General features: G+C 35.5%; 5 protein-coding genes, 1 long non-coding RNA gene and 1 pseudogene across 11 annotated transcripts; 2 read left to right on the forward strand and 5 right to left on the reverse strand.

Annotated features, from left to right (window-relative positions):
- The first annotated feature begins 13,734 nt into the window (after positions 1 to 13,734).
- LOC123546419 (uncharacterized) lies at positions 13,735 to 31,943 on the forward strand. 4 transcript variants are annotated; one of them, XM_045332671.2, is made up of 8 exons: positions 13,735 to 13,867; positions 15,468 to 15,562; positions 20,031 to 20,117; positions 23,303 to 23,903; positions 24,268 to 24,423; positions 24,876 to 25,148; positions 25,531 to 25,615; positions 27,821 to 31,943. In XM_045332671.2, exons 4-8 carry the CDS (start codon positions 23,340 to 23,342, stop codon positions 30,916 to 30,918), a joined length of 4,176 nt encoding a protein of 1,391 aa, XP_045188606.2. In that variant the 5' UTR covers positions 13,735 to 13,867; positions 15,468 to 15,562; positions 20,031 to 20,117; positions 23,303 to 23,339; the 3' UTR covers positions 30,919 to 31,943. The 4 variants fall into 4 exon arrangements, with proteins under 4 accessions (XP_045188606.2, XP_045188603.2, XP_045188607.2 ...); XM_045332672.2 differs by lacking the exon at positions 13,735 to 13,867 and adding an exon at positions 13,878 to 14,086; XM_045332668.2 differs by lacking the exon at positions 20,031 to 20,117.
- Positions 31,944 to 33,262: 1,319 nt separating this feature from the next.
- Positions 33,263 to 50,040, reverse strand: LOC123546420 (uncharacterized). Its single transcript, XR_008372314.1, has 10 exons — positions 49,749 to 50,040; positions 48,193 to 48,344; positions 46,292 to 47,551; positions 44,750 to 44,916; positions 43,063 to 43,158; positions 42,371 to 42,539; positions 39,287 to 39,426; positions 37,844 to 38,061; positions 36,963 to 37,107; positions 33,263 to 35,386 (listed from the first exon to the last, which is right to left on the reverse strand). It is a non-coding gene; the product is annotated as an uncharacterized LOC123546420 (long non-coding RNA).
- A 6,771-nt stretch (positions 50,041 to 56,811) lies between these two features.
- Positions 56,812 to 88,164, reverse strand: LOC123546421 (antiviral innate immune response receptor RIG-I-like). 3 transcript variants are annotated; one of them, XM_053550782.1, is made up of 16 exons: positions 88,098 to 88,164; positions 74,657 to 75,286; positions 73,821 to 73,979; positions 72,109 to 72,405; positions 71,358 to 71,424; positions 69,883 to 69,933; positions 68,857 to 69,008; positions 68,489 to 68,673; positions 66,697 to 66,886; positions 65,465 to 65,627; positions 64,234 to 64,329; positions 61,631 to 61,803; positions 61,129 to 61,258; positions 59,298 to 59,501; positions 58,151 to 58,318; positions 56,812 to 57,628 (listed from the first exon to the last, which is right to left on the reverse strand). In XM_053550782.1, exons 2-16 carry the CDS (start codon positions 75,251 to 75,253, stop codon positions 56,994 to 56,996), a joined length of 3,267 nt encoding a protein of 1,088 aa, XP_053406757.1. In that variant the 5' UTR covers positions 75,254 to 75,286; positions 88,098 to 88,164; the 3' UTR covers positions 56,812 to 56,993. The 3 variants fall into 3 exon arrangements, with proteins under 3 accessions (XP_053406757.1, XP_045188608.1, XP_053406756.1); XM_045332673.2 differs by lacking the exon at positions 88,098 to 88,164 and adding an exon at positions 78,507 to 78,713; XM_053550781.1 differs by lacking the exon at positions 88,098 to 88,164 and adding an exon at positions 78,316 to 78,462.
- A 3,485-nt stretch (positions 88,165 to 91,649) lies between these two features.
- LOC123547712 (uridine diphosphate glucose pyrophosphatase NUDT22-like) lies at positions 91,650 to 96,182 on the forward strand. Its single transcript, XM_053551949.1, has 3 exons — positions 91,650 to 92,120; positions 92,945 to 93,150; positions 95,087 to 96,182. Exons 1-3 carry the CDS (start codon positions 91,650 to 91,652, stop codon positions 95,292 to 95,294), a joined length of 885 nt encoding a protein of 294 aa, XP_053407924.1. The 3' UTR covers positions 95,295 to 96,182.
- Positions 96,183 to 105,374: 9,192 nt separating this feature from the next.
- On the reverse strand, positions 105,375 to 107,495 carry LOC128559664 (uncharacterized). Its single transcript, XM_053551986.1, has 2 exons — positions 106,398 to 107,495; positions 105,375 to 106,133 (listed from the first exon to the last, which is right to left on the reverse strand). Exons 1-2 carry the CDS (start codon positions 107,493 to 107,495, stop codon positions 105,375 to 105,377), a joined length of 1,857 nt encoding a protein of 618 aa, XP_053407961.1.
- Positions 107,496 to 107,777: 282 nt separating this feature from the next.
- Positions 107,778 to 109,442, reverse strand: LOC128559665 (uncharacterized). The gene has a single exon (XM_053551987.1). The coding sequence runs from the start codon at positions 109,440 to 109,442 to the stop codon at positions 107,778 to 107,780; it is 1,665 nt and encodes a 554-aa protein (XP_053407962.1).
- Positions 109,443 to 122,458: 13,016 nt separating this feature from the next.
- LOC123547675 (piggyBac transposable element-derived protein 4-like) lies at positions 122,459 to 125,463 on the reverse strand (annotated as a pseudogene).
- Between the last annotated feature and the right edge of the window lie 18,716 nt (positions 125,464 to 144,179).

Here is a 144,179-nt window from a genome sequence, read left to right on the forward strand (position 1 = left end):
AATGCCAACATAATTCAAATGTGTTCCTATGGCAACAAATGTTGTTGCTATGGCAACAAATAGTCCACGAATATGACAGAAAAGTGTCATCCTGCGATTTATTAAAAACTAAGAGAGATTGTTTCTTGAAAAATTGTACATAGATAGAAGGAAAAATTGAGATCGTGTTTTTTTTTCTCCATTTATACATTTTTTTTCATCCGTCTGTATGTCCATCCATCATTCGCAAATGATTGGATGGATTCTTCAATAACTTTAACAGTACCAATTTTAAAGACGAAAATGTGAAGGTCTATTAACTTAGTTTTTATATAAAATTGTGGTTCCTATGACACCAATACGACAACTGCCCCTTTCGGTTTGGGACTTAAAAATGCAAGAATAGATTATAGCGACGGGCTAGTAAGATGAATGAAACAGCGTTCATGTTTATGCATCCACTGCCACAATGTCTGCATAATGAATTGATCACACAACTATTGATTATGTAATGCTGTGTAACAAAAAAAGAGTAAGGCTGAAAATATTAACCATGCCGCCGAAGAAATCAGAGCAGTTTTATAGAGAGTCCGTGGTGAAAAAAGCAAAGACAGCGTTAAGGGTATATGAAGGTCCGGAAGTCCACCACAAGCTACCAGTGCTGCTGAGTCCGTGATTATGTAGAAATTCCTGATGATGTGAGTTCATACCCATTGCTGGTTGAAAATGAAGTGATCCAGTATTCATACTCAGTTCTCAGAATCGGAAATAGACACGGTGATAACCTGCTGCAAACATGACATAGACATGTTAAGCACCGAAAGAACGTATAAACAACCTAATGCGGAATTCAACAACGTGGCATGGACGTACTATGGTCATAGCACAAGCGTAGAGAGCTCGTAGTGAGAACTCCATTGACGTAGCAAGAACGCAATGACAACCCAGTCACAACGAAATGAGAACGCCATGCAGTCTTTGCCATCCACACCACGCGTGTACTACGTCAATTAATTATGTTCATACTAAGTTTTAGTAACGTCGTTACTACGTCAGTGCCGTATTTACTACGTCCTTATTAAGTTCTTACTGTGTCCTGATTCAACCATGACCTCACTACATTCGTTTTGAACATGTCCAAAGTTCGACCGCGTCCTCAATGTCCATGGAGACCATATCACGTCCTTATCGATGTCTTCTGTGTTCTTTCTACATGGTACAAATGTACATGTACAAGTTCTTACTGCGTCCTGCCAGATTTTTGAGGACTTATTGGGAACGTGGTTGACTATGAGTGTAATGGGAGTATAAGTTAGGAGCAGAATCTATCAATTCTACCAAGAAAAGTGCTCTAATATCTATTTCTGGACATTTTTGTTGAAATTGAAAAATATGATAGATACGGACATATTGAATGCGAGTACTTAAACTAGAATCTAGTTTTTAGACAACAAATATTAATTATTTACCATTTGTTAGGCTATTTCACTACCAGTTAAGCGGCTCAATGTAAGAATGACGCTGTCTGGTCAAACAAAACTAATCAGTAAAACTCGTGATTACCGATGAAACAAGCTTTTAAATGCATTTTCTACGCCTTCCTACAAACAAACTGTTCTTATAGTATTTTTGTGGTATTGTGGAATGGGACTCTGAACTGTGATACATCGATCCATATCAAGGATAGTTTTAATTTTCAAAATATTACTGAACGTCGTTGTTTTCTGACATCTGAACTGCGAGCCGTCACTTATACTCTCCTGGCCACTTTTTACCTCCCATACCACTGATAAAATTTTGTTTTCTTTAGGTTACTGTCCCTACTGAACTCTTATGCATTAAATCATTTGTCTCTTTTCTTGAATCATAACAAAAATTGTATTGCAGACCTCTATTCAACGATGACAGGCAATATGCTACATTTATTATTTGACTTCTTTTGGCAGAACACATTTCACATAAATATTCACCTGATTTAAGAACATGTAGACGGAAAGAATAAGTGGCAAATAATTTTTAGCGAATGCAGTATAGGAAATTAGACAAAAATGATGACGTCACATGACATTGCCATGGAGACTAGCAATTATTATTTCTCCAAAGAAAATGTTATTTTGACATATCAACTAAATCCCCCTTTCTACATGTTATAACCGTTTCATCGATTTTTAATGAAATGCGAAGAAATGAGAGCACTTTTCCAGGTATTTCATGAAAGCTTTGAATGAAGCTTTGCCATCACAGGTTGTGACAAGACAAGGGCTTTCTGTGTGCGAGGCAAAAAAAAATGTTTGGGAAATTTTGACCAGTTTCTTTGATTTCACATCATCATTCTCAGATCTTGTTTTTTCTTTCTTTAGTTGAGCCTCACTTAGATTAAATGCCTACGATAGAGTCTGTCGGTACTCTTCTTTACAACAAAACATGTCAAACAGCTTATATCAATGAGGCTTACAACCATCTGTTCACACAAAGAGCAGGGCTATAGTTTGCATTCCTGCATCTTCTGCTACACCTCTTGAACATACTAAAAAAGTTGCCTATCAGGTCGGGCACATATGGGGTCAGGTATTCTATCCCTTTCCTAAAACTCCAAGTAAAGATAAATAAAGCTGACCATAGGTATCTTGATAAATTGGAACAAATTACCCTAAACACCAGTCTCACGCCAATAGCTCTTCAAGTGCATGTGCAACAGAGGTAAAGGTTGATGAGGAAGATGTAATTTGTCAAAAGTGCAGAAATGCTCTGTACTGCCTTATGCAAGTTAGCTAAAGTTCTCTAGTACCATCTCGTGATTGTGTGTATTGACATGTGTATCTGACATGTACCTTATTTCAGATTCCAGCTCATTGTGCTGAGTAATATATTTCATAGAACAGTTATTAAGTGTTGTCCATGAAAGCAACTATATTTGATTGTTGTTGAGTGTAGATTTAGACACAATAAAACTTGCTCAAGAAATGCAAAAGCGGCGCCTTGCGTAGTATTTATAAGTAGCCAACGAACGAAGTGAGAACATGATAAATGCATGGTAAGCGCGTGGTGCAATCTGACTGGTCGTTCTTAGGACGTAGTAAGAAGGCATTGGACGTGGTGCGCTTGTGAAGATGCGCGTGGTAAGAAAATTAACCGGAACGTATAAGACGCAGTGAAAACCTGGCAGGGACTTTGAAAGGGCGTAGTATGAACTTGAGAACTGCACATTGTTCTAGTCTGACCTCGTCCCCGCCGCGTTCATCGAAATTTTCAGGACGGTCTCCATGTTTTTCGTCTGAGTGTGATGGGGGAATTAGTGACTGTACATTATGCTAATGACATTAAACTACGAAACTATTGTTATGGCACAATGTGCTATAATTTGACGAAAATAGAATATTACAGGAGCATGCAAATGTAAATTTGATTAGACTGATCAAACGGCAATGACTTTTTCCCAAAGAATCATGATTGCCCGACAGGCCGGAGATGTTCACATGCTCTATCGCACTAACATAGTTAATAAATTATATAGTTTTTTAAGTGTCATCAATTCTCTTAGTGTAAATACATTTAAATGAACGCAGCACCACTAAGGAATAAGGTCAGTAATTCGGTCGAAAATGTGCTTAAGTGGTGTAGTCGAAAGAAGTCCATAATAAATAGATCCTAATTTTCCCATTTTCTACGCAATTTCGTGTAGAACGAATGCTTTAATCACACTTTTTCGCTACTAGAATACATTCTGCATGAAATGAGACGGTTTTCATGTTCATACGTTTTGCAGATCGAAACCAGAAGTAGGTGTTTATTGCGCGGAGGAGAGCAAATATGCGCCATTTATAGGGTAGCAGACCATAACTGACTGGCATTTCACTAGGAACTATTCAACCCCATATTTTCTTTTCATTTTTTCGTTAATTTGTGATAGAACTTTCATGTAAAATTTGTGTAGGAAAAAGTGATGTTCTCTAAAGACACGTAAAGACGACATGAAGTTGTCGTTTTTTATATGAAACAAAGAAGGATTTGAAATACTGACCTTTAACCTATAACAAATTCTGAGTCGCGAAAACTAATGACAAAGTGAAACACATGTCATTTATTCACTTATACACACTACATTCAAACTTCGTTCGCTTGAACTCGGATAATTCAAACACCATCCTTCACTCAAACCAAGCGTCAAGTCCCGACCAAATTCCTTTCTAATATATTGTTTGATGACTCGAACTACCGATAACTCGAACAAATTTTGTCGGTTCGGCGGGTTCGAGTTAACGAAGTTCGACTGTATTTATAATAATTTTACAGTTGTAAAGTTCTACATAGGACTGCTGCCATTTTAAACATTCTTGATATGCCAGTTACCATTGTGTATAATTCTGACTCACATAAATGCATTCTGACTTTTCTTTCTGCTTAATAGCACATTTGTATCAAATGGAGACAACTTTATTCATTTTTGTTGGAAGTGCAGTACTTTTGTTAATATAATATGTTTGGATTTATTCAACCATGTGATTTTAACTAATTATAGTGATGACTGTAAGTGTCTTTATATATAAGTTTAATTATACATGTAGATAATATTCGGTATTTCTTAAAATTATACAAATGCATGGCGGCCATCTTCGATTTTTCGGCCATATTGGTTTTTTTGGTGTGGGTCTCATGCTTATTTTTTGTGTTTTGCCCTGAAATAGTTATGCACCAAGTTTATTGCTTTTCCCATTTTCTGAAGTATTTTTACACGATTTTACTGGAGCTAATGACAACATATACAACACAAAGAACGAGACGGACTGAAAACAAGTTGAAAATATGGACACCGCCTTGGAACGGTCAGATATCTATAAAAAGGAAACTGGGGGTTTAAATGCGTTTAGGGAATGACAATCTTGCACTAACCCTATTTTCAACAAGTTAGACAAGACAGTTTAAATAAAATCACTCTCCGCGGAGAAAAGATACCACATTATATAAAGTAAAACATAAAAATAGGGTCAACCTAAGGTATAATTACACCAATATACTCAACAACTTGTCTGAAGTCAGAACTTCAAGAGCCTAACTTTTAAGGGCACGACTAAGCAAGCTGCAAGACAAAATTCTACTCCCTCTGTCCGTGTTTGTAGGATTTAGGAAAAAAAGCATCAAGGAGACTTACACTTTATTAGTCAAGGGGTCAGTCACCAAACATGCACTGTGCTTAACGATTTTCGCATTATATCCTCTTTTGATAACTTTTTTGACATATTTTACAAATATTTGATTAAAATAAGCATTATGTTTTCATCAAAACGCCTGGCACGTTGAATCATTTTCAATAATCTCTTAAAATCAGTTTGAAATGTACATATCTCTTTAATCTTGAGCAAATATTTCAAAACTAGCACACGGACCTATACTCGTACACTTTATTGCACTTTATTATAAGCCATATGCTTGTCTATGACTGTGAAAAGTTTCATTAAAATCTACATTGTAGAATAAAAATCTATTTGCGAACATGTTAAGAAAGATTTCCTATAGACTCCCATTATAAAAACATGTGTGAAGTCCAAATTTTTCAAATTATTCTAGTTGTTTAGGGTTTAAAGGATTATAGGGTATAGCGGACAGGGTAATTTGTTTTTGCATCAAAACGTTTATAATTGTATAAATTATTATACGATTGTTTTACAGTCTTGCAGATTAACATTCTGACGTACTTACGAGTTGTTTGCTTTGTTTCTGATTTTATTCACAGCTTGTTTATTTTACGAGAACCAGAACGAAGTCAACGGATGTCGTCTTTGTTTCCCGGCAAAAAGAAATCAATGCAAAACATAGGCCTGGAGTTCCAATAAGTTTAACAGGTGATTTAACAAGTTTTTGGTTCCAAATAATATATACAAATGTCCTCTTTAAATGCAAATAAGTTACCTTACGGGAACTGTTGTCTGTCACTGGCCATAGACGTGAATATGCAGTGCATGCTTTAGTGAGTAACAGATAGTTAAATGTGTTTTGGTGGTTGTCTCAACACTATTCTGAGTATTTGGTTGAATAAAAAAAATGATTCTTGAGCTGGGCTGGTATTCATATTTGTAAACAGATAATATGTCTATGGAATTTAGAGAGAAAGAAAAGATTAATAATGACTCTAGTATATAAAATAACATGTAAAGATGAAATAAATAGATTTAATAAAAAATGATTTAATTCTGGAAACAGATATAAAATAGAAAAAGTGTTAACTCCACAGGTCGCTAAACACGACAAAAATGAAAATGCTGCAGACTCGGTTTGATTGAGCCTGTTCATGGACGGTAGTGGAAATGCATGCTACCGTCCACGCCCTCTACCTCCGGGTTGAGCAGAAATCAACATTTACACATGCTACAAGTACAAAAACAATTTAGAGGCATCCACGGACGTGTTCTTACGGCGGTACACATGGAACCTTCCATGATACACTTGTGTGTAATTCCGAGAAAAGCGGCGTTTGGTCCCCAGTTAAAATAATGGGTTTGCCTTAAACGAGAAAACAATGGACAGAACTAAACAAACTGGAATTTAGAAACGGGTCTATGTTATGGAGACTGCATATCACAAAAACTGTTAAAAGGCAAAATTAAAAAGCTGGTACCATATCCAAGGGGTGAAAATATACAATACCCAAAGCTATGAAAGCGGGAGTAAAATTAATTAATTGGAACCACCCAGGCCGAAAAGCTGAGAAACTAAACAGTACCAATAACAAGACATGAAAGTCGTGCTAAACGATCCGAGAAGATCAAAATATAACACCCAGATAAGTTTAAGTTTGACTTACTTTGTCAGTATCAATTTTCTTATGTTTTCTATTTATTCAGCATAAAATCGGTGTCTGACCAGTATTACATTGACATTTTGACGTCCTATCTCCAAAAAGAAAGACTTGCTTATTCTGAATTTACATATGTACGTATTTTTGGTCTCATTGTTTGTCAGCATCAAAACAATAAAGACTGATATTTAAGTGAACCTTTATTGTCTTTTTGTTTCAGACTTTGTTAGCATGGGCAGAACGCATAGGTCTTCTACTTCTAAGCGAAGTCAATAAAGAAAAAAGTACTTCTCTCCTGGGAAATCAAGCCACGTCCGGGGAGCATAATTGGCAGTAGAGAAAGATAAGGTATCTTTAAAAAAGGTCGATCAACAGTTTGATTTATCATATGGTTTCCTGCATAGGAGGTAGGCTGGGGAAGTTTCACTAGACAAGCGCAAGGGACCTACCCCTGTATTTACAAAGGCAGAGGAGAAAGAAATGGCCAGGTGTCTAAAAGAAATTGCAGAAAGGGGACTTGGACTAAAACCTTATAAGTTCATGGAAATGTTCAAGGAATAGTACTTAAGGATATAGAAAAACTCCCTTTAGATGTGGACGCCCAGGGTATGACTGGTACTATGCATTTATGAAACGAAATGAACACGTAGTTCAGATGCCAAGTGAAACGCCTCTAGAAAGTTGCCGAGCCAAATTAATTAAGGAAAATACCGACAAGTGGTTTGTCAATTCCTAGAATTTTTTAATATGAAAGCTTGACAAACCTAGCAGAATATATATTGCCGATGAAACAGGGTTTTCTATGGGAAACAATGCGGGACGTGTAAAGGGACCATCAAGGGCAAGTACCTCGGTATCACAGATACCACATGTGTTTGGTGGTCACAGCAAACGAAACATTACTGTAATGTACTGTGCTTCAGCGTATGGCATAATGTTGCCGCCATTATTTATCCGGAGCCGAAACCTAGAACATACAATTCGTTAACAGGTTCAGTATAAGGAAGTGATATAGTTTACACGAAAAAGGGTTGGATGGATGGACCTATATTTGAAATGTTCATAGATCATTCTGACAAGCATGCAGTGAAATACAGGTCTGTAGTCTTTCTTATTGACAGTGTAAATAGTTATATTAACATGACAGTATGTGAAATGCAAAGACGAATGGGATAGAACGAATATACAGATTTGTTACTAATGCTACTCAGCTGATGCAACCGTTGGAACAGAAGTGGCACAATGTTGTAAGGCAGCATAACAGATCGAATTCAGGTCAGCCATTTGGAAACAAAACTTTACTGTGAAACTGAAAGATGCCTACCTTTTATTTTAAAAACCTCTTACAATTATCGACGCCCTAAAACTTCAGGAATATATCCTGTGGATGGTACCGTTATCATCACAAAGGAGCAGTATGACAATCAGCAGTACAAAAGAAAAAGGGTCTCAGCCTCATTACCACATGATGAGTGTGGTGCAATATCAGCATTAAAAGCTCTTGACAGTGCACTCAGTACTCCAGTTATACAAACATACAAGAAACGTATACATGAGGGATATGACGTTAAAGGGCAATCTCCTTGCTTCGATGTGTATAGGAGAATAGTAAGACGCAAATGTGATTGAAATGTCTTTTGCGGAAAAAGTGGAAACGGCTACAGTGTGTATGCCTACGGGTACTGTATCTCCAGCTGCAGTGGGCTAGATTTATTAGCTGACGCAGCTTCATTGCATGAGTCTTCATCTTCTCCAAGCCAACCCACAGAAATAACAGTTTCCCATGTTCTAAAGGAGAGGACGGATATTTCAGTTACATCGAGTCCATGAGAGCTATTTCACTCAAAGAATTACAGAAAATAAAGCAGCTCAATGAGAAAGAAAAGATTTCAAGATTCGTGAATAAAGGTAAGAATATTATAGAACAAAGAACGAAAACAAAACAAGCCGAATCTGAAAGTGTAAGGTTCAACTCTTAGAACCAGAGGCAAGAAAATTCAGATATCAGTAGAATCAGATGATGAAGATGCACAGTGCTTTCGCTGCAAAGTGTACTTGAATGCAGAGCAGTCCCTCGGTCTTGGTTCTGTGTGGGTGCAGTGTGTAAGTGCAAGTCGTGGTTCCATGCTGACAGTAGCTCCGTTGTATTTCCTGAAGAAGATGAAGCTAGCTATTGTCATAAATGTGTGTCTGTATTAATTCTATTATAACAAAAGAGAAACTTCTAGTTGCAGCACAAATATGTCCTGTTAAGCTGTTAATTCATAGAAATTGTCTTGTGGAAAACCATTATAATAATGTAAAAACAATTCATATTAATCAAAAATGTATTAAAATATCTAAAATTAAAGAATAATTTAAAGTACAGCATTTGTAGAAGACTATCAGTAACATGAATGAATTCATTATAATATTTTACAATAGCCTGTTGGGTCTTTTTTTTTCTAGGCATTGACCTATGAGTCTGGTCCATCCGGTATATCCAATTCCTTAACAGGAAACAAGCATACAGTTATAGTGATAGAAAATTGCCATCGAAAGATATCATGCTTTCAAGATAAAGCCTCCAGACATTGACCCAAAGAAACAATGTATTGAGAGAATATACTAACATTGAAGATAAAGATGCTTGTCTGGTATGGCTTCTGAATTTCACAAAAAATTGTACCACATGGTAACTGATCAGCAAAGACATCTACAGTTATCGGATATTGCCCGACTACCAACTGGTCATGTGTCACGAGTTTTGGCCAGTTGTTTTTATAAGATACTTCACAATGGTGGAAATGATTTTGCTACTGTTACAGGAGATCCAGTTCCAAGTTTCCATCTTTGGCCTGCTACTCAAGCAAAAGGTGGTGGTGTAGTCATTTCTGAAAGTCCAGAATGCAAATAACACTATAAATATGATCTCAAACACACTGACAACAATGCCAGAAGGTGGTCATGACAATAAAGATAAGTAAACTTAAGTAAAGAAATGAGTGAGCTTAACTGTATATATAGTATTGTTTAAAGTAGTTAATGCATCTTGTAAGTATTGCTCCTGGATTTATAAACAAGGGTGTTAGACTGTCACAAAATACGCCCGTCTGAATATTTAGTTACGTAAATTCAAGGACCATAATCCAAGTGTGCCTTGGGCGATTTATGTGGTTATCGAATCTGGTTGAGATATTACACCCAAAAATATTGTCAACAAGTTTGGTGAAGATAGAATAAAAACTGTTTGACTTAGAGAGCAGACAAGAGTAAACTGGCAGCTTTTCGAGTAATTCAAGAGCCATAATCCAAGAATGCTTTGGGCGATTTGGGTAGTTATCGAACTTGGCCGAGATATTATGTCCACAAATATTGTCAGCAAGTTTCGTGAAGATCGGGTGAAAACTGTCTGACTTAGAGAGCGGACAAAGCTAAATTGGCAGGTGTTTTTTTTTTCGAGTAATTCAATGGCCATAATCCAACAGTGCCTTGGCCGAGATATTATGCCCATAAAAACAAAGAAAAATATCAAACAGGGAATGCCACGCACCAAAAGCGCAGCCTCCTCAAAACGAACCCCCCAGCACGCAAACGCGTGCACCACACACACACACACACACTCAAAGCTTACACATCAGGACAAAACGAACAACACACACACACACACACACTCAAAGCCAACACATAAGGACAAGACGAACAATAAGCATACACACACGCGCGCACACAAAGTCAACACACAAGGACAAAACGAACAAACAAAGGAACACAGTGGGGCACAGCCTTGGAACGGTCAGTGGCAAAAACACCACTGGGGAGCTTAAACCGGTTTATGGTGCGCACCTAACCTCACTCTTACCCCCACAATGTTCCAAAGACATGGGACAGTGTAAATAAAAGTTATCCCCTCCAGGTGAATCTCTAACACACGTAATGGAAACAAAAAGGCATGGCATGTAAAACACAAAAATGCTCGTGTATAAATATATAAAAAGCAAACCTTAAGAACCAAAAACGCATGTACTCAATGCCTTTCAGAAGACAGAGCAACAAGAGAAACACCCTTAAGGGCCCGACGAAACAGGCCAGAAGACAAATATCAAAACAGTTCAGTCCTGGTAGGATTAAAAAACTGCTCATCATAGAGTCCTCCCCCTCTGCCGTCAGACGCAATCAAAGAGGGAAGCGTAGTGTCCAACTGTAAACGGGTTGAACACTAAACATGCGGTATGTCTCAAAACAGCTGGGTCGTAACCTCTTTTAATAAAACGTTTGATAATCTTTTCAAATACATTTGGAAAATTACCATGACCCAAGATCTTACGAAGTTTGTAAACCACATCCCCATAAAAAACGGGTTTAGAAATACCTTCTCGCAGAAGTGTCTTTAAATTACTATTGAACTTTAAAACTAAATCAGAATTACGATAATAAAATTTAGTAAAATATTTACGCAATTTGTAATAACGGTAGCCTTGCTGAAGAAGTTTACTTGTAATATATTGATTACGTTCATTGAAATGCTTGACATGACTACACGCTCTGGCAAACCGAATTAATTGAGAAATATATACCCCATAATATGTAGCCTGAGGTACATCCCCATCCAAATGGGGAAAATTTACAATACTAAAATTAAAATCATCCCTCTTGTCATAAATTTTGGTATGTATAATATTGTCATAAATAGAGAGATGTAAATCTAAAAATGAAGCATCAGTATCCGAATTGTTAGTTTTAATTAACTGAAGCTCCCTAGGATAAATAGTACCCACCAAATGACCAAAAAACGGATTATCCATATTAAGAATATCATCCAGATAGCGTGATGTATTATTAAATGCAGTTATAATATCTGCTTGCGTATCTGGAGAAAGGCTCAACATAAAGTCTCTTTCATAACAATATAAAAACAAATCTGCGACAAGGGGTGCACAATTTGTTCCCATGGGAATACCAACAACTTGTTTAAAAACTGCATTCCCAAACCTGATGAAAATGTTGTTCAATAAAAAGGAAAGGGCTTTACAAACTTCGTCACAGGTCCACATAGTATAATGTTTAATAATATTGCTAGTAAAAAAAGCTTTATCAAAATTGCAAGCGATAAATGTAGCATTCTCTCTGGCAAAAGTCTTTTGAATTAACATTGTCAGCAAGTTTGGTGAAGATCGGATGAAAATTGTTCGACTTAGAGAGCAGACATGCTTTTGGACGCTGAACCACGGGTGCTCACATAATACGCCTGCTCTTTCAGAGACGGGTGTATAAAAATGATATTGAAATTATACATATCTTGACAGAATAAGGTTAAGGTGTGTATCATTGTATGTAAGCTTTATAACCATAATTCATTCATGAATCTTGTAGTCCATCGACTATTGGAAGAATTAGTAGAGCTATCATACTCATCACGGCGTCGGCGTCAATCATTGGTTAAGTTTTTCGTACCAGTCTACATTTTGACGAACATTTTGAGATTTTCAACACTTGTGTATCACCATGTCCAGTTGCAGGCACGAGTACATAACTCCATCAATGATTTTGGCTGAATAATGGCTCCTTTTAACTTTCAGATTTTAGTTAAATATTTTGTACCAGTTCATAGTTTTTTTTGTAAACTATTTGGCATATGGCTTTTATACTTTTCTCTCGTTTAATAGTCGCTATCTGTAGTCAATATTTTTTTTGTTAAATTGATTACTGGTGATTGTAGTCCATGATAACCCAGTGCCTTTGTTTAATTGTTTTACTGATGATTGTAGTCCATAATTATTATTCAGCGATTTTGTTGAATTGTTTTACTGATGATTGTAGTCTATGATTACTCAGAGATTTTGTTAAATTATTTTACTGATGATTGTAGTCCATAATTATTACTGAGCGGTTTTGTTGAATTGTTTTACTGATGATTGTAGTCCATTATTAGTCAGCGATTTTGTTGAATTGTTCTACTGATGATTGTAGTCCGGCCATGATTACTCAGTGATTTTGTTAAATTGTTTTACTGATGATTGTAGTCCATGATTACTCAGTGATTTTGTTGAATTGTTTTACTGATGATTGTAGTCCATGATTACTCAGTGATTTTGTTGAATTGTTTTACTGATGATTGTAGTCCATGATTACTCAGTGTCTTAGTTAAACTGTTAAACTGATGATTGTAGGCCATAATTACTCATTTCTGCGCTAAGGTAACGATATATATGAACATTAAAAGCATTTTGTTTACTAGTTTTGCTTAGAGAAGTATATTACTGTGCTCAAAATAAGGAACTGTAATTTAGGTCAAACTGTTTTCTGATATTCAGAATTTGATCTAAGAGACTTGCATTTAGCTGTTTCATTTGTACTTAGCCAAACTACTCGATATAGAATGTATGTCTTTATCGCGCTTTAGTTTTGAATAACATATAAGCACAACATCTGTATAACAGAAAATATGTTGAGAAAAAAATAGGTTTGGTTTACTCTGAAAAAAATATTCTGACTTTCAAGTACTGAAAAAAATGGCTTTCATAGAAGGCAAAATAAATTTCTTGGCTCCAAGTTAGTCTCAATTTTTCGACTGCAAGGCAGACCGATTTCATAGACTGACATTTACCATATGTCTGCCTCTACGTCTCAAGTAGGTGGTGGAATTGACGGTATTTTCTGGTTCTTTGGGATCATGGAGTCCATTCAACATATGTGTAATAGACTTCCGCTTAAGCCGGTGCTAGGAGGCGTGAGAAGTGTTGCACATTTCATTACATTCATGAACAGACTCAATCAAACTGAGTCTGCTATTATTATTCTTGGTTTGCATTCTTTGCTTCCAAAGGATCCTTTTACAGATTTTGTTTTAAACTTCATGATTTATAATACACATACACATTTTCACTAGTGTTGTTATTTTTCACTAGGAAAACATAAACAATGTTTTAAAATTCCAAAATACATATAAACAAAAGTTAAAAAAATAGCATGTTAAACCTATCGTCAGGACATATAATGAGTGTATCCAGATATGTAATTTTTAGTGTGAAAAATTGGGTTTAAATATGTATTTGAAGCCTCCAAAGTTAGCGATTTGCGCCGCTGGTAGGAAAACGTTCAGCATTATTTTGAACGGTAAGTGTGTTGTACGTGGAGAAGAAATATTGCCCTGTGCAAAAATTGTCACAATATATCGATTTGCATACAAATAGTTGGACTGTAAACTGATATCGTGGTTAGTCATTAAATCAAACGCTGGCGTGTTTGTACAAGTGTTAACAAAAATGGCGATATAAAAGATTTAAAGTGCATAATTTTAACTTTGCTGTGAAGGAGGATATTATGTTTATGATGGTAAGCATGTGTAGGTTATAATTTAATTACAATATAAACATATGTCTTTGGACTCCTAATAGAAATGCTAGGTTGATAAGAGTTATTGTTGTTTTTTTTTTTTGTTGTTTTTTTTTCATTACGTTGTGATAAGTCACCAATTGTTTACTCGTAACACATATGCAAATATTTTTCAAATAAATACCAATTCCATACTTATTCTATACCAATAAAATATTAATCATTATATAAGTACGCCCCCTCCCTTTGAAGAAGAAGTGGTATATTGTTTTGCAGATGTCGATCGCTTGGTATGTCAGTAGACCAATAGGTTTCCGGACGATAACTCAAGAAAGCTTAGGCCTAGGATCATGAAAGTTGATAGGGAGGATGGCTATGACCAGCAGATGACCCCTAAGGTCATAGTGACCCGAAACAGTTAAACTGTTTCCGGACGATAACATGAGGATGCTTTGGCTTAGGATCACAAAACTTAATTAATAGGGAGGTTGATCATGATCAGCAGATGACCCATATTGATTTTGAGGTCAGTAGGACAAAGGTCAAGGTCACATTGATGCAGAACAGTAGAATTTATTTTTGCTAAACAACTTTGGTTTAAGATCACATTTGATACAGTGGTAAATGTCCCATAATTATTGATTCGAGGTCAGTACGTCAAATGTCCGGTGCACAGTGACCAAATAATTTTTGTTCCTTGTGCAGTTACTGAATGCATCAAGGAAGAAATTTTGTGTTCTACGAGCTGTTGTTAAAGTGTTTAATTGATGCAGCATTTAATACTGTATTCCTATACTTATACACTCAATGCAGCATCAAAATTGGTTTTATATCGCTACTTTATCATTGCATCATGCTAAGTAGCACAATCACAATCATTTCCGGTTATTTCTGCTTTGGTTTTAACCAATATATATTATTTATGATCTTACTGTAACTAGGGAGCTGCTACGGTTACGTGGCTATTTGACAGGGAAAATGACACCTCATGGGTCAAAGGCAGTACAGAGTCATTTCTTACAGTATAAGCCTATGAAGAAATCAATAGCAGTTTCACTATCCAGCATCGAAATAGCCGAGCGCGCTGTCTCCTGTGACAGCTTTTGTTTTATTGTCTAATAAATGCTTAAGTCACTTTCAGTAATTCCCTAAGATGAGAAAATGTGTTGATGATACAGAGAAACACTTCTTTGTGATGGGTAGGGTGTGAAAGTAACAACCTGCTGCAGCATTTATGCTTAAACATATAATGTAAGTAATATTTGTTAAAAGGGGACTATATTCATTCAATACACATGAGGAGTGTCATACATGTTGCCTCATCATTGACTTCGTGGTGATCATTTAAATAAGAAAATGCTATTTTATTTCATATTTTCAGTAAACTGGATAGAATACACTGTGACACTCTATACATAAAACAAATGTAAAATGGAACAAGAGGCCTTTCGATGAAAATAAGAATTTGTTACTTTGGTAAGTTTTACTTTAAAGTTATAATAGCTGAAATGCATAATTATAATTATATTGAAATTTTATAATCTCTGTAGGTCAAGTGTTGTTTTTTTGAAATCCGGTTTTGGATTGGTTAAACATGTGTAGGGTAACCCGTAAGATTCAATGAGACATCAGCTGATTGGTTAAAAATGTGTTGCCTTGAATCATGAAAATACCTTTAAAAAGTCTTGAAATGTAGTGTTTTCCGTGCAAATGGAAGTATTTTATAGCTGCCTGGCTATATGTTTGATTCTGAAATTTGCAATTTAGTAAAGAAAATACTAGTGAAAATTTCATCAAAATTCAATGCACTATTGAAAGTAGGGGAAACTTCCCGTTCGGAAAGTCAACCACTGGGTTTTCCCTACTTCCCGAACGGGAAACTTAATATTAAATATAGTAACTTGGTTCTCGTTCGGGAAGTAAAATCACCCTTTTTTCCTTTGTTTGATTCAAAAGGCTCAGTGCATAAGACTATACATGGTACCATTAAATGAAATACACAGTTATAAACTTGAGAACAATGTCTAAATTTCTACCGTTCAATTTTTATTTAAATATCCTAATTGAAATTAAATCCAACTTTGAAATTATTTGAGAATTGGAGACTTAACTCCCCGATTGGGAAGCTCATTATACAGATTTATATTGACTTGCTTGTCTTTTATAGAGTACTTAAGTTACACAAGTAATACTAATAAAACACTTTTTAACATTGCCCTGCTTGATGGCTGCTTAAAATTTCAAAATGTTTCAACACTATTTTTAGCTCGAGTATTGGAAGACTAGTCTAACTATTCTTCTCACCCTGGCGTCGGCGTCACACCTTGGTTAAAGTTTTGCATGCAAGTACATATGGCTTTCATTTAAAGGCATATAGCTTTGAAACTTATTTTTTTTTTCTAGGTCAATTACCAACCTCACTGGGTCAAGTCCCATAACTCGGACATGTATTTTGAGCAAATTATATGCCCCCTTTTGGACTTGAAAAATCCTGGTTAAAGTTTTACATGCAAGTTACTTTCTACAAAACTAATGCCGATATTGAATTGAAACTTCACATGTGTCTTCGGGGTTATAAAACTAGTTGATAGCATCAAGTCCCATATTCGACCTGCATCTTGGCCAAATTATGCCCCCTTTTGGTCTTAGTAAATCCTGATTAAAGTTTTGCGTGCAAGTACATATAGCTATTACTAAAAGGCATATAGATTTGAAACATATTTTTTCTATTCCCAGATCAATTAACAACCTCACTGGGTCAAGTCCCATAACTCTTACATGTATTTTGGGAAAATTATGTCCCCTTTTGGACTTAGAAAATCCTGGTTAAAGTTTTCCATGCAAGGTAATATCTCCAAAACTAATTGGCCAAATTATGCCCCCTTTTGGACTTAGAAAATCTTGGTTAAAGTTTTGTGTGCAAGTACATACATCTTTTACTTAAAGGCATATAGATTTGAAACTTATTGTTTATTTTTCTAGATCAATTACCAACCCCACTGGTAACCCCATAACTCTTACATGTATTTTGGGCAAATTATGCCCCCTTTTGGACTTAGAAAATCCTGGTTAAAGTTTTACATGCAAGTTACTATCTCCAAAACTAATGCAGGTATCGAATTGAAACTTCATAATATGTGTCTTCGGGATTTCAAAACTAGTTGATAGAATCAAGTTCTATAACACTGACCTGCATTTTGGCCAAATTATGCCCTCTTTTGGACTTAGAAAATCCTGGTTAAAGTTTTGTGTGCAAGTACATACTGCTATTACTTAAAGGCATATAGATTTGAAATTTACTTTTTATTTTTCTAGATCAATTACCAACCTCACTGGGTCAAGTCCCATAACTCTGACATGTATTTTGGACAAATTATGCCCCCTTATGGACTTAGAAAATTCTGGTTCAAGTTTTGCTTGCAAGTTACTATCTGCAGAACAAATGCAGATATTAAATTGAAACTTCACATGTGCCTTCGGGGTCATAAAACTATTTGATAGCATCAAGTCCCATAACTCTGACATGCATTTTGGTCAAATTATGTCCCCTTTTGAATTTAAAGCTTCTGGTTAAAGTTTTGCATGCAAGTTACTATCTCCAAAACTAATGCAGATACTGGATTGAAACTCTATAGATATTTTACATTTATGACAATAATTTGAATAGTCGAGCATTGGCTGTCTTACGGACAGCTCTTGTTGTGACAATTAGCAGTTTATACTCCTACACGTGCAAGTTCTTGTTTTAAATGTTATGTTGCTTAAAATCATACTGGTCCAAAATGATATAGTATGCATTAATAAAAGCTTCATATGAACCTGTATAAAACCCGAAAACAAAACAAAATGAATTTTCTGACTGGAAAAGAGGTAATTATTCTGACTGAATGCAATTGAATGTAAATATACATACCTGTGTTTCCCGATTTGGAAGTAATGTTTAAACTTTGAAATTAATAAATATAAAAGTTAAATAAAACTTTTGTTAAGACATTTAAAAAACCTGAATGGTAGAAATTTAGATAAAGTATCTAGGTTTAACTTGGCATATTTCATTTATTGACACCATGTATACTCCTATGCACCGGGCCTTTCAATCGAAACAAGTCAAAAATGATGATTTTGCTTCACGAACGGGTAACAAGTTACTATATTTAGTAACACATTTGCCGTTCGGGAAGTAGGGAAAAGCATAAATTGATTTCTCGAACGGGAAGTTTCCCTACTTATTGAGGGGAGTTGTTTTTGAATGGAAATAGAACAAAAATGGATCCGTTATGCCCATATTATAAAAGTGGTATTTTTTATGTTGATTTGACAGGGAAATGTTCTACAAACTACACAATAAGTGAGTCGTCTGTTATACACTGGTGGCAAATTTGTAATCGTATCCACGTGATTTTGTTGTATCAGCCGTTGGCCACACCTCCCAGGGATTTTCTTTTGACAGGCTTAAACATTTTTCTCAAATTCACCTTTGCAAAATAAAGCGGAATCGGATATTTGGATAAAATGCCGTAAAAGGTCATAATGTACAAATGTGCCAATTTTCAGAAAAAAAAATTCTGTTTCAAAATGAAGCATGCATAATATTATCTGTTCCCCATTTACCCCTTTAAGGTAGTTCTGCACGTTTGGATCGAAATTTTTTATACAATGTAGCTTTTGATTAAACTCTGATTTTTCGAACCTTCAGAATATACTAAGAAATTTCAGCAAATAAAAAAGGTAGGGTCGTGTACTTGATTTTTTGCTAGATTGATTTGAAAAATTGGGACCTCACACAATTTTTCATAATGGGTGTCTATGGGAAAATCACAACTTTCATAACATTTTTGCGAATAGAAAATTTTCTACAATGTAGATTTTAATGAAACTTCTCACAGTCACAAATAAACATATGGCCTATTATGTAATGAAATAAAATGTATAGGTCCGCGTGCTTATTATTGAGATATTTTACCATAATTAAAGCGAACCGCATATTTCAAGCTAATTTTAAGACATTATTTCGAATTATTTAACGTGTCAGATGTTTTAATATCGTATTTTAACTTAAGGTATTGGATCCGTAATAGAGTACCTCCTTTTTGAAGAGTATTCAATTCTTACCATAAACCTACTTTGACCGCAATTTTCAGGGGTGCGTAGGTTCAAGCTCCACTGGGACCTAACTTTTTTTTTTCCATATTTTCCTTTTTTTCTAGTAAGTTTTTACTTCTTTCAAGACTTATTATGGATGTTTTTTACAAAATTTGAAAATTTTCATTCTATAAGCAATTTCTTGCTGTTCAAAGTGAATTTACCTCTGAATCAGGAGGGGTAGAGTTAGACATCTTTAAAAATACTGAGTTACATACGGTAAAAGTTTTCTATTTTGCCTTCATTCTTTAGATTGCATATTGTGGAAGAAATGCAAGTAGGTTTTACTTATGCCCCGAGGTTATTTTTGAATAAAGTGAGCAAAATTCAAAACAGACCTACAGGATTCGACTTTAATTTTTCAATGTTGGAGTTAGAATTCTGTCTCATTAAATCTGTTTACTTGAGGCACCCTAGAAAATATGATAGTTACAGTTTTATTTTGTGTTTTATAATTGTTTAACAATAGTTTGATGTTTCTTTCATCAAAATTAATGCTGTAATGAATTTTCTGCAAACATTTTAGATAGTGGCCATCACATTGAAATTTGTCTCTATTTGAGCTTGAGGAAATTCCATAAATTATACAAAATTTACAAAAAACGGCACGGTAAAAATAGTTTAAAATTTGCAACACGGTGCAAAACATGGTCAACTTTAAGAATATACCAAGCAAATGCCATTTTTAAAACATTACTATTAGGAGTCCAATACCTTAAGAAAGATATTAACAGTGCCATTGTAATAAATTTACTCACAGGCTGCCATTTATTCATAAAATTATTTTTTATTATTTTTATAGCCGAATACAGGCTTTATTCTACGTTTCCCGGATAAATGACGTTATGCCATCACTTCCGGTTTATCAAACGTGCAGAACCACCCTTAGGTAAGAGAAATGTATGTTAGGGGAGCAAATTTGATGTTTTAAATGGTTTCATTAAAACATACATTTTGAATTTAGCGGTTTAGTAAACTGTCTTATCATTTTGTATTCACAGCCAGGTCTAAACAATATAAAAAAATGCTACCATTTCTATATTATTTAAGTTTGTATTTGTCTAGAATATGTTTTATGCTATTAAAATGTTAGAAGTTCGGAATTCATTTGAATTCCTCTCAGGAGAGAGATACAACAGAACCTGATCAAATCTGTGTAAATTCTAAATTTATTTTTCCAAGGCTGACCAATACCGAAAGATAAAATTCTGGGTTTCTTACAACATATTGTAGCAACTAGACTGATAATAAAGAATTGTCCTAAAATTTCATGTTTTTGAAATAATTGTTTTATTTTATGTAAGAGCGAGATTTTTTTAAAGAACTGATTTGACAGAGTATATAGACTTGCTATATTCATAACTTAAACTGATATATTAAATAATAGGAGTTTGTCTATGTAGCAACCGAATGGTAGTGTTATCACATATATTTCATGGAAGTTACGCTGTTAATATGCATGAATAAATTCATGTTTAAAAGTTCATACAAAATGTGACATACATGGTCTTCATTGAACATTAACCATATATTAATCTACAAATGTGTCTTAGTAGTATTTTGTTTTCAGATGTACAGCGCAAGTATATATTTCACTAACATCCCATTCATAATCATATGCAAATGAAGTAAAGAGTTGATGTTTTTGTTGCAGTATATTTATTGATGTTTTATTAGTATCTAGCATTAGCTCATTTGCATGATAATTTTTGTACTAATCCAATTATACAGCATTAGTATTTAATTATATAGTGAAGGCTTAGATATCTTTGTTTTATCATTATGGACAGATTAATATTTCGATGTAAATGAGATGTGAAACCAAAATTTGTAGTCCTATACTGTGTCGGTGCGCCGTAAAACCCAAATCAAATCAAATATTTTGTAGTCAAAATTGTTTTGCTACCTCTCTTCAAGTAACCTATTTATATTTCGAATATTAAGTAGGAGATGTTGCTGTGCTTGGAAATACAAATTTAAACTGTAATAACACATGATTTTGACAGCAAAGATGTTTTTGCTGGGAACAGCTAAAATAGAAACAACAGAAAAAGGATTTAAAGTGTTAACGAAGGCCCTTAACACCTTTGCACTACGGTAACTCAGAGACATTCCCGTCTATTTTTTTACAAATAGAAAAGTAGGATATAAATCTATTCATATTTGCAATAAGAACAAGCGCTAACGAAGAAATGAATCCTTAGAGATTCAACTAAGAGTACGACTAACCTAAGTTAACACCGTATCACTATCCCTGCTTAAAGTGCATTAAAGACTTTTTCCGTTTCCTGATGTTAGGGCTGTGTATTTTCCGTACAGATAGCTATGCCCCTGGTCTTATTTTCAAGGTAAAAATTGATTGTGAAAACTGCAAACAATTAAAATACAACAAACAAACTTAAATAATAAATCGAAGTTTGATTAGAAACATATACAATGGAAATCCGGAGAATATAAATTAGCGATGTGGCCAATAACTCCTTAAAATAAGTAACTGTAACATTCATTAACTTGGTTACTTAATCTTAAGTAGTACAAAAATTCCAAATGAAATCTTTTTATAACTATTTTGCCACTACAAGTTCACTATTAAAAGTATATGTTTGTAATTAAGAAAATTACTATACATGGAGACAGCAATGCTACTGTATTCGCAGTTATTTACATTGAATTTCAACCGTTTACATCAGAGATTTTAAAGCGAGATACTAAATGCCATATTTAAGTATATAACATATTATATTGTGCTGATTACCTTGAAAGTAATGTTTAGGATTTTGTCAATTAAATAAATTAATCTTAACGTCGGTAAGACATTGAGCCTGTGCAAAACCCATCTATGTCGGTAATTTTAAAGTATTTAAAATAGAGAAAAGTGGAAACTTCACAGGTCGCCCAACACGACAAAAACGAAAATGTTGCAGGCTCGGTTTGATTGAGCCTGTTCATGGACGGTAGTGGAAATGCATGCTACCGTCCACGCCTTCTAGCCCCGGGTTGAGCAGAACTCAACATTTACACATGCTAAAAGTACAAAAAGCAATTTAGAGACATCCGCAGATGTATTCAAGCGGCGGTGAACATGGAACCTTCAATGATACACGTGCTGAGGCGTGTAATTCCATGAAGAGCGGCGTTTGGTCCCCAGATAAAGTAAAGGGTTTGCCCCAAACGAGAAAACAATGGGCAGAACTAAACAAACTGGAATTTAGGAAGGGGATCTGAGGTTATGGAGCCTGCGTATCACAGGAACTGTCAAAAGACAAAATTAAAAAGCAGGCACCATATCCAAGGGGTGATTAAACAATACCCAAGGCTATGAAAGCAGGAGTATTGGAACCACCCAGGCAGAAATGGTCATGTTGAGAAACTAAACAGTACCAATAACACGACATAAAAGTCGTGCTGAACGATCTGAGAAGATCGAAATATAACAGCCCTGATTGAATGTACGGGGAGACTTTTTACGGCCGCCACACGGCACAAACAACGCTGCTGTGATAATAAAATAGAGAAAAGTGGAAACTTCACAGGTCGCTCAACACGACAAAAACGAAAGTGTTGCAGGCTCGGTTTGATTGAGCCTGTTCATGGACGGTAGTGGAAATGCATGCTACCGTCCACGCCCTCTAGCCCCGGGTTGAGCAGAACTCAACATTTACACATGCTAAAAGTACAAAAAGCAATTTAGAGACATCCGCAGATGTATTCAAACGGCGGTGAACATGGAACCTTCAATGATACACGTGCTGAGGCGTGTAATTCCATGAAGAGGGGCGTTTGGTCCCCAGATAAAGTAAAGGGTTTGCCCCAAACGAGAAAACAATGGGCAGAACTAAACAAACTGGAATTTAGGAAGGGGATCTGAGGTTATGGAGCCTGCGTATCACAGGAACTGTCAAAAGACAAAATTAAAAAGCAGGCACCATATCCAAGGGGTGATTAAACAATACCCAAGGCTATTAAAAGACTCACAAAACCATGTCTTCTAAAATCTGTCTATCTTAATTTATAAATATTTAAAGCACCAAATTTACACACATTTTCTAAAGAGAATTTCTATGACTTTTTCAGGCGTAAGATGAAAACTTAGCTGAAATAAACCATCATCATGGCCACCATTTCACATGAACAACAGTTAGCCAATCCCAGATATCGTGACTGGGTGAAAGCTGGTCTAGCAACAAAATACGTCAAAGAAGGGATTGAAGTATTCATAGACGAAGTCTGTAAACGACAACACGAGGACATGCTTTTAGATATCAGAATGCAATACATCATTGCACCAACAGCTTGTAATTCATGCAATCTCAAGACGCTTATGCCAATGCATTCCAAAGGCCGTAATGGTTGCTCATTAGGACAAAATCCTTGCAATTGTCTAAATGTGCACCGGAAAACGGTTTGCCCAACGAAATTCTGCAGTGCAATGTATGATAAGATTGTCCTACAGCATAAATTCAGTGCACCGAACTGGACTAACACAGACATAACACAATGGGCCAAAAACCATTGGGAGATAGCAAAATGCAACATTCCAGGACGAGGGTACAAGTTGAAAACGTGTGCCAGAGAAACTGACTGTGCCGGTCTACTCAACATAGCTATAAATGATATGGATGTGCATCGCATGATTGACTGCCTTGTTAACCCACCGAACGATGTTTTCTCAAGGGTAGGTCTGAACTGTTGTTTTTCCATTTCAAACAAATTGTATATTTCAATGTTAAAATAAAAAAGTACTACACTAAGAAAGGTATATTTTCTTGTTAAAATATTAGGCAGGATTTTATCAAAAACCTAAAATACATTTTGATGGCTTCTTCCCGTCTACCGTTAGGAAAACAACAACATTTCTTACAAGACTTTGTTGATTCTTTTCGTATTTTGTTTAAGGCACAATCTTATTATAGAACAGTATTTGCAGACTGATAACAGAATCTATTGTTTGTGAAATATCTTCAAGTAACGTGTTAATTTATTGTCATCAATGTATCAATATTACTCCAAGACATATATTTCATCAATTCCAATTTTAGACTAGGGCAGCCCGAGATGACATTTTCCATTCTCCAGACATGGAGCTTGACCACACAAAGATGGAAGCGTACATAAAGGACATGATTGCTCTTCTAAATGACAAATATCTGAGTAATCGACCGGAAGCAATAGCAGCTACAGACAAACTTAAGAAGGTAAAAATATATGTTTTACTTATACAGTAAACTTTACATTTCTAAGGTTCCTCTAATGATAGAGAGGTTGCTTTGTCGTACTATACGGCTTCGTTTCGTTCTTTATTTCTGTACGACTTTGTCTGAAGGGTCAAAATGGAGACTATTATCACTATTGAGCTCTTCGCGTACAAAGTGTACTTTAAAAACTGAAGTATAACACATGTAGATTTTAATATCACACATATTATTTTATTCAGTACTTTGCTACACGTAGGCATACACGTACAGATATTGAAATTATCATTTTGCTAGGACTCTTAAATACACCAGAAATTCGACTTTTTTCTATTAATATTTATTTTTGGTATACAAAATGTAATTGATTGTAAGTCAATTTAATTTTGTTTCGCTGAAGTTATTGATATATAATTACTATGGCTACTCTTATCTTGAAATTCATATTCCCGCAGTTATTAAACGATGATTTCCGAATAACAGAGACGGATGAATCACAAGTTAGAAAAGAACTTTTGGCTGCGATTGAAGAGAAAAAACTTTTAGCGATATCAGCTGTTGAAAATGAGGGCGAGCGTCAGAAGAAGCAAATAGTTGAAGAGAAGGAAAATATCCTGCAAGAATTACGAACAGAACAAACGAAATCTTCAAAGGAAACTGTGGAAAAATTAGAACTAATGGAAAAAAATGTTCAAGAAATTGAAGAAAAATTTAGCAGCATCAAAGAGGTGAATGTACAACCTGCTTTAGCGGTCATCTTTATTAAGCAGCCAACCTGTCTTAAGCAGCCAGTGTCTCAATTCCCAAAATGGTAAGCAGCCACTTTTTCCCACTCCCTTGGTTGGCTGCTTAAGACAGGTTTTACATTTAATATTAAAACCTGTTACATTCATTCATAGGTTAATTTCTTTGTTAACGTTTTTAAGACATATATCAATAAACAAATAATTGCCACAAAATATTATCACATGAATTGAGTACATAATACATCTTACTTTATATAGTTTGAGAGCAGAGAACTAGATAATTATACATCAAGATAGATTAGTCAGAAATTAAATATTACGATAGAGAACATGCAAGTGATTTAAATGCAAACACTCTTTTCAGAACGTTTTGCAAAGCAAAATAGAGGACGAAAATAGAACACAATCTGACAAACTGAGAGTAACTAGATACAACGAACGGAAAATATGTAAGTAATTAGTAACATAAAACGTGTATTTGTGAAATTAAAGTGTGCCATATCTTTTTGCATGTATGAGATATGAAATTCTTGCATACCAGACGGGGATTTCCGATAGTTTTACCGGTGCTGGAAAAATCCATCTTACACCCCGGGGTGTAAGATGACTCTCGTGCTTTAAATAACGTATTACGAACTACATAAATGTAGAAGATTTATGTAGTTATTTATATTTTATATCAAAAAGCGGAATTAAAATCCAATACCTTGACAGTTCCTCTTTGTTCCTGATAGTATATTTCTCGATTCAAAACACGTTATTTCATCAAAAATTCATAACATTACGCTGGAACTGATAAAATAAAACCGGAACTAAACATTGTTATTTGTCTTTGAAACGTCATGACGTCTTTCCTGTTTACGGACGTTGATTTCTCGCGCTTTGTTTAAATACGCTGCTATAAGAAATAGTTCTAAACAGAAAGCCGTTCGAATGATTTTATTTTTATTATTTCATCTTGATATCGGTATGCAAGAAAACGATTCTGTCACTGGTTGTTGGTGCAGATGGGAATATCCGGCTCTCGGGTAAGTGTTTCAGCGGTAACTCGGTAGGAACCTCGTTACCGCCTAAACAGTTACCCTCGAGGCCGGAATTTTCCATCTGCACCTATAACCAGTGAAAGAATATTATAACATTATCTTACATTTTCATTTATGAATTCAGTGTACTTGAAGGGTGTACTAAATATACAAAGCAGACACGATTTTGCTACAGACGAACAAAAAGATTGCACCAAACAATATGATTCCTCAATAATTTAAGGAATCTTGGCATTTGCATTTGCTTTAAAGTCAATTTGTACTTGGACTCAGTGTTATTATATTCTCTGGTCGTTCGGGATCATGGAGAACAATCAATTATACTATAACTAAATTCCGTTTAAACTGGGGCTTGCGGGGCGTAAGAGGTGTTGCACAATCCATTACTTCTCATAAACAGACTCAGTGACACCAGTTCTATTATAATTTTGCTTGGTTGTTTTCAGCCCTTCACATATTTTTTTAAAGATATCCAGTGGCTATATTTCACTAAAATATTTTAAACTAATTTAGAAAATTCTCACCAAATACATTTAGCTTTACCAAATATGTAAACTAATTGTATATGTAGAGTTACATTCATACTTAAATGTCATTCAGTAACAGTCGATTGTTTAAAAAAACTTCCTTTTTTATTGGTAGTACACATTTATACAGTATTCAGCCATTTTTGTATATTGCATGTACTTTTATTAAAACCTAATGCATGCATAGTACTGTAATTACACATAAACTTGGTAATTTTATGTTAAATCAACTGTATGCAGTATTTGTCAAGTTTTCAAATATGCAATGTGGGTCTTAGTATACCTTTATGACGTTCATTGGAAAGGTTTGATAGCTGCCTTGTAGCAGGAATATATTTACACCTGACGACTATAATAGTATTGTAGTGTGGGTCAATCTTCGCGAGAAATCTGGTAAATTTGGTCAGGAATAATAAATTCACCGTCATATTATATATTAGCAAATGAAGATGAAGTTGAGCGTGAACACTTAGGACAATGATTATTTCAATAGGACATCTCAAAACATATATAATATGCGATTGGGAAAACTTTTCAAAAATGTTATTTTATTCAAGATTCTTCATATTTAAGATTGTCATTCATATGTTTCAACAAATGTTGACTTCAAATCAATTTTCCATAGATAGCGTCGGCTGCGCAGAAAGATACGCATAAAAAACTATAGGAATTCCCTTTAAAGGAAAAAATCATAAAGTAAACTAGGTCTGTATTGTTTCATAATGTGCATATGGCTCATAGTGTTCATGATTTATGCAAAACAAAATTAAGTTTACCGTTGTGATTCAAACTAATAAAAACATCAAATTTAATAGCTAATCTCTTTGTCATTCATATGTTTCAACAAATGTTGACTTCAAATCAATTTTCCATAGATAGCGTCGGCTGCGCAGATTGATGCGCATAAAAAGCTATAGGAATTCCCTTTAAAGGAAAAACTCATAAAGTAAACTAGGTCTGTATTGTTTCATAATGTGCATATGGCTCATAGTGTTCATGATTTATGCAAAACAAAATTTAGTTTACCGTTGTGATTCAAACTAATAAAAACATCAAATTTAATAGCTAATCTCTTTAATTTCAGCTTTACAGACAGAACTTATCACTTTGTATCAGGAGTATCTTACCAAAACGTATGTATTACCCATGATACAAGAAGAGAAATGTGATGTCAAAGACATATATGTCGACCAGTCAATGTTTACTGGAAAAAAACAGAAAGCAAAGGAACCAGTGGAGGTGGATTCCTTATTAGATCCTGTTTTTCGTTTTGAAATAGAAGCAAAAACAAGTGAACCTTTATCAGGCTTAGAAAATGATGTAACAACTTACAGATCAATCTTCTATAAGGGTGAAAAGAAAAACAAAAAGATATATTTGAGCGGTGGTGCTGGTATGGGCAAGACAACTTTCTGCAAAAATCTAATAAGTAGATGGTGTGACGTCCATGCTTCAAAAATCAATGCTTCGACCGCAGATGATGATGATGATACAATGATACTACGGAGCTTTCAGTTACTGTTTTACGTTACTCTCCGGCATATAAAAAACAAACGACATGTTCATGATATGATCAAGTCTCAGCTTTTGTTTGACGAGCAGGATATAGAAATATTTGAACAAATTTTGACAACAGAATCTGAGATTTGCCTAATAATTCTAGATGGACTCGATGAGTGGAATCCTTCTGACGAAGAACAACCCGACATACTGCCTCAAAGTCCTTTCCAGAACAGGTATATCCCGCAGACAAACTTAAAAAGAAAATACACAATACTTACAACTACAAGGTCATGGAAATTAGAAGAAGTGAGACTAATGTCTACAGATGCAGATATCCACGTGAAGTTGCAAGGGTTTTCCAGCTCATCGGCTGACATGTTTATTCAGAAGGTTGTTAAAACCCTGAATAAGAAGTTCAAACGTAAAAAACAATACCAGGAATTTCGAGATGAATTGGAAAGACAAAGTATCGCGGATCTGAAGTCAGTCCCTATAGCATTATTACAGTTAATATGCATCTGGCATGATGGAAAGCCGCTTGGCACTTCCCTGTGTGATATATACAGCACAATGATAAATCTACTTTTTGAAATTTCTAAGAAACCAGTATCGAACACTCATCAAGGTAACCAACAGCTACCGAAATGCTTTAATAACAAACGGAAATGTCGAGAAAACAGCGAACTTCTCTTGAAATTATCAAAGCTTTCATTTGAGACCTTGTTTCCGCAAGACGGAAAATCCGCATTGGAATTCGACAGATCAGAAGAAAACGTATTCGGTATGAGTTCTGAAGATTTTGACATTTGCTTACAGCTCGGACTACTGACAGTAGGTAACGTTCTTGGTAAATCTGCATCAGTTCGACTTACACACCTGTCGTTTTTACATGAGACTTTTCAGGAATTTTTGGCAGCCATTCACATCTCAAATGTAGAGAAGTGCGCATCCAATTTACAACATGATCATATGCGCGAAGCATTAACCGGCGACTGTTCAACTATTGCCGAAAGGGTCTTTATTTCGTGTAATACATTGCTAGGAGTGTTGGAGATGGGAAGAATATTCAAATTCGTGTCAGGCTTGAATCCTACCCAGGCGAAAGAGCTGTCAATGGGCATTCACTCAGTTGTGGAAAAGATTGATACAGTTCAACAGTATCGTGTAGGAGAAAAAAATGAGAATTATCCTTCAGACTTAAAACAAGTTCAGTCTTTGGTTTTTGCTTGTATAACAGAGATGCAAAATGCTCATCCTTTGTGTGGGAAAACTGGAACGAGTTTGTACCTTGGTGATTTGATAATTGATCAACAAATAACTAATGAGTATTTCGATGATTTCTCAAATGATAAGTCAGATGATTCCTGGGGTGACTTTGTGCGGAATGAAAAGGATATTAAAACTATAATGCTAGATCAGTTACCGTATTTAGACATGAAAGGAGTACGATCAGTTTTTATTTCACAAACAACGCCTGGTTCTTTATCAAAGGATGCTCTTGAAATTATTTCAACATGCCACTCCCTGCAGAAACTTGTTGTGTGGATAGATGGTTCAAGCAGTTGTTTACAAAGTAATACCATAACAAACAGAGTGTTCCAGATGATAAGCCAGTCATGTAGTTCTCTTATCTCTGTATCATTAGGTTGTAAAAGTAGTCACCTAAACGTTGGTTACATCGAGAATATCCCGTCGGTACTTTCAAATTTAAATTATATTTATTTTGAAGGCATTGTGTCTCACCACACCAATTGTGAGAAAATCATCTCATTACTTCAAAACTCTATGAAATTGAGATATTTATATCTACGAGATATGGCATGCCAAAATCACCAAAATTGTTCGCTTGTTAAGGAATTTCCAGCATGTCACCAGTTGCAAAAGCTAGATTTGAGACGTGTTTGGAACATTGGCCTTTGTGATACCAATCTAAAGTTGAGCACTGATATGAAGAAATTGCAATATATTGCATTAAACGATGCAAAATTGACGGAAAATGGATTGCTGGCGTTTTTAAATGAAATTACAAACATTGAACATACATTGGAGGTTGTTTTATCCAACACTGAAGTTACTACTGATTCATTTCTATTCAAAGAGGTGAAGATATGCAGACTACGTGTGATTAAACAACCACGCTTTACTGACAAAACTAGTCAGACAAATACATTTATCGAAATTGAACATAACAGTACAACAGCGAGAGAAATCAACTTCCTTTACGGTCACGTGATAGAAAATTCGAAGCTTACACCAAAACTAAAATGCCTCGATATACAATGTAGACTAGAAAATCCCGGACTGAGTTCTGACATTACATCTGCTGTTGTAACAGAAGTGCCGAAATTGCTATATCTGGAAAGGCTAACGTTGAAAGGTATTGACTTTGGTGCTTTAGAATTGAAGTTGAATGCCGAAATGGAAAGTCTAACTCATGTAGGGTTGGATAGTTGTACAATAACCGGTCGGGCATTAAAAGGATTTCTTCGTGGAATTCCAATGCTAAAACAGACCTTAAGGATTGAGGTAAACCAAACAAAAATAGTTGAAAACACGGCCGAGGACACGATACCGTTGACAACAGACGGCTGGAGGTTAGCTACTTTAAAGGTGATTGCTCAATGGTTTGACAATGGTGAAAATATTGAAATTGAAAGTATCCGATCAAGTTTGTTTTGAATGAGGGTACGCCAGACAAAAAACAACAGAATACGAGAACATACTTCTACAGTATTAGCAAAGTAAATTATTTCGAGTGTGTTTATTGAAATACTGAAAACAAAATTTAGTCAGAAAAGCGCAGCCCGAAATTGAATTGCGACTATAACAAAATGAATCGGTGATTAAATCAAGTACACCAACTTCCACTCGTTCATATTGTAATGCAAAGGGAGGTAATTAACCTCTTTTTTAACTTAATAAAGGTACGCTGACGACACGTTATGAATGCTTTTACCAGGTGTGATGTTTTTTTGTTGTGTAATCTCTCAAAAATTGTACACTTCAGTGGTTTGAATATGTACATAGTGCTTTATTCGACAACAAACTGGCAATAATCTTTCAGCCAGATTCCAAATTCTCTTATTTACGACAAGTATAGTTTAATCTATACATTTACTTTTCATTACAGTTTTATTTGCACAAAATCACTGACTAAAAAATTATTTTGTTTTGAGTATACATCTATATACACTTCAATCATATTCTGTGAAAATCAATAAGCGTTATTTTTCTAACGTAGAAAAAGCAAATGTAGCATCTTGTGAATGATAAATTGGATAAAGAGGGGTGCATTTGAATGATTATTTGTGAATGGGTAAACCTAAACTTCTGGTATTCATTATGCTATTCTGCACTTAGATGTTTGCTAAACGTTAGCGATTCAAACAAACAAAAATAAAAAAAGTCAGTAAACCTTAGTATGTAATACAATGTTTTTGCTGTTTAGGTGTATGATATGGATTAACTAGTGACTATGCATGCCTATTAGTTTAGTAATCAAAGCAATATATATAGTGCTGTATGTATCTGTTTATTCCATTTGAATTATTTAAAAAACAAAGCGGCACAACATTACGAAGTCACAAAGGACTTTAGAAGATATTTTCTATTAAAACATATTTTCAAAAAGCATTTATCTTGTTTCGTAGAATGCAAATGACAACTGATGTTTTGAGAGGAAGTAAAAAAGCAGTCAAACCGTCCTCTAATTTGAGTTTTATATCAATTCAGTTAAGACGAGTATGGGTCTGCCAATTCAATAAACTGAAATCTTTTAAATACTTATACCTATTCCTTGCAAAGCTTAAGCTGACGCATTCAATTTTGTTACGACTGTGAATGGTTTCTTCTCCTCGAAGCGACTTATTTTAAGAGGTAAAACAAAGTCCTCACAAATTTGCATTTCGTTAGAGTGGCCTTTGACATATACAACTTATGTCAAAGTTTCTATTCAGACTTAAAAAAAGATGTCTGAGATTGCTGATGTTACCAACATACTGTATACGGAAAAACCTGGTTTAGAGTACTTCAAATGTCTGTTGGTATAAGCGCTGGTGAAAACTGTCCAAAGGATATCATTATCCTGTGAAAAGCTCATGTGTGGAAATATGTGCGAATAAGTATACTTCCTTGAGGCCAGCCGCCAAATGTATTCTATTACAATGATAAATGATAAATGAATACAAGCCCGAACCGTGCCCCATATAAGTAGTCATGGAATTTTTCCGACACTGCCCACTTAATGGCGAGGAATTCAAACTTATGAGCCAGATAATTCCTCTTTGCTGGCTTTAAGCTCCTGCTTGCATAGACAAAAACCCTGTCTTTGCCGTCTTGATTTTGATAAAGCACAGCCCAAAGTCCTATTGAAGAACTTTAAACAGCATAAGCAAGTGTCGGGGGATTGGTTAGCTGATTTTTAAGTTCCTCAAATGCGGTTTGCTGGACTGCCTCCCATATGAAAGGAACTTTCTTGAATTTTGTCTTTTAAACTCTCTTCTTCTTAACAGGTTGTCCTATGAGAAAGTTCTTTAAAGACCTTGCAATAGATGCAAACCCTCTTACGAAGCTACCTAGCTATCACGTGGCAGAAATATGCCATTATAGAGAGCATTATTCTTGCATACCAGACGGGAATTACCGGTATTTTTACCGGTGCTGGAAAAATCCATCTTAGACCCCGGGGTATAAGATGACTCTCGTGCTTTTAATGACGTATTACGAAATACATATATGTGGAAGATTTATGTAGTTATTCATATTTTATTTCGAAAAACGGAATAAAAATCCAATACCTTGGCAGTTCCTGTTTGTTCTTGATAGTATATTTCTCGATTCAAAACACGTTATTTTATCAAAAATTCATAAAGTTACGCTGCAACTGATAAAACAAAACCGGAACTAAACATTGTTATTTGTCTTTGAAACGCCATGACGTCTTTCCTGTTTACGGACGTTGGTTTCCCGGGCTTTGTTTAAATACGCTGCTATAAGAATAGTTCTAAAAAGAAAGCCGTCCGACTATTATTATATCTTGATATCGGTATGCAAGAAAAAGATTCTGTCACTGGTTATAGGTGCAGATGGGAATATCCGGCTCTCGGGTAACTGTTTAGGCGGTAACTCGGTAGGAACCTCGTTACCGCCTAAACAGTTACCCTCGAGGCCGGAAATTCCCATCTGCACCTATAACCAGTGAAAGAATCTTATATGACGTCGTTCATGATGTCAAATGATCGCATGATGTCCAATTCATTACTACTCGAATCAATCAAGTTAAGCGTGGATTCAATAAGCATGTTAGGTCTTGTATTAGGATTCATTTTGTCAGTAAAACAGACATTATCTTAAATTTTCATTTTTTTCGTCAACACTTGAATAAAGCATTTGATAAGATATGATTCCCGTCTCGGCAGGTCGGTATTAAAATATGACTTTTGTTCGAAAACAATGAAAAAGACCGAAGCTTTCGAGTGACATGCACGTTTTTTACTTTGCAGTCTGGTCAAGAAAATATTGGCAAACTAAGAATTAGCTATCCTGTCGCAATTAGCTCAGAGACTCTTTCTAAATGAAACTTCTTTGCTATCTTATCTATGTTACGTCGCGGTATGTGCACTATAATGTGACTCGACACGCATTACTGTAACAAGTCACTGAAAGTGAAATTTGAAATTAAATGAGGCTAGACCTTTAAAAATAAACGAAAGGCGCTTCCTGGGGAAAACTATTTAAATCAAATCCAAAATTCCTGTCACAAATCAAATGGGATAATTGTTACTATCTTATTAATTTGGCATGGGAATTTACTTACTTTATGACTGTCTATATGTGCCCTTTCCCTTGATTTAGAAGTGAATGCGGATACTGTTCAAAGTCTCGGTTATGTTGAACAGTAGTATAATGAACCGGCAACTGATTAGCTTATAATCATTTACTGCGTTAAAACCGTGTATTGTGGTGATTGTAACAAGATGTTAAACCTAACGGTACACGGAAGTTACATAGACATTGGTTGAACATCAGCTTACAGCATTTACTATCATGAAATATGCAGATTAAGGAAGGACTTTCGCTAAAGTCACATTGTTCTGGCAGGTGGAGGTAGAAAACACGTATTTAATTTCTGAATCAAGTGCAGCTTTAACCTATAAACGGTTACCAGGCAATGCCGTTACTTGGTTTGTGCACGAGTACCCAATTGTTTTTTGAAAATAGCAGCAATGCTGTCCATGTTGTCCATTACATAGAAGATAAGTTAAACATGAAATGTAGTCTGCTCGACATTTTCCTCATTGAAAGACGATTACATTCAGAAGTCATAAAATAAACTGTTTTCTTTTGTGATTCACAATTATGCTTAAACATGATACTATATAACGGCCCCGGTTAATACGATAGCCCCCGGGAAAGTTACAAAGACATTATGAAATAACCCAAATAATGAGATTATAATACAACTGCACTAAAGAACAGATGAGGAAAATATTTTGAGTACTTTCGTCTATGTACATATCAACTTCATTTCTCTTTTCGACAACTTCATCTAATTGCTCAAGACTAAACTCCTCAACAACAAAGTTAACGCTTTTCCACTTTGGAAAGGTATCTCCTTGTCCATTCTTGTCAACTACGCGAAATTTGCTGACAGAAATCAGTGGGAACTCTGTGCCATGGTATTCGCAGACGCGGCCAAGCTATTGCTGACAATTGCTGTTGCCACAAAAAGAATTGCCATCATTTTTCAGCGCATCATTTTTGAATTTAGGAAGTGGATTTCTAGTCCAACTGATTCGCTTTTGTACTGCTTCGTCGATTACTACGTGTTGAGTGCCTTAAATTTTACGGATATCAGACGACATGCAAATAAATTTGCTGCACTTAAAGCATTGTAATTCCTTCTCATCGTCAGTCATTTTCGATTTGCTTTCTTTATCCCGTTTTTCTTCCGCAAGCTTGTTACCTTTTTGCACTTTTATTAACTGTAACTTCCAAGCAACTAGATCTGTCTCAATATAAGTCTGTAATTGTGGATCAATTTCATTCATGAGTTGCTCCAGCATTTTATTCTTTTCTTCCTTCTCAACTATCTAGGACCCTTCTTCCGTTAAGACATAATATTTGCTATTAACAGCTCTAGCTCTTCCTGAAACAAAAGAACACACAATTCATATGTGAAACTCCAAACAAAATTTCTAAGCTAAGAAGGAAAATAGATGTTCTTTTTATACGCCCGAAAGGACGCGTTATATGATGACGCAGGTCGTCTGTTTGTCTATCTGTTAGCAATTTCGTTTCCGCTAAATATCTTAAGATTTTTTTACCTATAATCCTCATACTTAATATGGACATTGCACATTGGGAATAAAAATACACTTTTGATTTTGAAGTCAGTGGGTCAGTACAGAAAGCTTTTCTGCTCAATATCTTGAGAACCTATTCACCAACGATTCTGTTACTTATCTGGCATATTGGCGATAGACAGCAAATATCTATAATTGATTTTTAAGTCAGTGGGTGAAAAGTCAAGGTCACAGTAACTGTTACTACAAAACAATTATCTCCCATTATCTTGAGAATGCTATGACCTCTACTCCTCAAGCTTGACAGACTAATTGCTCATGAATAGTATATGGAATCTACTGATCTTAAGGGCAGAGGGTCAAAAGTCAAGGTCAAAATGACTGTTGGTACTAAAACATTTTCTGGTCAATATCTTGAGAAGTCATTCACCCACGATCCTCCTACTTATCAGGCGTTTTGCCCATAGGCAGTAAACGACTACTATTGTTTTAAAGTCAGTTGGTCAAAAGTCAAAGAGTCAAGGAGTCAAGGTCACAGTGACTACTAGTACAAATACAGTGTCCGCTCAGTATCTTAAGAATGCTTGTACCACCGATCCTTAAACGTTGCAGACACATTGCCAGTGGCCAGTAAAAAACTCTTATCGAATTTGAGGTCAATGGATGAACGGTCACGGTCACAGTCGCAGTGAATGATCCCTAATGATTTTGAAGTCAGTGGGCAAATCTCTGACCTTATGATTCCCTAACTTGATTTCTTTGTGCGTAGTTTGCACCGCACAGAGAGGTGATCCTGTTATATAAAAATTTGCGAGATCCGTAGCGTTGCGATTCGCATTTCAAACATATTTTTTTATGATCCTACTTGAAATGAAAAAGCATACATGTAGTATAATAGTATAACGCCATATAATATTTTATAATATCAACCATTAAACGAAAATGTACAAAAATGTCTTCTGAATGTAATCGTGTAAAGCCGGTTTACATTGTAATGTTCTGTATTTTATACCGTAAAATGAATTATTAAAATGTAAAATAAGAAAATTAACAATATCAAATGAACTGGAGAGAGGCTTCCAAACATACGTATTACAGCTTAATAATGAAGACTATACATGAAGTTATAGTCTGTAAGAAAACAGATGTAATTGTGTTTTTACATATCATAACGAAAAAAATATCCTATATATATTGTATACTTAGACATTAGAAAACAGTAGTATCCGGTTGAAAACCAAGACACTGCTTGCCAATTTAAAGATCGAAACATACTTATTTCAATCCTTTTCTACCAGATTCCGTTATGTGCACTTCAAAGACTTACATTTTCAGCCACCAAGGAGACAGACCATTGGTTAAAAGTTGAGAAACACAGTATAGGTGCCCGCTTGAGGCAAGTCATGACATTATATTTACCTCCAGACTGTAATCGAACGATCTCATTTGTCACATGATCAGGTTACACTTTGTAATGTCCAAACCTTCTTCTACAATAGACGTAGCAACAATGAGTTTATGGTGTCCGACTCTGAAGTATTCCAACACATTCTTCTGCTTGTGTCTTGTTATTCCGTGAAATAAAGAAATCTCATTTAGATAACTTACTTTAATGTAACTTTTATTGAAGATATTCGTAAAAAGGAGCATGACATAGTTATTTAAAGATAAACGCACGAGCCTAAAATAAATAGACTATAACATACTCATTTATAAACTCCGTTAAGTTATAATGGAACCTGAAACGTTAATATTTTCAATATTGACGTTCACATGTCATATCGGTTGCGTGGCTTCATTGGTGACATCAGTTTCGTGTGCATCGTCGCGTTTAAAATATCTTTAAGGACGACATTTTCAATTTTACTCCGGCTAATGAACAAAAAATATATCATTTTAAAAATAATAACAAGTGTAAATGCGTATGTAATTTAAAGATTATTAGATTTGTATCGAGAAATGTGCACTTGATTTTTGGCGAAATAATATTGCGAGCAAAAAAGTAGCGCAATACTCCGCTGCAGAACTCGTGCTTATTTCTTGAAACAAATCTAATAACCTATAACTATTCTGCACCAAGGAACACATCACGATAGGAAGTGACTGTATGGGCATCGGAAGTCTTGTTAAGTGTATTTGCTTTCTAAACAATATTATATGGAAGTTCCGATCGGCTATTGCGGACTGTTTGTCCGCCTGTCCCCCGTCCTTCCTATGACATGTTTAAACGTGTATCAGTCACGTTTGGCAGAACTGTACCGAAAAATGGGTAACGGATGAATACCATTTCATTCACATACCTCCTTTTTCATTTGACATTCCCTGACCAACACACTCTTTGGCATTTAATGGCTTCAGAGAATCCGTTTCATTCAAAAGTGCTTTAGCCAGCTCACGAGTTTTACGGACACAATTCCTCTTGTGTGATCGTTGTTTCCAAGTGTGTTGTTGATCAATTCCTTGGGTTTTAACAATTTTGGACTTTCCGGTTCAGCATCGAAGGTTTGGGCCTTCAAATCTGTATTAAAATGAGCAGTATAGTGAGGTGATGCTTATAACTTCGATATCCATTATTATATATCTGAAACCTGCTTCTTAAAATGCCCATATAAGGAAGGTTGCCCCGTCAAACGTCGTCCCGCCAATGTGGCAATCGTCGACCTGCAAAACATCGCACCGCTTGACCTAAGGGCCTGAGTTTAGCAAGGCGCTAGCTGTATAATTGCGGGAATAAAAAAATATATTCGAGTGTTAAAGTAACTGCTCCAATAAGATCTGATATGAACCTTGCCTACCCCTCTCAGCCAAGTGTGACATTGACTTTTCTGATAGAGATCTTATGTATTCTCGCGACAATCCATCCAATGAGGCAAGCATAATGTATTTTCCCAATGTGCGACAAAGTTATAATATGACCGGGCGGGCAGGCAGGCTGACGCACACACGCATGCATACACGCACGCATATTACCCTTCATCTTTCTGTATTTCATGAAAAAGAATTCTTGTAATTACCAAGTCACTGATGGACTCACTGATGGAGTAAAGGTTGGGGGTTAGTGCTGAGAGGTTGGGGAGAAGAGGGGATGTATGACGGAGCTATTTCCTCTGGTAACACTTAGGGTGTCACAAAAATATATACCTATTACAATCTTACAAAATTTTATCCCCAATTTAATTAATACTATCATGATATTCTGGAAGGCGAAAAGACAACGTTCTGCGGGGCGACATTCGGTTGGGCGACGTTTAGTGGGGCGACATTCAGCGGAGCAACGTTCGGCGGGGCGACATTTAGTTGGGCGACATTCGGCGAGGCAACGCTCGGCGGGCGACGTTTGGCAGGGCGACACTCGGTGGAGTGCCACAAAGAGATTTGTCGTTGTGTCGCTGCGACAGAACGAAATGACGAAATGGCACATATCAACCGCCGTAATAAACAGGTACATTCTAGTAAGATAATAGAAAAATAATTATTAGAGATATTGTTTTAAATACGAATAGTTTTGTTGCTTTTATTCAGATATTACCTTTACACGTTTAACTAAAACATCAGTATTATGAAATTCCAACGTAGTAAAAGTCCAAATAATGTTATTAGAATGGTACACTTTGATAGACCTAATGTAAATTAATATAAAATACTGACAGTTATACAGTATGAGGCTTAATCCAAACGTTTGCTGTACCAATAAATAAACAAAGTAAGACATAACTTTTTGTCTTATACAAGATGTAACTTACTTTCGTATAGTCTTAGGAGCATCTTATCTGTTTTCGTTGTCCTCAAGTTTTTCTTGATGCTCGTTCATAAACTCTACAAGAACTGCTTTTGCATCTTTAATTCTAGCATCAGCATGAATCATCAATGATTTGTTGTACATCTAATAAATAAATAAATAAAAAACAGTTAAAAATAAAGTTACACTAGAAATGTATCCACAAACTGGCGTGAATTAAAACACAACTTCGAATACCAGATTATCTGCTGAATGATACTGCTTTTTATTGTTACACTTAGAATTGGTAAAAAACAAGGATAAATATCAAACAGGGAACGTCACGTTCCAAAAACGCAGCCTCCCAAAACGTTTACCCAGCACGCGGACGCACATGACCAACACACACACACACGCACACACACACGCAAAGCAGACACGTTAGGACAAAACGAACAAATAAAGGAACACAGTGGGGCACCGCCTTGGAACGGTCAGTGGCAAAACCACCACTGAGGAGCTTAAACTGGTTTATGGTGCGCACCCAACCTCACTTTTACACCCACCATGTTCCAAAGACACGGGACAGTGTAAATAAAAGTAATCCCCGCCAGGTGAATCTCTAACAAACGTAAAGGAAACAAAAAGGTATGGCATGTAAAACACAAAAATGCTCCTGTATATTTATATATTACGGAAGGTCGGTGGTTCTACCCATGTGCCCGCTCGTGATGAAATATTGCACGGAGGGGCACCTGGGGTTTTCTCCACCATAAAAAGCTGGAAAGTCGCCATATGACCTATAATTGTGTCGATGCGACGTAAAACCCAACAAAATAAAATAAATAAATGTATAATTATATAAAAAGCAAACCTTAAGAACCAGAAACGTATGTACCGTCAGGCACAATCAAAGAGGGAAGCATAGTGTCCAACTGTAAACGAGTTGAACACTAAACATGCGGTATGTCTCAAAACAGTTGGGTCGTAACCTCTTTTAATAAAACGTTTTATAATTTAACCAAATACAGTTGGAAAATTACCATGACCCATGTCACCTGTTCTCATTACAAGCTGGCCAATCAAACTCCGTGACCTTAGAAATAACCTCTGACGTTAAAATTATTCTTTCCTAATTGAGGTGACTATCCTATCTGGCTGAACGCGCTCCACGGATTACATATTACTAAACCCGAGGATGGAAAAGTGGCGTTGTTGAAACATGCCAAACATCTTATTTGTCACAAAGATTAACATACGTCGTTACCTTCGAATGCATGGTCAATATGTGAAAACAAACCCATTGCGATCCTCTCATTGTGCGCAACAAATTCACACATCGAATGCCCGGATGTCACATTCACGAGATTTAGGACAGATACTATTAAAGCCATGAATTGCTTGATCAATGACCACTAAGTGTGTTGTGTGCGGGGACGTAGACTGTTAGCGCATCAGATCACTACATTAGGATGTAAAACAGAAGAAAATGAAGCGAATATATGTCAATAAGGTAGAATGGTCTTGTCCTTGCATCCAATCCTGGGGTTCAAGACACTGATGACCAATGTTTAAAACAGACTTTGCAACCAAAATTTTACAAGATTGTCATTATATATTTATATAGATGTGCCGTAGAAGGAACTTTTGTTATGCTTTAACTTGTTATATACCTATATTAACCCTGTCAAAAATACGGCTGGTATTTTAGAAGTAAATACGAACAGGCAGAAAAAATCCATAATTTACCTTTTGCATTGTATGTTGCCGGAATACTTTCATTTAATATGCATGACCTAACAGAGTTCTATTAATAGCGCACACAAAAAACTACACTCAGTTCTAGTTTTACATCGATTAATTGTTAAATCACTGAAGATTTTGTTCAATAACAATACGACAAATCACTGAAGATTTTGTTCAATAACAGAACGACAAACCAAAAAGTGGAGGTATATAATAAAAGGGTTATTATAACAGGAGCTAGATCTGGGGTTGTGTATTCGGCTCTCGTCGGATCACACTCGGTGCTTGCCCTCCTCGTGTCATCCGACCTGGCAAAATTCACTCGAGCCGAATACAGCATCACAGATCAAGCTACTATCATAATAATCCTACTATCTTGGTCAAATGCAGTCGGAAAACATGCATTTAAAAAAAATAGGACAAAATGTGTTTCATCTGATCAAATCTATAATTTGATATGTAAATATTTCAAACCAATGACAAACTGTTTTTACAGGAATATTCACGTTGCAAAAATGTGGTGTCTTTATTATCACACACTAGCGCATGTATGAACAAAAAGTTAACACAATACAAACAAGTTTATTTCATTTACTTTAGATATTAGTAATACACGTTTTGGTCTTCTGACAAGCCATTTTACATTCTCGTGTGCTCACAAAGACTGGTCCTACATTACACATCCTAGGGACTCTAAATTAAATGCTTATAATTGTTTTTTCTTTTTTTCTAGGGCATGAAATATTCAAGATATGTGTGACACAAAACATTTGTCTGACAGAAGGACGGACGGGCAAATCTAAATGCCTGATCGCTCAATCAAAGGACACGTAAATGTGCCGCAGAACAGACTTAGTATTATATGCTGCATTTAGTAATTTGTTGACAGCAGATCAAAAACGCACTATAGCAAGTATACATGCTTTCTAACTATTTACTATGGAATTGTACTGGCGCCAATATCGGTTTCTAAAAACCACGATTTCTTTTGCAAAACAACATCACTACCAACACCATTCGACTTAACTCATATGGCTTTGGCTAAGGAACCGTGCACACACATGCACGCACGCACACACACAATAAATGTAAGTATGATCTTAAAATGTATGCTTCCGTTCATAATTCTATAACACAATACAACTAAAAATACAGAGGTTATTATAAAGTTTCAATAATGGGTTTAAGTACTAACCTAATGGGGAAGTCGGACGCTGCAAAGTTGAGCAATTTGTATGGCCAAACTAAAGAAGTTTATAACTATGTAGTAAGTATCAATATCTTTGAAACTTTAGCCAGTAAACAATTTTTTGAGTTATTTTCAAGCAATATCCAATTCATTACTCGTAAAATCTATGAATACCTGCAAATGTTCCTAACACGGAAACATCATTCTGCGAACACGCTCCGAAGAAACATCACTAACGCCTTTTTAAAATCACTGAGCCAGTTTTGAAATGAGACATCACCAGCGGTGGATGGTAAACGACATTTATCAGTTAATTCGGTCATGGGTGGTAGTTCTGCCAAACCTGAAAAAACAATGAAAAGAAACAAGAATGGTTACAAATGTAGCAACATATTTATAGTAGTTTTATACATATGTTGTTAAATAAGTCGTGGTACCAAAAATTAGGTCGTACCAATTGCTTACTAATAGGAAACTTCAATTAACGATACGTTAAACTTGAACATATATCAAAAGGAAACTTCAGATAAAGATTGGGAACAGCCAACACAGTTCATAAATTAACATCTGCTTAATGGCTTTCAATGTGTTTATTAAAAAATTGGAGCTATGTACAAACTTGATAGAGGTAGGTGTAAAGTTTCTACAGGTTATACTTGGTGAAGATCCACCGAGATTTTGAAGAAAGGTGTGACTAAATGCTATTTCTATTTGGTGGTCTGATGTCTCCTGTGTATGATTTAAGCAAAATGTATATTCTGAAAGATGACAAACAGTTGAGTACCCAGCAATAATAATCGCTCACAAAAAATGAAACACTAATTGATCTTACTTACTATTTTAAACATTTTTTTATTTCAACTTACTTGGATGGGTAATCATATATTGATCTATGGCATGCATGTTTTCCAAGACAGCTTTCCTGTACATGTCGTTGACCCTCTTTTTAGCCGGCACAATATCTAATTGACGAAACATACCTGAATTTCATTTCAAAACTAATACAAAGGCTCTAACTATATGCATAAATTATGTTTTCATTTATTTCAACCATCTGTAGAGTAATTATCACTATCATCGAGTTTGCGGTGTTCTGTTTTCTTACCAGCATAGGTAAGCAAAGTAATGTACATACACGGTTCGTGTTTCAGCGGTAAACTTCAATGGATGACGTTGGCGTTTAACAGTAGAGCTGTAAAGGCGCTCGCTACAGTTTTTCCGGACGGGTCGATATTTACCCCAACACCGTGCCAATGTGGTTGTGTTTCTAATCGATGTACCTCACTGCAGATTTGGAGCGGTCTTCTGCGCATGCCCAGAAGTGATTATCTAATGTCGCGTACGGCAAAAATTCGCAAATTATTGTATGTTCGCATGCATTATGTATAATATACTGACTAAAGGTTAGGGTAAGTATCACCATGGTTAATAAATATATACATTTAAAGTACTTTTAGTTCAAATTGCTTCAGTCCGACATATACTGGAGTCTGTAATTTATACCGGCGCTCCAACCCTGCATTGAGTCACAGCTGTTTCTAATCCCGTACCGTACCCATACCGTACATCCGTATTCGTAAACTATAGGTTTTGTTCGTAGAAAGGCGGAAACTTTCATCGTTCTATACCATCAAAATGCTTCAGAAACACCTTAAAATCGGCTTATTAAGAAATCTGCCGTTTGATAATTTGATATATTTCTAAGTCATTTGCTCAAACACTGAAAGAGTATTTTGTACCAACCTGTGTTGTATAAATGCCCGCCACACCCCACCTTGCTGTAATTTGATATAAGCGAAATCTAATATGGTGACCTATCAATTTTCTTTTTGTTTTAGATTAGGTAGACATAACCAAAGGTATGTGCAGAGTTCGATTAAATTCTATTATGTGAAACTCAATAAAATAGCAGAAGTACCAACTTAAAATTGATAAAAATATGCAAAAATAGCCCTTGGGTCTGCTGAACAAGTATTCCTTTCTTTACAAAATCATTTCAATTGGATTTCTCTGAGCATGTTTCAAATAGATATATTGTTTTCCGTTATAAAAATGCTTAGATATCAAATTTATGCCGATTATTGTATTTTACTGAAATATATTTTAGGATTATAGAAATTTTGAATATTGTTAAAAATAGCACCATATCTAGAGGCAAATTAAATTGAAACAAAGCTGGTGACCTAGTATTTTTATTTCATTTTTCAATACATCATAACACGATATTTTAATACAAAACATTTCATCAAAATCTATTATTGAGAAAAAAATTACGAAACTGTAGCGAGCGTCCTTAAAATAGTGTAACGTATTTTCATATTACATTTTTCCACAATTATGTAACATACTACGGCGTGCTGTTGTTGTAGCTTGCCTAAGTCTAATTCTGAAATTTCTGCATACCTTCTCATATGTATTGTTATTGAAAAACCTGTAAAATTAATATGTTTGACTGAAAAGTGTTAAATAGATAAGATGTATCCTATTGTGTGGCTTATATATTGAACAATTTAGTTGTTGGTTCGCTTGTAATAAAATGTAAAAAATCATTACGCTCTTTAAAATTTGCTCTTCATGTATTTCTGTAAGTCCATTTTGTTTCTCCTAACTGTACATAAAAATGTAGCATCCAAGTTTGCTAGTAGTTTCTTCATATGACACATGGCCGCTTTAGGATCTGTATGTCCTCCAACTCCCAACGATGCTGCAAGGCCCACAATCTGAAGAAAGTTAAAAGAAAAAGTCGGTCTAGTTATGGCAACAAATCACATGGTCACTAGTTTTCATGTAGAGAGCGTGCTCTAGTCATATTCATAAATGGTAATATATATTCTGCATACAATGAAGTGGTTTTCATTCTTATATCAATATCTTGGTACGTGTAGTAGATCGCAAACAAAAGTAGGACCTTAAACTGTGGAAACATTGTTGTATGTATTAGGATCGCTGGCCACCACTACTTGGCTTTTCACTAAGAAATATTCACCTACTGTTTTCCCATTATACCTTCAATCTGGGATACGAAACAGTAATATTCTGAAAAGAAGAGAGAATTATCTCATAAATGCTGTTTTATGATGCAATACTGAATGTTCAATAAGATAAAAAATCATAAAAATATGCTAATGGCATTTTGTTTTGCTGGGTTTTTAAGTCACGTCGACACAATTTTAGCCCTATGGCGACTTTCCAGATTTAATGGTGGAGGACAATTTCAGATGCCCCTACTGGCATCATTTCAGGCACGAGCGGGTATCTTGGTAGAATCACTGATCTTCCCTAAGTAAGCTGGATACTTTCGCCTCGTGAAAGAACTATTCGTCCTTTGTGGGTTTTCAATCCCGCAACGGCGAGTTATTCGATGCTAGTGATCGTAACCACTCGACCACGGAAGCCCACCAACGTATAAGATACATAAGTTTAATCCGAAAAGTAATCGTTTTGTGTAAGATTGTTTTATGTGAAGAGTTTTACCATTTGTTTATTATTTACTTGTTATCATGGTTTAATCTGTCTTGATGGCTGAGTATAAACACATCAAAACCATATTTTTAACAATTTAACAACGTAGTGGGAATATAAAAGTGTAACTTTTACTTTAGAGAGACATTTGTAAGTGACTTTAGAATTCCTAAATTTGAGTTGTAATGAATCCTAAATTGTGTCCCATCATACGAAAAACATAACAAAAGTCGGGCGGAAAGTTCCTGCTTGCAAGTGCATGCATTATTTTGTGTTCTACATAGGTAAAATTAAAACATTGCATAACATTTGCTGTAGAATCAATTTTCCTATGTTCACATTTAATAATTCTTATTATACTGTCAAACTTATTATGATATCAAATTTCGAAGTTTAGGCCTAACAGTAAAACGTTTTGTTGCTATCTCACCTATCTTTATTTCTCTTAATCAGTTTATTTCTGAAGAGTTCACTGCATTTCTCTCTAGGGTAACATAATTGACACTCGATGGAATGTTACTTTATTTGTAGCTTCATGTTTATATTTCTGCATTTCTAGATTTTTTTTCCAGAAAATATGTTGCATGATTTAGTTTAGTTGGAACGTTAAAAGGTAAAGCAAAAGTGACAAACCTGTAAAAGCGGAGAAACAGCAACATTTCCCTGCAATTTACGGTCCACATAGCGACCCATGATTTCATTGTAACGATGTAGATCGTGCGTGTGGTGACATTCATCAAAACAATTAACGAAAATATTGCGAGACCGTCTATTTCATTCGTTTTCAATGCGTTGAGCAAAAGTTGAGCTGTAACTTCTAGTATGTCTCTTCTGAAAAGACAGTGAACATTTTCTCTTGTATGCAATTAATTAAGATATGAATTATGTTTAACATAAATACCAGTGGTAACTATATTATCAAACACAAGCGCATCGAGGAATACTTTGCTCATCCTTTCATTTTTTTTCAATTGTGTTTTAAAGGTAATTCTCACGAATATTCGGTAAGTTGTTTGATTTCCTTTGTGGATTTTAAGGCAGAAAGACAAATGACTTGTTACCTAAGAGGGTCTTATAATCTTTTCCCGGAAGAGAGGAAGGTTATTCTTACTCTTAATGCTTTAAAATGCAAACTTTTTGTAGTTCTGCCAAATCCTGTTGTAAAAACTTGAAGTAAAATATTAATATCAACATAATTTTGGACATGTATCGCACAACTGCTAATGTTTAATTTTAATATCATTCATGGTGAGGGGAAAAGAAGAGGTTGGTTTAGCGAGAATGCGATGCGGTATATGAGGTTAATAATGATTGAATTCACTTTTCTAAAAGTTGCCAGATCGGAAAACAACTCAAGGTGAAGCAATTGTGATTTTACAGTACGATTTGAAATTTTGAAATACCTCATTCAAAATGTTGATTTTGTTTTCATCTTTTTACCTCATCATGTTAACACCTAAAATTTAATTTGAATTGACAACGAATATAAACAGAATAGATCTTACAAGTTTTAAATAGGCATTAATATAATTGACACTCTGCTCAGCATATCAAATGAAAGCCATTATTGTATCACTTTTTATGTCTTTTTTTTTGCCTTTATTTTGGCAGTGGGTGACTCCTGATGAAATCTTCCTTACCAACTTTTACACAACCAAACGTGACACGTAGTACAAGGTTCAAAACAAAATTTGACGAAGTTGATTTGCCTTACATATGTATGAAGTCCTTCAAATACTGCTTTTTCTCTCTTACATGTAAGACACTCCCGCTGATTACTTTAGTCATGTAAGCAGGGAGAAGTTTACTAAACACCTTTCCTTGCTGGAAGGCTAAGGCTTCATTTTCAACTAAAAATATCACTTTTCCGTCCTTCTTTTTTCGCAAGAGTTCCTAAAACAAACAAAACATACATAAACATGCTATGCCTCAACTGTCTACAAAACGCGTCATATAAAGTGTCAAAATTATGTATCAATTATAAAATAATATGCTTCTTTTGCATTTTCAAGTTCTCAGAGAAAAATACATCCGATTATGCTATTTTGAAATACCCCTTACTTGCTTAATGTATGTGTTTGAACGGCGGAAGGATGTCAGAACAATAGGTTTGAATATCCAATACAATTACAAATTAATTACAACACATCGATCACTTCTTATCCTAATTTTTCCTCCAACTGAAAGTAGAACTATCATGATTAGGCGATATTTCGTCATATTAGGTCATGTTTTGCAAATGACATTTCATGAAATAATATCATTCTCGTTTAGTATTTTTACACGATACATCTAGTTCATGACAAATTCCTGAATATCACTTTTAAGATATATTTTAACTGATCTGTAGTATCTTATAAATTAAGTTCCATTGATTTATAAGTATGAGTTTGTTCAACCACCCCGTTTAGTGTAAGTATATTTAACAGATGAAGGATACTGATAATGTTTGCTGACGTATCATTACAGTCGCTGTGTTTATATCTTAAGAAAGCAACTTCCATATAAATGTATATGTATGTATCAATGTTTACCTGCACTATTTTACAAGCCACTCTAGTCTTGCCGGTGTTTGTAGGCGCCATTACAACAACGTTTGTACCTTTCATTCCTTCTTCAGCCAGCTCCTTTTGATACTCCCTCAGCGAAATGTTTTCGTCTATAACACTTTCGATCACATCTTCATCTGTAATTCAAAGATTTATTTGATGAATGAGGCTAAAACTATTATTTTACATCTACAGTCACTGTAACAGTAGGCATTGCTGTACAGCACGCTTTATACTTAAGTGAAGTTTTTAGTTATTTTATTCATTTTAGAAGTTAAGCCAGTAAATTTTGTTTTTGTTGGGTTTAACGTCGCACCTACACAATTATAGGTTATATGGCGACAGAGAAACTGCAAACTGATATCCTTAAATTAAATAACTTTCTTTTGCGACAAATTATATAGTCTAAACCATATCTAAGCCGATAAAATCTAAGCCTTGAAATATCAAGCTGTTATTGCGCCTACTGTCTTGCTAACTATCTGCAAGGGAACTGCTGAGACTCCAACATGTATCTTCAAAGCCATCAATTAAAATCATAAACTTTTCCCAGTAAAAACGTCCTTAAAATGTGGGCAAGGGTTTAGTGTTGTTTACTCACTCCTTGCTAGTGAATGACTGACTGTTGAATTTACATAATATGATACCGTAAAGTCATTAAATTTCAAGAGCTCTAAATATCGCGTTTCCGACCAAATCGGCTATTTCATGGAGATATGAATTCATGGGTTTCAATTCGGAAGATGAATTAGCGTGTATTTGAATTGTTCTTTGCCGGTTTGATTTTATGGAGTGACCAAGTTGCGAAAATTAGCCCCACGAATATCAATGATTTCACAGTAAATTAAAAAAAAATAATAGAAATTTGGTCATCTAGCAACTACTACTCGGCCATTGGTAACAAACGAACATTAAGTCATGAAATAGATATTAATTATATATTAATGACTTATTGGCCTTGTTAAATATGATGTTGTCTTTATAAGAACGAGTTATTAATATAAGCTTGTGTAAAAGTACGCCATACCTTTAAGTTGAAATTATTACTAAAGCGGGGAAATTATAAGAGGTGAGTCACGACAAGAAATTTCGTTTCAAGTGCTATTACTTTGGTATAAGCAGACAACATTATTAATTATTGGGTTTGTTACTGACCCTCTACGGAAATATGTAGGGTCAGTATGCTTTATAGAGAGCTCGGCGAACAAACCCAATAATTGATTTGTTTTATCGACCATTTAATTACTTCTTTTTTGCTTTATCAGGTCAGTGTTCAGGAATTTAGCTTTCTGCAGAGCATCGACTTTAATATTTTCTCCTACTCACTTAATAAATTTAAATTTATAAGACAGTAACCTATTGTTCTATTTATCCTACCTTTTGATCTAAAATCATTCTTTAATTAAATTCAAAATTTACAACCAACTTGATCTGAGTCTCCCTTGCATAGAAATCTAAACATTAATACGCCGAACCATTACAAAAATAGGTCTTTTAAATCAAAAATATTATAAAGTAAGAGCTGAAAAACAAAGGCTCACCTTGTTTTGCTTTGTGCCCGACCTCTCTGTTCTGCCGAACATTAATGAATAATTATAATTTGCTGCCAAGTGAAATTTTGTCCGAAGTTCAGTCATGTCAGTTGCATGCCGGATTTACCCATCCTTACCAAGCAAATGATAGACGTCACTTATACACATGCCGCTTGACAGAACAAATAGGCAACCCGTTTCCTCGATGATTTTATTCAATAACACTCCATTCCAGATGCACTATATTTCTAGATTGAAGTGAAGAAAGCTAAAATCCTAAACAAACGCTAACATGAGTCACTTTCCGTTTCTCCAAGCGTTTCCGTTATAAAATCTTTTTTGTAGTAATTGCAAATACGGTATGCATACACTATACATTTGTACCATGGTCTCACGTATCTAATAAAAGCGCATTTATAAAATTATAATTGCATAAATATGTCTTTTTTGCAGTTATTCTCAAAAACCAAGATGGCGTCGTTTTAAGAAAAACATCAAAAAGTAGCAATTCTCATGTAGGGTCACCCACTGACCCTCTATAGAAATATAGAAGGCAACCACGTGACACTACTCAACCAATGAAATGGCTAGAATCTGGTGGGAAGTAAAACAATAAATTATGCTTTCACGCAACATGAAATATTGTTTATCTCGTCTTCAAGCATTTGAATCAATTTGTTGACTACATTTATAACATCTTTATAAATGGAATTGCAATCTTTAGCACAATATGGTTCTATAAATGAAAATGACAAACAGTTTAATTTTTGTCATTTGCCACTTATTCTAACACGATCTACAGCAACTGCTATGTAAACATATAGCAAACAGCCTATATATGAATCTTCGATAAAATGTAGCTGCTCCATTTCACCCTACGATTGTAACATAAGAGATTCTACTCTGCTTCCATTATTTGCCGTTTAACTACTCATTTTTTTCAGAGCTAGATATTAGTAATACAATTTGCAAGACAAACAATTTCTTACTGATATTTATTTATTAGTTAGAATCAATTTTTACCGTGGGAAAATGTTTGCCGGTCTAGACTGTAAATTTCAACGGCACCGTGTAAAATATAGAGTGGAGTCGTGGAGTGGAGTGGAGTCTGGAGTCAATTTTGGAGTGGAGTAACTGGAGTGGAGTCTCGGTGCTTCCGAGGGATCTACTTTTCAGATTATATTTACTTCACAACAGCGGGTGTTAAGTGCTGTGTGGCGGCCGTAAAAAGTCGCCCCGACTTCATCTCAGTGTTGTTATATTTTCTGGTCCTTCGGGATCATTGATTTCAACTCATTTAGATTTGAAGATACAATACTGCTTAAGCCGGTGCTAGGGGGCGTGAGCAGTGTTGCATTTTCCATTACTGCTCATGAACAGACTCAATCAAACCGAGTCTGCAATTTTCACTGTTTGCATTGTTCTCGGTGCTTCCGAGGGATCTACTTTTCAGATTATATTTACTTCACAACAGCGGGTGTTAAGTGTTGTGTGGCGGCCGTAAAAAGTCACCCCGACTTCATCTCAGTGTTGTTATATTTTCTGGTCCTTCGGGATCATTGATTTCAACTCATTTAGATTTGAAGATTGAATACTGCTTAAGCCGGTGCTAGGGGGCGTGAGCAGTGTTGCATTTTCCATTACTGCTCATGAACAGACTCAATCAAACCGAGTCTGCAATTTTCACTGTTTGCATTGTTCTCGGTGCTTCCGAGGGATCTACTTTTCAGATTATATTTACCGTGGGGGAATGTTTGCCGGTCTAGACTGTAAATTTCAACGGCACCGTGTAAAATATAGAGTGGAGTCGTGGAGTGGAGTGGTGGAGTGAAGTCTGGAGTCAATTTTGGAGTGGAGTAACTGGAGTGGAGTCTCTGGAGTGGAGTCAAGTTTGGAGTCAGTTTTGGAGTGGAGTCAATTTTGGAGTGGAGTCACAGGAGTGGAGTCTATTTTGGAGCCAATTTTGGAGTGGAGTCAATTTTGAAGTGGAGTCATTAGAGTCGAGTCTCAGGACTGGAGTCACTAAACAGTGGTCTCTTAACGAAACGGTCTCTTTCTTAATACTTTGATTGATAAAATGGGTCTTAAGACAAATGGTCTCTAAATACAAGTGGCCTCTTGAGCTAGATTTACTGTATATCTTGAGGAATTTTATGAGTGGAGTCTGGTGTTTAATGTTGGGAATTATTTTTGATTGAAGTCTTTGGTTTAAATTAATTAATTTTAATCATTTTTGTGGTGTATTGAGGAATGTAATATTTCCTTGATTTTATAGTCGAAGAAAAAAACATTGGTTATAACTGTGTTCATCACGGTTTTCCTTGTTAAAAATGATCTATAAGAGTCTGTGTTTTAGACAATGGTCATTCTTGGTAACATAATGGTTTGCCAAGGGTATTAAAGTCCCAGAAACACTTTGGATGTTATAATTTCAAGTAGCATTTATTTCACCAAGAAAGATATCGGCATTTTTTGCTGAAAAATATAATCCTAGCATTGTTTTTTAAGTTTTAAGTATACAACAGAAATACAGCACGGCATTGCAAAAAAATAAGAAATGTTTCAATTTAATTGTTTTTCGTGAAGAAATGACTTAAATGCCATAGAATGGTATATAGTAACGTTGTTTTAGAGTAAAATAAAACACAGTTATATATCACAAAACTATCAACAAAAATTAATGTTCTGTAAGTAAATTAAAAGAGTTACTGGACCTTTAATGGTTTTATATTTACCTTTCTAATTTATACTTTTTTATTAACTGCCTTTTGGGTATGATGAATATTTGTTTTAATTTTGTAGCATCAATACTGCTAAATTTATTGATGGGTTACAGCGACCCGTAACCACCTGTGACACCCCCCCCCCCCCCCCAACACACACACACACACACACACACCCTCCCCCACCCCCGATAAATCAAGATTGGTCAGCGGGCCTTAGATTCATCAGTCCTTTGTTACCCTCATATATTAGGAGAGACTAGAGTGTGTATTCTCTTGTGTCAGTTTATCAGGGTAAGCTGTCATCATGTACCATTATAAATATGACTGGTTTGTTGGAATATGGAGGGTAACGGTAACATTATTCATTGGTTGTCCTCATAAATTAAGTGGTCATCTTTGTCATTGCTATGGTACACTCCAAATATGTAGGGATAACACCTTATTGTATAAAAAAAGAAGCAGATGTACTTTTTTTGCTCAGAGTTTGGAAAACAGGATCACTTGCTTTGGTTTATACACTATAATTTAACAATCTTTTCTGGAATATTTAGAAATGAGTGACTTCAGACCAGAAGTTGACTCCAAAATTGACTCCACTCCAGAGACTCCACTCCAGAGACTCCACTCCAAAATTGACCCAAAAATTGACTCCAAAATTGACTCCACGACTCCACTCCATATTTTACACGCAGCCAATTTCAACTACTATAACAGTAAGTAACTTATAATCCATGTTCGAATTGTCCAGACTCCAGTGTTTACGTACTTTATATGCCAAAATGTCCTTGTGTGTATTTCACTATTTGTGTATTCGAGTATCATCATCAGTCACATGTTTTATTCATAGAAACTGCATAGACTTCAGAAGCTTTGAATAAAGTATTTATTTCTCAGACCCAAGATGTTATCGAAAATAAGATTTTTCACAGTTGTTACTACTTTATACTTCTAAGAAAAATTTGAAAATATCGGAAAATTCCGTTATGCAACGCTTTTCCACCCGTGGGGAGATGTTTATAAAGCTTACGGACCGCCGAATGACGTATCGAGCTAAACTGTAGTGCTGAAAAAATGAAATAATTTTATCAGTTAATAAAATATGGGCAGTCGTTCGGATGCGAATAATTAAATCACTCGTGCTAGGAAAGCCTGCCCATATTTTATAAACTGATAAAATATAGGGACATATTTATCATTTCTTAAACATATGTCCTGAAGTTATGATTGTGTTCTATGCACATACGGTTTGTGCTTACATGAAGTTAGCTATCCACTTAAACTACGAACTGTAACATAACTAACAAAATCCCACGAAATGAGAATCGTACATACAGTTACATTACTTGTAAGTTTATTCTTTCTTCAATGCATGTATTTTAGTATGATCATTCAAAACGGTATCCACTGACAGTGAGGAGTGATTATGAGGTTATTCAAACCAACTTTAAGTTGAAATAATTTTCACTTTTGTAACAGATATGACAGTCAGGGACCCACACTTTCTAGAGCATTAATATACACGTTACACATAGTCAAAATATTATTTTCTACAGAATCAACTCCAAATATTAAGACCATGACATTCGAAATCAATATCATGTAAAGAATACAAAATATTATAAAGCAAATTGAAAACGACTCTTTGTTTCATGTATGCAAAACAACCGCTTCTTTACTTGTAATGATAAGTCCTGGAAAGATAACACAAACGCCATTATCAAGAAGGAAGTTTACAACTAACAAATGCATCATTTCTATTGAAATCCATAGTTTTTGAAGCATAGTAAATATTTCAGTAATGACTCGTTTTAATGGCTTACAAACCTGTTAATATGTTTATATAGACACACTGTTACTGTTACTATCCTAACTCGGCAATGCACCTCATAAGGTGAAATGCTCCACTTGCTATTTCATTATCGAACCACTTATTATGTTCGAGCTGTCAAATTGTATGACTGCTAACTTGTTGCACTCATTTACACATTACTATTCACAGAAACGAAGACATAATCGTTGGTATCCTCGGGGCCATTGGACTTCTTAAGGTATTTGACCGATTGTGAAAAAAACAACAACAAAAAACAACAAAAAACACCAGCTCTTTTTGTTTATGCAGAATGTTTAAATCACCAAGTAATTCATTTGAATAATACCTTAAAGTATTCCTTGAGTAGTATTAAGTCCTTCATGTTAAGTGCCTACGCCCTGCTGCCATTTTATTTTAAGTGTGCTTAGCATTATGCATATACTGGTTGCTTGTATTATGCATGTTTTAGTTGCTCATTGATTTGCTTTATATTTTAGTTTGTAACAAGTACATTTTGTATGATTTGTCTGCTCTTTAGTAGTTATTCTTTTATTGACTTCTGAAATGCAGCTGTTAATCAGTCCATAATAAATCTGATTTGATGTGGTAGATGTCTTAAACCATTTTCTAAAAAACGCATTAGTGTTCTTTTTCAAATTCAGTTTTTTAACCTATATTTGCATTTAACTAATTTTTAGTCCTAGGTGTATTTCAGGTTTAACCAAATGTGTATGTATAACTCATGTATTACTCATTAACTGTGATTTGCTAATGTTGTAACTCTATTTAATAGGTACACTTCTATTATGTTATTAAATATACTTTTGTTATTTATGTCGGTCAGTAGCTATACATAGCTAATGTTGTCTATATATGTAACACCGACTTTAAATAAAATTTGTTTCTGTATCTGTATCTGCGTCACTAATGCATAGCTTACCGCTGTTCTTTGAATGTTAATATACTTGTATCATATTTAAGTTCAATATATGTTTTTTTTTTCAGTAGGAAATACAATCCTATCTTAGATTAATTAGTTCAGTGCGAACCCCTTTCAGGGTCAGAAATGTTCAGTTGAGAGTACCCTTGGAAATATAGCAAATCATCAATCATTTCCTTTATCTTTATTTCAAAATTGAAAATGGATTACAGACTAATCCATTATTCAAAGTAACAGGACAGCTGTAACAGGACAGCACACTTTAAAGGGCCGAATACCAAACGGAGCCTCCTTCTTTTCAGCTGAACTAAAGGCCATTGATTTGGCATTGAACTGCATTAATGAATTAAAAACCAGTTAATTATATTTTCTGATTCACTTTCACCTCTTCCAGCTATAGATGGCATGAAAGATGACAACCCTATTGCTCTTCAGCTTTTAAATAAGTGCATTCTACTGTGTACAAATAATAATATTGTTTTCTGTTGACTTCCGTGTCATACAGAAATTCGTTGAAAAATTCTCATTTTAAGCTACTTCTTCCAGATGTTAAATCTATTATTTACAATACACAATAAGTTACATTGAATAAGACCAAACCTTGGCAAATGGCTTTATAGCAATAGGATTATTCGTCAAGCAGAAATTATTTTAGCTCGGTGCAGAAAAGAGCACATCCGCTGTATCCATTCATACCTGCTAAAACATAGACTGTTCCAGAACGTGAGCCTTGTTTTGCACCGCCTGGTAAGCACATATTGATCTACTGTGTGGGCTATACTCCAATGCAAACTAAGTACCACAGTCGATAATATGAAAGAGTTTTTTGATAATGTTAATGTAACTTTCAAAGATGAGGTTAAAGTTTTTATGGCACTGACCTCCAGATCATAAGACAATCAAAAAAAGGAGAATATTTCGATATCAGAAAATTATTGCTATATTTCTTAAGACGGCTTTGAAACTTAGTTACTTACAGATTATGTTATGAAAACACATAAGAATTAGTTTTTTTACTAGCTTTTCCATTTAATTTTGAAAAGCATTTGTAACTGAGTACAGGGGGTAGACTGGTGTATTGTTCAAGAACACAGGCGGCCCGGGAGCGATTCTTGACTCGGGCATGTTTGTGCTGTAAATTAGGACATTTTTTGCACAGAGGACAGGATATAAACATTCACAGCAATTCTAAAACCGTATCATTTTTTTTTTGTCATAGACTTTATTTTGACTTATATGTTTTCAGTCAGAATTTGAAAAGAAATACTTCAACAAAATGGTAAAGGGTTTTGATTTTGATGGGTGTAGCGTCGCGTCGACATATTACTGGTCATATGGCGACTTTCCAGCTTTGAAGGTGGAGGAAGACCATGCATCATTTTTTCAAAGGCGGGAACCTGTGTAGAACCACCGACCTTCCGGAAGCCAGCTGGATGGTTTCCTCATATAACGGAAAGGGTTCATACGAGGGCCCTTGAACATGCTTGATAGCACTCGAACAAACAGAACTTTCAGGCATTATTTTTTGATGCTAGGCAACAGAAAACCTTTGAGGTAATTTAAGAGGTTTTCGTACACTAAAACTTTCAAAGAAAATGAGTCAATATGAATTTAATTGTAGATGTATCTGTGACTACAAAGATTTATACAATGATTTCATTATACATTAAATGACTGGTGTAGGTATATTAACACCATCTAAAGAAAACAACATCTTATTTCTGTCTAATGCGTTTGAAATGTCGCCATTTCTAGCCTTAAAGTAACTATGAATCATGTTAATATGAATAATCGTCACGCACTAGTACAATACGCTCAAGTTCCGTAGAAGATATTTGTTCAATCCTGAAATTAACCTTCTTCCAGATTTTAAATACTTGGCCTTTATTGATCGACCGGTCAATAACTCGTACACGCTTTATTTTAATTAATGGAAATTCGGTCTTTTTAAACTCGAAAACACCGCCGATAGGAACTTGGCATTTGTCGCACATAATATTGCCATCAGATTTGAAATCTTCTTCCTCATACCTTGGATCAGGACTTCGCAAAAATATCAGCCTTTTTTGAACATCCTCAGCTATCACAATATGGTGGTTAAGCTGAAATCTACGTAAATCTGTTGTCAAACAGATAAAACTGTTACAGTTATAACAATGCAGATGTTTCACACCCGGAGTGATATTTGCTAAAATAGTTCGTTCTCTTTGTTGCTCTGTTGCAATTTTCTCTTCTTGCATGGTTTTTAATTCTTGCGTCCAGCGGTGTTGGTTCATTTCGGTATAGAAACGCAGATCTGGAATTATTCGGTCCATCACCCTCTCCCGTATTTCTAGTTCTTCTTCCTTTTGAATAAGACTCGAACCTTCTTTGGTTAGGACATAGTAGCTACTATCTTTAGCTCTAGCACGACCTTAAATTCATAAACGTTTAAGAAGACAGTCAAATAGTTCCGCTTAAAAGGAGTAAAGCGATATAAAGCAAACATTTTATAATATTAAGGTAAAGATTGCATTTCTTTAAAAAAAACATGATGAAATTTAAACTTTACGACGGAAACATAATGTTATTTCTATCCAGCTAAGTGACTATGCAAAACTTGGATAAAAAAGATTTCATATTTGTAAGCAAAAGAGTAAAAAATATGTTTAGAAATTTCCGATGTTTTACGCAATTTAGATATGGAGATATGGTAATGCGTTTGAATAGTATACACATGACAGATCTACAGTTTAGTGTACTTGTACAAAATAGCATTACTATAACACAAGCCAGATTATTTTCTTCAAAGTTCATATTTGAATTTGCTCTTGAAACAATGAAACCACATTTTGTCCATCAAATTTAATACACGTTTATTGTACAAACAAAACCTTCTATTAGATTCACATTCTGTCATTAACGGAAAGGAATGATAATGTTATGAATACCATACCTCTTGACTGCAAACGAACAATTTCATTTTTAACATGCTCGTATCGAATGACAAGATTACATGCTGTTACATCTAAACCTTCTTCTGCCACTGATGTAGCAACTATTACTTTATGCCTTCCATTTCGAAAGTATTCCAATACGTCGATTTGTTTTAGTCTTGACATCTCTTGAATAACAAAACACATTCTGATAGTACACTAATGTGTGAGGAGAAAGTAATTCCAATTTTCCCGCCTTTGTTTCATTTTTCAGATAAAATGTTTGTCCTTAGTGTTAAAATGACGTTACATACAATGTAAGATATATTGATTTTATTTTTGTTGGCTTATTTTAAAGCCGTTAAGATGACTGAAAGTTAACCGAAGCAATGTTCTTGGGTTCCTTACCAGTAATAATCTATTTTCAGTTGTAAGGCAACATTCCCTAATATTACAGTGTGGAAGAAGAGTGATATTGAGTGCATGCGTATTTGGTACTTTCTTATATCAATCTTAACATGATCATTTTTGTGCCTTCAGTTACCAATACGTATGTTAGAAATACATCTGGCAGGAAGAACTTCTTTTTATAGTGTCCTGGAATTCTTGAAGCGGGGGTAATAAAGATTGAGGGTTGTCGCGCAATTAACTGTTATAAGCTCCCTAATGGTGTTTTGCCATTGACCGTTCGAAGGCGATGTTCCCCTGTGTTGTTTTAACGTTGTTGCACACGTTATAGTAAATATGGAAACACATTGTAAAGTACGAATATGATCTAGTTAAGATATAGCAGTTAAAATCCCATGAAACTCTACACTATGTACTCGGTGACAGCACCAAAGAAAACACCATTAAGGGCAGACGGACGAAGGACAAGGGGCAAATATACAGTCCTAGGGAGGGATCTAAGAATTATTACCATACCCCTCCCCCCCCCCCGCCCCCTCCCCAACCCCCAGAGGAAAGCGCGGTGGACGGGACATTAAACATAGAGTGTGTCTGAGCAGAAAAAATGTCGTAAAACATAAAAAATTAGCCTTAATATAATTTTTGAAGGCCTGATTCCTGATTATTATAGATGAGACACAGTCATGTCTTATCGTATGTTGATAAATATTAGATATAAATAGAACAATCAAAAGATAAATGATATGAAGAGCAACTTACTTTTCCTACCAAGAAATTCTTTGGCATTCAGATTTCTCAGAGATTCTTTTTCGTTGATCCAGTTCGTTATTGCCATTGCAAGATCTATAGTTTTAGTAAATATTATGCATCTAGCCTCTTTGCCCACCATATGTCGCGCTAGAATTTCTTCCATTTTCATCAATTTTGGATTTCCAGGATCCTCAAAATGCTGAGAAGTTAAGCCTGAACAAAAACAATGCACATAAGCTATTTTAGTGGCAGTAAAATTCACACGTCGTGATGTCATATAAAATAATAAGCCGAAATTTTCAGTTATTTAACTTACAAACAAGTAGGACTAAACGTTTATGTCTTATGTATCAGTTATTGTTTTACGAGTGTCATTTTCAAAATTAACAATACCCCCTCCCCCCACAACAACAAAAAAACAACAACAACAACAACAACAAAAACAGAAAAAACATACACCAGTTATCCTGATCATATTGTATTAGTAATGATTATGTGATCTTTAATATTCCAATACCTTTACAGACCGATAAATCTTAAATCAGCTAAATTAAATGATCATAATAGTATAAATATGGTCTAAAGGCATCTTTAAAGACAGGATATGTGCTTTTGGTAAATCATATCTATTTACGAAATAATATATCACAACCAGTAAATTGTTTGTTTTTACTACTAGCAACTTAAATGTAATGTTGATATGTCTGCATTATGTGTGCAGGTGTGTGTATATGTGTATGATTATTTTATGTCGATGTACTATATATAATGATTGTTCATTCTTCAGCTCTGAAAAATACTGTAGTTTGTTACATAATCATCTTGATTTGTTTAATATCTATAATCACGTGACATTATTAGCATTATAATGATGATGTTTATCATGTACGAAGATGTACCATGTACAAGTCTATTATAACAATTCTGTTCTGTTCTGTTCTTAATTAATTAAATTATTGTTTGGAAGTTACATGCGATGGAATTGCCCTTGTGATACAAAAACTCGCATTTAAACGAGAAACATTAATTTTATTCAAGAGCAAATCACTGTTTGAGATATATTATTCAATTCTTAACACGTTATCAAGGATTATTATATCCATCCTGGACAGCATCCATCAAATATTTGCCGCTTTTCTGTAAGTTTCTTTTCCAGCGCTATGACGTAATAACTGTGACTTAAGAAAAAATGAATTATTGCATATTAACACACAATTTTCAGCCTTCTTTTTTTATAATAAAAACACATACCGGGTCGTGTTAGAATTAAGAAATAACATACCTCAATTTGGGTAAAACCTTTGAAGTTCAGATGTGAAGTAATCATATCACGAGGGCGCAGCCCAAGTGATATAATAATACGCATCTGAACGACAAGATATTATTCTATTCAAGACCAAATCACTAAATGAGATATATTATTTCGATTCTAATACTTTGAAAAGGATTTCAAAGTACATTCTTGACGACATGGATCTATTAAATAGTTCCCTGATTTCTGTTGATTTCTTTTCCAGCTATGCCGTTTGCCGCTATGACGTAATAATTGTGACGTCAGAAAAATGAATTGTTGTATGATTACATACAATTTTCAGCCTTCTAAGTTTAATAGGAAATGAATCGGGTCATGTTAGAACATACCTTTAGCAACGTACGTAAAACTTTAAGTTATTCAGCTGCATTTGTTTCCTTAACGTGCGCTAGAATTACATCTACATGTAGAATATTCATCTCCGTGGAGATATTTGTTTTCATATTTTAAAAAAGTTTATTTGTACAGATACATATACTATGAGTGCAATACTAATGTTTGATATATAAGCTATCATCAATGACTTACGCATATAATGATTGAGTAGCATTTCATCAGTCTCATTACCCGATTTTTCGGCTTTCATGAACTCTGACAAAATTGCCATAGAATCACACATTCTCGCATCTGCGTTTATCATCAAAGCTTTGTTGTATATCTGTAAATTACAATTTATCAATACACATAAGTCAATACAAAAACGGAATTCCAGTAGGCAATATTACACTATGTATATTTCAGCTATATTTCGTGTAGTTTAACACTATCAGATTTAATACAATGAAGAAAAACCATTATTTGTGATAACAAGTACAGTTGAAAATTATACAATCAGTGACTTCGGACCGGAATCGAGAGGGTTAGTTGTTCAACACAGGTGCCTGTCCGTGCCGGAAATAAAGCCAGGTGTTGCATCAGTGGTCTTCCTCCACATTTAAAATATTAAAACTGTGTCGGTGAAACGCTATTAAAATCCAGCAGATAAAATACAATCGTTTAGTATTTTAAGAATTTTGTTCATAATAGTGACCTCTAAGTGTCGTCTACATGGGCTCATCATTCTGATTACTTCGTCGCTTTGAAGCCTTCCAATACCATCGTTTAAATTGCCGATCCACTGTGAAAACTGCTCAGAACCTCTGTCAAGAGGCACACGGGCTAGTTCCTTGATGAACTCATCGTCTCTTGTCATCAACCTCATACCTTAATATGAATTATTATGGAAACAAAATACACAATATAAATAATGTGAAAAATGAGTTACCAATGTTTTCAAAGATTTCCCTGTAAATGGGATCATTTCTTTGACATATAATTATGAAACAAATACAAATTTACATTATCTGATAATATTTTTTTTTTTTTTTTTTTGAACAGAACATATAGTTTATTAAGACTTAAGCATAACAGCCCATCGTCATAAATAATACAAGTTTACAAACATGCAAACACAAAGAAATGGTAATACATGTCAATACAGTCAAAATTTGTCAAAACGTGTGAGAGTGTTCATTTACATCGCCCAATAAATGTATAACAATCGTGGCAAATGTACATCAACTTTAAACTACAGTCGGTACATTGACATTATAGATAAAAATATCAACAACAAACTTTAATTTATGTTTACCTGGTTTCCAACCTCAAATGCTTGGATACAAAATTTAGCTAGTTTTATTAATACTGATTTCCTATCCGAGTTTATAAGAGATATAAATTTAAAAACGCTCGGGTGTCTTACATAATATCTTGGAATAAACTGCTGTCTAAGATTACTGTAATATGGACATTTTAAAACAAAGTGAAATTCGTCCTCTGAATCATTCAAATCACACATGGTACATTTTCTTTGACTTCTATCTACTTGTCTATGTCTTCCCGTTTCAATAGCAAGATTTTGTGAACATAATCTTAACTTTGCAATTACATTTCTGTATTTTTTATTGTCTAAAATTTCTAAGTATTCAGATTTTACATATGACAACTTAATTTCTCTGTATATGTATAACGATGTACACGTGTTCATATTTGTACGCCAGTTCTGAATATAAATATCTCTCAGTCTTAGCCTAAATTCTGGTATAAATATATTTACAGATATTAATAACAGCGGTATACAGATGTATACGAGGGTCCTGCAAACAGTTCTGTCACTAATGTGCTTCCATAGTTTTATCCCAGGTATTTTTAAAACGTTTTATTGCACTTGAATAGTGTGTCAAATAGCTAACGATATCCGTTTATTTTGTGCAAATAGCTTTTCAAATGACCGGGTTATTTCAAATTTAAATGCATGCAGTCATATATACTGACCAATTTACTTGTCACATTGTAAAATGGACGCGTGAAATGACTGAAATTCGTAGCTATATTAAATGCCGCATTAGGATTGATATAGATTCAAAGCAGATATTGATTTTGATGAATTGTGTGGTATATATGGAACTCAGGCCATTTCAGTGTTTAGGTGGGTTAAAGCTGTTAAAGCTGGCAATATCTGTCGACGATAATATTCGTTGCTGTAGGCCTAAAACTTCTGTTACAAAGGCAAACATCGCAGCTGTAAAAGCTGTTGTCGAACAGGATGCGCGATTGTCTGTGAAAGATATAGCCAAACGATAGTCGGGCTATTTCTAACTTGCTAATAGGTGACGAAACTTTGGTGCACATATCTGAGCCACAGAGAAGGGCTGATATTAAGCAATGGAAGCGAAAAGATCAAAAACGCCTCTGTATTGCCAAGAGAACCATAAGTTAGAAAAAGATATCGTACGCATTTTTTTCAAATTCTAGTGGACCAGCCGTTCAAGTGCCTTGTCCACCTGGTCATACAGTCATTGGAAGATTCTACAAGAACTCTGTACTGAAGAAAATGAAAAAGTTTTACAATAAGAACCGTTCAAGCAAAGGATGGTCAGGAGTCCATCTTATACAAGACAACACATCCTCACACATGTGCGAGGTTGTTAAGTCTTTTTTTGGCTTCTGAAAAGCTGGAAGTTGTAAACCATACGCCTTATTAACCTGACCTGAGTCCCTGTGACATTTTTTTTCCAAGGCTTAAGAAAATGCTTTCTTGAAAGAAATATAAGTTCAGAAGATCTATTGGCAGCCCCATTTATCGGTTTTTCAAAGAGATACCAAAATAAGACTATCATCTGCTGTTCGCGATTGGGTAAAAATGTCACAAAAATGTGTTTCGGTAAAGGGGAAAACTTTGAAGGTTTGTAATAAAAATAATTTTGATAAAACTTAGCACTTAAGAAATCCGAACCCAATGACACAACGTTTTGCAGGACCCTCGTACCCTTTCGAAATACCAGCTCTGACATAAAATGGATATAAATTCAAAGTGCAGTTGACCCATTCAGTTGACTGATAATCATTATTAGGTTTATTTGTAACCAGTGCCGTTATACTAGGCTCCCTGATACACCTCAAATATTGAATGAAACCAGGCACATTAAAACTTTATCAAACAAACAGTTGTTTTGCCAACCGCTTTTAAAGGTAACTCAATGCTTAAATTTACTAGTACACTGAAATATATAGCGATAAATACAGACTCCGTTTATCACATGAAACAAGAAAGCTTGCATGTGTGAAGTGTGTGTAATAACATAAAGAACTCACAATCATGATTTGCCATGTACACATCGATATCGTTGATTATGTCAAGGAGAGCCTCTCTGTAGCGATCATAAAGCCTATTCCTAGCAACTTCTTTATCTGAAATATGTTGACTTATTTCATATCTTTTTCTACAATCGCACAATATTAGGGTACCGTGCAAAAGCTTAAATTAATTAAAAGTTAGCATATCTGTAATTTCTTAAAATAGCCCTTTTGAAAAATTCAATAATTATAGCATACGCATTCAGGGCTGCTGTTCGCGTATGTTTCTTCTTGTGTAACATTTTATCTAATTTATTGTAGTTTTCCATTTACTTTAGATACGTCCCTACACAAATCCTGGTTTGAACTCTCAAGAAATTAATTTAACGTTTATCGTTATGACAATGAAGGTTTAGAAAGACGTGTTTATATGCAAATTAACACCACTGAATCAACTTCAGATAACGCATTTTGACAAAAGAAGAAAACAGCATGTTAACGCAAAAAAGTTGTCATCTTAAGGCAATGTACTTTGTACAATGGAATAGGTACCTAAAAGCGGCTACATTTCCGTACGATTTTAAGTCGTTGAGAAATAGCACCCCATCTGTAGTTTTGATTACGAAACAACATTGCTCCCTTTGGATACGGTCTATCACGTATACCTTGTGCCTAATATAGCAGATTGGGGCCCGATGACCAGACCTAGAGCTAGAGAAGATGTCCAGAGGTCTAGTCACTGAAATAATTTCTTCAACAACAAATTGTACCTCGTTTCCTTTCTTAAAAAAGACACAAGTTTGAGCATTGTTTTACCATACTTTCCTCTCTCTGTTTTGCAGGGCCTCAAAAGGCAAATCTACAAGTTTTAAGTTTGCTGAAAGCTACGGTTGTATTTAAACGCTCGGATTGCAAATAAAGAAAAAGGAGACGAAAACAGCTCTTCTAGCATGTTGATGTATTGAATGTTTTCAACTGTCCTCCAGAGGAATAGCACTTTATGGGCCCCTATTTAATAGTATAAAGGGCATTGCAAGTACATGTAAAATTTTCAAGAAAGATCTATATTGTGATATACGATTTATTTGTTTGTTACTGGGTATTGATCATTTTTATGATAATCAAACTTGCATCCAAAGTCATGGCTGAAAATTTACTTCAGGGGAGACAACCAAACACCTTACATTAGCCTTAAGCTTTATGGCTTGTTTGACTTGAATGTATACTACTTGTAAAACATTCTTTTTACATTCTTTCGCTTTGTTTGCATATTCATGAAGCTGTTCAAGATTTTCCTTGACTGTGCTCAGGTAATTTGTGTCTAGATTGACCATTAGGCTTTTCATGTGTTCCTTAGCTGCTCTTTCGTCTGTGCTTCCACCTACACCTAGGGACGCAGTCAGTCCTACAATCTGTTTAAAACGAATGGTGAAGAATAAATCATTATAAACGCATCATGGTGTTCATCCTTACGGTTAACCGTTTTATTTCAAATTCCATGCTTCACAGCAATTGGTGCCTAGCGCATACAATTATACAAGCCACAAGAGTGCACGATTTTTCAAGCATCCCTTGTAACATGTTTTACAGCTTCCACCGCAACAGCAATAAAGTGATTGCGGTGTTCATGAGCACAAATTGCAACACGTTGCGGTGAAGAACCTTTAGTTTGCGTTGAATTGTGGGGCACTTCCGCGAAGTACATAAAAAGTGAAGTCGGGAATAATTGTTACATATAGATAAACTGCACTTAAGCTCACTCACAGTTGTGCGAAATACATAGATATATTTGGTATCTTTGTCGTATTAATGCAAACGAGTATGCTTTATTGGCAAAATACTTAATATTGTTTGAGTTTTACCTGACAGAAAGGCAATATGTTATATTCTCTTCGAGATATTTAAACTAATTCTTATTCTAAATGTCAGGTTTCCTTCGAAGTCTCTTGTTTTTATACATCGCACTAAGAATAAGTTTTGTTAGATGCCCTTATATGCAAAACAAAAAGCTACTACCATTCTTCCTCCCTTGCACAAACATTTTACTAACACATACAGTACTGTGTAGAATATACATATACAAGTTCATGCAAAATGATTACTTTGGACAAGATGAAGGGCTGTTAATTTATAAATCGTTTCTTTTTTTTTTTCCAAATACAAAAGAAAAATTATTTTTTTATTTCTTAAACAGCATCTTAATAATTAATAATGCAAAAAATATTTCGAGTTTCTTGATATTAGATAAACCAGCCACTCAGTAAATGTACAGAGTGTCTAGACAGTTTGTTGTTGTTGTTTTTTTCGGTGAATTCTAACACAAATTCATCAAAAAGTCACAGTTTGAAATCCTTGTTAGTAATAATGTATTGGCAACGAAATAAGGTTGGGTATTTTGTTCCGAAAAAGTTAACATATGATTTGATACAATAAAGTGAAATGAACTTCTTGATTTTTAGTTATTTTACTTTTTAACTTTACCTGAGGCAATCCAATGTTGTCACGCAATTTCATCTCTATGTGTCGGTTCATAATTTGATTGTAGCTATGTGACCCGATAGTGTGATGACATTCGTCAATCACGATCAATGAGAAATCCTTTAAGCTGCTTATCTCCTTTAGTTTTAATGAATTTAGCAAAACTTGGGCTGTTACTACCAGTATATCTCTCCTGCAATCAACAAATCGTCTGTCTTTAGTAAAATGAACAATAATTATGACAGTACATATGAAAAGATGCAGCACAAAATGGTCATTTGTTATTCAAAACTAAACTATGATCCTGACCCAAGACCTTGCTTCACACTTTCTACAGGCTTTTGTACCAGTTTCAAACGGTTTGTCACTATCAGTAGAGTCTAAAAGTGGTCATCTCAACATAAAGTTTATATAAGGAGGATCCGATTGTACACAGAAAAAAAGTGAAAACGTTCTTGTAAGTGATATTGGCAAACAAAGCACATACTTAAATGTTGAAATATACTGAATAATAGGCAGATAAAGTACTAACATTAACTCAGTCTATGATTTACAATAAATGTACTGAGTGATCTTTTTCAGTCATTTTACACGTATCACCTTTTCTCGGAGTGATATTTTGAGTGTCTACACCTTATCGGTCAATTCCAACACACCAAGCAGTCATCCGATTGTCACGTGATGAACTGTTTAAAACCCTGTTACGTTTGCAGTTGCTTTCAGAAGAAAAGTAATTTTATATATTTGGAAGGTCACTCGGTGGTAAGTCTCAGTGACTTTTACAGACTGCTGTTCTAATAGCTGATAAAATCTGGAAGCACAGAACGCAGACAAACAAAATTAGAATTTTCAGCAGAATGTGTTCCATTTCATTTTTTTTAATCGACCACTATGATATGAAAAATTTTCAAAGTACAGATAATATTATCTGATAACTTTATTTCTTGTCCAATTTCCCTTCAATTTGAAAATATGATGTATTATGTATTATAGTATGTATTGAATGCAAATACATGAATGACGTGACTGATTTCAGAACATGAACAATATTCATTTGCTGTTTCGGAGAGAATGTTCCACTAAAACATTAATCTACGCTACTCGTGATTACCAGTGGTTTAATGTCTCTCGCCATTATATGTATTTCCTACACCTTTCTAAGAACAAATTTAAGCCTATTCATATAATGTTACTGTAGTATGAAACGACTGAAAATTGTTTTCTGACGTCAGAAACCCGAGCCGTCAGGAATACTCTTCTGGCCAGTTTTGATCCCGTGTCATACCTATTACCTAATATTGTGTTGATAGTGTTCTCTTCATTTGTGTGTTTCCTGGATTGTTGAACATAAGTGTTAAAAGAGTCGCATATCTCCGTTCGACACTGAGGTGAAAAACACAATATGGATGTCACACATATAATTTAACGTTACTGGCACTTACATTGCACATAAATATTTTTCCGATTTAAGAAATCGTAGCTTGAAAACTAGCTATGTGGCAGGTGATATTTTTTTGAATTCGATGTAGGAAAGATGACAAAATTGGACCGGACGACTTCACATGATGTTGCCATGGGGACTAGCATTTACATGATATTTACCAAAAGAAAATGACTTTAACATTTCCTGACTTACGTATTATTAAGTGTCATCGATTTTTCATGATGAGTAATTTTCCAGGTATTTATTGAACATCCCTCGTAAATCACGGTTCAAGTACATAAACATATTATTATCGATGTAATGCAACTTATTATGACTGCAGAAAGTATCATCATCATGAGCTATTTTTACCTTTCAATGTAGTCCTTCAAGTAATGTTTCTTTTCTCGCTGCACTCTTCCAGTGATAACTTTTGTTCTATAATTAGGCAAATACTCAGCACACCTTTTCCCTTGCTGAAATGCTAAAGGCTCCGTGTGAACTAAAAATATTACTTTTCCAAAATCGCCCATTTGTGATCTTTTTTGGAAATGATCCTGAAAGTGCAGACCAAAGCTATACCGATTGATATATTTTCTTAATCATCATATTGTGTGTTCTAGGTATTTGTCGGCACTTAAATCATCATCAGTCTTGTTTCAATTTTAAAGAAAATATACAACATGTGTAACTGCATCATTTCAATTTTTAAAATAGATTGCATTTCAGAATTTGGTTACCTGTATAATTTTGCATGCAACCCTTGTCTTGCCAGTATTTGTAGGGGCCAATACGACAACGTTGCTTCCCTCCAAACCTTTCGTCGCCAGCTCCATTTGATATTCTCGTAATTCTATAGGCTCAACTTCTACTTTCTTTCGATAATCGTCATCTAGAAAGGATGTAGAATCTAATTGCTGTTCGATTTCGATTTTCAATGTGAATGCTACTCCATCAAAATTTAGTGAAAATTTTACGCTACGTATAAACGAGTAATAAAGGAAATGAAAACACGTACCAAGTCTTTGTATAGAAACATGTTAATATCTTGAGTTTATTAAACAGTTTAACAAATTCTCTTTCAAATATACTTTACCCTCATACTCTGAAAATATTCATATGCCATTCAGTTTGAATGAAATGCCATTTTTACAAGCTACAGAACTTTGAGACGATTTGAGCTATACCAAATATATGTGAACGATTCGTTTCCGAATCATGTCGCGAATAGGCCATAGATATGTATAATCCTCAAACGTACCCTTAAGGGTGGAAAGTGGAGTATAAATAACTTTATTTTGATGACTTTCGGTGCCGTTTAGATTGATTAATACTCCTGTTCTTCTGCTAGAACGGATAGGGTCATAATGATGTATCTTTACCACTGGATACTTTACATACTTGATACATTCAATATGTAGCTATAGATACAAACGGAACATTTACTTCAACGATTTTGACGTATTTTCAGAATAAGCTTGCCGTCCCGGCTATTACATCTCCCAATTACTTTTAATACAATTTACAATGACTGTTTTTTTAATTTTTGTAATGATCTCCTTCTCAACCTGAACTATGATTGTCATTGTACAGATAATCATTAACTAAACAAACCGCTACACAGAAAATATAAACATAAAGTCAAAAGAATCCAAACTGATATATTTACTAGCTACATGTACATATGTACATGTGTTGTAATTAAGATAATAATTAACTTGCAATTTGAATTGTAAATACGTACTGACGATGACAAAACAACAAACCTGTTTGTATTAATGGTATGACCTCTTCCGCGTTGTCGCCCTCACTTTGTTCTAAAATACAGAATTGTTTTATCAATGTGACAAAAGCTACCTCTTGACATATTGAAAGGAACGCCATTAGTATTTATTCCTAATTTTCAAGAAGGGATAACAATTACATTAAAGGTAATTTGACGAGATAACTACTGTACAAATCTTCAAAGTATTCCGTTTATTTAGAATGATTGTCAGTTTATAATTTAACGGAAAGTGCAATAAATAGAATACACCTTATTTATTTCACATGGATAGTAGAGAAAATTCTTACAACTTTTTTTATCTTTTCAACTTATTCACATTGACAAATTCCTTAATTTTAAAACAGTGAAAGATACTAAGCACTCTTGGGTTATTACTGTCGCTGACAGCACACCATACATTTTAAAAATACATATGTAAATTATCAGTGTGGATTTAATTTATTAGAAAGGGAACCAGTTTTCTCAGTAATGACTTGCTAGAGAAAATACAATAAAAAACAATTTCACAATATATAGACAGAATATTAGGTTACTGTCTTATACAATTAAATTCATTAGGTAAGTCGAAGAAAAAATAAAAGTCGAGCTTTAGCCTCGACTTCTATTTTTTCGTAGACGGACGTAATAAATTTAATTTATAAAGACATAAAGAGAGTAACGTAATGTTCTACTTATCCTACCTTTTGATTTTAAATCATTTCTACTTATAATTTCCCACCAACTAGGTATGTGTACGTGTATGTGTATGTAACTCTAAATTATATAAAGCTCTTAAAAATCCCAAACATTTAAAATAAAAGCGGGAAAACAAAGGCTAACCTTGTATTTTATACTCGACTTCTGTGTACTGTGAACATGAATGAATAATTTTGATTTTTACCAAGACAGTGTATCCAAAGTTCAGTTTCAAGTCGGATATTCGTTCTTACCAAGCGTGAGTTAAATTTATACAAGCCATAACACCGCTTCACAAAAAAAAAATAATAAAAAAAACCGTTTCCTTGACGATTGGATTATTCAATAACATTCGATTCCAAATGCAATATTCTTTGATAGAAGTGCTGGACAAACGCTATGGATGAGTCATCGGGCGTTTCCGTTATAAAAACTTCTTCTATCCTCTAATTGCAAAGCGATATATTCGTGACGGTCTAATCTACCTTACCTTATAAAAGCTCGTTTATAAAAATGATTGCATAAATATGTCCTGTAATAGTTGTTCGCATAGATATTGCCCTTTATTTCGCATGCATGAAGGTAGGATAAATGTGTTTTCTTCTGTTCTGTATTTGCACCTAGTTGTCCCTAAAGTTATATTATTACATTGTTCAAAAGATTTTATAGAAAGATCAAATGCAACCTTTAGAGATTTTGTAAACAATTGTTGAGAAACAGAAGAATTTGCGTCTAATATTTGTCTACAGATAGAAAGCGAAGAAACTATAAAATGTATACCTTCAATGATTTCATTGTCCTTTCCTGTTCGATCCTCTTTACCGCTTACATCTACCCCCTTTGCAGTCTAGATAACGAGATAAGTATCAGTATCAGTTGTCACAAATAGCTAGATATATCACTAGAAATAAAGTATTTGTTAAAACAAAAAGATGTGTGACCCTGAGCTATAAGACAATCGTGTTCCTGTCTTAATATACTCTTGACTGAATCGAAATATGTGATTTTACAACTTTTTTATAGCACCATATGAAATTGGATCAGTGATGTTGTGTTCTCTACTTTTTTTTTTAATCAAAGCAAAGCAATTCTAACAATTGATTACACTGGTCGGAGTAAAAACGTCTATGATTCACCTAAAAACCTATGACGAGTCATATTTTGAGGTCAATATCATGAATGATTTATAAGTGGTTTTGCAAACGCTTGCAGAAATCTGTAAAAAATCATTCATAAGCATGTATGAATAAGCTCTCTCTCTCTCTAAAAAAGGCGATGAGTCAGACATAAAGCATTCAGAAACTGGAATGTATCGGCAGGGACATTAAGAATTTAAAGACTGTTACAATCCAACACTCATTTTAGAATTCTGCAGGTAAAGTTTTCAACTGTCCAACATCGACTTCTCTCATAACAAATATAATATAAAATATGTCTAATGCTTATAAGTAGGGCAGTATACTTTGATGTCAAATAGTATTAAAGTGTTTAATTCTCTTACACGAATTTAAACGTTTAAGCGAAAATATACCTTCAGTACTTTCATTTGTTCCTCTGTTCGGTTCAGTTTATCCGTTAAAATTTGTATAGTACTTGAATGGCTGTCTGTTTTTGCTTTTACTTCAGAAAGGACTTTTGCATCTACTTCATACTTCTCAAGCTCTTCAAGAACTTCCGTTTTGGTGCTGCTAATGCTATCAAGCGCATCACATTTGGACGCCTCAATGTCATCTAATGCTTTAATTTTCTCCTCTTCAAGACGCTGTAGAGCTTTCTCTCTCAATGTCTTTTCCTCTTCCTTATCAATGCGGATTTGATCTTTCTTCAGCTTATACACAAGAATATGTATTTCTTATTTTCTAGTTAGGAATGTCAAAAAACGATAGTTATATAAAGATGCGATTCATAATTTGATTATTTTACTTATATTAAACACATTTGAATATATAATTGATCTAAGGAAACACAAATACAAATCAGATGAAATAAGTTGACTTTATGGTGGTATTTCTACAGGCACAGATTTTAATTAATTGAGCAACATGTGTATATAGGTCGCTGTCTTAAATTTCAAACTATAATTAATAAGTTGGGGGAGGGGGTATTGTTTTGGCGTTGTCCGTCCGTCCGTCCGTCCGTGTTTCCGTCCGTCAAGTTTCAGTCAGATTGCCCAAGTAACGCCAGAGTTATGGCCCTTAGTACTTTCTAGTGTTAACTATATATGGTACTATAAATACGGCAATTTCTGCTTCATAACTTGTGACATATTTGACCTAAAACTATGAAACTTAAATTTCATTTAGATTACCATAATGTGGTAGTGCACACACAATTTCGTTTACAATTTTCGAGTTACTGACCTTTAAATCCACATATTTGTACATAACAAACTAACCAATTGGTAGAATTTCATTAAACTTCTTTCATGTTTTCCATGAACTTTAATTATCAACACGTGAAGTTGTGTACCCACAGCCGGTCACCCCCACCGCCCTGGTTACACCCCTCCCCCTCCCCTCCCCCACCCCACAATTGTTTTTTTCCCCAGTTTTTCTTTTTTTTTAACCTTAAACCTTCCATGAATATTTATCATCATGCAAAGCTGTACCCTTCCCCATCTCGCTCCTCCATCCAGTCAACCCCACCACCCCGATCATGAACCTATCCACCCCGCATCAAATTTTGTTTTTCATTTTTTTTTATTTTTCATCAATATCTATTATCAACATGTGAAGTTTTGTACCCTCACCCGGTCACCCCCCCCCCCCCCCCCCCCCCACACACACACACGCACCTCTTTTATCATTCCTTTTTTTCTAAAACCTTCTATGAAACTTTCAACATATGAAGTTGTAATTCCCCTATCACCCTACCACGTCAACACCCACGTTCCAGATTTCTTACTTGATTGTGCTCTCTTAATGACATCTGCTCTTTTAAGTTCAATTGTAATGGAATTATTTGCTTCTTAGTAACATCCTTAACTTTTTGCCGGATATATTTCTTTGCCATTCCTCACCACAAACCCATTCGGCGGGGGATAGCAATTCATCAAATTTGCTTGTTCTTTATTATCGGCTATATATTTGTAAAAAATTACGACAGTTGTTAGCAAGTTAAAAAAAATATTAAGTTCTTTTGTGCTGTAATTTAGAATAAAAATCTTTAGTACAAAATAAATATAACACTTGCTGTTGTATAAATGTCGGTTTCTGTCATAATAGACGATAAAAAATAACCTACCATATCCAGATTGTTTACAGCTATCACTGCGTCCTTGTCATGAGCAAGAGTGTGTGGATCTTGCAATATTGAAATAAAATGATCAAGGTAATTGCTTAGTTGCTGCTCTGTTAACTCCCATTGAGCTTTGTGCATTAATTCATTTCTGTATTCTCTAGCCTAAAACAAAGAAGAAAGTATGACATAAACAACAGCTAATCATCATTATTCATGTGACAGAGACACACATAAATAATGATCGACCATCTTTGTCCAACCTATACGCCTTCCGGAATAATATTTTTAGACAACATATGCCTCAGCTAAAAGTACAAAACCCCAAGTGCATGTACTAAAATGCCCCTATTTGCTTTTTAAAGCCTCTCTAAAAGCAAAATGTATGAAAGGCAACTTTAATAAGAACATTTCTTTGCTTCCGGTGTCAGCTCAGAGCTCATACTACTAATTGCGGTAATAACAGTACTCATGGTTAAATTACTAATTTAAAACTTAATAAATGATGGTAGTATTGTCTGCCAGTTAACACAATAAAACAACGTATGTGTATAAAAGGATTGGTTATTTAAGTAAACAAACAAAAACAAAAACAAAACAAACTATTTTAGGATTTGAACATTTAGTTCTGTGAAATCCCTTAATCTATGGGCATGCAAATTTGTGGTTTTATCCAAGACAGTCCTTTTGATATTCTAATTTGTACATTTCAATTTTTACCGACACAATGAATGGTATTTCTTTTTGTTCATTCTGATTTAATTACGTTGATTGACGCAAGTACAAAATCCAAGAAAATTAGTCCCACACGAGTATAATGTTTTCACACTTAATTGACTTACTTGTGACATTATATCGTTAGGTGGATCGATATTGCATGTTAGTTTCTGCTGAATAAAATTTGCATTGATGATGATATTCAAAAGACCGGCTGCGTCTGTAGACCTGGCAGAATCAGTCGGATATTTTGAGTCTGGTATAAAGCATTTTGCAACGCTCCAAGCATTGTTTGACCATTCACTTATGTCTGAATTTCTTAGAGATGGGTTGGTAAAGCGATGTTCTTGAACAATAAAGTCGCATATTTTGCCACATATTCCATTTGGACATTTTCGTCTCCGATTAGATGGTTTGTGGCAAAAACAGTTACGAATGTTTTGCCTATTGCATGGACCCCCTGCATGGTTTGGTAAGAGATTCTCATAGGTGCAGTTGCATTTTGCGTAAGCCTTTGGCTTTGATTTTAAACTTTGCATGAAATGACTGTGCTTTATTGCAACCTCTCTGTCAACAAACGGTGCAAGGCCTTGCTGTAGATACTCGAGACCCTTTACACCTCTTATCCAGTTCTTAAATTCAATTTTGTCCAAATCGTCTTTCTCAGTGCCATCCGCAGTTGAATTATCACTGTTCGTTTCACTAGTGTCATCAGAGTCCATGTTTTGGCTTTGATGATGTCTGTTTGTGTTTATCTGTTAATACAATGTGAAAAGTATACATTAGCAGCGATTTATCTTTATTTAGATAAAACATATCATTATCAAATAAGACTAAACAGTACTGAAATATTAACTCAGATTCATAAATGAATACATTGCATTGTACAGTTTTAAAAACGAATTCATAAGTAGAGCAATCTAACAAAGACGACTTTGAACAGTGTGATTTATCGTCAAATAATTTCACTTACAATCGTATACTAACATTTTATAATAGAGGGTACAAAGAATTATGTCATTATCTTTATTGTTTAGGAACATGTAACATAATATGTTCTTCAAATAAATAAAATAGAATAGACTAGATCTAGAATAAATGCGGAAACAGAAACATGCTTTTATCTAAAGCACGTGAGTCGGACCACAATATTAACAGTATTAATGTTGACCATTCCCTGACAAAAATAAGTAACAAATGTTGTTGTTTTTTTCAAACCATGCAATTTTTAGTACGGTATTAATTTGTCACAATCTGTGAATAGTACCCTCCCCTGACGGTCCTACCACAGAGTCACAAGCAATTAATCGAGGTACTTCATCATTTGAGACATGATTGCTAGCAGAATGATGATTTAATGGCGAAAACAAAAATATTTCTGAATAGCAAATTTGCTTTCGTGCTTTGTTTTGTATAATACACGATATGCAATCTTATGAGCACTTCGCAGTACCTGGGAAAAGTCACTCACTGATCTATATTTTCGATCGGTGACGTCACAGCTTTGTTACGTCACTGTTGTCGCATTTCATTCAGCGTCATGTAACAGTTAATTGGGAGCACAACGTCTCAGGCTTATTCTCAGTGTATTAGCACAAAAATAATTTGTATTTTTATAAGGATCTAACATTATCTGACAACATTTGAAAACAAAATGTGTTTTGGGTGAGATCTAGAGATTTTGATTTTAATGCGCTTGTTCTTTCATGAACACCCGGGAAAAATTTCGGTCGACTTCACACTATGCTAAATGCTGTAGGTACATGCATATAATATATATTAACTTTTTTTCTAAAGGCTTTACGCGGAACATGATAGGGAGTGTTTTAATACTTTTTATACACGAGATAAATATATTATTAAATATTCATTTCTTACACTCTAAGGCTTAAAATGTATGTAAGAATGTGAATCACTAACAATTACGCCTGTTCAGATGTGACTGAGTTGAACGTAATATAGAAATGAAATGAGAGTAATAATTACGCCACGAGTTGGACTAGTTATTAATATGCGATATGAATTAAAGGAACACAATTTACTAGAAATTAGCAAAGAAAAAGTATAATCAGTTTCTATTGTTTTTGAAAATTAAAGCAAAATATGACTAAAAAAACCCAGAAAATTGAAACAGAGAGTCTTACTTACCATTCAACACACAAAATTATATAATGTTATATTTTCTGGTCCTTTGGGATCATTTAGTACATCCAATACCTATGTAATAGAATTACGCCTAAGCTTGTATTAGGGAGCGTAATGGGTTTTGTACTATCCATTACCTCTTATGAACAGACTCAACAATCAAAGTCTGCTATAATTTGCTTGCTTCCAAAGGATCTTCTCATAGATATTTTTTTCACTTTCACAACATAACACCAATCTTTAAGAATGCCGTATGGCAGCCCTAAAAATCCCCCCTTACTTGGATTAAGTGTTGGTATTTTTATAGACCTTTTTGGATTATGGTGTCCATTAAACATATTCCGCTTAAGCCGGTGCTAGGGGGCGTGAGGGGTGCTACACTTTCCATAACCTCTAATCAACAGACTCAGTAAAACCGAGTCTGCTATTATTTTACTTGGTTGCATTCCATCTTTCCAATGGAAGGTCGTCTCCATAAGTTAAATAATATTATACGAGCTAACTTAAAGATGGAAGTGAATTTGCCACATCATTTACTTATTAATCCCCCGCCGTGGCGGAGGGATTATAGGAATGGTCTGCGTCCGTCCTTCCGTCCGTCCGTCCTTCCGTCCGTCCTTCCGTCTTTCCGTCCTTCCGTCCGTAACAAAATCGTGTCCGGTCCATATCTCCTAAACCCCTTGAAGGATTTTCATGAAACTTGGGTCAAATGATCACCTCATCAAGACGATGTGCAGAACCCATGAGTCAGCCATGCCGGCTCAAGGTCAAGGTCACAACTCAAGGTCAAAGGTTTGAGCCTTCCATTTTGTGTCCGCTCTATATCTCTTAAACCCCTTGAAGGAATTTGATAAAACTTGGGTCAAATGATCACCTCATCAAGATGATGTGCAGAACCCATGAGTCAGTCATGCCGGCTCAAGGTCAAGGTCACAACTTAGGGTCAAAGGTTTGAGCCTTCCATTTTGTGTCCGCTCTATATCTCCTAAACCCCTTGAAGGATTTTCATCAAACTTGGGTCAAACGATCACTTCATCAAGGCGATGTGCAGAACTTATGAGTCAGCCATGTCGGCTCAAGGTCAAGGTCACAACTGAAGGTCAAAGGTTTGAGCCTTCCATTTCGTGTCCGCTCTATATCTCCTAAACCCCTTGAAGGAATTTTATAAAACTTGGGTCAAATGATAACCTCATCAGAACAATGTGCAGAAATTATGAGTCAACCATGCCAGCTCAAAGTCAAGGTCACAACTAAGGGTCGAAGGTTTGAGCCTTCCATTTGGTGTCCACTCTGTATCTCCTTAACCCCTTGAAGGATTTTGATCAAACTTGGGTCAAATGATCACCTCATCAAGAACTCATGGGTCAGCCATGTCAACTCAAGGTCAAGGTCATAACTGAAGGTCAAAGGTTTCAGCTCTGTATCTCCTAAACCCCTTGAAGGATTTTCATGAAACTTTGGTCAAATGATCACCTCATCAAGACGTTGTGCAGAATTCATGAGTCAGCCATGTCAGTTCAAGGTCAAGGTCACAGCTAAAATAAAAGGTTTTACCCTTTCACTATCCATAGCAGTGGCGGGGGATTTAGCTGTCATTCAGACTGCCTTGTTAGACAAGGAATAGTAAACACTCAAGTACCGAGTCTAGTGGCACGCCGGCATTGAACAATCTTTCTTCTGAATAAGTAGGTCTAACACAGAGCTCTTTCTACTTATCACATAACTAGAGATCCATTTAATAGTATTTCCAGTACTTCCGCATTGATTCAGTTAACAATATTTTGTCATGATATGATTTATACAAAAAATATATATATTTGTCGTTTATACCTTAACGTCGTAACAATGTTTTATTTTTTTCTTCTGAAGTTCCGTTCTCATTTACAGTAATTCTAACAATTCTAGAAGTGTTTGATGTATTACAATCTTAGAATACTATTTTACTATTTTACTGCACATGTATATCCAATTTAATCATTTACTTAGTGATTACATTATTTCATACTTAATTGTTTATTATCATGTCATATGTTGTATGTTAACATCCGTTGTTTAAATATTTAAGATATGTGTACAACATGTACTCCTCCAGGTCATAAGTACTCAATGCATGTGTAACTGTTGTATTCAAGTATGTATAAATCTAAGATCCTTTGAAAATCGGAAAGTGGGAAAACCACAGGTCACCCAACACGACGTAAGGGGCCGACCATCTGAACTTCTGGTGTGTGTGTTGGGGGTGGGGGTGGGGTGGGGGGGGGGTGGGGGGTATGGCGTGGGATTTTACTTGGAGCCAAGAATATTTTTTGCCTTCTATGAAAGTCAGAATTTCTTTTTCAGAACTTGAAAGCCAAAACATTTTATTTCAGAGTAAACCAAAGATATTTGCCTTTTTTATCAAAATATATTTTATTATAGATATGTTATTCCAAAATTAACAAGCGCGATAAAGACAAACATTATGTAATGTGTAATTTGCCTAAGAATATACGAAATAGCTATTGAAATGCAAATCTCTGATGAAGAAGCAATTTGACTCAAATTACAGTTCTTCTTATTTTGAGCACAGTAATATACTTCTCTAAGCAAAAATGGTAAAAGATAAATTGCTTTTAATGTTCATATAAATAAATTATATTATTGATACCTATAAGATAAATGAGGCCGGCCAAAATTGGATGTTGATCTGGACAAAAAGGGTGGGGGTAGGGGTTAAATGAGCACGCCCCCATGGCAAAAAATGAATTGCAGAACAGCTATGGTGAGTGCATGGATATACTCTCCTCACTTTTTTATTTTTTTTTATATGATAATTATACATGTGAACCTAATGAGCATGCCCTGGCCTCTGGACCTGTGTGGCTTATCAAAACAATTTGATAAAGTTCATCCATATATTTGAATAATGATTGCTTTTAGGTAAAACAAAGGTGATAACAGTCTGTAGATCTAATACACGGTACAGACAGTACACGGTACAGACAGTCCAATGGGTAGAGAAAGGGAGAAGAAGCAAAATATGTTGTATAACTAGAAGACAGGTCTGTTTTCTGCTCTTTCCTTGACTTCATTTTAATAATACTACTGATACCAGATTTGCAAGCGTAGCGAGCAGAAAATTTCTAAAATGCCATGAGATCTGATTTCTAAGCTTTAAAAAAGTGTATGCTTGCAGTTTGTTAGGAACAATGGTGCGTTGGGGGAACTCCTGACTCTGATAGCGTATACACAGTACTATAAATGTGTATGTATACCAGCGTGTAGGAGGGTGGGGTGACTATCCTATGGGGAACCTCATACTGCAATATTTTGTATTTTAAACACTAGATCCTGCATTCTGCTGTGTTTTAAGAAAAAGTCATTTCTGTCATTAACTGAAGTTTCACGAGTGCTTTACTTTTTTACCTGAAGAAAAATTTGTATTCTAAATGATTTTGTTTTATTATAAAGAGTTAAAAATCCTATTAGTAAATATTGTTATTGACATTCTTTGGTTTATGTGTTTGAGAGATGTTTTCAATAAAATGGTTATCTTATTTTGAGAAAGTTTTGTATCATTTCTGTATGAGGGGGGTACGGGGGTACTCCCCCGTAAAACTGTGCAATTTGTGCATGCTAAATCCTGAACTCTAAGGGGATTTCAACACTGAAAATTATGGCTGTCGGTTACTTAAGGTTTAATTAAGATATATAATGTCAACAAGCCTTAGTAAAACAGGGTTTTTAGTAGAGCTTTATTATGGAGCAAAATGTTTGTAGGAAATGGTACTGTAGATGATTTTGGAATATTTCAAAAGCCAGATGCTTAATTATAGTGAGCTTTTAGGAAAGAATTTAAAAAATGGTCTTATAAATAAGAAGGAAATATATATATATAAACTCAAAAGATTGTGATCCCCCACCTCCCTGCTCTTACAGCTATGTTTACAGCATAGATTACTGTTCATATACTTAAATTATCAGTATAACATATTGCAGTCAAAATTACACCATACAGCTTTTATTCTTTCAAATCAATCTCGCGCTCTTCAGCAGTGTTCAATATCTAAACGTTGACTGAAATGCTGCTCTTCCTTAATAATGCATTATGCATTTTTGATTGTTTGTTTTGGGTTTAAAGCTGTTTTTCAACAGTATTTCAGTAGTGTAACGGCGGGCAGTTAACCTAGCCAGTGTTCCTGGATTCTGTACCAGTACAAACCTGTTCTCCAAAATAACTGCCAACTTCCCCACATGATTCAGAGGTGGAGGACGAATTATGTCAGACACAATGTCTTTTATCAAATCGTCTCGGAGAACATACGCCTCGCCCGGGGATCGAACTCACGGCATCGCGATCCGTAGATCTGTGTTCTCCCTACTGAGCTAAGAGGGCAGGCTTTAATCATGAAAAAAAAGCCTTATGTTATGAGAGATATATATTAACCTTATTATTTAATTATGAAATATCAACTCTTAAAGGCAAATAAATATGGCTTTCAGAGTAATGGAAAGATTGTTTTTAATCTGACCTGGAGCCAGAATTTTTTTTCAGTGATCTAGGAGTCAGAATCTTTTTTTGCAATATGTTGAAGCCAGAATAATTGTTTCAAGTAAAACCAAAAACGTTTTTTAAAAATCCCAGCCCCCCTCCATTTAGAGAAAGGGTCTGAGGTCCACCTCCCAGGGTATCAAATAGTCGGGCTCTGAATGAAAATGTTGCAGGCTCGGTTTGATTGAGCCTTTCATGGACGGTAGTGGAAATGCAAGCTACCGTACATGCCCTCCACATGTTATCAGTAGTGAGATATAATTTAGAGACACCCGCAGATGTATCCATACGTCGGTGCACATGGTACCTTCAATGATACACAGATTGCAATTCCATGAAAAGCAGCGTATGGTCCCCAGTTAGAATAATGACTCTGCCCTAAACAAGAAAACAATGGACAGACCTAAACACACTGGAATTTAGAGAGGGGATCTGAGGTTTTGGAGCTTGCATATCAAAGAAACTGCCAAAAGACAAAATTAAAAAGCAGAACATAGAAATCATTCCAGTAAAGTGATATTGTATTGACCACTTTTGGTTAAAATAAGTTTGTTCACGAGAGGTAACGAAAAGCTGCAACACACTCCAAGACTTAAAATAAATCTTGATATTTTGCAAATATCTTTAAAATGTACAAAAATTTTACAGTCGTTCAGAGCATTTACATTAAAGGATAAATATTCCTCAAATTGTGTCATCATATGCTTTTATTCATTGTACTATCTCAATCAAACTTTAAAGGTAAAAAATTGTCTAGAATTTACAAACTAGAGAATTTCGTTATATAATCAACAAATAATCAATTCCTACGCATCTGCATTCTGAACCGTAGTAAATTAGACGATAAACCACTCGAAGGTCTTGATTGTTTTCATTCTGACATGCTCATTGACATGTTTTAATAAATATTATGCTGGTCTTCATTTACCCCGAGAAGTAATGCATCGGACGTCATACTGCAATTTGACGTCATAATGCTCTCTTACCGGTCCGCGCGTCAACCGTTGTTTATCGCAGATTCTAATATGCTTGTTTCTGTTAAAACACTTACGCTAAAATGACGTCACGTTAACGTGCGATGCCGTCATTGCTTTTGTTGCGCCCAAGAAAGAGCGCTACTATATTTTATCTACTATTTTAGATTAAGGGCATATTAGAATCGAAATAATTTATAGCAAAACCGTGTTTAACACTATTTATACACTCGGGCAGTAATACGTCGCACAAATAATTTAAAACACTTTTTTGCTATAAATTATTTCTTAAATATACAGAGCTTGATTTCCTTCTTTGTTTAACTGGATATCAAATCGAACCATGTTAAAAGTCATAATAAGCCTTGACAAAAACATTTTTCTTTGGCTTTCGCTATCTTAGAAATAAATTTAACTTTTATTTGGTATATTGAATATAATTTAGAGAAAACACAGTATCTACACATTTACTTCTTCGGCAGTGAATGATTTTCCGAATTGTCTGTTTAAACTATCTGGAGAAGGATTAACTATATCAAACCATGGCGTTCTTAATGAGAATAAATATAAATTAGATGAAATTTTAAATAAACTTGGGTCTGATGAATCAGACATCGACACCTGTATGGTAACCTGAACACTATTATATTTGATATTTCCTTCAAATTACACGGTTAAACATTTACTATGCAGTTGAATAAATTCTAATGGTTCGAGGATAGATGTAAACATATAAAAAGCATGTTGCATTTAAAACCATCCGAGGCAAACAGACTGAAGTAGCTTACATACCGGTGAAAAGAAAATGTTATTACATTTTAAAAAGAAAATATCTCATTAAGTAAATAAAACCCACGCAAACTTTTGGAAATATAATAAAATTCAAGGATAAAAGCATGTCAGGTTCTGCTTACATCAACTAAATGATGATTTTGCCGAACATTTTAAAACTATGTCCAACCCTCATCACGTTTGATAACGATAATATAAGTCGTGCAGAGAGTTTACGCATTGTCAGTTTACAGTTGAGAAGGTCCGTAGTTTAAATAAACATAAAACTGTGATTACGATAAGAATGTTGCTGATCTTTTCATCGACCCTATTTGTTTTGTAATTCCTTGGTTAGTTTCCATATTCAACGGATACATGATGCACATGTGTTATTATACCTATCTTTTTACAAGGGAATAACTCAAATCGGTTTTAGAGATAATCAGAGCACCGGTGACTGTATTGTTTAATGCATACAGTTATTCAGAATGCTTTGTTTAACAATTCTAAATTATTTTACGTTTTTAAGGTTACAAAAGGATTTTTGACACTGTAATTCGTGAAACTTTACTGATAAACTACTTTAATTAAAATATTAGTTGTAAAGTTATAACCATGAGAACGTCTATATATATACACAAGCGTTAAGTTATGTCAGACTTTTTTGACGTCATAGTAGAATTAAAACAAAGGGAAATACTCTCGCGCCGAGATTTTAACATCCTATTACAGAGAACGATTTGAATTAATTGTATATATGTAATCTTTGCGGATGACATCGTCTTTCACATAGTTCATAAGCACAGCAAGATTGTATTTAGCAATATTCTATAACAAGAGCTGTCGATAAGACAGCGCGCTCCACTATTCGGCGATTTGACAGTAAAATGAATTTATGTCTCAATAAGAGACCTCTACTTTAAAAGGAAGATACATCAAGATATAAAAAGACCCTACTACTCAGAGGGGTTAAAGGTCAAGTATGGAAGGGGTACTGACATTCTTTATTTTGATGGAATTAAGTTATATCAGAAAAAACTGTCCAAGACACTACATGCACATAAGGTATAAGACTTTGCTAAACTCAAATTATATTTCTATTTATTTATTTTTATTTTATTTATTTTATTTATTTATTATTATAGCAGATAGCAGATGATGATGATGATGATAAAGATACATTTTAAGTTTCAAGTCATTATCTTATATTGTACTAAAGTTATATCCAGAAAGCGAAGATTGCCTAAAAACTTAAAGTATGAAAGGGGCTTAGTTCTGTCAAAAATACAATTACAGTTATGGGGATTGTCACCACACATGCAGATGATGATTATAAAGAAATGTTTTTAATTTCAAGTCATTATCTTTTAAAGTACCAAAGATATGTCTATAAACGAAGCTTTCGGAAAAATTTAACATGAAAATAATTCCAAGTATAACAACTTGGTGACCTTGACCTTGGATATAATGGGCCCAGCCCCTGCACATACTTTGTTTGTATGCTGGACAATGTTTATGTGAAGTTACATTAAGATATAAGCAATAGTAACAATTAAAACACGGTTGTGATGTAATCCTTTGTTAGTTTTGTCCATTATATAGGTTATTGTACCGATACCGTTCTATACACACGATTATCTTACTATACTTGTCCATTATTAACCTGTAACTGTCCATTCTTAAAATAATGGATACTTTAAGAATGGACAGGTACAGGATAATAATGGACAGGTATAGTAACAACCTTGTACGTTGAGAGGTGTGAGTACATATCAACCTATGAAATTCGAAAGTTTCGAAATATAAACTAACTTGTAACTGCAATAAAAAAAACCTGAAGAGAAACGTATGACTTTAACCCAAATCGCCCTACAAATTATCAGTCAAATGAAAATCAAACAATGTGCCAAAAGTAATTACAGAATGTTAGTTTAAATCTTCAACCGTTAGAAAGTATTAAAATCCTCAATGTGTACTTCTAAACCGCAAAAGAAAAGTGTCGCAGATAGACCCCTGGTATAGCATTTTCAGTCAAAAATAGATGAAAATAGGCAACGTTATGTAAATACAAGAGGGCCAAAATGGCCCTAGGTCGCTCACCTGAGTGACACACCATAACAGTGTAAACAAGTTTGACCCAGTGATTTCATGGAAACAAATATTCTGGCCAATTTTCATTAAGACTGGACCAAAAATGTGGTCTCCCGAGTTTAAACAAGTATTTTCTTAGATATGACCTAGCGACCTAGTTTTTGACCCCAGATGACCCATATTCAAACTTGACTTATATTTTATCAAGATTATTATTCTGACAAAATTTCATGAAGATCAATTGAAACATACAGTCTCTAGCGCATACACAAGGTTTTTCTTTGATTTGACGTAGTGACCTATTTTTTGAACCCAGATGACCCATATTCAAACTCAATCTAGGTTTCATCAAGGTAATTATTCTGACTAGATTTCATTTAAACATTTGAAAAAATACAGTCTCTATCGCATACACAAGATTTTTCTATAATTTGACCTAGTGACCTAGGTTTTGACCCCAGATGACCCATTTTCAAACCTCTCCTAAATTTTATCAAGGTAAACATTCTGACAAAATTTCATGAAGAAAAATGGAAAAATACAGCCTCTATCGCATACACAAGGTTTTTCTCTGATTTGACCTAGTGACCTAGTTTTTGACCCTAGATAACCCATTTTCGAAACTGGCCTAGATTTTTTCAAGGTAATCATTCTGACAAAATTTCATGAAGATCAGTTAGAAAAAGACAGCCTCTATCGCATACACAAGCTAAATGTTGACAGAAAGACGACAGACAGACGACAGACAGACGGACGCCGGACATCGAGCGATTACAAAAACTCATCTGAGCACTGCTCAGGTGAGCTAACAAGAGCTTGTCAACTGAATGAATATTAAAGTCGAAAAGGGGCAAAGTTTTGTAAAATTGCACGAAGGGTTATGGAACCTGTGCACTGCGTATCAGCTCATGACAATGGACAATGGTGCAAGTTTCAATCTATTCCCATTAGTGGGTACTGAGATACCATCTTACACGCAAAAAAGTAACCAACAACTGCTTAGTCGAAAAATGGCATAATTTTGTAAAAATGCAAAGTAGAGTTATGGAACCTGAGCACTGCATGTCAGATCATCACAATGAACAAGTGTGTGACGTTTCAATTTATTTCCATTAGTAGGTACTGAAATACCAGCTTACATATAAAACCTTAATAATAAAATATACAAAATGGAGTTATGAAACATGTGCAGTGTAAGTCAATTTATCACAGTGAATAAGCGTGTGAAGGTTCAATCCATTCCCGCAAGTGGTGGTTACTGAGATACCAGCTTACATACAAGAACTTAACAAAATTGGGACGCGGACGGCGACGCATGGGTGAAATAAAAAAAAGTGGAAAACCACAGGTCGCCTAACACAACATAAACGAAAATGCTGCAGGCTCGGTTTGATTGAGCCTGTTCATGGACGGTAGTGGAAGTGCAAGCTACCGTCATCGCCCTCTAGCCCCGGGTTGAGCAGAACTCAACATTTACACATGTAATAAGTACCAGAATGTAATTTAGAGACATCGCAGATGTATCTATACGGCCCTGCACATGGAAGCTTCAATGATACACAGAGTGCAATTTCATGAAAAGCGGCGTATGGTCCCTAGATAAAATAATGGCTGTGCCCTAAACGAGAAATCAGTGAGCATAATTATACAAACTGGAGTTTAAAAGCTCCACCTATTCTTTGAATAGTCGAGCTAAAACACGTGATTTTCCATTCTTTTTCAAACGCTGCAGACTCTCATGCAGTGTTCGTGTAAAATTGGTTAAATTTGTGCCATAACTGACATTTGTTGCAGTCCTACCAAGAAATGTGCAATCACCGTGGATATCAGCGAAAGAAAATCTTGGGGAATAACTTCGTAATTGCATATCAGATCATTATATTGAACAACTTAGTTTCATTAAATTCCCAGTAGTCATTACTGATATAACATCTTAGAAATAATTAACAAAGAGCATACGGAAGCTGACGAACGGATGTAAGCAATAGCCTTTCGTATTCTTCAAGTAGTCGAGATAAATAATCTTTTGGAATGGTGAAACAAAACTAATGTTTTAAGGGGTTGCTTGTAAGTTGGTAGAGGAAAAGGCCAGCAAACGTTGTTATTATTATTATTATTATTATTATTATTATTATTATAATTATTATGGGCCTTTTTTCTAAGCATTTACTAATTCCTCTTCTAAACAAGCAGTGGACAAGCAGGATAAACAAATGAGTATTTATTAGGAAAAGAAATCAAATTACCCTCGAGACGGCAGATGGAACCCAGGGCTTCAAAAACAAACGAATTTGATATCTAACCAACCTGACACTCAAACGTACTTACACTGCTTTTTGTTAAAGTCGTTTTATCCTACATATCAGGTTATATAGTGATTCATTTTGAAAATGTTCCCGGAAATAAACACATTATTATGCACCGGTAACAAAAATAATTACAGTAGGTACAGTGTTCGTTTATACACAGTTCTTCCTTTTACCTCAGATATTTAGTTTTATTAACTTCAGTTTATTTCTTACTTTAGAGTTTATTCCATCCATACAAAAAGTTACCTCTGATATCCTAGGAATAATTGAAGGAGACAGATGTGGTTTTATCAACTTTGATACCGGTCTATCGTGCAGGAATGTGAATGAAGTTGCGATCCAAACCGGTGCATATACTAATTCCAAACCGTTAACAGTTTTTCATTTACTTGTATCCAAACCGTTACACACTTGATACATGTGATTGACTTTGGATGGTACTTTTTCGCAAACATACTATACTTTTAGTTTAGAGACCGATGACAAGATATGTGAAAATGTTTTTTCTTTCTTCTTAACTCAATTTTCTGACGACACAATTTCAAGAGTTTTGGTAAGATCATTTAAAAGTTTCGTTTTCGCTTCTTGATTGCCAAAATCTGCACGTTTTTATCACTTACTAACTTGAACTGGCATGATTTGATCTTTTCATATCGAATAACTTGCACCTTAGAATGAAAACTGAAAACATAGTAATTTTTTATGTACAAAGATGTGTTAAATCGTACAAAATATCAAAACTTACGTGATGTTTTTGACATGTTTTGCTCGGGAGAGGCCATATTGGACAGATCCAAACACACGGCTACCGGTGTAGTTACCATACAGTGATCCCATTTCAAAATCGATATCGTTTACATTAGGAATGTAGTAATAAGATAACGTATCATATTGTATATGGCATATCATGTATCCTTATCAGTTATTTGCACATTCGATACATGAGTCACACCGAAATGATTTATGTCATATTGCGACTTTTCCCATCTTTTCATTGTGGACGGGCTTGCACCTAAGTAGAACTTTTTACCTTCCGTCGGCCAGCTAGATGACTTCCTCACCTGAAGAGGGGAGATCTACACTCCAAAAGAGGTTCGAATCCACATTGGTGAGGGTCAAGTGATCTGAAGTCAGTTAACTTAATCACTACGCCATGCACATTAGTAGGATACAACTCTAAATGATGTGAAAAGCAATCTTTTCATTCTTACACATATGCGCTATAAATAACGAGTCATGGCATGTTATGTAATTCAAAACAAATATTTATAAACACTCTATGTCACCACAAAATCAGTTGTCAATTTGTGCGTCTGCGTATGTTATTCTATTTTTTTTCAAGATCTGATATACCTAAGTGCCACTTTTTTAAGACCCTTAACAGCTGTAATAATTTCATTTACTGTTATGCGCCGATTTAATTCTTCACAGTCACAGTCCAAATTATTAAAATCGTAATCTTCGCAAAAATCCTCTGCTTCCTGATTGTAACATTGAAACATATCTGTACCTAGTTCAGCAAAAAATTGTTTAAAATCATTTAAAGGGATGTTATTTCTATTGCTACTTTTACGTTTGAAAAATTTCCAAAACTCTTTAGGTTTTGCGTTTTTCATTTGACCTATTTCCAATATTATTTTCTTTTCAAAAATATTTCTTTTTCTACGACACAAATCTTTGTAATTCTTTTTCAACGTACAAAATTGTTCCCTACTGGTACTAGATTTAAGCCGGTTAAAAACATTCAAAGCATCTAAATAACGCCTTCTCGCTTGTACACAGTCTAAGTCAAACCATTCTGCATGATTGACTATAGAATTTTCATTAAAACAAGTTTTATAATTATTTTTACAAGAGCTTAAGAATAATGGGTCTGCAACCTCTCGAACAATACTCGTGAAGTTGTTTAATACATCATTTACGGATTCTCTATTATTAATATTTATAAATCTTGTTAAATGATTTAAATCTGGTAATTTTGCAATTAATCCAGAACGAAATGCCTCCTTGTAATTCTCGTTCCACTTATAGCTGACTGAGTTTTTAAACTTTGTCGTCTCAGTGACAACATTACATCTCAATGAGAACAAAAGTGGGGCATGATCACTGTATTCGTTAAACGAGTCTATGTAAAAATCACACAATAGCGGGAAATCCTTTTCTCTCGCTAACAGTAGGTCAATAACGGACGCCCCATTTGTACTGGCATAGGTAAACATACCACAATTATAATCACGTGCTAATCTACCGTTACAAATGCGTAACGTGGTAGCTCTACAAAGGTCAAGCAATCTTGTCCCAAAACTATTACATACATTATCCAATGCTAGTGCTATATAAATATAAAAGGATGTGTCTTTGGGTACGAACCTCCTTTTTTCTAGAGATTAAGGGTCATTTACATTTCAGATTTGGTTGAAAATGAAAAAAATAAATAAATAAAAGACTTCATCGATATTTGCCTTTAACTTGAATCTAAATGGTTTACAGATAGCAATGTTCAGCCGATTTGTTACATTGTTTTTCGAAAACATGTTAAAATATACATTCTTCTTATATAAGAATATGTATGAAAATAATTTTATATGAAAATATGGTTTTTATTGCTGATAGATATGGTCTATTGATATAAAAATTAATTTAATTATTATAAAATAACATGTTAAAAATGCTATGGTTCAGAAAATTACATATTAAACATTCATTTGATAAAAATGACTTCTTTTATTTCTAATGAAAAAACCCTTTGCCATAATTTGTAACTCCAGTGATAATTCAAGCTTGTTTAATTATCTTATGAAAAACCTTCTCTTTTATTACACTTGATATTGAAATAAACATCCAGGTGACAATACCCGGAGGCAGTAGATATCGACAACCTGTTACCAATATATGTTACCAATACCAAATAGCTGTTGTCTCCCCTGATATCGATTTTCTGCAATATCGGCCATGAGGTCAATTCTTCCTCATGTGACCTTGGAGCTAGGGGCCTGGGTCAAGCGCCTGGCACGTCGTCTCATTATGATGAACATTTATGCCAAGTTATTTCAAAATCCCTTTATGGATGGCAGAGTTACAGCCCGGACAAGAATTTACACGGACGCATTCACGGACGCACGCACGGACGGACAGTGCGATTTTAATATGCCCACCTTTGGGGGAATAAAAATACTTGTTTGTTATATATAAGAAAAATATACTGCACATGATTTACCAAACTTGGCATACTGGGCAGAACACCTAAAGAGTGTAAAAAGGTCACTGTTACACATAAAACTTATATGCCGCCCTGTATGACACTATTATTTATTTGACTGGTCTGAAAATAAGGTCTGAAGAGAAAGCAGAAGCCTTATATACATAATAATTTTTATACTTAAACTAGTCTAAAGCCGAGATATTCCGGTTACTTTACTCATTTACTTGTTTATTATACCAGGTCACAAAATATCTGGTAACTGAATGCGTCAAGAAGATAATTTGTTTGGCTAATATAGGGTAGGCTATTTGTTACCTACAGTTTTACTTATTAAACTATACGTGTTTGCTTTGTTTTGTTGGGGTTGACATCACACCGACATAAATATAGGTCATACGACGATTGTCCAAAATTTCATGGTGGTGGAAGACCACAGATGACCCTTTGAGCATTGTTTCAGACCCGGACGGACACATGGGTAGAACCACCGACCTTCCACATCGAGGCCTATGTGATTATGATGATTCACAACTAGTTTAAGTATAAAAATTATTATGTATATAAGGCTTCTGCGAAAAATTCGATGTCAGCGACCGTAGCCACTCGGCCACAGAGGCCCGAAACTATAGATGGGCTTCAGGGTACTTATGTTCACTTCGCTACGCTCCATTACCGCAGGACCAAATTCGTAAAAATGTTAATAAATGATCTTTAACTAAGTTATTATATACACTTAGTGGTTAAACATATACAATAGCAGGTATATACGTAGCAGGTGAAAAGGGACATTAAATGGATCATAAATCCCGTATGTTTCAGTCTCTGTACTAGGGCGTTAAGACGTATTGGGTGAAAGGGTGCAGATATTATATATTTTCAATCGTACGGTTTTAATAACAACCTGCCCATGGCAGACACTGTTTAGCGGACTCAGGTCTTCCTCCATAATGAAACCTGGGAAGTCAACCGTGACGTTGTCTTAACACAGAATTACCTTACTTTCTGGTACGGGTTGTTTATTTATGACATAAACAGTAGTCGTGCTTCTCTAACCGAAGATTTAATGTAGTTATGTTGATTGTTGCATTCAGGACAATGGAAGCATCTACAAGCTCAGTCATCTACACAACAAAATCTAAGGGACAGACTACTCCATCTGATGTCAGAGTGAAATTTGATCATGCATACAATAGAAAGAAGATGGCTAGTATTGAAAAAGACATAGAAGATATCTGGAAAAGACGCCTTGCCGAAATACCTTCTCTTTTCAATGGAACCAAGTTCCGGCTTCATTCCGTCGAGGAGAAAGGTGAAACACTGACACTGAATATGGGTATTACCTGTTATAAAGACTTTCAAGGGACTAATTTATCAGAAGATGTACTAAGTTTACAAGGTCGAGGCCTATGTGATTATGATGATTCACAAGCTTATATGTCTGATGCACTTGGAGTCGGGGCCCTTGTCCAGACAGCTGATGACCATATCGTGTTGTTGTTCAGATCGAGAAATTGCGGAGAGGAAACTGAACGATGGGATAGACCTGGAGGCCATTCAGAACCAAAGGTAAATAAATGTAAATGGGTTGATGTAAGTGGGGTTATTTTGTTCAAATGTTGATCTTAATGTCGTATGACGTAGTGTCATTCAGGCTGTTTTTATTAAAAATGGACATCTATGGTTGAAACTCCTGTACTATTTTTTTTTATCATACATTCCTTAATGTCAGTCTTAGTTCAACCTGAAAACATTGACAGGTTGCCAGCCTTAGATTTCCAATGGACATGAAGTGTTTTAAGGGTGACCAGATATATAACATTATGTTAGACAGAGTATCTGTGGAATGCAGTAGGCTTTAAAGTTGCAAACTATTATGAAATAATGGCCAAAAATTTGAAATAGATCTACTTAAAACATGATGTAGTATGTCTCCCTTGATTATAAGGGAGACATTTTGTCACTAAATTGTATCCGCTTTTATCTTTTTAGGCTGTGTAACTATTTTCAAATAACTTGGTTCAAATGTTTGTCATAATGAGACAATCGACAAACAACTTTTCGTTATGTAGGCTTAATGTCAGTGTCAGATAGAAAAATCAAAGGTCAGTACTTCTGTATGCGGTGAATATTTTCACCCATTTGATTAGACAATATGCAGCACTCTACTAGTCATCCCAGTTCAAAACCAGTGTCAAAGTTCATTTGATTTTAGGTATTATAATTAGTGATTTTATCGTCTGTTCTTTATTTTTCACGCCACTGTTCTTTAACTTCTTATCACCTTATTTTTGTAGTAGTCTTGGGAAACTGAATGTTCTTTTCAATTAAACTGAATGTACATTTAACCATTAAAGCAGTCTTAAGAATGAATGTTTTAATGTTTTGCACAGAACCTTGTTGGACCAATACAGTCAGATGAAATTGATCTCTTAGAACTGAAAGGAGATGCTGTAGTCGAAGAATTATTCAATTCGATTGTGGAAGAGGTGATATCGGAGGTCAACATTCCCGCTGACACTCTGGAGCAACCTGGCATACTTGGCATACAAAGAAGTAATTTGAGCGGCGGAAAATCAAATGTTGAGTTCCTGATAAAGTAAATGTTGTTTAACATTATCGTATGCATCTTTATTTCTTTGGATGAGTTTTTATGCCCCCGAAGGGAGGCACATAGTTTTTGAACCGTCTGTCGGTTTGTCCGCAATTTTCGTGTCCGGTCCACATCTTTGTCATCGATGGATGGATTTTCAAATAACTTGGCATGAATGTGTACCACAGTAAGACAACGTGTCGCGCGCAAGACCCATGTCCGTAGCTCAAATGTCAAGGTCACACTTAGACGTTAAAGGATAGTGCATTGATGGGCGTGTCCGGTCCATATCTTTGTCAACGATCGATGGATTTTCAAATAACTTGGCATGAATGTGTACCACAGTAAGACGACGGGTCGCAGGCAAGACCCAGGTCCGTCGCTCAAAGGTCAAGGTCACACTTAGACGTTAAAGGATAGTGCATTGATGGGCGTGTCCGGTCCATATCTTTTCCATCCATGGATGGATTTTCAAATCACTTGGCATGAATGTGTACCACAGTAAGACGACATGTCGCACGCAAGACCCAGGTCCGTAGCTCAAAGGTCAAGATCACACTTACACGTTAAAGGATAGTGCATTGATGAGCGTGTCCAGTCCATATCTTTGTCATCCATGGATGGATTTTCAAATAACTTGGCATAAATGTGTACCACAGTAAGACGACGTGTCCTGCGTAAGACCCAGGTCCGTAGCTCAAAGGTCAAGGTCACACTTAGACGTTAAAGGTCATTTTTCATGATAGTGCATTGATGGGCGTGTCCGGTCCATATCTTTGTCATTGATGCATGGATTTTAAAATAACTACGCATGAATGTGTGACAGTAAGACGACCTGTCGCGCGCAAGACCCAGCTCCGTAGGTCAAAAGTCCTAAACTCTAACATCGGCCATAACTATTCATTCAAAGTGCCATCGGGGGCATGTGTCATCCTATGGAGACAGCTCTTGTTTATGTAGTATTCATTTCTAGAACGAATGATAATCATTTTAAATATTAGTTGTTTAGCTTAGATTTAACAGGCAGTATTATGGAAGCACATAACCTTATGCAATAATATCAAATATATGCAGTTCGGTGTTTCACACATCTCAACCCCATGTATGTCCTTTCGTCAGACAGTCTTTCTGTGAGTGGGATGCTGCGAAAACTTTAAAGTACAAGACGTTTTTCTACGAACTTGGATCATAGACAGATATCAATAGTGAGAATTTGCTTGCACTCAAGGGGCCGCTGTATAAACAACTTGATACACTGTTCAGTACTATCTAATTTATTTTCTATAACCTGTAATAAAACTTCTGAGTTTACAAAACTGCATCTAGCAGTAATTAGCCTTCTGTCATTTCATAATTATCTGTTTCTTTCTTTAGTCATTCTCAGGATGTGCACAGAGGCAGTTCTTATCCCTGGCAGGCCTCCAAGCCACCATATGTTGCTGTGCGTGCATCCCTCCCTTTCAGTCTAGTCCGTCCATCTAGCCAGAACATAATTTGTCCAGTCAAATTGGTTAAATACATCATTTACGAAAAAGCAAAATATATTAATTTTGGTTCAAAACATAAAGTAATTAACAATGAAAAACTCTCATAAAATATTTGTAACTTGTCAATCAAGTTTCAACCTATGTCAATCAATTTAATGCAATATAAAATCTGTAAGACCCGACAAATGGTTTTGAATAATAATAATATCTTTTTTTTATTACTTAACCTAGATTTTTCTTTGTTTATCTCGTCGTTTCCTCTCTCGGCGAACAGAAATATGGTTGTTTTTCCACAAAAAGAAATTATATTAATTTCGTAACAATAGGAGCTACGTCCCGTCTCTACAAAAATAAATTTCTTTTGAGAAGTGGTAAATACACGACCTTTGTCCCGTACTTATAGGAAGTCATAAAATTGATTCACCTCCTTGCATCTTCAATGTTTTGTTTTGCAGGTGCAAGTTGAAAGCATCGGAAGTAGAATCTCTGTACAAACAAGGCTGCCAAGCGGAGGCATACGAGTCAGAGAAAATTGTATTGCTTCCTATGGAAAAGGTCCTCAGTGCTCCCTCTTGTGACCTTGACCTCTGGAACAAAATGACCGCAGGTGCAAAAGGACTTTTGTCTTTGTATAACATATATAGACACAGATACATTCTATAATTACATATCACAGAGTCTTGTTTATGTATAACCGCATTGATGACTCGCTGATAGTTTCCGCTTCGCATGCGGGGAAGTCGGGGTTTGATCACCCGTCGGGTCATATCAGAGACTTTATATAATGAGTTTTTGTAGCTTCGTCGCTAGCAGTAAACGTGTAGTTTTAGGACTGGTCAATTTGATGTTTGTATAGTGTATCATAATGTGTCTATGGCGAAGAATTCATTCGATGCAGCACTTAAAGCTGGGCATTGTGCTCACTGCTACAAGAAGACATAGTCGTATGATTTGGGAATTTTTAAGAGAAGATAAATCCAAGCTCGAACACAGATGGCTTTTAACATGTTTTGTTTTTTATACCATTCTGTTTAATAAGCAGCATTTCTTTTTTCTGTTTCAGAAATACGTTTCAGAAATACTCTTGGATATATATAATTTAATATGTCGTACACAACTTACAAACAAATTATTATGTCTGATAATTGATACATTTACACAGAAGTGATTTTGAAACCAAAACTATGATAAATAACCTTTTAACACTTTCAAAGGTACTTGATGAGAAATTATAGTTCGTGTTCTGTATTATAGGGATTAATTACATATTATGGAGAAATAAATTTAGGACTAAAAACAATAAATTATATTAGTTAGTTTTTACACGGTGGGTTAATACGTAAAATGTCTTCAATGAATATAACGTTATTTTTCTGCCAACTGCTACCGACAGAGATGTAATTAAATCAATATGAATCATCTATTGACAACAGGTTATCCCTATTATTTTAAGGTTAAGCAAATAAAAGGTCAGTGTCATATTTACGTTGAAACTGAAAAGGAGTTGTCTGTGATTTTTTCGAGGTTGTCACAAGTGTCTATAGGAACAGCAATTAGAGGTCACCCTTATATCAAAGACACAGCTCAACTAGACCCTTAGCTAATAACACTTTCTATCTATTTATATCCACACCTAATAAATAATCTGAATCTAAATGAAAGTTTATTCGAATACAATCAAATGTTAAGAGCAATCATAACCAGTTTCTTTTAATATTTCTGATTCAAATCTTGAAACGATGTTATTATATTGTAAAAGAAAAAAAGCAGTGTTATGTTCCCGTAACTCAGAACCCGGACACAATGGCCTTCCGGAGAATAATAGATCGAACTCCAGTAACGTCGGCTATTGATAACGAACACTTAATTGCACATACTAGTAACGGAAGAAAAGTGTTTAGCCTGTCTACGTATTTATTGGACACCTTTCGTATGTTAGGAATGTCATAAGAAATATCTTTGAAAATGTTTCAAATCTATGGATACAGTGTTTTTATTTCTATAGCATTAGCATATTATTATCTCTTATATTTGAAATATTTAAAATCGTATTTAGTATTTTCCGAAAATACCACATGGGTTTGAAATGATATTAATGTTTTCTAGGTTTTCTGTTTTAACACATAATAAACGTATAGAAACACGCAAAACATGACAAAAAGCATAACAAGCGCCTCAAGTTCTACAAACATATGTAAATGCCCTATCCTTCTTAAAGTTGACTACTTACAGCCAAATCATGTTATTACGAGCGTACTATACAACTGTGTCACAAATGTTATACAGAGAACACATTAGATTAGACATTGATATAGATAACAGGGGTATATGTTCCTTTTTCTGCTGGCTATTGTACAGCATAGTGCGATACCCTTCAGTCGCATACCTGCTTACCTATATATCTAAATCATAATTACATATATGATATTTGAAAAAGAAATGTTTTGTTCTAGGGTTTACATTTGATGAGGTAAATGAATAACCATATTAAAATTACTAATATTTCACACATTTAATTTCTCTTAATATATACATGTATATGAACAAAAGCTCGATAAGTCATGTCAAATATTTGCCATTTTAATATTAGGAAAAATGTACATGCAAAGTGAAATGTACACTTTACGATTGTCCATAAGAATTTCTGTAGTTTTGTATGCAGCTAGATACATGTATTTGATTTATCAGTATTATATAAGAACTCCATTGAAACCCTATCTAAAATCCAAAACCTGTCACAAATTAGCAACTGCACGGTTCATTCATTATCTGATACATACTTAAGACTATTTCGAATTCCTGTGGTATACTTTATTTACTTCCGTTTAGAGATAAACAATGTTACACGTAGCACAATAACAAATCTACATGGTTGAGGAAAATATGCCTTTAGATAGAGTAAAATCATCAAAACTTTTACATGAAATGCGTGTAATTGGTTTGGAGATTAATTCACATATGAACAGAGTAATCGGTGAAAATCACAAACAGTTTTTGATTGCGAGTGCAATTACACGAAGAGAAATCGAAACTGAAACATTTCAAATAGTTCTGAAAGATATTCGCTCACATTTTCTACGTCTTTTAAACGGGGCTAACGGAATTTATGGACGCAGTCGTTTTTTAAAGTTTAGACGAGTTGTCTTCTTGATGAACTCGAAGGACAGCACAGGGAAAAAATACCACACCGAGGCCCGTCTTTTGGACCCAACTGGGAAAATTCTAGAGAACATAAAGAGCAGAAACGAGATAAATCTCAGTGAAGCAGACTTGGATCACGATCAAGGATTCTTGGCTTGTCTGAAAAATGACTTTAGAAAAGAATTTGGAATGTTTGAGGATTGTATAATAGCTATGTTTTCATTCTTTCTACCGTGTACACAGAATGATCATATGTGTTCTATGCTCATAGGAAAATATGCCGAAATATCCAAAACAGGTTTGATCGTTTCATATGAAATGCCATTCAGAACAACAGATAAGGAACTTTCACTTTGCTTAATGAATTCTGATAATGTATTAATAATCCATCCGGAAAACTATACGTTTCAAGTCAGTAGCTCTTTTCCCGCTCATATAATTGTACAGGTTTATATCGCAATATTATTTCAGACAATACTAAAATTATTTCAGACAATATTTAAATCAAACTATATGAATGGCCAAAGAATGCAACCGCTAATGAAACAATATGTAAGTCCAGAAATGGAATACCTTCCAGCTAATGCATGCTATCTAGGAGGGAATACTACTAGACATGTAACCTTCACTCAAGGACGCCAACTGCATATGCCGAATGAGCGTTCGCATGGTCAGATAACAGAGCTAAATTTACAAAATCAAAGAACAGACAGACCAATATCTAATAATTACCATGTCCAAACAGTCAATATTCAAAGTTTACAAGGTTGTCATTCCTGTTTAACTAAAAGGTTCCAGTGTTTTCAAAGTTGTAATTCACTTAAACAAAATGAAAACCAATACAGTCAATTGAAGTACATGTATGAACAAGATGGAAACCAAGGTATCAAGAAATATAATCCTGGTACAATTACTGGAATTACTCAAGGCTATCAAATAAGTATTCCGTCTACAACAGATAGAAACCAGTACTTTCAGAGACATGACCCGCGATTCGGTTTCCTGTACGAAATTGTACAGGTGTAAAAGACCTGTATTTTTGTTCAAAATTACAGTCCTGATTATTCAAATTTACACCTGTATATTTATATGACAACATTGATTCTACAGTTGTAGATTTCACATTACAGCTCTAAAACGACTGTAAAACAGTTCGAATAATGCAACTTGATACAGCTGTAAAAAGCTTACAGCCGTTAAAACGAGACAAAAATACAGCTGTAATTCTTTAAACGTTTTAAAGTTACAGCTGTAGAAATGTTACAGGTATAAACTAGACTGTGTCTGTAGGACACAGGGTGTGCCCCCCACTGGTACATCTGTCACAAATAAGTGGCAAAAATTCAAATGTTTGCAGTCTTAATGGGGTATAGCCTCAACAAACATTTTATGAAAAGGATTCACTATTCTAGGCGCTATACTTTTTGAGCTATGAGCATCACAAACAAAAAATCCACTATTTTGGCTATTTCAAGGGCCATAACTCTGTAATAAAAGCTAAAATTCTCAAGAAGAATGCCAAGTGTGCAAGGTCACATCACGATAAAGACTCCAGCAAGGTTTCCTGAATTTACTTTTTGAGCTAGGTATATAATAAGGTGAAAAAGTGCATTTTTTTACTATTTCAGGGGCCATAACTTAAAAAAATGGGGTGGAGCCAGCCAAAAAATTAGAGGTGTGCAAGTTTATATCATGATAAAGACTTATGCGAGTTTTCAACCATTTATATTAAATATTTTTTGAGCTAGGTGTGTCACAAGGTGAAAATGTACATATTTGACTATTTCAGGGGCCATAACTCTAAAAATAGGGGGCGGACCCAAATGAAAAATAGGAGTTGCACAAGTTCATATCATGATTAAGACTCATGCAAGGTTTCATGAATCTATATCAAATACTTTTTAAGCTAGGCATGTCAGGAGGTGAAAATGTGCATTTTTGACTACTTCAGGGGCCATAACTCTGAAAATTGGGGGCAGACCCAAATGAAAAATAGGAGGTGCCCAAGTTCATATCATGATTAAGACTCATGCAAGGTTTCATGAATCTATATCAAATACTTTTTGAGCTAGGCGTGTCACAAGGTGAAAATGGGTATTTTTGACTATTTCAGGGGCCATAACTCTGAAAATAGGGGGTGGAGCCAGATGAAAAATAGGAGGTGCGCAAGTTCATATCATGATTAAGACTCATGCAAGGTTTCATGAATCTATATCAAATACTTTTTGAGCTAGGCATGTCACAAGGTCAAAATGTGCATTTTTTACTATTTCAGGGGCCATAACTCTGAAAATAGAGGGTGGAGCCAGATGAAAAATAGGAGGTGCGCAAGTTCATATCATGATTAAGACTCATGCAAGGTTTCATGAATCTATATCAAATACTTTTTGAGCTAGGCATGTCACAAGGTCAAAATGTGCATTTTTGACTATTTCAGGGGCCATAACTCTGAAAATAGGGGGTGGAGCCAGACGAAAAATAGGAGGTGCGCAAGTTCATATCATGATAAAGACTCATGCAAGGTTTCATCAATTTATATCAAATACTTTTCGAGCTAGGTGCGTCACGAACTTCGGACGGACGGACGGATGGACGGACGGACGCACAGACGGACGCACGCACGGACAAATCTATATGCCCCCACCACTCATGGGGGGGGGGGGCACAAAAGGGCGCATTATTTTAGGGGAGGACAGCAGAGGTACAAACAGTTTTAGGATGACTTGTAATTCTCTAGAATAAATAACCTGTTAAGTGAAATCAATATGGAATGTGCTTACAGCATAACAGTTGCAAAGTTAATGAGTTACAAAGTAATTTAAACTTTGCATCAGGTCTTGTTGATAAAAATCTCTTTGTCATGAAAACATATTACTTGCTTGTAATTATTTCTTTTATAGTATCTGGCTTATGTCTGTGCGTATACGTACCCTGTTTCAGCTGTATTATATGTTTAAACAATTATACTTACTTCATTACAGTTACAGTTCCAATATTTGAGAAAATGTGGTGTCTGAAATTCCCTTATTACCCGCCAAAATGCATAAACGATGAATGACAACACTCATGTTTCCCTAAAAATATATTTACAGCTGTAATTTTGGGACATGCAAGTTTTACAGCTGTATACCTTTCAACTGTAAAAATTGTACAGTTGTACTTTTGATACTTGAATGTTTTACATCTGTAAATTGCAATTGTCTTTCTGGTAAGTTTACACTCGTAGATCTTTTACAACTGTACATTTAAAATACAGGTATTTTACAGACGTTTTATAGCTGTAAAACAGGTCCTATTTGCGTATATATTAGTTTCCTCACATAAATTATCTATTGCAGAGGGTAGATTTAGAAATATTGGAAGAAGCCAACGTATTTTTACTAAATGTAATATGAATAAAGTAAAAACAGAATATCACAAATCAATAATGAACAGCCAGTGGCAAAAGCACCACTGAGGAGCTTAACCCTGTTTATGGTGCACCTAACCTCACTCTTACCCCCACACGATGTTCCAAAGACACGGGACAGTGCAAATAGAAGTCATTTCCGTCAGGTGAAACCCTAACATACGCAAAGGCAACAGAAGGCATGACACAAAACAACAACACAAAAATACTCTTGTGTATTTATATAAAAAGCAATCAGTATGAATTTAAAACTCCTGTATTCAATGCCTTTGCAGAAAACACAGCAACAATGGAAGCACCCTTAAAGGCCCGACGAAAAAGGCCAGAAGACAGAAATCAAAATAGCCCAGTCCCGGTCAGATTTAAGAACTACATGTCTTAGAGTACTCTACTTGTTCCGTAAGGAAAGCGTAAAGGGCAGAACACCAAACATGCGGTGTGTCTCAAAACAGCTGGGTCATAACCTCTTTGGAAAATTTCCATGACCCAAAACATTAGGAAGTTTGTAAACCATATCCCCATAAAAATTGGTTTTGATATACCTTCTCTCAGAAGTGTCTTTAAATTATTATTATATTTCAAAAACCAAATCTGAATTACGATAGTAAAATTTAGTAAATTACTTACGTAATTAATAATAATGGAAGCCTTGTGGAAGAAACTTATTAGTCACCTACTGGTTGAAAACCAGTTTCGGGGACTATAGGAATGCGCTTTCCGTCAGTCCGTCAGTCCGTCCGTCCGCAATTTCGTGTCCGGTCCTTAACTCTGTCATCCATGAAGAGATTTTAATATTACTTGAAACGAATGTTCCCCATGATGAGACGACGTGTCATGCGCAAAACCAGGACCCCTAGCTCAAAGGTCAAGGTCACAACTGGAGGTCAAATATCAACAGGGCTTTTATCCTGTCCGGTCCATAACTCTCCTATCCATGAAGAGATTTTAATATTACCTGGCACAAATGTACCTCATAATACGACGATGTGCCATGCACAACTTTCAGACCCCTAGCTCAAAGGTCAAGGTCACACTTAGCAGTCAAATGTTAACATGGCATGAACAGGGTCTGTTTCGTTTCCGGTCCATAACTCTGCCATCCATGAAGGGCTTTTAATATTACTTGGCACAAATGTTCCCTATGATTAGAAACGTGTCATGTGCAACACCCAGACCCCTAGCTTAAATGTCAAGGCCACACTTTGTGATCAAATGTCAATAGGATTTTTTTTCTGTCCGTTCTATAACTTTGTCATCCATCAAGAGATTACAATATTACTTGGCATAAATGTTCTCCATGATGAGACGACGTGTCATGCGCAACACCCAGACCCCTGGCTTAAAGGTCAATGTCACACTTTGAGATCAAATGTCAGATACAAAAATGACTTTGTCCGGAGCATTTCTTCTTCGTGCATTTTAGGTGTATTTTAACCTATCTCTACCTGGTAAAGACTTTTGTGTGGACTTATAAAAGACTTTTTAGGATTAATTTCCCTTTGTTGTTACTATAAATAACTTATAATTGTTATGATAACTTTTTTTAACTGGCCTAAAATATTCCATATGAAAACAACTCTAGGTTTTTATATATGCAAATTTTAATCCTTGGAAGTGTTTTGTTATAACACATTGTATATATAATACAATATTGTACAGATATCAGCTCATTATGTTATACTGCAGTGGAGAAAATTAAGTGCCTTCCAGTAGGGGACATTGTATTACATGGCAGTACTTCATTCACTTGTTTGTAATATATTGATTACGTTCATTAATATCCTTAACATGACTACACGCTCTTACAAACCGAATTAACTGAGAAATATATTCAGCGTCACTGAAAAGTTACCACCCTATTGGCCCTTATATCTTAAAAATCGCATTGAACTGTGTTAAAAGCATCACACGACTATGTTTTTGACCTAACAGAGAAGTCACTGGTGTCAAGATTTGTCAAATTCGATGAACTCCATTTGAGTCACGGGCTGCACGTGCGAAATGACTTTTTCGAGCAAAGTCGACATGTACGCAACTTCTATCGCAAATCATTCATCTCATTTTCAACAGAATTAATATGTAAATTACATAGAATATCTGGAAAAAGAGGTCTGTACCCTTAGACATCGCCCTAATAGGCTGGATTAATGTAATCCGAGAATGTTTGCAGATGATACCATAATTTAATATACTTTACCATCAACTCTATTTCAGATAGTATATCTCTGTAACAAGATCTCATTAGCTTAGAAACCTGGGAGAAGATATGGTCCATGGAGTTCAACCCTGACAAATGTAAAATCCTTAGAATCTTTAGAAAGAAAAATCCTGAGGTCTACCCCTACAAACTTCATAACATAGAGGTAAAAAACATGTGAGGCAGCTAAATACCTAGGCATAGCCATCTCCAAAGATTTAAATGGTCTAAACACATTGACAATACTAGTATTACTTCCAAAGCGACTTCCACTCTTCGCTTCATACAACGAAATGTCAAAACTGACGATAAAAATGTTCAAATTGCTGCCTACAACACCTATGTTCGCCCATAATTGGATTACTGTTCAAGCATTATCCATTATCTGTGTATTACTTGATCATCAGCTTCACCATTATTGTTGTTGTTGTTGTCTTGTAGTTCCCGCCGTTCTTCTTCGGCGCACTTCTCTTTCCGAGAATGAATACATTTTTCATACATATAATTTCACAGATTCTTTGTCTTTTACTAATAACTTATGTTAACATTATTATATATATGGAAGTGTCTAGGGGTACGGATCCGTACCTCTAGAATCTGATTCTAGAGGTACGGATCCGTATCTCTAGACAAACCTATTAGGGATTTTCTAGGGGTACGGACCTCCGATTTTCTAGAGATTAAGGGTCAGTTACATTTCAAATTTTATTGAAAATGATATAACAAATAAGACTTCATCAGAATTCACCTTTAACTTGGATCTAAATGGTTTACAGATAGCAACGTTCACCCGATTTGTTACATTTTCTTTCGAAACGTAAATAACCGAGGAACACCAAAAATCATGAGGATTCGAACTGGCAGAAAAAAAAATATAAAGATTAAACAAAATAATGTTAAATATGTTGGGGAACCTTAGGGTATTTATGTTTTCCACACATTTGGTAGCCGTTACGAGATACAAGGGACGTTTTTGTAGCGACCCGTGACTATTTTTCCTTTTCGCTATACTAGAAACAGTTAAATTAATTTTTGAACAACAATGTTAGTTTTCTGCAGTTTATTCCTCTTTTGTAACAAATATCTTTGAATTTTCTATATTAAAATCTCTGTAAAATTTTAGATGTTGTCTGGCCTAAATACCGAATATATCTGTTCTCTTCCCTAGAAAAAACTAGTGCCGTGTGCAAATCAAAAAGCAACTCCCAAATTTGGAGAGAGGCAAAGCTGAATAGCCAATCTATGAGTAATACTGTCGAAAAAGCTAATTATAAGCTTATCAAAAAATGTAAGCTAAGCTAGGTTTTAGGTTAGTAGAATAAATATTACAGATTTCTCTCGCAATCCGCGACACTCCGGCCAGAACAGAAAGATACAAGTAACATAACATGTACATATTACATTTAACATAAACTGAAATGAAGATAATATCAAATCTCAAATTAAACAAAAATGCTGAAAATGGTGTCACACAGCACTTAACAATATCTACTAGAAAGCATGTTTTAGTTATTTGCCTAATGAATAATTAACCATAAGAATACAAATGCAATGAAAGCAATTATTGTTTAAGTAAACGCATATAATATTAATGGCAAGATATAAGAATACTAAATTCCAATTTACGCTGAATAAGTCTTCCTTTTATACATTTCACTGAACAGAAGTCAATTTGTTGTTTTTTATCATAAACAAATGCGTTTCATTTCTCCGAATGTAAGTTTATCACTAAACCATTAGATAAACACGAGCTTATCATTCTTAATTATCCTCCTGTCACTGTAATGAATTCAGATTGTTCTCGCACGTCTATGTTTTTGAACATTTCCTACCAAATGAGCTGTCAACGTAAACTGTGATTAAATGAAAGCAAGTAAGCATATTATAAGTACAGTATTATACGGTTTCAGTTTATTGTAGAATAAGAATTTTGCAAATGTCAGTCTTTTCTTCGAGCATCTTATATAATCCCAGTCAACATTCACTAACTTTATTATTAACTAATCAGTTTATTAGCAATTAATTCCTTTATTCTTTTGCTTGAAATAATCGCTGTTTTTCGCTTGGGACGCGTTTGTTCTGTCTGTTTGGATGTTTTTAGTACTGGTTTTGATAATTTCGTTTGTTCCACTGAATTATGGTCATCGGAGACCTCGACTGGATATAAATGGTTTAGTGTTCTACCAATTGTTCTACCGTTTGACAAATTTACTTTGGCTGATCGGTATTGTCCATCATTCGACATTATTAGTTTAATCACCTTTCCCATTTTCCATAATCCCCGTGGCAAATCGTCTTTAATCAGAACTACGTCGCCAACACTAGGTTTAAAACTTGACTGCACTCTGTGTGATTTTAATTCCGACTGTGTCCTTTCACGAAGGCTTATGAGGTATTCTTTTTTCCAAATTTCCCAAAAATTATTCAAAAGTTTTTGTCCCTTATTCCACAATTTTAACAATTTTTTCGTTGAACTTTCGTATGGTTTGTAATCTGGATCATTATCATCGTAATCCGCTTCAGGTATGCCCGTACGTGGGTTCAGTGTCAGAAAATGTCCTGGTGTTAACGTAATGTTAGAATTTATATCATCATCCACATATAAAAGTGGTCTAGAATTGATGACACTTTCTATTTCTTTGATAACAGTCTGTAACTGAATATCAGTCAATGATCTATGTCCCAGAGATTTGCGTAATGATCGTTTAACAAGTCCCACAAGTCTTTCCCAGTAACCTCCATACCAGGGGGCTCGCTCGACAATAAAATTCCATTTTATTCCATGATTTGATACATACGTTTGCACGTCATCGCTTTTGATAGTGTTTTGTCAGATTAAATGTATTGTGTCACTGGCTAACTTGAACTGTTTTGCGTTGTTACTGTTTATTTCCATTGGTGATCCCCGTTGCGCAATGAATCGACGCAACGCTAATAGGAACTCTTCTGTTGACATATCGTGTACTGTCTCCAAATGTACTGCACGAGTTACTAAACAAGTGAATAGGCAGACCCATACCTTTCTATATTCCCCAGAGGTCTTCATGTAGAGGGGTCCCAGATAATCAAGACCTGTCCTTTCAAACGCGACCGCCTCCGTAACACGTCCCTTTGGAAACGGGGGCATTGACGGCATCTTGTGCGCACCGCCCTCGATTTTCCGACACAGTATGCATTGTCGTAACACACTGCCCACAGTAGCACGCCCACTGGGAATCCAGAATTTATATCTCACAGCACTCAACGTTTGAGATAATCCACTATGAAGTTGCTGTTTATGATCGCGTTCTATGATTAAACGTGTAATATGATCTTTCTTTGGTAAAAGGATAGGATATCTATCTGCATCGCTAATATTTGCGTTTTCAAGCCTGCCTCTGCATCTAAGCAGACCATTTTTATCTATGAATACTCCAAGCTGTTGCTTTATGGTACATTTTTTACCGTTTGTTATCGACTCGTGCACATCTTGATAGCACTTTCTCTGTAAATGCAATATCCACAAATTTTCGGCAAGTAACAATTCATCACTTGCAATCGATTCAGTTTCACATTTCTGTTTCTTTATCCTTTTGATAAAACGTAAGTCAAGGGCTGTAACTCTGAACAGCTTGATTGCAGATGAGTACTTTTCACTTTTAATTCCGCATGGAGAATTATTGTCTGAACCTAAAGCAGGCGCCTCTTCAGATTTTAACAATGGTTCATTTTTCTTCGTTTCTACATCTTGCTCAGTATTTTCAAATTTTGATTCCGCTATCACAAAATTTTCGTCAATTTTCCATTCGTTTTTCGGTTTCGATAACCAACTAGAACCATGCCACCATAGTTGGTTGTTTTGTAGCTGATCCATTGTAACTCCTCTACTTGCTACGTCTGCTGGATTTTCCTTTGTAGATACGTATCTAAACGAAATGTCACCGTGACTTTTTATTTCTTTAACTCTGTTCTTGATAAATACGGGTAACGCCTTTTCTGTTTCTGTCCATTTCAATGCACATTGCGAGTCCGTGAACAAGTAAGTTTCTTCTATTTCTAATTTAAGCTCTTTTCTCACAAATTCAATGCAACGAACTCCTATGATCATCGCCAGTAATTCTAATCTTGTAATCGTCATATTTCGTTTTATAGGAGCTAATCTTGACTTTGCGAATACAAGGTTCCCTTTTGTTACATTTTTATCTCCCTGAATAAGATAAATGCAACACGCATATGCATATTTTGAAGCATCGCAGAAGCAAACCAATCTGTTTTGTACTTTTGTATTTTCATCGGCAACTTGTAATCCAACATATCTTGGAATCTGAGAATTTGGGATATTTACAAAATCTTCTTTGATCGATTTCCATGACAGAATGTCACTATTTTCAAGTTCATCATCCCAGTCACAATGTTTACTCTACAATGATTGTAGAAGTATCTTCCCCCGAAGCAAAATCGGACAGAAAAGACCTAGAGGGTCATACACTGAAGCTATCTGTTTTAGAACTGTTCGTTTTGTAATCTGTGACGTTTCAGGTAACAAGATCGGCGCTTTGATAGAAAATGTGTCATCTTTAACATTCCAATAGTGTCCTAGCACCTTTGTCTTTTCACACCCTGACCTATCTTCAGTAGGTATGGAAGTATTCACGGATTTACTGTTTGTAGTCCATTCACGTAAGTTCATTGATGCATCTTTAAAGATCGATTTAGATGTTTCGTAAAACTTAATGGCTTCAGTCTCGGTTTCGGTTCCAGTAATAACATTGTCCACGTATATATCATTTTTCAGTTTTTCTGAAATCTCACTTTCATATGAATCCAGATGGCATTCGATAGTGGCACCCAGTAGAAATGGACTCGAAATTACGCCAAACGGCACCCTTGCGAAGCGAAATTCTTGTATATTGTCTTCATTTACGATTGATGTACTGATGTCCTTGAGCCACAGAAATCGGGTAACGTCTCTTTCTAAAGGTTGTAATCCCACTTGCAGAAATGCCTTCTCTATATCGGCAACTATACCAATTTTGTGTAATCTAAACCGCATTAAAATTCCACAGAGGTCATGTAGCTTGACAGGGCCTCTGTATAAGCATTCATTCAGACTTTTGTTGTGAGCTCTTGTCTTCGCTGATGCATCATAAACAACTCGAAGTTTGGTTGTACTTTTCGTTGGTGTGATAACTACATGGTGTGGGATATAATGTTTATATCCGTACTCTGCACATTTGTCAACTTTTTCAATAACGCCCTTTGCAAGCTGGTCTTGAATTACATCGTCGTATTGCTGTTTCAGTTCAGGTTGTCTTTCGATTCGAGTAACTAATGATTTCAGTCTCCCTAATGCCAATCCACGATTTTCCGGCAATTCATCAATATCTCGTTTCCATGGCCATGTAACCAGATATCGCCCGTCCTCGCGCTTAAGTGTATCCTTGAAATGTTGCTCAATTTGATCATCTGTGTTTTCCCTTTCAGTAGTTATTCCAATAGATTCAACATTCCAAAAGTCTTCGATATCTGGTTTTGTTGGAACTACACTGTCCGCGTTTGTGAATACATTTGTTTTCGTTACGTTATTTCCATAGTTTAGAATCAACATGTTCATGTCACTAGAATCGTATTCATCAGTAACTTCTGTTCTCCCTGAAAGCATCCAGCCAAATTTTGTCGCTAATAGGTAGAGTCCTTGCTGAACTTCGATTTTTTCAGTCTGCACAATGTCCAGGTAATAGTCATTACCAATAAGTAAATCAAGTGTTTCAGTTTCATTTTGGGTGGGGATATTGTCCGCTAATATAAGATCCTTTGTAAGACTGTCAAACTTAGACTGTGATTTCAATCTAACCGCCTTTCTACTGATAGTTCCAATGATGGTGGGTACAATATTTGCAGTCAGTGTCATGTACTCTCCGTTTTGAAGTTTAATATCGATCTTCGTTGATTTTGTTTGTATAACCTTTTTATTTCTGCTACCAAATGTTATAAGATGAATGTTTTGCTCTCCATTTACCTCCAGGTTCAAACGATCTGCTAAACTTTGTGAAACATATGTTCGGTGACTTCCACAGTCAAGCATAAGTCTTACATGTTCACTTTGTCCATTTCTTGCATTTTTTTATTTCTGTAAATGCTGTTTGCATTAATACATTTTCATTGTAAGATAGAAGTCCTGTTTCTTCGTTTTCTAATGTTTTATTTTCGCTTTCCGTATTTTCAACATTTTCCACTTCATTGGACAAATTTGCGCTTTCATGATTTTGATTAATTTGAAATCTTTTGTCACATAAACTTCTGTGATGTACGTTCACTTTCTTGCAGTAGGTACAAACTCTTGTGCTTTTACAGTCCTTTGCTCTATGATTATCTTTCAAACATTTATAACAGCATCCTTTCAACCGTTTTTTCCTTTCATCAATTGTTTTATACCTTTTACATTCATCGCTCCAGTGCTCGCCGTTGTAGTATCTACACGCTTTCGTAAATGTTTGCGTAATTGCTCTATATTCTCCCGCTACAAACGCCTCTGTCGTATGTTTTGGTGTAGATTCAGACGTACGATTTCTCATTCCCGGTCCAAAGCTTCGCTCTTTCCTTTCATATGACATCGTAGCTTAGCGTCGTTGTCTAATGTCGGTACTGTTCGTGTCCTTTACTGCCCTTTCACGCGCTACAATATAGTCATTTAACCGTTTGCTTATAGTTCTAACTGTCCACTTTTCGTCGACATCTTTCATGATTTCAAGTTGCAGTAACAAATCTACAGGTATTTTCGACTTTATGATCGACACAATAATGTCTTGGTTGACGTTTTGATCGAGACTTTCCAGACTTCTAAAATGTTTATCGACATTGTCTATCAAATATCTCAAACTGCTAACTTTGTTTGTAGCCGACGGAATGTTTATCAGTCGCTTGTAGTGTAGATCAATTATTTCTTGTGAATTGCCAAATCTTTTCTTCAAAATATCCATTGCTACGTTATAGTTTTCGCTCGACAGGGCTAATCCAGCAATCGCCCTTCCTGCTTCACCGAATAATTTGCTCTTCAGATAGGTAAATTTTTCAATGTTTGATATCATTTTATTGTTGTGTACCGCGCTCTGGATACAGTCCCAAAATTTAGTCCACTTAGTTTTATCACCGGCGAAAGATATCATATCTATTTTCGGTAGCTTAACTGATGACAGTTTTTCAGCTTCTTTTCTGTTTGTCAATTTTTGTTGCTTCATTTGTGAAGACATTAATTGTTGCATATTTTGCGGTAGTTGAATTAACAGATGAGTGTCCGACTCTTCATCTGGTTTTTCTTCTAATTTGTCCTTTAACTTATAAAGTTTGCTCAAGAAATTCTTTAGTTCTAGATAAATGTCCATTGCACGGAAACACAAACTACAGTCATCATCCACAGTTGCCTCAATTTCTTCACTTTCCCCCATCGATGTGACTAGTTTTTCGCTCTGATTTTCTACCTTTTCTCGGTATAAGCTAATCTTTTCCATACATGACGAAGCACTGCTTATTTTTTCATCCAACTCGTATTCCTCACATTCCGAGGTTAACAATGATGCAGCTTTCTCAACCTCTTCCTTCAACGTATTTCGAAACCGTGTCCTCATGCTTTTTAGATATCGTAAATTCGAATTTGACGACATCGCACTAATCGCCTCCTGGCCGTCTTTTTGCCTTTCCATATTTGTTTAGTCACAGTTACAATTCATTCAACCAAATCTTCACTTTTTTAACATTTCAACCTTTCTTTATCTTTTAAATATGTTTATTTTCCGTTTTTCTTCTTTGCTTTTGAGACGACCCTTTCCACCAACCTTTATGTTCTGGCATTTATCACATAATTGTTACAGCATTTAGCCTGTTTATTTCCAATGGAAACTTTCATCAGCAATTATGCTTTAACGACCTTTTATCACTGCTCTGTAGATTATATTGTCTCCGATTTCAACACCTAATTATTTTTGGACTGGCACACTCGTGTTTCAGCTAACAAGATATCACTGGAATTCCATTCATGAATTTTGCACATGACTCTTTACTTTAACCTGTCTGGGCAACGCCTAACACTGCTTGTCTGATAAATTTGAACCTTTGCATAAATCTAACAATTTTTCTTTCAATTTTTGCTGACTCTCGTTTTACTTTCCTATCAAATAGCAGCATATAACCCTTAATTTACTCCAGCATTTTTCGTTCACAAGCCCAATTTTATTTTCCTTTTTACAGTTTACTCCTTTTTTCTTTCTTTTATTCCATCTTCAACACATTTATTAAAAATTTAGTCAATCGTTTGTCTGCAGATCGAATCTTTACTCCAAACTGCAATTAATGCTTTAAACAAATGTCTAGATCGAAATTTCTCATAATCCTGCTGGTGTCCTTTAATCCGGCTCGCGGGACCAATTAATGTAGCGACCCGTGACTATTTTTTCCTTTTCGCTACACTAGAAACAGTTAAATTAATTTTTGAACAACAATGTTAGTTTTCTACAGTTTATTCCTCTTTTGTAACAAATATCTTTGAATTTTCTATATTAAAATCTCTGTAAAATTTTATATGTTGTCTGGTCTAAATACCGAATATATCTGTTCTCTTCCCTAGAAAAAACTAGTGCCGTGTGCAAATCAAAAAGCAACTCCCAAATTTGGAGAGAGGCAAAGCTGAATAGCCAATCTATGAGTAATACTGTCGAAAAAGCTAATTATAAGCTTATCAAAAAATGTAAGCTAAGCTAGGTTTTAGGTTAGTAGAATAAATATTGCAGATTTCTCTCGCAGTTCGCGACAGTTTTCACAACAGTTTCTTTTACTTAATGTCGGTTAATTGATTATTAAACAATCAGTTCCGTGCCGATTATCATTATATCTTATTAAATAACAAAATAGATAGGTGTATATTATTATGCTTAATTTATTTTTTTTCTGCTGAATTTCAAATATAATTAATTTAAGGGTTACATGCACCAAAGAGCTATAAAAATTGTATTTTATACTTCTTTGCATGCACTCATTTATCTGTTATCAACAGTTTATTTTACATCAAACTAATCGGCACGGAACAGTGTACCTATTTGGAGTTCCTCGGCTATTTAGGTTTTGAAAGAAAAGGTAAACAATCGGGTTAAAGCTGGTATCTGTAAACCATTTAGATCCAAGTTTTAAGTGAACACTGATTAAGTCTTACCTTTCATTTCATTTTCAACAAAATTTAAGATATATATAACCCTAAATATCTAGGAAAAGGAGGTCCGTACCCCTTGAAAACCCCTAACAGGCTTGTCTAGAGGTACGGATCCGTACCCCTAGACACTTCCAACTTTTCCTATATATATATACGCTCGTGTCGGCCATCAATTTTGAAACTAGGTCAGAAACAAAATGCCCATTAATTAAGTATCAACTGCTGGATGTAAGCCTGGGACCAGCACTCTATGTCACATACCTGCTTCGTCTGCAATTGAAAATGATCTGTTAGTAAAAATAAAAAATGCCGGATCCCGGGTAGCAGGTTTTAGTTTCCGACTAGTCATTCGAATTGTAATGCTAGTATATTCTAACGTAGTCCAACCCGTTGCGTAATTATCACTTTCATTTCATTTCAGTTTGATATTACGTCCAACTCAGCGACGTCCGAAATGTAGCGTAAACAACGGTGTGGCAAGATTCAAGCTCGCTAAAACCACTAAAGTGAAAGTCATCGGCCAGTCGGCGGATAACCTAAATAGGAAATTGTTTTACCTTCGCACACATATACACATCCATATGTTTATTTAATCAATAAAGGTTGTTGAGCCCATTATTTAAGTCATGTTTACGTTTTGAATTTTGTTTACATTTGAAGTCTCACCAAGTCCCGTTCTCAAAGGGCGAGAACAACAGTAAAATTAGCACGCCGTGACAATTCCGAGGATCAGAACGCTAATAAAATGAACGCTTGCGGGCTTTGCCATTGTCCGCAGGCTGTTGACGGGCGGCCCAAATGCATATCTGTAAAACAGGCATCCATAATATTTGCAAATGTTAAATTTGAAGGCGCGGTTGTATGTTTTGGTTGCCTTGACTTACTAAAAAAAGCAGAATTTCATTATCGCATTGTCGTGTTATCATCATCGTGCTTTCGCGTTATCATCATCGTACTGTCGCGTTATCACCATCGTACTATTGCGTTATCATCATCGTATTGTCGCGTTATCACCATTCTCATGTGGTCACTTTGTGGTTAAATGCCCACTTGTCTGCCAGTTATCTATATACTTGAACACCATAGATCAGAGAAACTAGAGACGTGTTCCTTGGAACACTTGTGTCGCCTGCATTCAAGCAGCTGTCATAAAAGGTCATATCCAAGGTTCACACCTTTGACATTAGTGACCTTGACCTTCAGCCAGCATGGTTTGCTTGTGGGTTCTGCATATGATGTAGCTTTCAGGACGGAAGCATATCACCCAAGTTTCAAGGGTTTATGAGAAATAGAGCATACATAAAATCCAAAGGTTCAAACCCTTGACCTTCACTGATGACCTTGACCCTGAGCGCCCGTAGCCGGAGCACAAGTTCTGCACTTTGTCTTGGGAAGGGGAACATTTCAAGCACTTTCATTGATCATGGGAGCAGTCATGAAATCAAAGATTAGAACCTTTGACCTTGACTGGTGACCTTGAGCTGGTAAAATTTAGATGCTCTCTATAAAACGACATTGTGCAGCTTTCGTACTTTTTCCACCATAAAACCTATTCAGTTACTAACCATTTATTAACCATGTTGCTACAAGATTATCAAATCGGAACCATTTTTATATTAAAAACACCGCAACACTTTCATATAATGTTAGTATTTATACTTCAAAAGTTAACTAAATATCATATCAGCCTATTATTTTCACAAATAACTATTTTTGGTTCAATCTGCCAGTTTGATTACCGTTGAATCAATCATGAACGCCGTTAAGATTGATTGAAGAAATTGATTGACGGAAATTATACGTAGACGCTCGAGTCCTGCTGATTGCTATATCTTTTTTATACTCATTTACAGAATGCTTCAAAGAGACCTTTTTCTAAAACTAGAATACTGCAAATAATATTAAAAGAAAGCTAAAAGAATATAGATTATCGAGCCGTTTGCCATGGTTACTTTAAACATTAAGATAAATATGGTATCATGATAAGTGTTTAGTATTATGCTAATAATATTACCCTAATATTCCATGTTGATTATTAACAGAATGGCACTGAAGCCGTCAAAATTTCCGTTATCATACATAGTTGTTTAACAATGAAAGAAAATGCGTTACCACGGAAACACGAGCCCCGCGACATATATATTTTAAGCTTATTTCAGAAAGCTAGTGCGTATACTAATAAAATATCAACTACGGAGACTTCTACGGATAGCAGTGAAACCGAAATACGCTGAAAAATGTTAAATATCCGTATTTTCCTTCTTCTTTCAATATAAAATATTTACATTCACCCTATTCTTTTCCATTGAAAATTATGACGTTCATTTCGTATGAACAGCAAAAGGCAATGTGCGAAAGTTACGTCAACGCTGCTTAGTGATAACGGGCCGCTGTTTTTTGACGACGCCCGCGTATAGTCAGGGAGAACGTTCCTAAGATGACGTCACGGTTGTTCCGTCTGGTGAACAGAATGCCCGGAAAGCTGATTTAAATGTTAAAAGCAACAAAATGGTTGCAGTTTATAATACAGTCTTGTTAACAAAAATGAAAGGAAATATAATGTAAATATATGAAATGAAACTTTTTTTCGATGTTCATTGCGAAATGAACGACAGAATAGGATCGGCAAATCCATGAATCGCGCTCTGGAGGGTCATGTACTTCAAACCTGGATAAAAAAGGTACTCAAAGGGACAGATATAAACAATCTTTAGATTCTAGCAGCTAAACCATCAACTTACACGAACTATCATAAATTGCTACGGTTAAGCTAATTTGAATTTACCCTGTTAACATGGTAACCTAATATGCCTGATTCTATGATCATGTATTTATTTGACGATTTATCATATATGATGCAAGCAACACATAGAATTATGTTTGTAGTAACTTTAATATGCTATTCGTTTCTCAAATAGTCATTAATTTTAATGAATATATCTAAGTATTCCTAGCTCCCGACCCCACCCCATTTGCCCATTGGAGAACTGAGGCATCTCTAATTGTTTTATTTCATTGTGTAAACTATTTAAGAAATAATATATCTCATCCAGTGATTTGTCGTTGAATAAAGCATTGTTTGGAGTTCAGATGTGAAGGAATTATATCACGAGGGCGTAGCCCGAGTGATATAATAATACGCATCTGAACGACAAACAATGATTTATTCAAGAGCAAATCACTAAATGAGATATATTATTTCGATTCTAATACGTTACCAAGGACTTAAAATTTTAAGTACATCCTTGACGACATTCTTAAATATTTGCCCGTTTTCAATTGGTTTCTTTTCCAGCGCGCTGCTATGCCGTTTGACGCTATGACGTAATAATTGTGACGTCAGAACAGTGATTTGTTGTATAATAATTCACTGTTTTCAGCCTTCTTTGTTTAATAGGAAAATGAATCGGATCGTGTTAGAATCAGTGATTTGACCAGAATGCCATTTTTATACGCCCGTCACTTGAAAGAGCGGTACGTATTATGTGAACACCCGTGGCGGAGGTCGGCGTCCAAAAGCATGTCCGCTAAGTCGAACAGTTTTTATCCGATCTTCACCAAACTTGCTGACAATGTGTGTGGGCATAATATCTCGGCCAAGTGTGATAACGAGCCAAATCACCCCAGGCACTCTTTGATTCTGGCACTTGAATTACTCGAAAAATTATGAATTTAGCTTTGTCCGCTCTTTCAGTCCAACAGTTTTCATCCGATCTTCACCAAACTTGGTGACAATGTTTGTTTGGCATAATATCTCTGCCAAGTTCGATAACCACCCAAATCGCCCCAGGCACTCTTGGATTATGGCCCTTGAATTACTCGAAATCTGCGAAATTAGCCTTGTCTATTTAAACAGTTTTGATCCAATTGTCAATTTCATCCAACATGGAACCTCACAACTACCTTGATTCCTTCTTACTCTTTTGGGGGGTTAACAAGGCATACACCATCAACATTATTACTTTATGATATGTAACTGAATATTTAGATGAGCGTACATTGTATTTTGTGACAGTCTGGCACTCTTGTTTTCTTTTCTTACATTTCTACATGTGTTAAAACCCCATGCTGTATTTCCTTTACCTGGGTGAAATAAAAGTTTTGTTCTGTTCTGTTCTGTAAAAAAATATCAAAATCCCACCAGTGCAAGAGAAAGGTGTCAATAAGAACATAACTATCATTATGCTTTAGGAATAACATGCCATACTGTCGATAACGCATAACTGCCTTGAGAGCCTAGTGGTAGAGCGTCTGCTTCGAGTGCGGGAGGTCGTGGGTTCGATCCCTGGCCGTGTCATACCAAAGACGTGAAAAATGGTACCAGTAGCTCCCTTGCTTGGTGCTCGGCATTGAAAGGGAAACTGGCCTCTTCTCTCATACCCTCGTGGCGATGGAATCCATCAGGAATGAGGTGTCGAGAGTGATTAATATAAGTTGTAGAACTTCCTTCACAATCGACATAAAATAAATTATGTATAAACTAACGCATACTTCTTTAATTTTTACAGTGTCGGATTGCTTTTAAAATACTCGTTGCCATGCTTTAATAAAATAAACAACAAATACGAAGCAGCAAATTATGTATTTTACACCGATATGGATATTGAAAATATTCCTTGGACAGAAAACAGTTCTTACAGTTCTCTTCTATTGTTAAGTAATGCGTTTAATAATTGTCGCAAAAACATGAAAATGTTCGAAGATGTTCATGTCACAGAATCATCGACTTTTAGAGGTCAACAATATATATCAAAATATGGAAATGTAAATGTTGGTAAAAATTGTATTTATCAGACGAAAACTAAACTATATGAAAGTGTTTGATACCGCAAACTATAAAAGTTATAAGTGTGTGAAGTTGGCGAGAAGTTCGACATTCGACATTGAACATTCGTTCTCAGAACGACATTGGACATTTGAAGCGTGAAGTTGGCAATGAGTTAAACTTTCGACATTGAACATTCGATTTCAGATTGACATTGGACATTCGATTTCAGAACGACATTGGACATTCGATACAAGAACGACATTGGACATTCGATACAAGAACGACATTGGACATTCGATTTCAGAACGACATTTAACATTCGATTTCAGAACGACATTCGACATCCGATTTCAGAACGACATTCGACATTCGATTTCAGAAAGACATTCGACATTCGATACCAGAACGACATTGGACATTCGATTTCAGAACGACATTGGACATTTGATACCAGATCTACATTCGACATTCGATTTCATAACGACATTGGACATTCGATTTCAGAACGACATTCGACATTCGATACCAGAACGACATTGGACATTCGATTTCAGAACGACATTCGACATTCGATTTCAGAACGACATTGGACATTCGATACCAGAACGACATTGGACATTTGATACCAGAACGACATTGGACATTCGATTTCAGAACAAAATTGGACATTCGATTTTTAGAACGACATTGGACATTTGATACCAGATTGACATTGGACATTAGATTTCAGAACGACATTGGACATTCGATACCAGAACGACATTGGACATTCGATTTCAGAACGACATTGGACATTCGATTTCAGAACGACATTGGACATTCGATACCAGAACGACATTGGACATTCGATTTCAGAACGACATTGGACATTTGATACCATATCGATATTGGAATCGAATGTCCAATGTCGTTCTGGTATCGAATGTCCAATGTCGTTCTGAAATCGAATGTCCAATGTCGTTCTGGTATCGAATGTCCAATGTCGTTCTGAAATCGAATGTCCAATGTCGATCTGGTATCAAATGTCCAATGTCGTTCTGGTATCAAATGTCGAATGTCGTTCTGGTGTCGAATGTCGTTCTGTAATCGAATGTCGAATGTCGTCGTGAAATTGAATGTCCAATGTCGTTCTGAAATCGAATGTCCAATGTCGTTCTGAAATCGAATGTTCAATGTCGTTCTAGATGCGAATGTCCAATGTCGTTCTGAAATCGAATGTCGAATGTCGTTCTAGATGCGAATGTCGAATGTCGTTCTGAAATCGAATGTCGAATGTCGTTCTGAAATCGAATGTCCAATGTTGTTCTGAAATCGAATGTCCAATGTCGTTCTGGTATCGAATGTCCAATGTCGTTCTGAAATCGAATGTCCAATGTCGTTCTGAAATCGAATGTCGTTCTGAAATCGAATGTCCAATGTCGATCTGGTATCAAATGTCCAATGTCGTTCTGAAATCGAATGTCCAATGTTGTTCTGGTATCAAATGTCCAATGTCGTTCTGAAATCTAATGTCCAATGTCGTTCTGAAATCGAATGTCCAATGTCGTTCTGGTATCGAATGTCGTTCTGGTATCGAATGTCGAATGTAGTTCTGTTATCGAATGTCCAATGTCGTTCTGAAATCGAATGTCCAATGACGTTCTTGTGTCGAATGTCGTTCTGGTGTCGAATGTCGTTCTGAAATCGAATGTCCAATGTCGTTCTGAAATCGAATGTCGAATGTCGTTCTGGTATCGAATGTCGAATGTCGTTCTGAAATCGAATGTCCAATGTCGTTCTGAAATCGAATGTCGAATGTAGATCTGGTATCAAATGTCCAATGTCGTTCTGGTATCGAATGTCGAATGTCGTTCTGAAATCGAATGTTAAATGTCGATCTGAAATCGAATGTCCAATGTCGTTCTGAAATCGAATGTCCAATGTCATTCTTGTATTGATTGTCCAATGTCGTTCTGAAATCGAATGTTCAATGTCGAAAGTTTAACTTATTGCCAACTTCACGCTTCAAATGTCTAATGTCGTTCTGAGAACGAATGTTCAATGTCGAATGTCGAACTTCTCGCCAACTTCACACACTTAAAAGTTATGGATAAAAATAAAATGATATGGAATCAGCATATGCTGAATAACATCTAATATTTCTATACATTATATACTTTGTATATAGAGAAAAAACGACTATTTTTGCATAAAAAATGCGTAACAATACCAAGGCCCTTAACGCCAGCTTTAAGAAATAATGTTTAGCAAAACAGTGCTTTATTACTATTTATACACGGAGGGCGGTTATACGTCGGGTGTAATAATTTCACATGGGCGGTATATATAAATAGCGATAAAACACTGTTTTGCAATAAATTATTTCGATTCTAGTATGTTCTTTATTGAAAAATTTATATCAAATATGATGGAACTGTTTCTTCGCCCAAGTATGGCGCCAATAGTAGGTCTGTGTTTATATACGCCAGAACCACATTTGTGCAATGTAACATTTCGTTTAAAACATGTTTCATGAAATTTGAAAGCGCTATTTCTTGATGCGTACATGGCGCTAAATATCACGTTGACGTGACGTCAACAAAATATCGTTGTGATGATTAAAGCATTGTTATTCATATTAGAATGCACGATCAATCCGACGTCATTCTGAAAAAAAAAAGACATAAACAAAATGGCGTGTTTCGAAAAATTATTTCAAAATTTGACGCAGTTTCAAAAAGAATATTAAATGTTAGCTAGAACTAATTTTATCACGATATATATATCAAAATTGTACAAACACGACTGTGTGGTTTCCCATTCACGGCTACTAAACGCTAGCGCCACCACCAAATTGTGGTGATAAGGAAAAGAGCTATCGACATTTCCGTGGTGCAGCTATCGCCCGTTTCTACTTGTAAACACGTGAGTAAATTTTATATTTTATCTTATATTTTCATTGATAGAACTTTTTTTCGAAAATTAGAGAATGTAGTTCCGTGTAACAACACTTTTACTACAGATTGGCTGTGATTTCATTAAAATAATATGCAAATTGTGGTGTCAGGAGCTTTTCTCCCGAATCTTACAGTGGCGCATTTTCATATCCACCATTCCGATGAATAGACACACTGTAAGAACATACCTGCGCATGCAAATGGTGTAGAAATGATAAATAATTATATACGCACACACCATGAATAATAGAATATCGGGTTAGAAGAAATATACCAGGATTTTTAAAAGTGGTGGCGCTATAACTCTAGTGATGGCGCTATACAGTAGTGATGGCGCTGTTACGGCATTAAATAATACGAACTGATGACGCATCCGGAACAAAACAAACACCAACATTCTCTAACTGATAATTTTCCTGCAATGAATTATGTTATTAAAGAAAGAAAAACACGATCATAGTTTACTTACCTTTATGAAACATTCTCTATCCAGGAAAAAAAGAACAAAATACTCACAGACCACTGAGACTCTTGTAGTCAAAGTAACTATTTTCCTTTGTTTAAAATGTTAATGAAGAATTATTTCTAACCTTTTAATATTCTATTTAGATACAAACGTAAGTGTACTTTAAATTCAGGTCAAGAAAAATTGTAGCAATACTTTTATTTCAAACAAAGATTTGTGTCCAGGAAATAATTCGAAGATAGTGTAGAAATTATTTGTTATATTAAGATTCTGAAAGTTACCCCCCTTTGTTTTTATACGTCGTCTGCATGTCATTGTAAACAAAAGACCTTTCTAAAAAGCGAGTACAATACATTTTCAATTCCAATCGATTAAATATGATTAATCAATAGAGCTTAGATGTACAATCTGAATCCATATACATGTAGATTATTTTGCGATCATGTAGAGGTTACTACATGTATTTTGTTGAGTAACGTAATTTGGATGTAGTGTGGGATAGGTTGATAACATCGATTATTACAGAAATTTCCGGGTCTTGCAGACAGACATGTTCATATATTTAAATTGAATATATCACCCACTAATCATATACAACAGCGCCACCACTACTGTATAGCGCCACCACTTGAGTGATAGCGCCACTTTCAAAAATAGTCGTGTTTCAACTTTTTACTGTGTTTTTCGTAATTGTCTGGTGTATGGGAATACGTGTAATTCATTTCTACACCATTTGCATGCACAGGTATGTTCTTACAGTGTGTCTGTTCATCGGAATGGTGTTCGAATACTGGCCGATATGACAATGCCACTGTCAAATTTGGGAGAAAAGCTCCTGGCGCCACAATTTGCATAATATTTCAATGAAATTACAGCCAACCTGTAGTAAAAGTGTTGCTACACGGAACTACATTGTTCGATTTTCGAAAAATGTTCTATCAATGAAAATATGAGATAAAATATAAATTTTTCTCACGTGTTTACAAGTAGAAACGGACGATAGCTGCACCACGGTAATGTCGATAGCTCTTTTCCTTATCACCACAATTTGGTGGTGGCGCTAGCGTTTAGCAGGAACTTTAGTTTTTCGGAAGGCAAATTACAACTGAACTTGGCGGGTCTTTTTGACTGTCCTATTTAGATGTAGAGAAGATCGATATCCTGACATTAATTTTGAATTTCTGAAACTAATGGAAAGTAAACTCTTACTTTGTAGCAAACTATAGAAAAAAAAAATGTAAATATAAGAATTGAATGCTAGTTTGTGCATTTAGACGGGAATAAATCCCATAGGGACTTCTTATAAATCATCCAAGAATCGCTAGCGTGAAACATGTTCGGCGCCGTCGTCCGACCCTGCGCCTCGAGCAAACGGTGCATTCCTCTCTGCAAGCGATTTCTCGCCCCAGGAACAAATTGTCGTCTGGTTCCAAGATGTTCACAAGCAAGCGAATCGACAACCTCTTCGATGAACCTAAGCCTACTTATTGGACGGTCAGTATTTTGTTAATACAAAATGTAAGCATTGATAATAAATCTATGTAGTAGATTAAGTAAAATCTTTTTCCACATTTTCAATGTTTTTCGTTGGTCAGAATAAAACGTGGACAGCATATCACTGAGATCCACCCCGCCCATGTATTTATTATATTTGGTTACGATTTTTGGTTTCTGGTCATTGCCTAACTTGGCAGCGTGGAATGTACTTAACATTTTAACATGTTTTTTGTTATTATCCTTGAATGCCATGCAAAGAACGGCGCCATTTCTCATAAATTTTGATCCATTGTTTTGCAGCTGTACGCCTTTGATTGCATTTGGCATTTGGCATTATACTGTTTTGACGTAATGTTCCCGTTAAATATGTATTGAAAGGTAGTAACTCACGGGTTAATCTAATGGATGTGAAAGAGTTGTCACAATAAACATGATTAAAACCTGTTTAATAAATTAGACTCGGTCATTAAACGAGTGACTACATCGGCACCCTGAAGGTGACCCCTCTCAACAGGATCAAACTGTTTTCCCCTGTAACAAATAATTCGCAACACAAACCCCGATATGGACTCTACAAGCATCCATAATTTGATACCAAATTTTGCCTTTTTTGATGGTATATACTGCGTCATAACTGACCGTGCCTTGGTCCCTACCAACGACTCGTCGACAGATAACTCTGTCGTTGGTACATAAAGATATTTAGAGCGCATATTGAAATGTTCAATCATTGGCGAAAATTTAGCAGCTGGATTGTAGTTCGGGTTATTTCGAGGAGGTGTCTTGTTGTTATTTACAATATGAAGATATTTCAGTATGTTTTGTTGCGTGTAAACATGCTTCTAAACCATGAAGTACTCTGGCTATCTCGTTTACGCCAGTACTGTTCAATTCTGGGCTTATTGATCAATCCCATATTTAAGACCACGGCAATGAATCCTTTCAGTTCATTTATTGTTATTTCTTTCCATGCATGAACTCTTGAACAGCGCCGTTGTGCCGTTGCCTGGGCGTGTGAACGAATGAACTGTGTCGCATATCTGAAATTAATAATTGACAATATGTTATCACACGTGTTCAAAACAGCAAGTTTTGATAGCTCATCTTATCTGAGATCTTGGTCGATTCTTTTTTAACATAAGAGTAAATACGTGTCTGCGTGTGTGCGTGCGTGTGTCGAAAATAATTCATTATGTGGTTCTAAAACCGTCTGCTATATTTGTGTAGATTTTGAATAATTGCGCAAACTCGCAACCATTTCTATCAAAATCTTGGGAAATTCTTTCACACAATGAGTAAATGTGTGCGTGCGTTTGTTTGTGTGTGTGTGCGCGCGCGTGTTTGTGTTGCGTGTGTCTCTGTGTATGTCGGACAAAATTCATTATTATCTTGTTCTAAAAGTATTTGAAACAGTGTTTTTGCACACATAACATCATGATTTAAAAGCAAATTTTTAATTAGCCTCGCTGTACCAATTCTCGAACGGTACCATCTCTCGACCAACGTTGACATAACACTAGATTATCGGTATCTGTAGAGGTGCTTTACATACCTGGATACAAGATTTTTATGCTAATTGTTTAGTTTATTTCTTTTCGTTTTGATGAGAACTAGAAAATGCTTTTGTAAAAAAGCGCATGTCTCCCCAAATGCAAAGTCCTATAGGCAAGAAGTCAATAGGGGTCAGAAGCGAAAGTCAAAGAGACACTGATGGTTGGCTGCAATAGGGATCATCTACTTGGCATGTCCAGTCATCCCGCTAAATTTCAACACTCTTGGCCTAGTGGTTTTCAATTCACTGTTCAGGCTCCTGTGACCTTGACCTTTGATCAAGTGACCTCAAAATAAATAGGGGTCATCTACTCTGCATGTCCAATCATCCTATTAAATTTCAACATTGTAGGTCAAGTGGTTCTCAAGTTATTTCCAAAAAATGATTTTACATGAACAGGCCACTGTGACCTTGACCTTTAGTAGACTGACCCCAAAATCAATAGGGGTCATCTACTCTGTATGTTCAATCATCTTATGAAGTTTCAACATTCTGGGTCAAGTGGTTCTCAAGTTATTGATCGGAACTGGTTATCAATGTTCAGGCCCCTGTGACCTTGACCTTTAATGGAGTGACCCCAAAATCGATAGGGGTCATTTACTTTGCATGTACAATCATTCTATTAAGTTTCAACATTCTGGGTCAAGTGGTTCTCAAGTTACTGACCGGAAATGGTTTTCAATGTTCGGGCCCTTGTGACCTTGACCTTTCACAGAGTGAACCCAAAATCGTTAGGGGTCATCTACTCTGCATGACCAATCATCCTATTAAGTTTCAACACTCTGGGTCAAGTGGTTCTCAAGTTATCGACCGGAAATGGTTTTCAATATTCAGGCCCCTGTGACCTTGACCTTAGACGGAGTGACCCCAAAAACAATAGGGGTCGTCTACTCCAGCAGCCCTACAACCCTATGAAGTTTGAAGGTTCTAGGTCAAATGGTTCTCCAGTTATTGCTCGGAAATGAAGTGTGACGTACGGACGGACGGACGGAAGGACGGACGGAAGGACGGACAGGGCAAAAACAATATGTCTCCTGGGGGAGACATAATAAATATTTATCCACGGACTATTCAAGTGAAAACAATAAAACACTGTCGACAAAACTTGTTTTGATTTAGTGGCATGATGCCTAAAAGGTCAAAGGTCGAGAATTGGTTCTCTGAAGTTCGTCAATATCTACCATTATTGTCTGTATTTAAAAATGCCGTATAACTTCATGAAGTGGAATAAACATGCAAAATAAGAATACACAGCTTTGAAAAGGGTCTGTCTACTAGCCAATGTCGGTGAAACATGTGAAAATACTTTAATAGTCTTTATTTACTTGGTAAATGGTGCAAAATGGGTCGAGAAATGGTACAGTGAGCTAATGGTCGGCGGAACTCATATATAATCTGCACGTTATAACTCTTACTTTCGACTATACAAACAAAAACCTGTAAGTACAGACAGAATAGCTCAGGTGGTATAAACGTAACATATTTCATGTCATCAACATAATATCAATGTATTACCTGTTCGTCTCTGTCACAATCTTTCTCATCAAATTCATTGTGAACATGAGCAGGAAATAAACTACTGGCTTGGCACCACGTTCTGGCATATGTTTTGGTCCACTCTCATCTGGAACACCGTTGATATTATTATTTTGTTCCGGTGGAAACACTTCTAGCCATATGTTCGCCATGTTGGAAAGTGCTATGCTTATGACGTTATAAAGTCTCCACGTGTGTAACGTCTTTTCACGTATATGACGTCATATACGTGTAATTAATTACACGTGAAAAAATAATTAAGTTAATTGTCTTTCCTGGATGAAGAGAAATCGCAAAGTTTCAAATACGAGACAACAAGCAGCTTTAAGACGGAGCAAACTGAATCTTTCGCACGTGTGTTATACAATTGTAAGCTAGAAAGTATACCATAATATTTATACAAACATTTTAGTAAAAAAAGCCCCGGTAACTGTTTGCGTTTACACAAAGCCCAATACGGATAGTAGGATAAATTAAGCGTTTCGTACAATTAGTATCCTACAAATTACAGACGTTAATCATTATTTATAATACACAACACAGTACAAACGAGGGTCAATTGTTACCGAAAATATTGTTTTAACGCAGTGTACATAGATAAACAGTAACAGATAAAACTGTACAAACGAGATCAATTACCAACGTAATTGACAATTTACGGCGCGAAATATCACGTAAACGACGTCACGGCGGAAATGACGTCTGTAAGTGTACAAAACAACAACTATTTACATTTCGTAAAATCTTCTTTTAAGGAATAAAATACTAAATTAAACATTCCACATCGATTCTAAATTAAGCATGTTTCGGGCCACAAAAGTGGCCCTCTGGCAATTTTAGTACATTGGTCGGGCCACAAAAGTGGCCCTCTGGCAGTCTTAGGGTTAAATAAAGACATTTCGGAAGAGAAAATACCTCCGATCAAAGGCTTATATTGTTTTCACTCTCAGACCAGTTTCGTAATAAAGTGATCCCTATGTATTTGTGTACACCTTGCACATCTTTGTGTCCTAATAAGTGACAACATGCATTGTTTTTATGTACTGGATATATTTGCGTCTGTCAGAAACTGATAAAAAATGTATTTAGTAAAGTTAATCAGGTGACTTTGGTTAACACTAAAACGGTTGTTTCTAATTTAAAAGACAGCATACATAGGCAGATTGGCGGAATAAAGCATGATTGGAAAACATGTTGCAATTAAGTTATCAAAAACACTTCCTTCGTCGTATTATCAACAGAAGAAATGTATGATAAACCTGACTCATGTTTGATTTGATAATTCACCAGGTATCTACGTCTTGCTTTTTCGCACAAAAGAATTCTATATTTTTGAAGCATTAACATTGCAATCCAATTTAATTATGTTTTTACTACATTAGCTTTAAACACCGTTGCACTCATAATTCCCCGTATTAAATGCGAATTAATCACAATGGCGGGTGAATGAGACTGATTCTACAATAAAAAGTCTAAATGAAAGACGAAACATTCAACCGGTTTCACCGTTCAAAATATTCTCCAGAATTAACGTTGCTACGATGCTAAGTCATGAATGATTTCATTGACATAAATTTATCCGTCTTGATTTTCTTTTCATTGAGATTTCTTATATTCAAGTTTTCAATTTTTGTCGCTCTGCTAAAGGCAACGTAATGAGCATGTGGAAAAGATATTCCTGCGAAATCTACAACAGCATTTTTCTATCGTATCCCCTTGGTAACGATGGCATGTTTTAGCTGCTGTACATCTGATGGGAAATTGTTTCCTCATCACAACGGCTGGTCTGTACTTTCCAACTGGAAACTGCCTTTTAATTTAAAAAATAGGTGTCCACTATCTTCAATTAAAAATGTATATCGCTAATGACATCGTTCACAAAATATGTAAAAGCTGAGAATTGTCATCTCTAGGCATTCTGCCGTGACTTAAATTTCTTTATAATCAATTCTTCTTTATCTCACCATGTTCATTTTGTATAACGGAATATCTTTTATCTAATGTTGGATCAGGAATCCATTTGCTAGCTCATATTTAAAAAGCGAAGGTCCGAGTACAGTATTTGATGGTTTTGTCGGGTGACCCTACTCCTCAATTATGTTCCTGTTTCTTCAATGTATTCAAAATGTGTAAACCAGTCCAACAATAAGATTAAGGCAAGGTAGGTCGTCGAGAGGAATGCAGTAACGCGCGATAACAGAGCTTATATGCGAACGAGATGAATTTACTAGACAAAGAAGGATTAGCCTAAGAACTCGAAAGTGAAGAAAATGACGACAGGTCATTAGTTAGGAACGAATCGGATTTTATACCTCCAAGAATAGAAGCCAGGCTTAAGAAAGATTTTATACCGATTTCCAGGATAATCCGTTAGAAAATCAAAGCCTTGAGATGTCTGGTGGTTGCGGGTTTTGCTAGAGTTATTTTCATTTTAAATGCCAGTCTATAAATATACATGTATAAGAAACAAATACTAATATGCCTCGATCTAAGATAAACTCTGCCTGACCTTACATAAACAGCTGGAAGTCAGTGATGTAACTATAGGCTGGAATACCTAATCATTGACAGATCTTATATAATCTAAATGGTCAGTGTGAATGGATAGAGGATGAATAAGAACTGCTTGATCATTGATAATTCATCCGCATTGTTCATGAATGGGACTACTTTGTGCAGCACATGAACAAATTCCTTTGGATGTGATTTGGAATCAAATAAAGATGTTACATGATTGTCAGAGATACACTTAACTTTGGTAACGGGATAAACCAACAACCAATAACAAAAATTCTGTTTACGTTAATTCATCGAAATCAGACAAGGCAGCTTAATTTAAACATAATTAGAATCCGGATAACAAATTTTATTTCATTGGACGGATGTGACGAAGGAGGTGCTGCAGTGTTCATGGATATGTAGATTGTAACAATATAAGAATATTACAAGTCAAAAGATTTCCTGTGGCCAGAAGTTATACAGACCAGTAATTGTTATTAATTTCAAAATAAAAACAATTTATTGCTGTTCATAAACAATATCTAAAACGGTATCCAAACCTAATTTTTTTACTATTATCAATAAATTGTTGCCTAACAATTACCTATGCCAGCTATACTGCGAAAACAGCGTTCCATAAATGCGATAAGACCATCGCATATCGGTAAAAATTACGTGAAAATACAGCTTGTTGCCATATATCAAAGTGAATCAAGCTGAAAAACCTCACGTTATGTGCAGTAATAAGAAAGTGCTGTAATCCTAAACAAAACTAATTAAACAGAAGTCCTCAATTTAAGTTTCCTATAGACTAGCCACTAACGCAGAATAAAAATCATCATTGAGAGAGACCCGCCACAAATCACATTTATTCTCAATTACTTGGGATAATTATGATATCAATATGCCAGCAGGATGCTTGTCCAACGACGTTCACGATCTTACATAATCTTATTAATCGAACACGAGTACCGATTTTTTTTTTACTTTTGTCAAAGCGTGTGGATGCTAAAACAGTGAAATGTTGAGAATTAGAGTTATATCAGATGGACTATACCGGATACGAGATACTGTAATCATGTTGTATAAAATCACATCTTAATTGTAACATATAGGAGACGTGAATGCATCAGTTGTTGTTGTAGCCTTAAAATGTATGATTAAATCCCAAACGGGCATACTTCATACTCAGCTCAGACACCGTTTTATGGTGATACTATCCTAATTCAGTTGTATATATCTGTATACCCGAGAAGAAGCAACCTAGTATAGAAACGACTGCACAGAATTCCAGTATCACCGCTGTTACAAGTAAACCCTTTACATTGGTACGTTTCAGGTGGACCCCCTAACCACCCCACTTGAACATCCGTCTAACGAAGTACACGCTCATCAACTTACTCGATGCCTGTTGCACTGACATATATATGCGCCTCTGGTGAGCAATTTTCCTTTGCTTGAACGTCAGATTTGTACCGTAACCTTAGTTTGACAGACCTGGATTTTTCTAAGACACAACAAACATAAGACAAACAACAGTTATGTAACGTATACATTTACCGGAACTTTATGAAGTATGTCATCTTATTGCCAGCCAGATACGCCAAGGATGATGGACATAATAGAACAAGGCAATTTGGTGCATTCCACTATCTAAAGTAGAGGTGGTGTCACAAAGCAATGTGATGCCACAAATGAACGCGATGCCACATTTGTAACCCCATTGTGAAATACTTTCGACCTGGAATAGAACCTATTATTGGCCATTGAAAATGTATTATATAATTTAGAAACTTAAAATGTTCCAACGGAAAGACATTCGATGGTCCTCCATTGTAACAGTTACGATTATAATAGAGTTGTGTAAGACTTTCGATGTTGATAGATGATATGGCAAATCATTTTCACTTATTTGTAGATCAAACAATGTTAGATTCTACTGAAAGTTTTATAAACAATGACATTTCTGAAAGTGTTGAAAAATCTATTTGGGATGCTAACAATAAACAAATTTTGTAAACTCCTAATTGTGTAGATTTAAACAATTAAATTAATCAGTAAGCTGGTCTGTCCAAATAGTTACAAGAAGAAATTTCTTCAAATATTGATTCTGTTTCCTCAGTCAGTCAGTAGGGAGAGCGCAGATCTACGGATCGCGGGGTCGTGAGTTCGAGCCCTGGGCGAGGCGTATGTTCTACGTGACGATCTGATAAAAGACATTGTGTCTTAAATCATTCGTCTTCCACCTCTGATTCAAGTGGGGAAGTTGGCAGTTACTTACGGAGAACAGGTTTGTACTGGTACAGAATTCAGGAACACTGGTCAGGTTAACTGCCCGGCGTTACATAACTGAATACTATTCCTTCAGATATTTCTGACATGTACACTCAACCTGCCAGAAGAGCGAACATGATTAAAGAAGTTAAGATGAATAATTAGTTAAATACTAATACACAAAAATAACAAATCCATGGTATGATAATGAAAACTAAAAACTAGATGCACACGGGCAACATGTCGAGCCCGCCAGCTGTCAAAAGGACTAGGAGTTACACATGACAACCTGTCTCATTGAGGCAAACATTTATGCCAAATAAAAAATGACTACAAAAAGTTACAATATAAGTTATTCATAGTAATAACAAAGGGAAGTAAATCTTAAAAAAAATTCTAAGTCCACACAAAAATCCTTACCAGTAGAGATAGGTCAAAATACACCTCAAAATTGGATGTAACATGCATACTGTACCACAGAAAAGTGGTCTTGATTTTCCCCTACGACCAGTAATAAGTTACAATATAAGCTATTTATAGTAACAACAAAGGGAAGTAATTCTATGTTCTTGCACATGACACTCCGATTCATAATGGTGAACAATTGTGCCAAGTTACATCAAAATCCCTCCATGCATGAAAAAGAAATGCTCCGGACAAAGTCATTCTTGTATCTGACCTTTGACCTCTGTGACCTTGACCTTAGACCTAGGGTGCTGGTACTTGCGCATGACACTCCGTCACATGGTTGTGAACATTTGTGCCGAGTTACATCAAAATCCCTTCATGCATGAAGAAGAAATGCTCCGGACAAAGTCATTATTGAATTTAACCTTTGACCTCCAGGTGTGACCTTGACCTTTGAGATAGGAAACTGCGGTTTTCGCATGACACTCCGTCTCGCTGAGGGCAACATTCGTGCCAAATATAAATGATATTGCTCCATGCTCGTCAAAGTTATGGTCCGGACAAACAAATCCGGACGCACGCACGCACGCACATACACCGAACAGCCATTTGGACAACTATGTATTCGCTTCCGCAAGCGGGATCGACAAAAAAGTATCAGAAGACTCACTTCCGTAAGAAACTTTGAATCTATAAAATAAGGTTTATAAAATGGAAACTGGCCAAAAATTTCAGTACATGTACAACAAAACTGTGAACACAAAATTTAGCAAGTAACGTCACTCTAATCCCAAAGGTTTTTGGTCCGTATTAAGTAGATATTCTGGACAGAAAGACAATATTATATCTGATATAACTACCGATGATTTTGTTAGTATTTAGGTAAATGAAAATGTATATAAGATTATAAATTTGAATTGAATTCAGCTGTCACTGGAAGGGAGATTTATTTTCAATGGTTTAATTAATGATGAACCTTGTTCTTTGTATGACAATATATAAAATGAATACATTAAACGATCAAAGAATGTTATGCTACCTGCTTATAGTAAATTATTTAATAGAATTCTTGAATGTGCGTATGTTCCCGAAACAGGGTGTAGAGGTGATTTTTTCTATTTATAAGAATGTTACCGGTTTTAAGGTATTAGGCCCCTAATAGCAATGTTTAAAAAATGGCATTTGCTTGGTATATTCTTACAGTTGACTGTGCTTCGCACTTATATGCAAATTTTTAAAAACTTTTACCGTGCCGTTTTTTATAAATTTTGTGTAATTTATGGTATTTCCTAAAGCTCAAGTAGAGACAAATTTCAAAGTGGTGGCCTTTATCCTAAACGTTTTCAGAGAATTTATTATTCCACTATTTTTTATGAAAGAAACATCAAACTATTGGTAAACAATCATAAAACTTAAAATAAAAACTGTCAATATCATTTTTTCTAGGGTGCCTCGAGTAAACGGATTTAATCAGACAGAATTCCAACTCCAATATCGAAAAATTATGGTTGAATCCTGTGGGTCTGTTTTGAATTTTGCTCACTTCATTCAAAAATAACCTTGGGGCAGAAGTAAAACCTACCTGAATTTCTTCCACAATATGTAATCTAAAGAATGAAGGCAAAATAGAGAACTTTTACCGCATGTAACTCAGTATTTTTAAAGATGTCTAACTCTACCCCTTCTATTTTACAGGTAAATTCACTTTTAACAGCATGAAATCGCATATCAAATGAATTTTTTTTCCATTTTTGTACAATAAATCAGTAACAAGTCTTGAAAGAAGTAAAAACTTTCTAGAAAAAAAGAAAAACAAGGGTAAAAAAAATTGGTCCCAGTAGGGCTTGAACCTATGCCCCCCTGAAAATTGCTGTCAAAGTAGGTTTATGGTAGGAACTGAATACTCTTCAAAAAGGAGGTACTCTATTATGGGCCTAATACCTTAAGTAAATTATCAAATATAATTCTTGAATCTGCACTTAATTAATATATTTCAAACAGTCGAATAAAATCATTGTCTGGAGATCAGATGCGCAGCCTGTGATATGATAATATGCATCTGAACGATAGCAAATCACTGTTTGAGAAAATATATTGTGACGTCTGTGGGTATACACTTACAAGTTTTCGTAGTTTCATGTCAAAATATTCATGCCCGATTTATAAACATTGTAGGATGTCTTACAGAAATACTGACATCTTATTTTGACTAATACATGTATAATGTTTACGATTATTTTTAGCTACCATACCGGATTTGTTACCATCTATTTTGTATTTATGAATCTTCAGACCTCGCGTTCAGTATTACCTAAAGTAAGTATTCATTATTCCTTTCTGTTCTAGACCGCTTGTAGTGACTGTCATCGCGTGGAATGATTGCGTGAGTTATTTCATGTTCTGTCTTTTAAAAAATAATTCATTTAATTCAACTTTCCTTTTCTCACATGTCTTTATCTGCGCATGCGTCGATTGATTATCGATGTCAGTTCAACGCGTACGTGAGGCTTTGCTAAATATTATGCGGGTATCTTTACCGGCTCTTATACGTTACTGCGCATGTGCATCGGCTCTGAGAGTTCGATCACCGGCTCAGTTGCATGCACTGCGCATGTGCACCGGCTCTGAAAGTTCGGCCACCGGCTCAGTTGCATGCACTGCGGATGTGAATCGGCTCTGACACGGTGAATGCACATGCGCGTCACCGGTTCGGAACGCCCAAAACAGTTCTTGGCAGTCGCCTTCTAGTTTTCCTATCGTAGAGCAGCATTTTTGTCTAACTCTTTAATTCTTAGGAAAATCACGTAAAATACAGAAATTTAGGTAAATTTTAACAATTTAAACATCTACCCGTATATTTCGTCACACTGGTGTGCAGCTAGGCAGGGATTTGAACCTACGTTTCTGAAGCTTTTCCCTGATAATTCATAAAGAAATATTCAGTCAGCCTTATTTGAATTGTCCTACATTTTAACTCGATAAACAACAACATACCGTCAAGGTCAACTCCGTCCAATTTTGTAAACAAAGGGAGACTACGCATACTACGGTTGTTACACCTATTGACAGAGTTACTTTTCTTCGCGTGTTTTTGCTTGACTGGTGAAATCTTGGCTAATTTAGAGAAGAAATCTTCAAATACATTTAATATTGGAAGAATAATTTAAATTACATAATTTGTAGACTAAGAATATTATGAAGCCATAGAGTGCAACTTTCATCACAGCAGAGGGACTGATCATCTATTTCATCACTATAATTACATTTAATAGACTGAATTAGATAGATATATATTTTTTTTGTTAGATTTGCTGGTACAGTGAGACCCTGTATATATGACCTCCTGAAAACAGCACAACCCTGAACAACTGAACCCTAAGTGGACTTCAAAATATTTTTTTTTGTTCCTATAATAAATAAACACATATTTAGAAATTTTCAGATTAGCTGATACAGTGCAACTCTTCATCTATACGTCTAATACAGTACAACCCCAAACAACTGAGTCCTTACAGATTTTAATAGATTTTGAGCAGTCCTTCATTGATTATTAGGTTTAGACATTGTCAGCAAACCTAGAGATACCATGATGAGTGGAGATCAACCCCCTACGTCAGCATATGACTTAATTGAGTTAAATACAGATAAACCTCAGCAAGATGACCATGATCAGAACCAGCAAAATGAAAATACAACCTACGATAGAAAATCTAGAACGCCACTCACTCCTAGGGAAAACGATAGTCTTGATGAGGAAATCTTGGCGACTCCGAGCTGGGAAGTGACCTTTAGACGGCCAAGACAGATACAGACTAACCCGGATAGACGGACCCGGGTAGAACCGCCTGTGTCCGGGGCGGTAATGGACCACAATTACACTAAGGAAAATGACGAACTTGTACGCAATCAGTACAGATGTTTGCGGAATGAAGAAATTAATAGGTGTGGGACTGAGGGTGTCCTAATGAAGGATACCATTAATGTAGAAATCCGTGGCCACGGTTATGATAATATGAGAGCCCAGGTTGCAACAGAATCCTACCCAGTAAATCTTTTGGTCCTTGAAAGGTCCCGACCACAGTTTAATTACGAGCAAGGGTTCGGGGTGGTCGCATGAGTTTTACACACTACCTGACGGTCAAGTATTTGCGAACCACGGGCAGGTGGCAACGACACCTAGGGTACGACATGCTTCAAGCAGAGACCCTGGGGATAAAGGACATGATTATTTTACTGATGGTCCGGTACGGATGTCTAGAGATATTGCAGCCGTGTCTATGACACAACCGAGTATAAGTAGACTTAATGATTGCAATTATAACAACCCTAGGTTGTATTCGGACGTTAGGCAATCACATTTAGCGACAGGTGACAAATATGATTCACATGTTTCTATGACGCCTAGAAACATGGACGTAGGGTATTGTAGCAATAACCAACATTTAAGACGACAGGTGGTACCAGCTACGTATGATGGTACCACCTCATTTGAAAATTATTTTCGACAATTTGAACTTGTAGCCAGAATGAATGGATGGTCAAACCTTGATAAAGCCATGAATTTAATGGTTAATTTGAGAGGCAAGGCCCTTGGGTCATTAAGTGACATTTCAGGAGATCCTCAAGAAATGTTTGAACCTAATAACCAGAGTAGCCTGTACAAAGCGCAGTTAAGGAGCAGACGACAGAAGAAAAATGAGACTATTCAAGATCTGGCATCTAGCATTAAAGAACTTACAAGAAAATCATTCCCAGGAGCTACATCTTTAACAGTAGAACAAGAAGCTATCACATATTTCTTATAAGCTTTAGATGATAGCGAGTTGCGATTTTACGTACAACAATCCAGACCAGATAGTCTACAAAAAGCTGTATTAATGACCCTAGAAAGTCAACTATTTCTTCAAGAAAGAAGGAAGAGCATGAGCCTCAGTCGTGGTATTAGAGATAATGACTACCAGCAGGCCTTCCAACACATGAGTATTAACAATATAGAAGACAGACTAGCAAAGATAGAAAACAGCACTCCACAACCTAGTAAGCCAACAAAGAATAAGAGTAATATTGTTTGCTTTCATTGCGGTAAAAATGGACATATGCGTAAGGACTGTGACAGCAGGGACAAGAGAGCAGACCTGCCTTATAACAGATATCATAACACTCAGAATTCTAATCAATACAGAAATTATCAAAATAGACCGGCACCTAGCCAGAATAGTTACGACTCAATACCAAGACAAAAATGAAGTTACAGAGACTATTTTATTGGGTTAATTGTATCAGTGATGTAGAACTATGGTGTAACACATGTAAAACGTGTCAATCCCGAAAACTTCCACAGATTCCAGCAAAGCTAGCATGAAACATTATCAAGTAGGTTGTCCGCTAGAGAGAGTCGGCATAGATATATTACGACCATTACCTGTGTCAAACAACGATAATAGATTTATCCTAGGAGTCATTGACTATTTCACTAAATGGATAGAATTGTATCCAATGCCAAACATGTTAGCTAGTACGTGTACTGATGTTTTTATTACAGAGTTTATCAGCCGCTTTGGAGTACAGATCAGGGGAGACAATTTGAATCTCATTTATTTCAGGAACTGTGCAACAGATTTGACATCGATATGACGCGCTGTTCACCATTTCAGACTAACGGCTTATGTGAAAGAATTTTTAAGACATTAGCAGATATGTTAGCCAAAATAGTAAAAACCAATCAACGTGATTGGGATACTCATATACCTTTTCTACTTTTAGCGTATAGAAGTTCTGTACAAGAGTCAACCGGGTACTCACCTAGTCGAATGCTACTGTATCACGAACCTATATTGCCACCTGACTTAGTCTTTGGTGCATGTATACTCGCCGAATACTACGAATCGCCAAGTTAGTATGTCAAGCAAAAACAAACAATTATGTACAATGTGCATGAAATCGCTCGTCGTCATTTAGCGCTCGCGTCGGACAGACAAAAGAAACATTACGACCATCGTATGAACACAAATATTTATAATGTAGGCGATAGGGTATGGCTGACCAACGAAACAAAAGTTAAAGGTAGAATGCCAAAATTAGAAAATCGTTGGTTAGGTCCCTATGAAAAGCTGTCAGATCTCAACTACAAAATTCACTTGAAAAATGAAACTCAGATTGTACATCATAATCGTCTAAAACCAGTTGTTTCCAAAATGTAATAGAGCTGTTATATTTTACAGAATGCCGTCTCCAAGTTTACTTCCAAATTGTAAAATTCCATTAAAGAAGCACAGATTGTGTGCCCATGTATGTAAAGAATGCTGTAATGGGTATAACCGGGAAGACCAGTACCGTCGGCATAGAGAGGACAGACATGAGACTTTTGTAATGTGTCGTTTTAAGTGTGGTGTAACATTTCCTTTATGCAGGCCGAGTAATCTAAAACGTCATGAGGACACATGTAGGAAATGAGATCGCAGACAAAAACAGCAAAACAAAGAAAACAGAAGCCGAAATAGAGCAAAAGTATCGCCATATCACAGAACAACCAGAACTACACTAAAAGAAGTACAGAGAAACAACATCAAAACAACGACAGACAAACAGACAGTGGAGAAGGTCCAGCATCTTAGTATATCAACAGTTAGCCAGCAACTGCAAATACCAACCTCATCAACAACAATATCACAAAACTACACACCTTATATTTCTATATCAACACAACCTATTAAGCAATCTACAGTGGTCCAGCCACAAACTCCTTTACAAGACAACATAGCATCTCCACCGGATTTTGGTATCCTATTAGAGGAAGAGCCCCATGTGGTTCTGGGACAATCTGTGTATGAAAAGAATTGGAACCACTGCCTTACCCTTGCATGATCGTAAGAGGCGACTAATAGGGTCTTAACACTTGGTTTTGCAGTAACTCTGTGATTCCAGCAGGTATGCAAATTTTGATTCCATACCTCATGTTTTTATTTCGATGTAAATGAGATGTGGAACCAAAATTTGTAGTCCTGTTTGGCGCCATATAACCTATACTGTGTTGGTGTGCCATAAAATCCAAATAAATAAATAAATATTAGAGGAAGATGCCGACACACCATTTGACTGGGGTCTGCCAGCATACAACACTTCAGTCGATAGCATAAAACCATTTGAAGGACCAATGATTGCCACAACATACACAGGTACAACAATTATTACAGATACAGCAACATATTCTTCAAGTTCAACATACGCCGACAATCGGCCTTCTAAGGACGACACTGACAGTACATCTCTTACAACAGAAAATAGACAGGAAATAGAAGAACTTTTACATGACATTAATCAATATCAAAAAGAACAAGGCAGTCTGAAAGACAGCTAAATCCCCCGCCATTGCTATGGATAGTGAAAGGGTAAACCTTTGATTTTAGCTGTGACCTTGACCTTGAACTGATATGGCTGACTCATGAATTCTGCACGTCTTGATGAGGTGATCATTTGACCCAAGTTTCATGAAAATCCTTCAAGGGGTTTAGGAGATACAGAGCTGAAACCTTTGACCTTCAGTTGTGACCTTGACCTTGAGTTGACATGGCTGACTCATGAGTTCTTGATGAGGTGATCATTTGACCCAAGTTTGATGAAAATCCTTCAAGGGGTTTAGGAGATACAGAGTGGACACAAAATGGAAGGCTCAAACCTTCGACCCTTAGTTGTGACCTTGACCTTGAGCTGGCATGGTTGACTCATAATTTCTGCACATCGTTTTGATGAGGTAATCATTTTACCCAAGTTTTATAAAATTCCTTCAAGGGGTTTAGGCGATATAGAGCGGACACGAAATGGAAGGCTCAAACCTTTGACATTCAGTTGTGACCTTGACCTTGAGCCGACATGGCTGACTCATAAGTTCTGCACATCGCCTTGATGAGGTGATCGTTTGACCCAAGTTTGATGAAAATCCTTCAAGGAGTTTAGGAGATATAGAGCGGACACAAAATGGAAGGCTGAAACCTTTGACCCTAAGTTGTGACCTTGACCTTGAGCCGGCATGACTGACTCGTGGGTTCTGCACATCGTCTTGATGAGGTGATCATTTGACCCAAGTTTCATGAAAATCCATCAAGGGGTTTAGGAGATATAGAGCGGACATAAAATGGAAGGCTCAAACCTTTGACCCTAAGTTGTGACCTTGACCTTGAGCCGGCATGGCTGACTCATGGGTTCTGCATATCGTCTTGATGAGTTGATCATTTGATTCAAGTTTTATAAAATTCCTTCAAGGGGTTTATGAGATATAGAGCGGACACAAAATGACAGGCTCAAACCTTTGACCTTGAGTTGTGACCTTGACCTTGAACCGACAAGGCTGACTCATAGGTTCTGCACATCGTCTTGATGAGGTGATCATTTGACCCAAGTTTCATGAACATCCTTCAAGGGGTTTAGGAGATATGGACCGGACACGATTTTGTTACGGACGGACGGAAGGACGGACGGACGCAGACTATACCTATAATCCCTCCGCCACGGCGGGGGATTAACAAATGGAAAGAGATATAAATATGCAAGAGCAACAAATAACTCAACAACCAGAACAACAACAACAAACAAAACAAGACTTACTTGAACAACATTTTAAATTTTAAATTGAAAGAAGAATTAAGACAATTGAAAGAAGAGAAGGCAAGATTATTAAAAGAGCAACAACAACAACAACAAAACGAAGGACAACAACAAAAAGAACAACAAAAACAAGAACAATAACAACAAAAAGAACGACAACCACAAGACAAACTACCGGTATCACATAAAGAAGATCACCAAATTGAACAGCAAACATCACTACAAACAACACAAAATACATGTACGGATGATTACAGGTTGATAAAGGTTAAGGACATACCATTAATAGGAGATTTAAACAAAGAAATAATGCATGACCCAAGGACATATCTTAAGGGAGCCCCGTCAGCTTATATCAACACACCAAATGCACAGTTAATCAAAACTCATCGTATCAATGCACTACAATTATGAGTAGATAAAGCAAAGGTCAACTACAAAGGCAGCACCGTAATAAAAAAATAGAAACAGTTCTTTTAGAGTCCGGAGACCAGTACGCACTAGAGACATTTATAACTCCAAAACCAATAGAGTATTACTTGAAACCAAGGTAGACCCAAACAAATGAACCATGCTGTAAACACTGTGGAAGAAACCCATTTGTGAGTGATGAAGATGATTTTGATTACTGGTACTTATTGAGAAATCATAACAGAAAAGTAACTTTAACAAAAAACTGGGAACTGTGAACAAAATACGAGGTAGTGTGAAAACGGAAAAATAAGTAACTATGAACATATTTATATTGCGTGATTGTTTTGTTTGTTTGTTTGTTTGTTTTGGGTTTAACGCCGTTTTTCAACAGTATTTCAGTTATGTAACGGCGGGCAGTTAACCTAACCAGTCTTCCTGGATTCTGTACTAGTACAAACCTGTTCTCCGCAAGTAACTGCCAACTTCCCCCACATGAATCAGAGGTGGAGGACTAATGATTTCAGACACAATGTCGTTTATCGAATAATCACGGAGAACATACGCCCCGCCCGAGGATCGAACTCACGACCCCGCGATCCGTAGACCAACGCTCTTACCTACTGAGCTAAGCGGGCGGGTTGCGTGATTGTAAAACGCGGAACTTGTGAACTGTGAAAACAAGAGACTGTGAAAACGAAACGTTATAATTGTAACTTATGAACTGTGAAAACAGAAAAAAAAGTAATTATAAACATATTTATATTGAGTGATTGAAAAACGCGGAATTTATGAACTGTGAAAATAAGAGACTGTAAAAAATAAACATTAAGTAACTGTGCATATATGTAACGAGTGATTGTAACTTATGAACTGTGAAAACAGAAAATTAAGTAACTGTGAACATAAACATAATAATATATAAGTGTTCTATGTAATTGTTATATTGTCATTCAGGTATTTACATACTTTAATGTCTGTTGTTGTGTTTTTTTCTGCATCAATTTGAAAGATTAAGGGATTGGTGATCCTGTCCGCATTTACTTAATATGTTAATATGAAATAGTAACTTTACTAAGTGGTAAATGTTTTTACATACTTAAAGAGTTTATTAATTGTTACAGTTGGTAATTTTTTATATATATTGTAAAATATGACTGTGTTATTTGTTATTTGTTAAAGATAGTCGGAAGGGTGCCTTATGTATGATAACATTAATTTATTTATATTGACGGATCTGTTAACTGAAAGGTTGTAATTGGGTAGACATAGATTCATACTTACTTCCAGTTCGCGGACGAACTCATTTTTTTGTGGGGGGGGGGGGGGAGAGAGAGAGAGTAGTGTGACGTCTGTGGGTACACACTTACAAGTTTTCGTAGTTTCATGTCAAATATTCATGCCTGATTTATAAACATTCTAGGATGTCTTACAGAAATACTGACATCTTATTTTGACTAATACATGTATAATGTTTACTTTTAGCTACCAGACCGGATTTGTCTATTTTGTATTTATGAATCTTCAGACCTCGCGTTCAATATTACTTAAGTAAGTATTCATTATTCCTTTCTGTTCTAGACCGCTTGTAGTGACTGTCATCGCGTGGAATGATTTATTTTCGCTAATTTGTTCTCGTACACAAGCGTCAACTTTCCTTTTCTCACATGTCTTTATCTGCGCATGCGTCGATTGATTATCGATGTCAGTTTAACGTGCGGCTTTGCTAAATATTATGCGGGTATCTTTACCGGCTCTTATACGTTACTGCGCATGTGCATCGGATCTGAGAGTTCGATCACCGGCTCAGTTGCATGCACTGCGCATGTGCACCGGCTCTGAAAGTTCGGTCACCGACTCAGTTGCATGCACGGCGCATGTGCATCGGCTCGGACACGGTTAATGCACATGCAAGCCACCGGCTCGGAACGCCCAATACAGTTCTTGGCAGTCGCCTTCTAGTTTTCCTATCGTAGAGCAGCATTTTTGTCTAACTCTTAAATTCTTAGAAAAATTACGCAAATATACAGAAATTTAGGTAAAGTTTAACAATTTAAACATCTTAAAGTGTAAATTTTTATGCCCGGTTATTTTGGGGCATTTTCCAAATTTATTGTCACTTTAGAAATCGCAAGGACTTTGTTAATTTTTGAGGTCTGACAGCTTATGTTTTGAATAACGAACATATTTCTAATAAAAACTGGAAAGTAGATCCCTCGGAAGCACCTAGAACAAGACAAATAGTGAAAATTGCAGACTCGGTTTGATTGAGTCTGTTCATGGGCAGTAATGGAAAAAGCAACAGCAGTATTCAATCTTCAAATCTAAATGAGTTGAAATCAATGATCCCGAAGGACCAGAAAATATAACAACACTGAGATGAAGTCGGGGCGACTTTTTACGGCCGCCACACAGCACTTAACACCCGCTGTTGTGAAGTAAATAAAATCTGGAAAGTAGATCCCTCGGAAGCACCGAGAACAAGACAAATAGTGAAAATTGCAGACTCGGTTTCATCTTTGATCAATTAATGCACCTTTGAATTAAATTGTTGATGAAATAAATTATTTTAACTGTTATACGGTGTAATCATTTGCGTTCAAACTCCGACTCTAGCCTGTGACATTTTAGTCATAGAGCAGCAGCTACAACACCTTCAGAAAGACAAGACCTTGAGTCTTAGTCTGAATCACAACACCTACTGAGAACTACGACTTCAGAGATAGATCATCAATTATAGAACTTCAACTACAAATATATAGTCCACCCCGATAGATTATCAGCATTAGCCCTTTGTCACTTTACCTAAACTTTGAGAGATTTCTCCACCCACTCTACGAAAGCCGTCGAGTCACGGCGACGAAATAAATATAGACCCCCGAATATTCCGTCACAATATCATTTTTAAAATTAACACAATATCAGTGTTTTTTATCTAGATCTAAATCTTTGGAAATATTCTCTTTTTGCCTATTTTAAAATGTGGTTTTCTTTCCAGCGCACCACTATGAAGTTTGACACAATGACGTAATAGTTGTGACGTATAAAATGTACATGTGTTGCATAATAATCCACTTTGTGGAATAAGCAAATAGATAGAGGCGTGTTAGAATAGGAAGTGAAGTTAGTAATATTATTTTCATACTTCTAGAAGTTTCAGATAACCTTTCTTTGATCGGGAACTAAGGTTTTTATCACAGTCTTTGTTTTAATTTTGACAAAATAGGGAATCAAGATGTTACTTTTGAGCTTAAGAAACAATGTTCAAATAAGAGTAATAATTATAAGAAGCACCATTCTACCCTAGCAATTTTTTGTTCACAAACTTGTTTACAGTACACATATTTCACAAGTATAAAAAAACCCGGATTTATCAAAACTTTTAGTAGATCTAAATTTCAAAATCGTAGATCTAATTAATTTTGGTGTAGAGACAATGCGTCATTTTTTTTCAGACAATATAACAAGATAAAAGCTTTGACGTACATTCAAATGCGTCTATATTTGTCAATATCAAATATAAATTTATCAACACTGAAAAAATAGTTGCAAGTAATTGATTTCTTACTTATTTTATATCGAATGTGAAGCACGTTCAATAACTTATATTTATTGCTCTGCACACCTTCCTGTTGGAATACACCACCATCACGTGATAAGGGAAGAAAAGCTAGTTCTCGTTTAATGCAGAAGGACAAGCAAGGTAGCAACTGGTACCATAATCAACATTGGCATCAATATCGGACTTGCACATTCAAGCTTATCATAGTGTTTTATTTCGTCTTGAACGTATTCAACACTGACATTCTTTTCAGTTCCGTATATATCATGACTCTCAACTTCATCTTTATAATCACTCTGAACTCCATATTAATTGTAATGAAATTTACATCAATTTGATCAACGTTAATATCATCATCTGCATGTTCTTTATCACTTTGAACTCTATCTTTATTACTATTTTCAGCATCATTTTCCATTTCATTACTTTATATTTATTTCTATCAACACTCTGAAGTTTGTTCATATGTCCGCTTTTATCTTCACCTTTAACTCTTTCTCTTTCGTAATTCTGCGCATCACTAATATCCTCTACAGTTGGTATATATGTTTCCATATTGTGTGTATTTTTGTTCAGATCACAATTCATATCAGCTATATTATCCAGGAAGTCGTCTACAAATTTATTGTTGTTTACACTTTTATGAATGAGATATTCTTCATTCAGTGAATCATTTTTTGTAAAAAGATCCAACATCGTATCGACATTCTTTGTGAAATTCTTTTCTTCATTTAGTTTTTTATATTCCTGAACCGATATCCAACATGCTATCATCGCCACTTATTTCCTCAATACCATGCGAACCGGCCTTACTTTGTTGCAAAGTAACATCCGCGTGTTGACAACATAGTTATGACTTAACAGCTTTTTCTCTAGCATTATCCACTTGTGCATTTATATGCTACACAAGTATTCAATGTCATTTGTATGCTCCTATCTTTCATGACAAAATACATGAAGATATATTAAACACTTGGTAACAAGTCAAATGTAATTTTTTATTTGCAGATATTTGCATATAAGTAATGTTTTCAATAATTTTCGCTTACAACTGTTGTATATTATATCAGAGACAAACACTGCATTATGTTACTTAGGGTCTTTAATATACAA

This window comes from Mercenaria mercenaria, chromosome 9, assembly GCF_021730395.1.
Source record: "Mercenaria mercenaria strain notata chromosome 9, MADL_Memer_1, whole genome shotgun sequence".
NCBI lineage: Eukaryota > Metazoa > Mollusca > Bivalvia > Venerida > Veneridae > Mercenaria > Mercenaria mercenaria.

Excerpts from the sequence above, each read along its gene's own strand:
- LOC123546419 (XM_045332671.2), top strand. The coding sequence starts at position 23,340 with ATGGCCACCATTTCACATGAACAACAGTTAGCCAATCCCAGATATCGT. Across the intron at positions 23,904-24,267 it reads CGAACGATGTTTTCTCAAGG|ACTAGGGCAGCCCGAGATGA; the intron begins GTAGGTCTGAAC and ends TTCCAATTTTAG. Across the intron at positions 24,424-24,875 it reads CTACAGACAAACTTAAGAAG|TTATTAAACGATGATTTCCG; the intron begins GTAAAAATATAT and ends ATATTCCCGCAG.
- LOC123546421 (XM_045332673.2), bottom strand. The coding sequence starts at position 78,557 with ATGAGAACGGAACTTCAGAAGAAAAAAATAAAACATTGTTACGACGTT. Across the intron at positions 69,009-69,882 it reads CATACCATTAATACAAACAG|ATGACGATTATCGAAAGAAA; the intron begins GTTTGTTGTTTT and ends CATCCTTTCTAG. Across the intron at positions 65,628-66,696 it reads ACAACATTGGATTGCCTCAG|ATTGTAGGACTGACTGCGTC; the intron begins GTAAAGTTAAAA and ends CGTTTTAAACAG.
- LOC123547712 (XM_053551949.1), top strand. The coding sequence starts at position 91,650 with ATGGAAGCATCTACAAGCTCAGTCATCTACACAACAAAATCTAAGGGA. Across the intron at positions 92,121-92,944 it reads GAGGCCATTCAGAACCAAAG|AACCTTGTTGGACCAATACA; the intron begins GTAAATAAATGT and ends TGTTTTGCACAG. Across the intron at positions 93,151-95,086 it reads AATGTTGAGTTCCTGATAAA|GTGCAAGTTGAAAGCATCGG; the intron begins GTAAATGTTGTT and ends TTTGTTTTGCAG.
- LOC128559664 (XM_053551986.1), bottom strand. The coding sequence starts at position 107,495 with ATGACGATTACAAGATTAGAATTACTGGCGATGATCATAGGAGTTCGT. Across the intron at positions 106,134-106,397 it reads CCTCTGGGGAATATAGAAAG|CGAGCCCCCTGGTATGGAGG; the intron begins GTATGGGTCTGC and ends TTTATTGTCGAG.
- LOC128559665 (XM_053551987.1), bottom strand. The coding sequence starts at position 109,442 with ATGCTTGACTGTGGAAGTCACCGAACATATGTTTCACAAAGTTTAGCA.